Source organism: Mesocricetus auratus, unplaced genomic scaffold (genome assembly GCF_017639785.1).
Source record: "Mesocricetus auratus isolate SY011 unplaced genomic scaffold, BCM_Maur_2.0 Super-Scaffold_100013, whole genome shotgun sequence".
Lineage (NCBI taxonomy): Eukaryota > Metazoa > Chordata > Mammalia > Rodentia > Cricetidae > Mesocricetus > Mesocricetus auratus.
In genome coordinates this window covers 72,392,966-72,537,144 of record NW_024429196.1, presented here as the reverse complement: position 1 = coordinate 72,537,144, position 144,179 = coordinate 72,392,966, and the positions used below count along the sequence as shown (strand labels likewise).

At 47.7% G+C, this 144,179-nt stretch overlaps 1 protein-coding gene across 3 annotated transcripts; it reads right to left on the bottom strand.

Annotated features, from left to right (window-relative positions):
- Positions 1 to 35,622: 35,622 nt before the first annotated feature.
- Positions 35,623 to 111,652, bottom strand: Syk (spleen associated tyrosine kinase). Of its 3 annotated transcripts, none has more exons than XM_021224917.2 (14): positions 111,215 to 111,652; positions 82,927 to 83,383; positions 81,617 to 81,777; positions 62,248 to 62,386; positions 60,909 to 60,990; positions 60,396 to 60,427; positions 58,843 to 58,911; positions 53,475 to 53,562; positions 52,241 to 52,418; positions 46,191 to 46,400; positions 43,683 to 43,872; positions 42,738 to 42,878; positions 42,074 to 42,186; positions 35,623 to 38,564 (listed from the first exon to the last, which is right to left on the bottom strand). In XM_021224917.2, exons 2-14 carry the CDS (start codon positions 83,338 to 83,340, stop codon positions 38,492 to 38,494), a joined length of 1,890 nt encoding a protein of 629 aa, XP_021080576.2. In that variant the 5' UTR covers positions 83,341 to 83,383; positions 111,215 to 111,652; the 3' UTR covers positions 35,623 to 38,491. The 3 variants fall into 3 exon arrangements, with proteins under 3 accessions (XP_021080576.2, XP_012965982.2, XP_012965983.2); XM_013110528.3 differs by lacking the exon at positions 111,215 to 111,652 and adding an exon at positions 95,633 to 95,798; XM_013110529.3 differs by lacking the exons at positions 58,843 to 58,911; positions 111,215 to 111,652 and adding an exon at positions 95,633 to 95,798.
- Positions 111,653 to 144,179: the final 32,527 nt, after the last annotated feature.

Genomic DNA, 144,179 nt, shown 5'->3' with positions numbered 1-144,179 from the left:
TAGGAAGTAGAACCTTCTTTATGGAGGAGGGTAGCGCCCAGTAGTAGCCACAGTCTGGCTGAGTGTTGGCGTGACCCTCAGGTGCTCTGCTTATGACAGTTAGCAGGCACCTGGGAGGATGGTTCTGCCCAGGTCAGAGGCAGAGGACTGTCTCCCTGCCATTTATTTAGTTCCACCACACTGTGAAGTGTTTGTCTGCACTAGGCTTCAACCTCCTCAAATGAAGGCAGGACTGTCACCCTCAGCTCTTGACTGATTAAAACACGGGTGCCAGCAAGAGAGTTCAGAGGGTAGTGGTTCTTACCAGGGAGATCTTATGGCATGCGTTCAATCCCTGGGTCCCATGGCTGAAAGAGAGAATTGACACCTAAAACTTGTCCTCTGATCTCTCTCTCTCTCTCTCTCTCTCTCTCTCTCTCTCTCTCTCTGTATACTCACACATGCAGTAATGGTGATTGATGGGGGGTGTCCTTCCATATATGTTTTTCTCTCATTGGTTGGTGAATAAAACACTGTTTGACCAATAGAGGCAGGAAGATAGGTGGGACTAGGAGATGAGGAGAATTCTGGGAAAGGTAGGCAGAGAGAGACTGGAAGGAGACACCATGAAACTGCCAAAGGAGTAACAGGTCCAGGCATTCTCCAGTAAGCCAAGATCATGTGGAGATATATAGATTAATAGAAATGGGTTAATAATTAAGACAGAGTGAGCCAATAAGAAACCCAACAGTATTATAATTAATATAAGTCTCTGTGTGTTCATTTGGGGCCAAAGCAGCTGTGGGACCAGGCTAGAAAAAGAAACCACCAGCAACAGGTGATAATAACACACTCGAAGTAGATCAAAGGACTGAAATTGAAAATACACGTGAACCACCTTCCCGAAGTCCTAGTGGGAATGGTGGCTGTGGTAGCTGTTGCTACTCTGTTAATGTCTCAGTGACCACAGAATAGTGTCTCTGCACATATGAGGAAACAATTCAAGGATGCCCAGAATCCATGGAGTAATAACACAGCCAGTGGTGGCCACTTTATGTCACACAGAGCTAGGTCTCCTCAGCTACAAGGGAGAAAGGATGTCTGTACTTGTAGGGTAAGGGATGCCTCTTGAAAATCAGTTGAGACTTGTCAGGCTTTTATGTTCAGAGAACAAAAGACTGAAGAAAGGGAGGGAGCGAGGGGAGGGCTGGGCTGGGCAGGCTGCAGCAGGCCAGTCCTCAGCTGCAGGCCTTCCTCTGCCCGCACTGGGCAGGACCGGAGGCTCTTGCTGTTATGTGTACATCACCAGCCCTGAGGTGAAGGAGGCTTTGATGGACATGTGTGTCAAGTCTGAAGAAGAGGGCAGTGACATAAGTCCGTCCCATGCTGTCCTTTAAGATCCCCTTTGGTGACTTCTCTCTAGATTTCCAGTGGTCTAGCCATGTGCGGCTGAGCTATGAAATGACTGTTGGCCACTGCTCCAGATGCCACCACTCCAGAGCCCTCCATCACCTGGGATAAGTCAGGGGCAGCCATGCACTATCTTTTGGTTGAATTCTTTGATTCATACACCGTTTACATGTTTTCTAGTTTTACAATGAATCAAGAAGAAAGATTTAATTTCATCTTAGTTCCAATCCTTCCCTCTAAAATAAGACAAGTGACTTTTTCTGAACCACGCACAGGTCCAACCATCCCTAACCTCAGCACACAAAAGCCAAGGTTGGAAAGCTTTTGCGCATGAGATCCAAGGTTTCTGACTTGAGAATGTGTTGGATTTGTGTTTTCAGGTGAGGGATATGCATCTGGTAGACTGTATCTGAAGACCGCAGCAAGGGAAGCACTGTGGAGTTTGAAACCCGTTAGATTTGGCTTGCTGAGCTTTGGGCCTTGTTGGAAGTAGATATATAGGTAGACTGTGGCTCGGCAGGAGGGAGTGTGGTAAAGGGTGTCTGAGGCACCGCTGTGGCCTGGCACTTTGATTCTTATACATAGGACATACTAGGGTGGTTACTCCTCTAACTGTAAAATTGGGGAAATTGGGGTCTGGGGGATAGCAGAGAAAGTTACTGTCTTTCAGAACTCATGTGTTCACCATGTGCATGTGTGCGTGCGTGCGTGCGTGCATGCGTGTGTGTGTGTGTGTGTGCGTGTGTGTGTGTAGTTACAGGTAAATTAGAGAACTTGTCTCAAAAACCAAGGAGGACCCAACACTCAAAAGGCTGAGACAGGCGTATCTTCTCTGTGAGTTCAAGACCAGCCTGATCTACATACCAAGTTGCTGGGCAGCTGGGGTTACATAATGAGACCCTGTGTGAAAATTACAATAAAACTAAAAAACAAGGTGGAGATCATAGAGGAAGACATGGGCCAGTGGTTTCTAGCTTCTGTGTGTGCACAGTTGGGCACACACAGGTATGCAATTGACCCCTAATGAGAGATGCATTCTTGTCTCTAGCACCACATGTGTGGGAGAGTGTATGGTCTGTGTATCTAACATCTGTGTATCAAAGACACACAGTGGCTTCATGTCCGTGCTGTGCCGTGTAATTGCCCTTTCCCAACCCTTCCACTCCTTTTCCTGCTCCTGACAGTTGGGTGCAAAGACAGAAGACCAAACATCCGGGAAAGTAAGACCTTTTCCGAGCTGATTCGGTTTGGTTTCTTCCACATTTAGAGAAATAGAATTGCAGATCTTGGAGTTGTTATGGGCATCAGTGAAGGCATGGGGGATGATACATCCTTATAAGCAGGATTGCTACCGGGGCCAGGAATGAAAACGCTTGCACCTACTTAAAAAGCTGGCGTGAGTCATGTCTGGTGAGTTCACCTTTTGATTTAGGTGCCAGGAATGATGAGCCCTTTCAGATACATTATCCAATTAATGGGATGGGACTGCCTACTGGCAAGGCCTGTTAGCTGCTCAGACCAGGCCTTCCAGGGTTGTCATGGAGACCATCAGAGCAGATTCCTTTGACTGGGGAAGGTGTCTCTTAGAGATGGGAAGCCAAGTACAGGACACTGGGTTCTAAGTCAGGGCTTTGAGCAGCTGGAGAATGGGCTGGGTATAGTAGACTCCTACGGAGCAGAAACACATGGACTCTCATGACTGAGCAACCCTCCACATGGCACACAATCAGAGGGACATTCTAGGCTTTCCTGCAATCCCTCTGAGCCATGTGACCATGGGCTGCTAGCTGTAATCCCAAGATATTCAGCCCACATCAAGAAGGGTTTACTTGTTGTTCATCAGAAGTACTGGCCAGTGTTCCTCTGAAACACACGCTTAAGATGACGGAAGGACTATTGAGAATCAGGGCTTTAGGGGTTTTTATCCATAATTGACTGAATCCCTGGATCTTGAGCCTGTTGCAAAGCACCATATTGTGATGGAGACAGCATCACAAGGTAAAGCCATCCACTTCATGACCAGGATGCTGAGGAAATCCAGGAAAACAGAAGGATCCTGTGAGCTCCTGTTCCCAATAGCCTAGAACTTCCCACTCAGCCCCATATGCTAAAGGTTCAGCCACCTCTCGTGGATGGCAGGAGACCACAGACAATACACAAAAGCCTTAGGTTCTGTGTCATGTAGGGTTCTGTAGAGAACAGAACAGTTAGAATGAATACATTTTTACAAAGGGGATTTAATACATAGGCTTAAATGATATGGACTGGATAGTTCAACAATGGCTACCCGCAGCACTAGAGAAACCAAGAACACAGTAGCTGCCCAACTGGTGAAGCTGGGTACCTCAGGAGTCCTAATCTGATACCAAGGTCCTTGGAGAGCCACTGGTCTTTACTTTTAAAGGGAGAGGAAACTGGAGCCTAGTGGCAATGACAGATGTCAGTGCAGAGCTGAACTTATGGGATGGTGTTCTCACCAGCGAAGGCAGCAGGCTAGCGGCTCGGATGTCCTCTTGGACCTCTTCGTGTCTGGGCAGCTGCCAGAAGGCACCACCCACTCTGGGGGAGGCTCTCCCTCCCCTCTAGTTGATCTTCCCTGGAGATGTCCTCACGGGTGTGCCCAAAGATGCATCCAATCACTATTAGCCACTGCTGAGGCCATGCTAGATCTAGTAGATCGTACACCCTTGCCTACAAAGCACACTGTCTTGAGCAATGCTGCCGGGTCTTCCTGATCCAGCTCCAGTCAGGGTAGCCTGGGGGACTGTCCCTTGAGGTGCCATCGCTGAGAGGAAAGTCAGCCGAGGAAGCTTCAGGGAGGACCACTTGCCTCCTTGGTCACATCTGTGACCTCCTTGGTCATACATGCAACCACTCACAGGCTGGGAAACGGGAGTTTCAAGGCGAAGGCCCTTCTGTGAGTTTCTGTTATGTTCCGGATACCCTGTTAAGTACACCCTTCAACCTGCACAGGAGCTGCAGGTGGTAAGGGGAATGACGTCTAATATTTAGGCAAATCAGCTGAGAGCCACGTAGCTGTTGGCAGCGTTGGAGTTTGGACACAGGTGTATCTGGCTCTGTAGTCTAACAGAATGTCACATAGACCGATGACTAAGAAACAGTGGGCGTGCCACCTACAGAGCGTCTCTCCTTTAAAAATGTTGTTTGGGACTAGAGAGACGGCACAGAGGCTAGGCGCCTGCTGCTTTGGCAGAGGACCTGGGTTTGGTTCCCAGCACTGATGCCAGGTGGCTTTACAGTCTCCAGTGGCAGGAAATCCTGGGGGATCTGGCGTCCTCTTCTGGTTTCCATGGACACCGCACTCATGAGCACATCCTGTTCCCCACCTCCAGACACATAAATAAAAAAAGACAAATCTTTAAAGAGATTATTTATTGAAGGGACAGAGAAAAGACAAAATAGCATTGGGGGTGGTACCCATCAGCTAGAGTGGCCCCTGTGAGAACCTGCGCCTTTGCTGTGGTCAGTAACAAGAGCTTCCTGCTGTCAGCGTCCCATCAGCTCCCATGAAGTCTTTTAGGAGATGAGGAAGCAGTGCACGAGGGCCAGGCAGATAGCCACGGCAGTTGTCCCCAACACCGATTCATCCTTCCTTCTTGTTGTAGATGGAAACCTGCTGAGCTCACTGATTCTCATCTAATGACCACATTTCTCAGTCTCTTCTGAGACTTGGCAGGGTCAGTGACCAAGCTGAAAACTGATGAGATAGGAGCTGGACAGATGGGTCTGAGGTTAAGAGTAGATGCTGCCTTTGCAGAGGACCTGAGTTCAGTTCCCAGCACACATCTCTTGAGACTTGCAACAGCCTGTAACTCCAGCTTCAGGGGTTCTGGTGCCCTCTATTGGCTTCTACATGCAACTGCACTCATGTGCACAATTCCCTCACATACCCACAACTTAAAATAGCTCTTAAAAAGACCAGTCAGACGAGAGAAGACATGATGAAGCCTTAGCCGATCGCAACTGCACTCATGTGCACAATTCCCTCACATACCCACAACTTAAAATAGCTCTTAAAAAGACCAGTCAGACGAGAGAAGACATGATGAAGCCTTAGCCGATGAAAGGGCTAACCCCCCATTGCCTGATCTAGGAAATCACAATGGCCCTGAGAACCTTGACCTAAAAAGCTTGCGTTGAAAGTGTCAGAGTGTTGCTCCTGCCCAGACCACTTTCCTCTTAGATTAAAGGGAAGTGAAGGTATTTCAGCTACTTTTTCAGGGGTGGTTATCAGAACCCTCCAGCCTATTTGTAACTTGGGAGCTCCAAAGGTGAAAGTTGACTTGAAATGGATCGTGAATATGAGAAGTTAGCCCAGGCCTCCCCAGAGGAAGCACATGAGGCTTCCCTTCCTAGCCCTGGTTAACCAGGACCATAGGAGTGAGGAAGAGCAGCCTTGGAGGAGGTGGAGCTTCCAGAGTACAGGACCAGGCTGACCCCTGTGCACAAGAGAGGCCCTGCTTGACTCTCGTTCAAGAGGGAAACCAATCTCCTTCCATGGAGATCTTTAATACTTACTGGATGAACACTGCGTACAAACTGGACTCACGTGGAATAGACAATAGATGAGATGTCTGCATCTGTTGCAGAAAAGCATGCAAAGAAAAACAGAATCATCTCTTTATGAAGTGTGTATACATGCATGCATTCGTGTGTGTGTGTGTGTGTGTGTGTGAGGGGTCTCTGTGTGTGTGAGAGTGGTGTGTGAATGCATGCATACATGTGTGTATGTGAGTGGTGTGTGTGCGTGAGTTGTCTGTGTGTGTGTACATGTGTGTGTGTGAGTGGTCTGTGTGTGTGAGTTGTGTGTGCATGTGTGTATGCGTGTGTTCCTCTGTGGTGTGTGTGTGTGTGTGTGTGTGTGTGTGTGTTGTATCCCCATTCAGTAGGAGTAATGCTGGCTGAAGGCTAAAAGCTCAGTCTCCGGCTGCAACTCAGACTCCCAGCATGTGTGGAGGTGTACAGGATGTTTGTTTCAGGGATGGCTTTTGAGCCTGTGACAAAGCCTTTTCCTTGAACTGCTGGATCATTCCAGGGAAGCTGGGTACCATGACAACAGAATACTGACGTAGCTGAATCCTCAACCAACAGCAGCATGCCTACCATCTTGCAATAAGGTCTCCAACTCCGGAGGGGTCTAGTGTTGAGCCACTTCCCAACCTGACTTCAAACCCCAGAACTACCCAGCCAATCCATTTCCGAATTCCCAAGCCCCAGAACCTCTATAGGAAAGGATTTCTGCACAATGGTTTGTTAAGAAACATATAGGAGCCTAGTGTAACTTAGTGGTAGAGCGCTAGGGTTCAGTTGTAAGCACCTCCTAAATAGTGCCCCTGTGTAATTCTCGGTGTATGGTTTCCTTTCTGTTGCCGTGATAAAATTGTTTCACAAAGTAAACTTTAGCTCACAGTTCCAGGTACAGTCTGTCATGGTGGGTCAAGGCATCAGGACTTGAAGCAGCTGGTTACATTCTATCTGTAGTCAGAAGAGAGCAGTGTATGCATTCTTCTGTTCAGGTCTCTTTCTTCATTTGCACAACCCAGGATCCCCTGCCCAGGGAATGGTGCCACCCATGGTAGGCAGGTCTTCCTACCTAAATTTACATAAATAAAACAACCCCCCACAGACATGTCCAGAGGCTCACCTCCCAGGTGAGGCTACATTCTGTCAAGCTGACAATCCCAACCACTACAGGACCACTCATAGGAAGCACATAGCAGGTGCTTTTTTTCCCAGTGGCATTTTGTCCCGAGGAACGCACAGGGTTGAATTTGAATGACACTCTGTATCTGGTGCTGAATTGGCTGAATGAGAAATCTAAACCGACACCTGAGGCTTTCTATTATGCAGGGGCTCTGACTCCTGCCTCGTGCAGTGAAGTGAGCCTTGGCTTTGATGGTGGCAGAGACTGCCCCGTCCTCGTTCCCTCCTCTTAGCTGCACACACCCGGCATGGTTCTTTGCAGTGTGGGCCTCAGTCACAGGGTCTTTTCAGACCCTTTGCACTGTGTGGGCGCGGATGGGACTGGCAGGTCCCTGCCTTAGCTGTTTCAAGCCCCTTTCACACAGCACACAGTGGGGACAGCATGGTTCTGACTGCACCAGGGCAGAGGCAGAAGCACACACAGCAGCTGGCCTGGCATCTGCCCTCCACTCCACCATGGACCCTGTCTTAGTTACTGTCTCTATGCTGGGAAGAAACACCACGAGTGTGGCAACTCTTATCAAGAAAACATTCTATTGGGCGTGGCTCAACTACAGTTTCAGAGGTTCGGTCCATTATGATTACAAAGGGGAACACGGCGGCCTGCGGGCAGATGTGGTGCTGGAGCTGAGAGTGCTCCATCTTGCAGGCAACAGGAAGTCGACTGGCTGTCACACTGAGGGAAGGTTGAGAAAAAAAGACCTTAAAGCCCAACCCCACAGTGACGGACTTCCTCCAACAGAGCCACATCTCTTAAAGCGTCACTCCTTTTAGGGGGCATTTTCTTTCAAGCCAGCACAATATCTGTTAATGAAGAGGTACTATCCATTCTGAGTTGGTCTCTTCTTTCTGCTTCCTGTTCATTAGACTGCACAATCAAGCCCTCCTGGTTCCCCCGTAGTGTCTGAACTGTATGTGCCGAGCAGCCATCTGAAGAGGTACTTTTGGTGACAGCTTGTGGCCACGAGTGTTCCTCTGAGAATATACTTAAGTCTCAGTCTCTCACGGGAACATGTGTGACTCCTGGTTTCATCCTGCCCAGCCTCATGTACAGATTACGTCAGCTATGGACTGTGACTTAAACTATTTTAATTTATTTGCTAATCAAACGTAACATTTTCAAAGGCGGGGGCCACGGACCCTGCTGGTCTCACGTGTTTCACAAACTGATAGGTCCTTTAGGGCATGTAATGGGTTATGGGTCAGGAGGTGAAAGACAGTTACAGCAATGCCATTAGGCTCACTGCCTCTGTAGGAATCTGGGAAAAGCACCACGTGGCTACAGCCCACAGTGCCAGAACAAGTCAGTCTTAATGAAATGGAACTCAGTCATGTCCAGTTGTACACAACTGGAAATCACCCTCATTTAGCCAACCACCCTACCTGTGAGACCTGGCATTTCTCATCCTAACGACCTCATAAAATTGCAGCAGGGAGTGAAATGAGTTCTAACCAGTGCTTGAGCTCCACAGTGATATGGTTACCCTAGGTGGCTTCTGAGCAATTCTAAGTTAATGTTCAGAGGTCATCTGCATGAAGCCATGAAGTTCACACGAAATGTGTGCATGCATCTAAAGGTGAGCAATTTGAGTCCATGTTCCTGCTCTTGATTTCCTCATTTCCTCTTTATTTTAAAGATTTGTTTCGTTTTAGATTGTGTGTGTGTGTGTGTGTGTGTGTGTGTGTGTGTGCCCATGTGTGGGTATGTGCACATGAGTGCAGGTGCTTACAGAGGCCAGGAGAGGGCTTCAGATCTAAAGGTGACACCAAGGTGCGTGCCAGGAACAGAACTCATTCAGTGTGCACATGCCTTGCACCGTGTGCATACTGAGGAGGAAGTTTTGGGCTCAAAGTTGCACCTCTGAGTTACTGCAGCTTTTGTTCTGGAGACGTGCTGCTGTATTTTGGAGATGGCTGGCTTAAGTTTCAGGAAACTTTGATTTGTAAAACCTAGAAATGAATTGAAAGAGACAGGTTATACTGGGACTCCCTGTGGAAGCAGCCCCAGCCATTGACGCACCAAGAATGGGAGTGTGGAGCAGGGATTTTTCTGCTCTGGGCAGACACTCAGGAGTTTCCTTATCTGCCCAGCACTCAAACACAATGCTAAACCAGCTGAAAGTAAACTCGCTACTGTGCCACCACACTCTGGGGACTCTCAGCCGCATCAAGGTTGACATACTCTTCCCTTTTTCCCTGAAACTCTTTGTTGATGTGAGCTCTGAACAGCTCTTCAGTGACAACCACACACACCTCCTCGTATCACATCAAGAAGATCCTTTCTTTTCTCTTCTTCCTAACATTTTCACATTTCTGTGTGGAAGTGTATGTGTTTATGTGTCAAGCTGTATGTGTGGAGACCAGAGGACAATTTGCTGTCATCAGGTCTCTCTATCTACCACGTGAGTCCTGGGATGGAATTCAGTTCCCACATCTTGGTGGCAAGTGTCCTTATCAGCTGAGCCGCCTCACCCCTCACCCACCGGGTGGATCCTTCATTAATCATGGGGTTAGTACAGAGAATTCCCATAGGTTCACATGGAGTGCGTACACACTGATACCGAGGGACATGGTTGTGTAGCAATCCCTTCCAAACAGACACATTCTCTCCTGAAAGAGGGAACGCCACTCCACTCGGGAAGCAAACAAGTCTTGTACATCTCAAAAATCCCAACAGCACACAGAAATTCCTGATCCAAATCATCCCTTGTTCCAGTTCTTTTTTTTTTTTTTTTTTTTTGGTTTTTACGAGACAGGGTTTCTCTGTATTGTTTTGGAGGCTGTCGGTCCAGCGTGGCCTCAAACTCACAGAGATCCGCCTGCCTTTGCCTCTGGAGTGCTGGGATTAAAGGCGTGTGCCACCACCGGCCGGCTTGTTCCAGTTCTTAATCAGGTCTTTTCTTCCTTCCTCATAGCCAGACCTCCTGAGCCCACATTTCTCTCAACATTATTGTCTCCCAAACCTTCACTAGAGCAGCACCCTAACCTCTGGGCACTCAATGGCTTTTCCATCTCTAAGATCCAAGTACTTCCACAATCTCCCCCCGAAACATGGTTAGATCCATCACGGCAATGTAAATGGAGGTTACTCTGTCCCGCCTTTTCCAAATAATCACTCAGAGGCTTATATGAATTATTAACACTCAACCAATAGCTCAGGATTATCACTAGCTAGCTCTTACATTTAAATTAACCTATATGACCTATATGTCTATCTGTGTCTTGCCATGTGGCTCAAGGATTGTTACCTCATTTTCTACAGATCCTGCTTGTTCTGAAGCTGGCTGATCTCTCTCCTGACTCCACCCCTCCTCCATCAGAGTTCTCAGTTTGACTGTTCTGCCTAACCTTATCCTGCCTGAGTATTAGTCAAATGGTTTTTATTATTAACCAATGATAGGAATACGTATTCACAGTGTGCAGAAAGATCATCCCACTGCACAGCAACACCCCACTTCTGGTACCAATTTCTGTGTTAGTTACTTTTCTGTTGCTGTGAGAAAATACTTTCACCAGAAGCAATTAGGGCAAGAAGGAAGAGTTTAATTTGGCTTATAATTCTATACCACAGTTCATCCTTGAGAGAAATTAGGGTGGGAACTCAATACATGAAACTGGAGACAGAAATCATGAATAAATTCAGCTTGCAGATTTTCTCTCTGACTTGCTCACAGCCTCATGCTCAAGTCCCCTTTGTAAATACCCCAGGACCACCTTACTAAGGAATGGTGCCACCCACAGTGTACTGGGATCTCACATATTGAGATAATCCTTCACAAACATGCCCACAGACCAACCTGATGTAGGTAATTCTTCAGTTGTGGCTTCTCCTTTCAGATGATACTAGGCTGTGTTAAATATACAATTAAAACTCACCAGGATAGTTGCAGATTGGCTGTAAATTATAAATATTCCACATGTTGTTACTTCCTCTTAAGTAGCAGCTATCACAGGTGTCACTAAATTCTCTCAGCACAGGTCCTGGGCAAGCCCGGTAGGAAATAACTTCTTAGTTGCATTTCAAGAGTGTTCTAGTATCTAAAAATTACTGCTTAGAAATATCCAGACCATGTCTCAAGAATCCTAGCTCCACCCTCCGTGGGGGCGTCATGGTGCTTCACATATGTGCCCCTCATGGCACTACCCTCTCGTTCCACGCAGGACTTCCATTACTGGATCCTGTGGTTTAGCTGCTGGGACCCAGCGTGAGCCAGGCACTATCTGAATTCTCAGGCTGCCCCCATATAGGGTCTGTTTTGAGGGAAGCATATAAACTCCAAGCTCCATTGTCTCCTAGTGGGACATGGTAGAAATGTCCATCAGAGCCTTTCATGTGCATGGACCTCCTCCACCCTCCTTCCCTCCTTCACCCTCCCTCCCTCCTCCACCCTCCACTCTCCCTTCCTCCGTCCCTCCATCCTTCAGGTTTTCCCCACATCCCACCCTCCCTCCTTCCTCCACCACCTCAAGTCACTGTCATTTTCCTGGAGAACCTTACTTATGACACCCCTCAAATCCCGAATCCACACATTACACACCCTGGTTCTTGTCTCTGGCTCTCTGGCTCCCCCTGTGTATGTGGAGTTCCAGGAGAGTTAAGTATTGAGCCTCAAATACTTCCAGCTTTTCATCTTCTGGGATTGCAGTCTTGTGTTACTGATACTTGGAGCTTACCCACTTTGGGGGCAGAAGTGACATTTCTTGTTTCTGGGGTATGCTGAGCCAACCCCAGCCTCCCCCCTCTTTCTTCCCTGCACTGACATGTATCCCAAATCTGCTTCACCAGACAGAGCCCCCGCCAGTCCTCTGTGGGAGGTGACCAGGGGGGGAATCTCAGCTTCCGTAACCTTGGCCATCTATCTGGCTGAATCAGCTCCTTGGGGGTTAGAACTTTCTTGCTTTCTGTGGCCGTTTTCACCTTCCAAGTTCTGGGTGAAATGTGACCATCTCTGTAGAACCTTCTCTGAGTCCCTCATGGATCTGTGTTCATTGTTGATCTTTTGAAATCTGTCTTCCCAGTGGACTGATGACCTGCCTGGGACAGGAAGACCATCTAAAAAGCCTGATCCTTTGGGGACCTCAGTCTTACTGATGTTTGAAGGAATTCATGGCCTGCGTGCAGTGCTAAGGTTAGTAAGACTATCAGGTGTGTGCAGCATCAGAAGATGCCAATGGGAGAGGCGTCCTAGCCTGTCTTTTGATTATCCAGAGAGCAAGCTCTCAACTCTCACTCCCCAGTCAGCCTGCAACCTCAGCTGTTAGATGGATTTCACTGAAGTATGACTACTGCTGTCTACAATGTGTCTACCTAAGCACCACAAGCCCATTATTGACATCAGACATCCACCCCCACTCCATATGCTTACATATAGAGTAAACACAAACGTCCTGGAGTCCTACATTTTGCTGAGTATAACCTAATATACAGCATGAGCACCATCAGAATTGGCTCTAATGAGCTTCCTGTTGCAACAGTAGCAATGACACCACCATCCCAGCAGCTCTGTGGGTGTCACAGAGGATGGACACCACTCCTGCTCTCTGTAGAGGCTGCTGCTGTGGGAAACCGAGTCCTGTGGCTCCCATGAAGTGTCCCATAGGGGTCCAGCTTGCTGCCACTAGCTGCCCCACACTTTCTTGATCATACCCTCTGAGGTGTCTGACTTCCTCTAAAACAGTAGTTCTCAACATGTGGGTTACAACCCACTTGAATGAACTGAATCTAGGCACTCCCTTAAAGACATCCCCAGAGTTTGTCTCCTAGTTGATTCTAGATCTTGGTGAGTAGACAGTATTACTTTTGGTTGTGAGCCTAGTCTTTAATGGCTTGAGCCTTCTCATTAATCATGGATAGTAGCCCACTGTATGGGCTACTACTGTTGGGTATAAAATCTGGTCTTGCAGCCAGAGGGAGAAATAGGTGTTGTCCCTGGAGACCTGGAAGGTACACTGGCTTACCTCGGCCAATGAACAGTATCTGAGCTCTTCTTTTGGAAGTTGATACATCAGTACAATGACTTATGTTTGATTCTGGTGGATCAGATTTTTGCATGGTTTCTATTCTTCTCCTAGTATGTAGAGTTTGGGAAGATAAAAAAGTATATCTCTCAAACTTTCTTGAAACTAGATTCTGGACATGCTTTTCTTTCAGTTCAGTTGTCATGAGCTGATAGTGTGCAGGGCAGAATGGAGGGGCTTGTGCTCTCCTGTGCTTGCCATTTCCACAGGGCACTGTGGGGGAGACCCTGGGATTCTGCAGCAGCTTAGCAAAGGTCCTGTGTCCAGGTATATGGAGTGTTGAGAGAGGCACTTCAGCTCTGATCCTGGGCTGAAGTGCAGTGTTTGTGAAGCTCCCTAGAAATACAACATCTGAGTGTTTCTGAACATTGCTTCATCTGCCTGACCACTCTCCTTCTCTAAAATCCAGCTACAAGCTGGGGCGGGGATGGGCATGGAACTTCCCACCTGTGCCCTCCGATTTGTCTGCCCTCAGAGAGAAGGAAAATTGGGCCATTGCAAGGGATCTAGAAAAGGCTAGTGTGCCCTTCCTGGGTGATGGGGAACCTGATCCAGTTGTGTGCAGTATGGGCTAGGCTTCTTTCTTTTTCTCTTTCTTCATTCCTTTATTCCTGTCTTTCTTCCTGTGAAGACTCATCTGGATTCAATTTTATTCCTTCATTTTTAAACTTTATTAATTGATTAATAATGATCCTGTACATGGGGAGGACAATGGGATGACTTAATACATGTGAGCAATATTGGCATATCTATCAGCTCACACACTGATCATTTATTTTCAGTGAGAACTTGTAAGCCTGTGTTTTGAAGACAGTTCTGACATATGTGACTCACTTTGGTAGCTGTAGTGCCCAGGCCTTGTGATGACTGACTGAGCCTCACTGTCTCCCCGACTTCCCTTTTCCACCTAGCCCCCCTCTCCCCAGCATCTCCCTTTCATGTGGCTCTTGGTAGCACCCTTTAAGGGAAAAGGTCCGAGACCTCCATGATGGCCACCACCAGGGAGCACGACTGAATCAGATATCCTCCCACCAGGGGTGGGTAGCATGAGGATGAGTACAGCATGGATGAACGGCCTGATGCAAGGCACATGGGACCCCTGCAGATAGCACTGGGCAGGAGATCCCAACTCTGATTCCATAATACAGAGCAAGACACCAAATAAGGCAAGATGATCATGAGATGACCTGGTCATAGCCCGGAAGGGGCTGAGGCCAGCTGCTGCAGTGCTGACAGGGCTCGTCAGACTTCTTTTTTGAAAAAGATTTGTCTATTTATTTAGTCTATGAGTGCTCTATCTGCATGTATATCCTTATGTCAGAAGATGGCATCAGATCCCACTATAGATGGTTGTGAGCCACCATGTGGTTACTGGGACTTAAACTCAGGACCTTGCAGCCAGTGCTCTTAACTGCTGAGTCATGTCTCCAGCCCCAGCCTCTGTCATCTTTGTGGCCAGATGAACAGGTATTCTGAGTCTGTGACAATTCAACAAACCATACTTATGAGATGCACGTTTATGTATGTGCATATGTTTATGTGTGCATGCATGTACATGGGCATGCATATGTGTATTGTTCATACATGTAATGGTACATATGGATGTGACTGTAAGTATGTATATCTATGTACATATATGTGTGCATGTATGCAGATGTGTGTACATATATGCATGTGACTGTATATGTACATATTTATGTGTGTCTTGTATGTATTCATGTATGTCTATGGTGCCTATGCATGTGTGTGTACACATGCATGCTGGCGGGTTTTATGTATATATTGTATGTGCATATGTATGCAGGTATGTGTTGTAAATATTTGTGTGCATGTATACATTTAGTACATCTGTATGCATGTATATATTTGCTGTGTGTGTATATGTCTCCCTAGATCTTAACTTTTGAGGGCTTGCAGCAGGCCTGCTGTGGCTACAGTGGTGTGTGAGCTCCTATGGTCTGAGGCCCTCTGGAGACACTCCTGTCCTTAGCCCTCAGTGAGCGGTGTGTGAGCTCCTATGGTCTGAGGTCCTCTGGAGACACTCTTGTCCTTAGCCCTCAGTGAGCGGTGTGTGAGCTCCTATGGTCTGAGGCCCTCTGGAGACACTCTGTCCTGAGCCCTCAGTGAGCGGTGTGTGAGCTCCTATGGTCTGAGGCCCTCTGGAGACACTCCAGTCCTTAGCCCTCAGTGAGCAGTGTGTGAGCTCTTATGGTCTGAGGCCCTCTGGAGACACTCTGTCCTGAGCCCTCAGTGAACAGTGTGTGAGCTCCTATGGTCTGAGGCCCTGTGGAGACACTCCAGTCCTTAGTTCTCAGTGAGCGGTGTGTGAGCTCCTATGGTCTGAGGCCCTCTGGAGACACTCCGTCCTTAGTTCTCAGAGCCCTTTTTCTGTCTGCTCTATCCACGTTGCTCCTTAGGGTCTTAAGTACCATGGTCAGGGGCAGGAGTCACCAGCCTCTGGTTGAGATGACCGATGCTGTCACTTTATCTGGGATAGGCCCTACATGTCCTCATTTCTGTGAGGACACCAACAGGAGAAAAAACGAATAAATTGTCTTTGTGGTGGTGGCTGGTGTGTCAACCTGAGCACTACAGGCTACCCAGAACAAGGGAAGCCCCAGGAACTTTCTGATCTTGAGTTGGAAGGCTGAAAATCGGAATAGATAAGAAGCAGGAAGAAGAGTCTGTCCTCCAGGACACAGGAGGGGCAGAACCCCACAGAGCCAAGGAAGCAGATGGGCTCCCAGCTCGAATGTTTTCTGGAGTCTAGGATTTTAAAAATTATTGCTAGTTTGATTCCTGCTAACTGACTTTTTCAAATGGAGACATTCAATTAGCCTTCAGAAATACATGAACACTAGCATGGTAGGTAAAAGAGTACAGCGAAATTAAAAACATCTACTTCTTCATTACTGCTGAACTGCAATAACATTCAAGGATGGACAAACATGTGCACTCAAGAGCACATATAAGAAAGCACATACGCGTGTATGTAAGTGTGCACACACACAACACGCCGACACATGCAGACCCGTTTTAAAAACAATAGGTATTTCCCCCGTTGGCACTTTCACCTGCTTCTGGATGAGAAGCTGGACACCTGTCCCTGAGCCTCTTCCCTCTCTCGGATGCCCACGTGCCCTTCTCCCACGTGGTATTTTCTTTGTGCAGAACCTGGAAGAACAGCCTTGACATTTGTGTTCCCTTTACAGTGACCAATAAAATGGCATGAACCATAGCTTCCCCTTTGTTTCACATACAGGCTTGGGTGGAACTTTAGCCCAGTCTTCTTTGTAAATGGGTCCTTTGGAATCTGCAGATCCACTTACATAAAAGAATTGTGTTTCTGGGGCCCCTGTGGCTGGCGGGGTCATTTTTACTGGCAGCACCCCAAGATGTCCCCTGGAAGCTGATAATAACACTGGGGGATGTGGGGGTGATTGCGTTGCTGTGGCTCTGCTGGTGGTGAACGCGCCCATTTCTGAAAACTCACCAAAACGCACACCTAGGAATTCCGCATCTCAGATCTGGCACCTTGCTCCACATACACAGAGAAGTTGTTGGCTTTCTAAGAAAGGGCCAACAACCAGGGTGTGGTGCCACACCTCATCTCGCTTGAGCTGCTTTCCAGGAAAGAGGACAGGCGGTGTGCACAGATCAGTGGGTGAGATACAAGGGCACAGGCAGTGTATACCGTGTACACGGACCCATGAGTGAAATAATGTACACAGGAATGGGCACAGATGTACAGGCATGCGTACACAAAGAGACATGCTGATGGACATCCGGGCATGTATACACACAGTAATGGGATATATACAGACATGCATATACAAAGAGACATGCTGACGGACATCCGGGCACGTATACACACAGTAATGGGATATACAGTATAGTGTACGCAGTAATGGGAGTTGCTCCTACCTTCTTTAAGTACGATTTGCTGAGGTGAAGCCGGTGTATGGAACTGCTGACAAGTGCCCAAGGCAAGCTTTTCCCCTGTTACTCCCGCTGTGTGGTCCTGAAAGAGGCCATGACAGGTGCTCTCAGCCAGAGCCTTCTAAGACGGAGCACTTGGGAACAAAGTGCTTGCGGGAACAGTATGGCTGGGGACAGTGAGTATGGGGGACAGTGCACCTAGGAGATGGTGTGCTGGAGAACTTAGGATAAACTTTGTAAAGGGAAAACATTCAATGCTTGAGGTTCTGGTCCTCCAGTGGAAGGTGTCCATGGCAACAGCGGGGAGCGCGGAGTGAACCAAACACCTCCCATCATGCCAGGAAGCAAGACAGCCCAGTCTTAACATCCTCTTGGAGTGTACACTCCAGGGACCCAAAGATTTCTCAAAGGGTTCATTGTAGGAGAAACTGCCGGCCAGCCTACCCAAGCCGCAGTCACTCTGCCCAGGTGCCCAGGTCAGCCTGTATGAGCATGCGTGGCAGGCAGTTCCTCCCTGAGCCAAGCCTGCTTCTACACCCAGAGACTGCTGACAAAGAGACACCTGACCAGAGACTCCAGTAAGGAAAGGACAATGCAACTGGACCTTGGGAGAGTATGAAGGCAGGTCTACCTTCCTTAGTAATGAGTCTGCAGCACACTCTGCTACTCACTGACTCCCAATGCCTGAGTCGTCGGTGCTGCCTCTTCTCACCCCTCCCCCAAGGGTCACCAGCAACAGTTCATGATGTGAGTGTGGAGCTGACGAGATCAAGTCCCAGCATGCTAGGCCTTTAGGGAATGTTCTAGACCCACACTGTGGTGAGAGTCCGGGCCCTGGGCCTCATGCATGGAGAAGTTGCAGCTAGTAATGCTCTGAGGAGGACATAGAGATGGGTACCCAAGCTGTCACCATGGTGATTACCTTGGACAGCGGCAGAAGCAGCAGAGTAGCTCTGAGGGCCAAGACCACATGTTCAAGGCCACACAGTAAAGACACACTACAAACACCCTCAAGTTGAAGTGTTCTTGACTCCTAAGTCCCAGCCTGTCCTCATGTGGGGCATAAGAAGGCACTTGAGAGACAATAGAGATCCTGGGTTTGGAGCAGCAGCTCAGTGATACAGTACACACCAGGCCCACGTGAGGACTCAGGCTGTGGAAGTTCCAGGCAGGCTCTTCAGGAGGCTCTACAGGGCCATGCAACCCCAGATCCGTGGGCACCAGATGCCTTGAGCCCTTTGGTTATGGAACAGCCACAACGTAACGTGCGGCCATTCTGTCCCTTCAATGGTGATTTCTAGAGAAAAGCCGCGGAGTAATGCCTGCAAGTGCCAAAGACGCTTGAGAAAAGACCACCTGCCCCGTGAAATGAAAAAAAGAAAAGGAAAATCGTGGCGATGGCGAAGGTCTGATGGGCCAGCTCCCCGCAAGCCGCCCTGCCCTCCTTTAACAACCGCTCCCTTCCCGGTCAAGCTCCCGGGTCTCCGGCAGCCACTGCAGCACGAATGGGCATCAGTTGCCCAGTGAGGCTTAGGCTACAAATAAATCCAGTTTTGTTTCGCTGAATTTAATTATCCAGTTGTTGTTCTGGAGCTCATGTGACTTAAGGAGAGCCCATGGATTTAGAAGGACGTGCCTTGTTTCACCTACACCAAACAGACAGTGTTTCTCCAGAGTAACACAATAAGTGCATTTTTGTTATAGAGATCGACTCGTGTGCTTATGGAGGCTGAGACGTCCCACAATGTTCCGCTTGTGCATTCGAGACCCCCAGAGGGCCAGTGATGCCACTGGGAAACCTACTCAAAAGGCCGGAGAGCAGAGGAGGCCAGGGCCACACATCCACCTTTAACATTAAGGGCCCCTCCCACACCAGGAGGAGCCTCACTGGCTGAGGGCAGAAGGTGGGCCTCCCAGCTCAAGCTCACAGAGCAACTTCACCCTCCTGAACCTTCATGCTCTATTCAACCTCTTACCAGCTCGGATGGTACCCACACGTGGTAGTGAGAGTGGGTCTTCTCAGCCATAGCAATGAATATGCTAATCTCTCTGGCAGTCTCCTCCCAGATACGCACAGACATAGTGAAGGCTTTACCAGTCATCTGGGTACCCTGTAGCCCATTTGAGTTGTTACATAAACATGGCCATCTCCGATCTACCCTTTGTCAACTCTACACCCGAGTACATCTCCTTTGATGATACTTAATCATGAGTCAGATGATCTCAAAGTCTTAATTACACCTAACATGATGCAAGAAGTTTGCATGTAATTTCAAACTTGCTAATCTCTCACCAGAAGAGAGAGAAAAGCTGTTGAGTGACATGTGATCTTCTCAGTACTCTGTAGTTTATGCTATAAAACTAAGTGTTTTCATTCCACGCCGTTGCTGTGGTAAAACACCCTGACCACACTGGCTAATTTTATGTCAACGTGACTCAAGTTTGAGCCATTCCGGAGAAGGGTCTCTCAGTTGACATAATACTTCCATAAGATTGACATATAGTCAAATCTGTCAAGCATTGTTTTGATTAATGATTGATGTAGGAGGGTCCAGCCCACTGTGGGCGGGGCCACCTCTGAGTAGGTGGTCCTGGGTTGTATCAGAAAGCAGGCTGAGCAAGCCATGGGGAGCAAGCCAGTAGGCAGCGCTTCTCCATGGCCTCTGTGTCCATTCCTGCCTTGAGTCCTCACCCATAGTTCCCTTAGTGATGGACTGTGATCTGGAAATGGAACAATAAGCTGAAATACAGCCTTTCCTCCCGAGGTGGCTTCTGGGCGTGGTGTTTTATAACAGTAATGGAAACCCTAAGCATGAAGCTAACCAAAATCAACCTAGGGGAGTAGGAGTTTAACAGCTCACAATTCCAGGTTACAGGGACACAGTCAAGGCAATAGGAACATAAAACAACTGGTCACATCACAGTCAAGGCAGGCTGAAAGGATCCATGCATGGCTACTACTCTCAGTCGCCACTTACATAGTGCAGAACCCAAACCCGGGGACTGGTACAGCCCACTTTCAGGCTTCGCCTTTCTATGTTGATCAAAGCAACCAATATAATCTCCCACAGGCCAATCTATCTAGAAAATTCCTCCTTGAGATTTTTCTCCTCTGATGATTCTAACTGTAGCAACTTGACAATACGTAGCAACATGCTAATTCTCACATACAGTCCGAAGTGGTCGGAATGCTGTATGCTGTCTGAAAGGCACCCGAGGGGAGAGCAGGGAGGATTGATTATTGTGTCACCACACGGGCACATCCCCAGCTGTTAGTTCTCCTCCCTGGGCCTGGTTGCCTCGTGTTAAAGCTGATGTTTGCATCTTCTTTGCCCCCTATTCCGCTTCCCTTCTCAATCTCCAAGCTCTTCTGACTCAATGTCGCCTGATGGGATGGACCACACTGCCATTCCTAATGGGTCTAGAGCCTGGAATCCTACTTAGATTGTGTTTTTGTCCTCTCTGCAGATTAAGTACACTAGGTGGTTAGCTCTGATTCACCAATAATGCATCGGTGTCACATTAGCGGAAGAAATAAAAGTACTTTCCCTTAGAATCTTTTATCCAAGAGGAAGTCCAGATTTAAATTCTCTACATCATGCTCCCCTGGGTCTTCTGTCCTCTGCCTGTATGCTGCATGGGTCCCTATCTCTGCAGGAATCATGTCTGTCTTTACCGTCTCTTCCTGTGTCTGTCAGTCGTGTGACTGTGCATGTCTGTCATTGTGTCTGTGAGTAGTGTGACAGTTCCCAACAGGGCTTTGCTCTGTCTTCATTGAACAGCATCGAAAGCATCACATGGGGGATGGGATGGGACACTTTACAGAAAACTTTAAGACTTTTACAAGACATTGAGTCACTGGCTTCAACTGATCCCAACTGACCCAGATAACAGACATCATTGTTCATCAATCAATATCTACAAATGGCTGCTTTCAGCCTTTATGATAGAAGTTAGGAAGCCACTTTCAACTTCTGTATTTGCTGCTTTCGGCAAATGGAACACATGTGTTGTTCTGGGTTCGGGTCATTGATGCGGAATGTTCTTCTGTGTATATGTTTGTCTTATTGGTTGATGAATAAAACACTGATTGGCCGAGTGGGATGATAGGTAGGACTAGGAGACAAGGAGGATTCTGGGAAGTATAGGCAGAGAGGAGTTGTCATGTGTTCCCAGGAAGTGATGTAGCTGGGTAGAAAATGCCACTAGCTAACCATAGAGGTCTGGAGGGTTGTACAGATAGGCAGGAAGTGACATAGGTGGGCAGAAGCAAAATAGAAGCAGGGACAAACAGGAAATTGTGTTCTTCTCTTATCTTCGGAGACGCTCAACAGTTGAGATGTAGGACGCCAGAGGAGTAAGAGGTCCCTGGACCTTTCTCTGGTAAGATAAGGCCACGAGGAAATACTTAGATTTATAGAAAAGGATTAATAATTAAGACAGAGCTAGCCTATAAGAAACCATAGCCAACAGCCAACAGTTTTATAATTAATATAAGTCTTGCACATTCATTTGGGACAAGGCAGCTGAGGAATGGGGCAGAAAATCTCTCTTATCAGATCATGGGAGAGTGCATAACAGAAGATTGCAGCTATGCGTTGGCTTAGGTTGTTAAAGTTGATTGCATGGGAAGTCCAAGGCACGAAAGGCAGGTTATTACATTGTTCTCATAGAGGCAAGCTCAGCAAGCAGTTTGAGTACACAGTAGGATAGCAGTCTTCAGTCTTGAGTGACATCAGGGTGTATTATTAACTCGGGCTGTGAAGTCGAGCAAAAGTTCCAGTGTCTCAGAATGCAAGAGGGATTTGTATTATAATACATCGCCAGGGTCCTTGACCTTGCTCTCGGGGCAAAGTGATTCTGGGATGGGCTCAGGGTCTCCTGCACCCCAGGCAGACTGCTCAACACCTCGCTTGTGATAACCTCCCCCACTTTCTCTTGGGAGAGTGAATCAATCCCCTGGCAGGCACTGTAGTCACCTTTTATCTTGTTACCTCAGCATCATAAAGGAGTCCAAAGGGGTAACGTCTTCACGTCCACATCAATACAGCCATGTTGGTGCCCTGTTCTGGAATCATCTCCCTCCTTCCATCACAAACACTTCAAGGCCAGCAGAGAATCCAGTCATAAGATCAGGAAGAGAAATGTTGCTCAGGGGCTGCTAGGGACACCAGTGACATCTGCTAGGGACACCAGTGACATGGGCCCATGTCCACCCTTTGATCTTGGATCTGTGATCTCTAGTGCCAGGGTTTTAATCTTCGATGTCTCCCACAGACATTTGAAAATTGGTCCCAGCTGGTGGCGGTGTTTAGAGAAGCCGTACAGCCTTTAGCAGGCGAGGTCTAGGTGGTGGGAACAGGTTTTGAGGGATGGCCTTGGAAGCTTAGGCCAGCCTCCTGGTTGCACGCTTTCTTCATCTTCTGGTTCACCGTGATGTGAACCAGCTCCTCTGTATGGTCCCCTGCCTGTAGCTGAGCTTCTCCCTGCCTTCTGCACCACGGTGGGCCAAAGCCCTGAAACCATGAACCAAAAATAAACCTTCCACCCTTTAAGCTGCTATGCCAGACATTATGGTCACAGTGGTAAGAGTGACTACACCAGCTATGAGAGAGACACTCACTCTGAACATCTAACCGAGTCCTCGGGAGGATCTCCAGTGATTCCATGGAACACTGAAGGGTAAGCTTGGCTTCCTAGTGATGTGCTCAAGTGCCTGGCACTGTCATTAGGCCTAGTCCCAGTTAGCTAAAGGACAGTCTGTGTAGACAAGTGGATGGCTGAGACACCTAAGATGTGCCGATCTTCCTGGCATTTCTCAGATGCTTTCTTCATTGTGTCAGGATGGTCACTCACCTTTGCTTTTGACTGGCATTTCTCAGATGCTTTCTTCATTGTGTCAGGATGGTCACTCACCTTTGCTTTTGACTCATGTCTCAGAATCAAGGAGAGACATAAGCTATCCCTGTCTTGTGTTTTTTGCAACACAGCTGACATGCCTGAGCATGAAAAGATGCTGGGGGAACTAGGTGGAGATGGGACCCAGCTCAGAGCCAAGGTCTCAACCCATGCCCATCTGAGAGCATCCAAGACTTCCTGGGTGCCATCTCCTCACCAGAAAGCACAGGCTGGGCTTGTCAACTCCCTGATATACACTAAGCAAGCTCTCTACCTACTGAGCTACCTGTCACCACATTTCCAAGTAGACTTTTTTAAAGTAAATAAACAGATCTGTTTAAATCCCTTCTCAGCAGTACTTTGATGGCCAAGATTAGAAATTGTTTCCTCGAATATAACTCGCTATGTTATTCCTGCACCTGCTGGAACGTGATTTCCTGCTGTGTATCCACTTGGCAGCTCTGACTTTTTTTAAACAGGTACTTTGTTAAAGAGGAAAGCCTCTCCATTTCCTGCCTGTAGACCAGGTGCCATGCTTGTTTGAGGGTCTGCTGCCATCTACTGGTCACCTGAAGAGTAGCAGCCACATTCTGAGTTGGAAATTCCGAAGGACAGGGTTCTGGAGACTGTCCAGAATGGAGAGTGGCCCACTGGCCAGGCAGGCCCATCTTTGTGTTAGGGCTTGATGCTATGATCGAACCTCACTTCCTGTTCTCTTCTTCCTCTCCTCCTCCTCTCCTCCTCCTCCTCTTCCTCTTCTTCCTCCCATCTTCTCCCACCTCCTAGCTCATGCTAAAAGTATCAGAAGAGGCATGGCTGCCTTCAGGACCTTGCTCCAGAAAACACCCTTGTTGCTTCAGGAGGTCCTTATCTGTGTTACCCACCCTGTGTCTACCCCATGAGGAGTGTCTGGGTGGGGGCTGGCCTGAAGTCTGTTGGGGTAGCAAGGACAGCATGTTCGGGGGCTAAGATTCACACCATGGGCCTCAGAAGCCCCAGGACAAGGCAAGGGGCTGAGGACTGAGCACTGGACCCGACGCCCTGCTGCTGTGGGCCTTCTGAGGGGCCCACAGTGAGATGCGCCAAGGAAACACTCAGAGCTGGCAGCCAAGGTGTCTCACCCACGTGGGCTCAGAGCTGGCGCTGGGCACCCTGGAGACTGGCTGTGGCCAGAGGGACAGATTCCAGGGCAGGATATGATGACACTCAGATCAGTCCTAGGACAGTGTTGCGCTGGTTCCCCCCAACCCCTGCAACACGTGCACGCGCGCACACACACACACAGACACACACACACACACACACACACACACATCAGGTACAACTGTTGCTGACTGAACTGCTAAAGGGATTCCATGGTGGGTGATGACTTTCTGGAACCCAAGGAGGGCTCTGAGGACTGAGGCCCAGCCGCTTTCACTGGCTGTTGGTGTGTCACGGAGCAGCTGGGAACTTCCTGAGACATCACCTCAGTTCTCAGCTCCTGCTTCTCATAGGACCGTCTCATCCCTTTGAGTGGGAGCTATGGGATAGGGCTTTCTACTTCTAGGTGTCTATTCTGTGGGATCATCAGACAAAGTTAAGACATGGCAAGTCTTTCTGGATAGAGCCGCATGGACAGGCTCTGATGGCAGCCAGGGAGAAGCTGCCTGAGGCAGAGCTGACTCCCTTGAGTGTTGTCTTTGTGGAGACCCTGGTCAGTGGCGGCATGCATGCTTTCCTTGTCTTCCCTGGTGACATGTGCTGTCTGTTTGGTTGGAAAGGGTGAGGAACCTGGCCTCTAGGAGGACCCCTCCCCACATAGGTAATGCCAAGACATCGCCGTCTGTGCCGTCCATCTAGCCAAAGTGGACAATGGCCCCTACATAGGATTGGTATGTTGTTTGGATGCTAAGAGCTAAGACAGGGCACTTTTGGAAGCCCTGTTCTCTGGCTGGTGATGGGATGGGCTCTGGGAGTGAGGGGCAGGTAGCACATGGTGGGCTGTGCTACTGGATTGACAGAGACACAACCTGGCCCTGGAAGCCCGGTGAACCTAGGCATGGTCACCCATCCTCAGTATGCCTAGATAGCAAATAGGTCTTAGTGAGAAGTAGGGAAAAGAGATGCCCAGTGAGGTCCTTCCCTGCCCCAGGCATCTTCAGGGTGCAGACACGGGGTTCAGGCACAAGCAGAAGGCGGGATGCTCTGTAACTTAGCTCTCCTAGTTGAAGGTGCAGCTCCAGTCACCATTGCCCCATCATTGCCTCAGCTCCAGTCTCCCCCGCCAGGCATCTGCAGGCTGTCAGCACTGTGCAGTGTCTCTCCAGGGACAAGAGCCTCGCCATATCCACCTGCAGGCTGTCAGCACTGTGCAGTGTCTCTCCAGGGACAAGAGCCTCGCCATATCCACCTGCAGGCTGTCAGCACTGTGCAGTGTCTCTCCAGGGACAAGAGCCTCGCCATATCCACCTGTAGGCTGTCAGCACTGTGCAGTGTCTCTCCAGGGACAAGAGCCTCGCCATATCCACCTGTAGGCTGTCAGCACTGTGCAGTGTCTCTCCAGGGACAAGAGCCTCGCCATATCCACCTGCAGGCTGTCAGCACTGTGCAGTGTCTCTCCAGGGACAAGAGCCTCGCCATATCCACCTGTAGGCTGTCAGCACTGTGCAGTGTCTCTCCAGGGACAAGGGCCTCGCCATATCCACCTGTAGGCTGTCAGCACTGTGCAGTGTCTCTCCAGGGACAAGAGCCTCGCCATATCCACCTGTAGGCTGTCAGCACTGTGCAGTGTCTCTCCAGGGACAAGAGCCTCGCCATATCCACCTGTAGGCTGTCAGCACTGTGCAGTGTCTCTCCAGGGACAAGGGCCTCGCCATACCCACCTGGTCAACACCTGATGTCAGCCTCTTCCTCTTCCCAGCACAGGACTCGTGGGGAATTCTGTTTCCTGTGGGCATTGTCTCAGTAGTCTGGGATGAGAGGGTCTCTTTAGAATATGTTCATTCCTGCTAGCATGACAGGGGACAGAGCAGGCTGGCCCATGGGGAAAGGACAAGGCATCCTCCATGCAGGTGGGTGGAAGCCCTCCTGAAAGCAGCTATAAGACATATTTATGCAAATTAGCCACCTCTGAGGTTGCCCTACTCAGAGGCTCCAGATGTGGGAATGGGTTTCTGAGCTTAAGACTTGTTTCTTTGGGGCACTCCCCATTGGTCTGTTCTTCACATCGCTTTGGCCCAGTACAACACACACACACACACACACACACACACACACACACACGCACGCACGCACGCACGCACGCACATACACACACACCACACACCACACACACACACACCACACACACACAGACACCACATACACACACCACACACACATATGCACACACACACAGACACCACACACACATACATATACACAGACACACACCACACACACAGACACACATACAAACACACACAGACACACATACAAACACATACACACATACACCATGAACATACACACACACACCACACACACATACATACACACCACACACACATACACACACATACACACATACACACACAACACACACACATACACACACATAAACACACACCCCCACATACACACATATACACACACTTACTTCTTCCCTCCCTGACTCCTTTTCCTAACTCTCCTTGCACCCCTCTCTTCCTTTCATCCCTACCTCTCTCCCTTTCCTTCCCCCTCCTCTCCTTCCCCTTCCCTTTCCTCTCTCCCTCCTTCCGCCTCTCTCTCCCTCCTCCCTCAGTGTCTCCCTTCCTTCCCCTTCCCCCTTCCTTCCCTTTTCCTCCCCTTTCTTCCAGGCCCTCTCCTCTTCCCTGCCTCCTTCCCTCTCTCCCTTCCTACTCTCCTTTCCCTCCCTCCCCCTCCCCTCCCCCTTTGTTTCTCTTCTCCCCTCCTTCCTTCCCTTCTCCTCTCCTGCCCCTCCCCCTCCCCATTTCTCCCTGTCTCCACATTCTGTCCTAAGCCCCTTGTCCTCTGGCACTCTGCCCCTAGCCAGACTGCTGCTGCAGCGTGACCCTGTTTCTGGTGTCTGCACGAGCCCCTTCCAAGATTCTGACAAACGATGGGAAGGACATACCAAGGCAGTCACGTTTGTGTTTTTTTTAAAAGAACTTTCCCAAATTAACACATTTTTGCCTGCAATCTGTTAAGACAGCTGTCTCTTTGTCCTCCGAGTTCCTTGTGGCTAGCATCAGAAGCAGCCACCGGCACTTTTAAGGTTGGGGGGGGGGGCTGGAAAGCATGCAGTCTGGACTCTGTGGCAGGTATGTGGTGACAGGCACTGCTGTGCTGAGGAAGTCTTTGCAAGCTGCCCGGGCAGCACGGTTCACCCACCTCACTCACCACCTGCTTCTGAGACATGAAGGCTACACAGGACACTCACCGTCGTGTGGTGTTCATCCGGAAAGCATGAGGACCCCGGAAGAGAATCTTGTTTGACAAGGTGGAGCCACCGCTCCTTCAGGGAGAGGTCTTACGGTGAGTGTGGTGCAGGGGAAGTCTTTTTGATAGGAGAGGACTCGAGGGGACTCATGCAATAATAGTCTCACTGAAGTCCACCCCTGCAGAGGTCTTACAGAGAAAGTTCGAAGTCAGGGGGGAATTCACTCTTCTAAGACAGGCCATTAAGACACAGACTGTGCCTTGGGTTTTCTCTTTAGAATGGAATTGTGTAGAAGAAAACTCAGCAAAATTCCCAGCTGAGAGCCATCTTGTGCTCAGTGGTTGTATACAGAATCCTCCATTTTATCACTGTCAGCCATGGGAATGGGTCATAGCTGTGTGGCCATTGTCAGGCTGGTGGTTCCATAACCTGAACTGAAGCCAACTTTGGTGGTTCCTGGCAATGTGGTCCTCCACATTCTTTTTGTCTTAAAGAGGTTGCCCTGAGCCGTGCTCCTGGAAACCAGTTGCAGAGAGGGAGGAGGAATGAGCAAAGGGGTCAAGACCATGCTGAGGAAACCTACAGAAGCAGCTGACCTGACCATGTGAGAGCCCACGGATCCCAGTCATAAAGCTGGGGAACCGCCATTGGACTGAACCCAGCCCTCTGAATGTGGGCCTGGGCAGTCTATGGGACCTCTGACAGTGGAACCAGTATTTATCCCTAGTGCACAAATGGACTTTGGGAGCCCATTCCCCAGATACACGGAGGAGGGCCTAGGCCCTCCCTCAAATGCTGTGACAGGCTTTGATGATTCCCCATGGAAGACCTCGCCCTCCTTGGGGATTGGATGGGGGTGGGGGGGTCAGTGAGGGGCATGGGAGGATGGGAGGGAGAGGGAACTGGGGTTGATATGTAATCTAAGATTGTTTCTAAACTAAATACATAAATGAAAAAAAGAGGTCGCCCAAATCATGTGAGTATTGGGGTCCACATATGCGCTGATTTCTAAGAAGAGCCTTGGGACAGCCTCGGCTTCTCTGACGTGAAGTTCCACACTGAAGGCACGGGCCCCAGGGCTGCTGGTGAGGGATGGTTTCAAGCTGAAAATACCTTCGGTGTTGCTCATTGCTTAGCGTCTGCAGAGCCAGCCAGGGTGAACATCGTAACGTAGTATTCCAGGCTGGAATTTTCTGGCTTCTTTTCCCAAAAAGGTCTGGTCTCTACAGAACATCAGTGCCTCTGGACAGTTATCCCCAGCTGACATGCGTTCTTGAAGTGTGGCTCAGACTGTACCCAGTGCCCCAAACTCCAACTCACTAACCCTCCAAAGAAGTCAAGGGTGTGTCCAAGGCTTCAGCTCTGCCGCTGGAGGTGCTAACACTGTGGCTGCCCACTGTGTCGGCGGCCTCACCATGCTCTAGGTCAACTGTAGACTGCTCTTCCAGGGGACCCAAATCACAGAAAGGCGATGGCGTTTTGAAAGGCAGAATCTGTGTAGTTGTGAGCCCCAGTCCCAGCTTGGAGCTCCTTGGCATCATAGAGCCATGTTTCGGAGGCCATTTGGTGACCCAGCATTCACACAGGAAACCTGCACCTTCATTAGAAGGGGTCACTCCAGTGGGCTAGGGCTCAGTCTGGTCTGACCCTCTCCTCCCCGAAACAGGATTCAAATGGCTGCCATCCAAACCGTGGCAAATGGCTGTCACATGGTGTTCTGGAAGGGACAGCCTCGTCTCCTGGTGTACTTTGGAGACTGCCCTAGGCTGCACTGCAGACACAGTTGTCTAATCTCGGGGACTTGGGATTGGGCATCAGCATCTTAACCCTCAGCCTTGTTCTGAATGGCAGTCAGGTTTGAGGCTCTGACATCTGGGTCCGATTTGTATATGTGTTCATGGTCTTCTGATTTCATTTATAAAGTCAGTTAACAATGCCAGCTGTCTCAAAAGATGGTTGGGAGTGACAGAGGACCCGAGTTTGATCCCCAGCACCCACATCCAGCTCCAGGTGATCCCATGCCCTCTTCTGGCCTCTGCAGACACCTATATGCTTGTGGTGTGTGCTTGTGGCTGTGCATCGCTGAGAATAACCAGAGACTTGAAGAAGTGGACAGACCTGTCTACTTCCTGTCCACCATAGTAGGGGCTGGAATGGCTCCAGCTGCTGATGCTGTCGGAAGTCTAGCCCCAGGTCAGGCCACTCACTGCCAGCGGCTCTTCTGTGTTCTAACAGTCAAAAAACTTACTCCTAGGTTGGCAGCTGGCCAGGGGAAGACTCTAGTCACAGCGTGAGTCCAGATTCTACCAGCACCAACAAAATGAAGAGGTAGCCACCCCCATCTCCCAAGGGTCAAGGGAGGGATCCCCTGAGCTTCCTGGGCAGAGTCCACCCATTTTGAACAGGAGTAACTGCTCTTGCAAATGATTAAGAAGAATTGGCCAGGGCTCTGTGGGGCTGCAATCAGGGTCTCTTGTGATGTCATGGCCTCTTGTGGTGCCATCCTTCCTGTGGTTGCGTGGGTATATATGCAGAGTCATTGGTAGGTGGTCTGAGCCTGGGGTGCCAGCATCAGGCCAGACTCCATGAGGGAGGGTCATTGCCATAAAGCCAGCCTCAGGGCAATCCCATGGACCTGAAAAGGGAGCTAATGTGATCAATAGGAGAGTTAATGTTGGGTCGAGGAGTTCAAGGAAAATTTGAGGTAAGGAAGGGTAAAAGATGTCTATGCAACAGTTAAAGCTCCCATACATGTAGGAATATACCCCCTAAGAAAGACACATGCATATCATACACATACATGACACATAGATGTACATATGTATGTCACATTCAAAACACATGCGCATAGACACACACAGATACACATGTTAGGACACTCCACCACACACAGTTACACAGATACAGAGAAACACACTATACTTAGGTATACCCATATACACAAACACACAGACTATATGGATAATACATATACACACCTCACACGGAAACACATAGGACCACATACCATGTACATAGGGGCCCTTCCACAGCATCCACATACAAAGGTAAGCACACCAAAACAGATATACACAAAGCACATTGCAACAGAACAAAGGCCCAGCATCCCTCTTTAGACTCTATACCCGCATCCCGTGGGCAGAAGTGCATGTTTCCATTGCATTAGCTGCGCAGGTGCATCAGACAGCTGTGGCCCCACCTGCACAGGTCTTATGTAGGAGGCTGGCTACTGTTTGATGGTGACGTGTGACACCATTTCCCAGGGAAATGTGAACTAATATCTATTCACCCCAAATAGAGACTCAATCATAAGCCAAAGTAACCATACCACCAAAATTCAACGTGTGAACCAAAAGGTTTGCTGGCACACCTAGCAGGACCATGGGTAAGGGGGTTAATTATGGGGGCAGGGATGACTCAAAGGCAGCTGCAACACCTAAAAGCCCGCTTTAGAATGGGTGATGGCTCATGAAAGCTGGAGCCTTGGAGCCCACTGCACAGCTTCCAGGCGGCTCAACGGGTCGGGAGAACATCTGTTCTAGGCAGATTGGTTCATCTAGTGTCCCAGCAGCATTTACTGATTATATAAATTTGGAGATGAAGTGGCCTTGTGCGTTTGGTCAGCTTCAGGGACTTCCTGAAGCTTCTGAGTTGTTCGCTTCCTGAATCTTAAGGAGCTTCCCCTGCTGGAGGGAATGTTTTATCAGGGAGGGAACTGATGTACAAGAGGCACCTGAGAATAAAACGGTGGAAAGACACTGAGAAAACACTGGTGTGGGGGATCTGATTAACTTCAAGGGAAATGCATTCTGGAGTGAACATTCATCAAATGTTTTCATCGCAGGAAAAAATATCAACCCAAGTGTTTGTGCCATGCTCCAAGGACTGTCTCTCCATCTCCCAAGACCTGCCTTCCTCCCTGCCAGGAGGCTTGCTTAGCTTCCGGTGTCCACTCTGTGGAGTGCCCCTGCAGTGCTCACGGGGTGGTGAGAGACACGGCAGAGGTCACTAGGGAAGGCATTATAAGCAAGTGCTGGCTTCGCTTCCTCTCTGTTCTTCACAAGTGAATATCAAAGAAAATAAGAAGAGGGGTGACCATTGCAGGGGGGATGGGGGGCGAACATGACTTGTCCAGAGAGGTTTTACAACTGGAAGGAGCCTGCCTGTCCGAAATGCTCCTTGAACCTCTAGGTTCATTCTAGAAACAAAACTGTGCAGTTTGGTGCTGTGATGCCATGGATCTTCCCTGCCTGAGAAAGCTACTTCCTGTCCGGCAGTGTGCTTTTCTAAGTGGTGGTCCCTCTGCTTCCTCACCTGTCCCACACCCTCTGGGGTGGGGGCCTTTCTCTTCTGCATAAGGGGCATTAGGACACGGGGAATCTGAGAACCTGTTCCCAGACAGCCGAGTCTTTATGGCCTGTAATTCAGTGGTTTCATCAACTCCGGTGATTTATAGAAATTGATGGTGTCATCTGATAGGAGCTGTGGGGAAGAAACTGTCCCAGACACTGGCTCTTTATTTTCCATGAGTGGGGGAGAGTTGTTTATGAGTAGTCTGCATTTTGAACTCTTTGTTCCATGACAGCCACGGTGTACTGAGTCACCCACAGACATAGGAGACTGAGCCCTGAAGCCTGTGACTAATGGCTTCAGTGCAAAATGCTTAGCTTAAAAAAAACAAAAAGAAAAGAAAGGAAGATATAAAAAAGAAAGAAAGAAAAGAAAAGGAAAAAAAAAGGAAAAGCAAGCCAAGAACTCTGCAGGCTTCAAGCTCTAGTGACCCATACTGGGTTGTGGCAGCAGCTGGAACATCCCAGGGACCATTTTCTGGGTTTGGTAGTGGCAACTTTGGAAGTGTCCTTTCTTTCTGTGCATTCATTTTGCAAAGCTATAAAAATAATAAGTGGCTCACTGGCGCCCTCTACTGTATCAAAATAATATCAATTTTTTTCTTTGAAGGAACTATTGGTTATATTGCCTTGGGATGTGTCAGAGAGAGGAGGGAGGGGAAAAAAGCTAAAGGGACTGAGAGAGGAGACAAGAGAGAATATGCCTGAGGCTCTGTTGTGAGGTAATGGGACTTTTAGGAGGTAGGCCCTCGGTGGCTGGAGGGAAGGCTCAGTGGTTAGAAACATTTGCTGCTCTTCTAGACAGAGTACAGTTCCCAGCATTCAAGTTGTGTGGCTTGCAACCACCTATAACTAGCTCCAGGGATCCAGCACTCTCTTCTGGCCTCTGTAGGAGCCATTTCACACATCACACACACACACACACACACAGAGAGAGAGAGAGAGAGAGAGAGAGAGAGAGAGAGACGCTCGCGAGCACACACAAATGAAAAATAAAATAATAAACTCAAAGAAATGGGACCTAGTGGAAACTAAGTAGTTCACCAGCAGCGCTGGTGAAGGAGACATTGGGACCACCTCCCTCTCCTCTCTTTGCTTGAAGCTGCAATATCCTGGCAGGAGTAGAGCTACTGTAGGGAGAACCTCGTCTCCTCCCCTTTGGCCATCAGATTTTCAATAATGCACTCCAAGGGATTAGAATTTCCGCCTGGAGTCTCATGGTAGAAGAAGGAAAAGAATGAATGCTGATGTCGGCCAGGAGGGCAGCTTGTCTCCCAGGGAGAGGTTTACAGTGCATCAAACTGTTTTTCGGGAGACTGGAGCTGAGACTTGGTGGGTGGGGCCACTGCTTGACAGACAGATGCATATCTCTGGTATCTCTGGTCTTCTATTTAAACCTAAACTTCCTGCCAGGACCCCAAAAGATGAACCTAAGAGTCACTGGCCCTGTTTGCTTCTTTCCTGTAACACAAATAATAAATGATCCAGAGACTGATACTAGGGTTCAAGCTTCAAGCTGAAGATCAGAGAAGCAAATAGTAGATCTTACCTCTATCTCAGGCTGAGTGGGCTGATCCTGTCCTTAGCATGACTGGAGACTAATCCCTCACATGAGAACCTTTTCCTTTCCCTTTTATACCTCTCTAGTGCTGGAATTAAAGGTGTGGGATCCCAAGTACTGAGATCTTGTGTGAGCTGTTTGTCGTTAGGACTGGATCAATTTCATGTAGCTCAGGGAGGCCTTGAACTAACAGAGATCCATCTGCTTGTCTTGAGTCCTGGGATTAAAGGTGTGTGCTACCACCACCTGGCTGTGTGGCTAACTAGTGTGGCTGCTGGGATTAAAGGTGTGTATCACCTCTGCCTGACTCTATGACTTGTGGCTAGCTTTGCTTTCTGTACCCTCAGGAAAGTTTTAATAAGCCATAAATAATATATCACCACATATTCCTACTGGACCAGGTATCGCGGTAATCGAGGCTATATAGGGAAAAACAATATATTTATTTATCAGGGAGAGAGAGAGTCGCACATACCAGGAGTTAGAAGCATGGCTGGCTTCCAGGAGAAAAAGAGGGAGGCCCCTTTTCCTTTCACTACCTTTTATCTCTACCTTGACCCCGCCCTGTTGGGCGGGTAGCTTTATGGGGTTCACTCCTACAGGTTACATCGGACAAACCTCCCTTCTCTACTTTCCACTTTTGCGTCTTCTGTTGAACTACTGAAGACAAATGGCTGGACCTGGATTTTCAAAGATGGCCAAGGGCCGAGGCTTTAACACTAACTCCAGTAACAAGACCTCTATTGCCAAGGTAACCCTTTCCTCCTTCTAAGTTGATTTTCTGGGGTGTTTATTACTGTACCAGGAAACTGACTTGAACAATGTGCAAATGCACCAGCTTTAAAAGTCTGTTCTGTCACACACACTCATGTGTGGATACCCGAGCACTGCATGCATGTGTACACACTACTCTTAAGCTGAGGTTGTTCAGAGGGTGTGTGCTCTCTGGCACTTGTGTGTGCATGTGTATATGTGTGTGCATGCATGCACATGTGTGTGCATGTGTATATGTGTGTGTGTGCATATGTGTCCTCAGCCACTTCCAACCTTATTTTCTAAGACAGGGTCTTAAGACCGGAACGTTACAGCCATGATGGTCAGGGCTGCATGACCAGTGAGTAACAGTGATCTGTTTCTCCCTCCCCTGTAATGAGCATTCCCTTCCCGCTAGCCTGGTCCCAGAGCCACATCACCGTTGGCCATTTGCTATCATTTCTTATTGGCTAGCTCTGACTTAATTATTAACCAATAACTACTAATCTATATACTTTTATAAGGACTTATCTTACTGGGGATACCAGCCTCATGCATTCGCTCTTCCCGGGATCACATGGTGACTCCCTACTCTTGACTTCATTTCCCAGAATCCTCCTTGACTCCTAGTCCCTATCTTATTTCCCTATTGGCCAACAATGCTTTAATTATCAGCCAATAAGACAAACATATACACAGAAGGACTTCCCCCATCACTCCCCAGAGTTGGAGTTACAGATGTGCGCCACTGCATCTGGCTCTCCCTCCCCAGAGCTAGAGTAACAGATGCATACATATGTCTCTTTACATGAATACTGGAGGTTACACTCAGGTCCTCATTTGTGCTGTGTCCTGCGTAGCTTAAACTACCAACTGGATACATCCTAGAGTCACCTGAGAAGGGAATCTCGATTGAGGGATTGTCACTATTGGACTAGCCTGTGTACAAGGTGGCATGGGGGTAAGGGTGTGTCAACATATACATGTAATTGTGGACACATGCACATAATTCATACATGTGTATGCACTGTGTGCATTTGCATGTGCATATGCATGTGTTTGTACATACATGTGTATACATGCACGCAATGTTTGTCTAGCCATGCATGAATGTGTATGTATGGTTACATGTGGTGCATGCATGTGTCTGTCATGCATGCATGCATGCATTTGCACCTGCCCATACCTTCCTTTAGAACAAAGGAGCTCAGGGCTCTGGAACCTTTACATTCTCTGCCTGCTGCTTTCAGGGTGTCTTCATGGACAGTGGCAGAGCCACTGTCACCCCAGGTGATTTCTGGGCCTCCTTGTCCCACTTTCTAGTAGGTTAAGGTTGTGCTGTCAGGTCCCCAGCCTGTGAATCCTGACACAGATGTTCCCCCAGGAAGACAGGCCCCTCCTTACAGGTCTCCCCCATTGTCAGAACTTGACTGTGAGCTCTCAGCTCTGTTCCCACTCACATGTAGCAGTATGGCCCAGGACTCAACATTTCACAAGCAGGTTGCACTTAGGATGATGCTGGCCAACTCTGGTTGAGGCCTTATCCCATTCTATCCTACCCACTTCCATAAAAGTCATTACAAAACTAACAGGAGATCTTTATTAAGAACAATTTCTGAAATAAACGCTCTGCACCGCTACTGGTGGGAGTGCTTGCTGGCACTGGCAACCAGGGCTTCGCTCTGCAGGGAGAGCTGCAATCGCAAGGGCTGGCATCCCTGTGGAGTCACCGTCTGGCACACGAAGCAGGGCTGGGCGCAGGGGGACGTGTCCCAGTGCACGCACAGACCATTTTAATGATCGGTTGGCTTGGGTGTTTACTGGAGAGACATTCAGTTCTGCGTGAGGTATTTGTATTTGGGGGTGTGGTGAGGCAGCTTTGCACTCTGCTGACACAGGGTCACAGGGAAAAGGTACACAGTGAGCCCAGCTGCCAGGTAGAAGGGGCTCTGGTCTTCAGAGGCAGCTCATGAAACGGGACCCAGCCAAGACTGGTTCCTGACCTTGCAAATTTTGAGCATCTGTAGTGGAAATCATCCGGGGAGGATCTTCTCCCGGTCTGTCCTTCTCTGTGGCCCCAGGGGAGAGAGTTAATCTTGTCAGCAAGACACGATCTTCACCAGATGAGAGGGATGAACCTGGCCCCAGTGCGAAGTCTGTACACAGAACCTTCTAGAGGAAGGCAGAGGCCCTGCCTCCATCCTGCTCAGCCATTATCTAGACAATGGTCAGCCTCAAACCCCTGGAAAGGAGAAACGCTGCTAGAGAGGCCAAAAAGAAGACAGAGGCTTCCACAGGGTTGTCCCCTGTGCTCTCCAACCTGCGAGGTGACCTTTCTTATCTATAACCCCACCCTGGGGACAGGGGAAGGCGGGAGCAGAGTCCTTGCTCAGATGTGGTCCAGATAGTCCTGTCTCCATAACCAATACATCGGTCCCTTCCTTTCCTGACTCTAAACCTGCAAGTGCCTGACCCATGGGTCTTCATCAGTAATTCTGTGTTCTGTGGGTCTGCTCAGTGAGTGCAACAGGGGTCCCCTCTTTAATGAGACGACTGATCTGTCAGCATGATTCCAAACACATTGATGGCTTCTAAGTACTTCTTAACTCTTCTTTAAAGGGCCCCTGACTAAGAGAGGTCATTGCGTCCACAGTCTGAAAGGCACTGATCACACCCTTTCTCCATTCTTCACCCACCACCCACGGGGCTTCCCACACCATCCCTGCCTGTATGTGTCACAGCGTCTCAGAGGTGAAGACGAGGTTTGTATTTATTCCCAGACACAGAATGAGGGCTATGCAGCCTTTGTAATTCTTAAGGTCCTCAGCAAAAGGGCTATGAATGGGTGACACTTTGTGTATGATCAAATGGGAGGCCACACATAAGCCAAGGCTAGGAGGATAGAGCGGTACTCAGGTCACATGACCTCAGCTCAGAATTGCACTTAGCAAGGCTTTCTCGTGGTGAAGATCAAATCTCTGGTTTTATTGTGAATTAAGAATTCCATTCAGAAACTCATCTTGAGATGGTCCTGGTCACTGTGTTGCCCTCTGCTCTGGTCTGAATGTGCCCCTTCAGGGTCCATGTATTGGAGATTCAGTACCCAGATTTACTGGCATGGTGTTTGGAGATGGGGCCTTTGGAGGATGAGGTGGGGTCTTGAGGGGGGCCCTGAGATGGGGTCAGGGCCTTCATAAGAGGAGGACAGGCCTGAGACGGCTCACCTGCTCTGTTTAACGCTGTAGGAAGGCCCCTGCCTCGCGCTGCACTTGCTTGGTGGAAGTTCCAAGCTCTACAGCAGAGGGGGCGCGCACACGTAACAGATTGGTTTCTTTGTACATGGCCCTTCTAGGTGTTCAGCTACAGCAACAGAAACGGGCGGATCCTGCCGTGGCTTGAATGTGAAGTACCCCACCGCTCAAGGCTCACACGCTTGAACACTTGGTCCCTGGCTGGTGGCACTCACTGTCTAGGAAGCTAGAGAACCTTTGGGAGGTAGGGCCTTGCTAAAGGGAGTGGATCACTGGGGTGGTGGCGGCTTTGAGGCCGTATAGCCTGACCCCACTTTCTGTTCACGCTTTGCTTCCTGCGTGTGGTGTCACGTGACCTTCCAGCTTCCTGCTCAGGCCGCCAAGTCTCTCCTTCCTGTTGTAAAGTCTTTTCAACCATGATGGCCTATCCCAACTGTGAGCCCAAACTGACCCTTCCTCCCTAAATTGCTTGTGGGGTCTTTTGTGGAGGCAATGAGAAAAGTACCCAGCAGACATGCGTGGCATCACGGACTCAGAAGGGATCCTGGCTGCGCTCCCTCCGCAGAAGGGAGGGGTTCTGACCCCGACACACTCTGCTCATTTGTAGAGGGTCGAGGGGGCCCACCTTCCCCGGCAGCCTCCGTGTGTGTGGAACGTTATTCACACCTCCTCCTGCAAGCACACCAGGACAGACTTGAAGTCATTCTGCGGGAAGGCAGACGCCAGGGCCGTGTCAGCTAAGTCAGAGTGCCTCATCCATGTGGTTTTTCTGTCTCCGGTGCAAGAGCAGAACCAGTGTCCAGGCTTGTGACTGTCCTTAACCGCCTTGGGGCTTGCCAGCTGTGCCGCTGAGTTTTCTCTTTATTTCCTTTGCTTAAGTATCACGGCACTTTCCTGATCGCAGGGGAACATTGCAATCCCGGACCCAGAGGAACAGAACGATGTGACGAGGATTTGGAAACTGTTCCCGAATGTGAGCCATAATGAAAACCACACGGATGGAAGCAAAAACCAGAATGATGAACACATGGGTCTTGCTGCTGCCCTGTCTTTTGGGATCAGATCGGCGGTGAAGGTGAGTCCTAGCTTGGCTCAGCTCTCACCCAGGGCAGAAGGAGAGGAAACTCTGGAAACCAGTTCATCTGAATGAAGTTTCTGTAATCGCTCCAGGGTCCAAGGTGGCCAATGACAGGCACCCAAGCTGTTAGTTAACCACGTCGTAGTAGTAATTGCGAAGCCGCAGTTCCACAGCTGAGAATCCCGGCCTGTTCTCTACCCTGAAGGAGAAAGAGATGCATTAGTTTTTGTAGGTAACTTGTGAAACATGATTATACCACTGTGCCCCCTGGTGGTAAGTACCGGTCACTGCACCCTGTACCAGTGTGGTCAGAAGTCTCTTTCCATTCCCAAGCTACAGAGCACAAGCCTGCATCTTACAAGATCCTCATGATCCGTGGCCTTCTGAGCTGGAAGAATTTTGCACTATGTTATGGAATGCCTTCCATGTCTGAAAACAGCTCACTGGTCCCTCTGCGAGGCTGGCTGATCAGCAAGACTCTGGGATCTTCTGTCTCCATCTCTTCCCTGGCACTGGGACCACAAGCACATGCCACCATGGCTGGCACTTTTACATAAGCTCTGGGGTTTGAATTCAGGTCTCTCCACTTACATACCAAGTGCGCTACCAATAGAACTATCTCCCAAGTCTCTTGGCTCAAAATCTATGGACAGAGCTGTAACACGCCCTACCTGCATCCCGGCTGGACTTTCAGAGAGGGGGTGATGACATGTGCTCTTTCAAGGGCACACGGACTTCCGTGACCAGAGCAAAGAGCAGACGCCGTGTATCCTAAATCTATGCACGGTGGGTCTGTGCTGTTGACAAGTGAGACGCTGAGGTGGGCAAATGATGGGTGAAATTTTCACCTCCCGACTGAAAGGGAGCTCACTTCCTCTGTGCTCATGAGGGCATGGCTCCTAGCCCTGCAGGTTAACACAATCCTCCGGTGTTCAAGTTCCTTCTATAAAAATGGCACAGGGAATAGGGAGACAGCTCAGTGTATAAAATGCCTCTGTCCAAGTGTAGGATCTGAGTGTTGGTCGCCAACAGCTATATAAAAGTCAGATATGGCCGGGCCTATTTGTCCAGTACTGGGGGGTGGACACAGGTGATTTCCATGCCAGTTAAGCAGAAGTGGTGTGATTGAGGTTTAGGAAAGATGTTTTGCCTCAAATAATAAGGTGGAAAGGCCCAGTGAGGTGGCTCAGTGGGCAGAGGCACTTGCTGTAAAACCAAAGGACCTTAATTTGATCCTCAGCACCCACACAGTAGAAGGAGAGAACTGAGTCCCAAAAGTTGTCTTCTGACCTTCACATATGTGCTGAGACACACTCTAATACTTGTATATGCACATGCTTACACACACACACACACACACACAAATAAGTAAAAGGTTAAATGAAGAAAAAACAAGGTCGAGAGTGATGGGAGAAGACACCCACAGTCAGCTGTGGCCTCCACGTGCGCAGGTGTGTACGAGCACACCTATACACACACACCTGCACACACACACCTGCACATCATACACACCCGCACATCATACACACCTGCACACACATACCTTCACATACACACCTGCACATACACACCTTCACATACACACACCTGCACACACACACCTGCACACACACCTGCACATCACACACACCTGCTCACCACACACACCTGCACATCATACACACCTGCACACACTTGCACATCATACACACCTGCACATCATACACGCCTGCACATCATACACGCCTGCACATCATACACACCTGCACATCATACACGCCTGCACATCATACACGCCTGCACATCATACACACCTGCACATCATACACACCTGCATATCATACACGCCTGCACATCATACACGCCTGCACATCATACACGCCTGCACATCATATACACCTGCACATGATACACACCTGCACATCATACGCACTTGCACATCATACACACCTGCACATCATACACGCCTGCACATCATACACACCTGCACATCATATACACTTGCACATCATACATACCTGCACATCATACACACCTGCACATCATACACACCTGCACATCATACACACCTGCACATCATATACGCTGCACATCATATACACACCTGCACATCATATACACTGCACATCATACACACCTGCACATCATACACACCTGCACATCATGCACACCTGCACATCATACACACCTGCACATCATATACACCTGCACATCATACACGCCTGCACATCATACACACCTGCACATCATATACACTTGCACATCATACATACCTGCACATCATACACACCTGCACATCATACACACCTGCACATCATATACACCTGCACATCATATACACACCTGCACATCATATACACTGCACATCATACATGCCTGCACATCATACACGCCTGCACATCATATACACCTGCACATGATACACACCTGCACATCATACGCACTTGCACATCATACACACCTGCACATCATACACGCCTGCACATCATACACACCTGCACATCATATACACTTGCACATCATACATACCTGCACATCATACACACCTGCACATCATACACACCTGCACATCATACACACCTGCACATCATATACACTGCACATCATATACACACCTGCACATCATATACACTGCACATCATACACACCTGCCTCGAAGAGACATGATTGGATAGTAAAACAGTCCACCTCTGGCCCACCTCCTGCCCCATCTAGGTAGAAGGCAGCACAGTCCTGATACATCAAAAGAATTCACACTTCATTTTAATCCCCATTGTGATGGCTAAAGAAACTCCGTTTTATGTTACGCATCCGTCTTGGTACCCACCAGCTGTTTGTCACTGATTTCCGTCCCTGGAAGATAAGCTCCCAGTCACCCTGACTCAGTGACCCCCATCCAAAGATGTACAGCCATGACCATTCTACTTGTTATGATACGACTAACTGCTTTTTTGGCTTCTGTAACTTGCTATGCAGATACCTAAAGAGTGTTTTGAGTTGCTTTAACCACTTAACTTGAAGAAAACGACCAGATTTTGCTTGCTCGCTTAGATATTGAAGGCCTTCTTGTGGTTTTTGTCTTGAAAACAAAACAAAACAAAACACCCTTCCCCAACCTCCCCACCCCCCTAGCCCGCTTCACTGCCTTCTCAAATTTGGCTCCTAGATTGTTTGCCCCAGAGCAACTAATTAATAAATCTTTAATTACAACTGGATTGGGTCTGTGGTCCTTTCCCAGGGGTCACAAAAACCATGACACCAGCTGTGAAGCTCAGTTTTAATTGTCAACTTGACACAGTCTGGAACCACTTGGGAAGGCAGTTTCAACGAGGGACTGTTGTCTAGAACAGGCCGGCCTGTGGGGGAATTGTCTTGATCATGTTATTTGATGGGAAGACCCAGCCCACCATGGGTTACCATCCTTGGGTCAGGGAATCCTGGCCTTTCCCAGAAAGGAGGAAGTGAGATGAGCACCAGAGGCAGGGACAACAGCTTTTCTCTCAGATCTCCACTGTGATGATGTGACCAAAAGTTTTCAGTTCGTGCCCCCACGACCCCCCTGTGATCAGGGACTGTAATCTGGAGTTCTGAGCTAAGATAAATCCTTTGCCCCTAAGTTAGCTTCTGGCCCAGACATTTTATCACATCAACAGAAATAACTAGGACAGTAGCCACACCATCTGCTTCTATAAGCCATCAGGTCGAGGGAGGCAAGGGTTGGGTACTCACTCATATGTCCAGCAAAGGTTCATGAGGTCATACATCTCTCTGGGGCATCCTGGAGGGCACCCCATACGCTCCCCTTTCTCCAGCATGGTGGTCACTTCACTTCCTTTCATCCCCTGAGACATGAAAATGCACACAAGCTTTTCAAACATATGTCAGCAAACAAAAGTACCTCACCCCCAGTGACATCTGTCGCAATGCTAGGGACCCTTCCTCTAGAATCCTAGAATCAGATGTGACTGCCAGTGTGAGGGGCTGGAAATGTTGGGGAGAAGGGGGTCTTTGGGGTTGGGATGTAGGGCCTTCATTTGTGACAATCTATTGAGTGGCACCATAGGATCTGGTTACATCCAGGAACATACACACATACACACACACACACACACACACACACACACACACACACACCACACGTGCACACACATAGCAACAGCTAACACAGTTGATGCTGTCACTGTCGCCATTTCTATTTCAACTCTCAAGAAGGATGGTCCGGAGCTATGTCTCCTGAGTGTACGTAACACACAGTGGAAACGTAAGCTGAGGTTACACTAACTGCCCACCGTTAGAGGTTCCTGTATCAACCCCAGGTTCCTGTATCAACAATCCTACACCGGGTGATGCTCTCCTAAGGCCACGCGCTGAGACATGAAACAGCATGACTCACTCTGTAAGGCTTCTGCCCGTAGGAGAACGCTTCCCACATCAGGACCCCGAAGCTCCAGACGTCACTCTTGCTGGAGAACTTGTAGTAGTTGATGCACTCGGGGGCGTACCACTTCACGGGCCACTTCCCATGGGTCTGGGCCTGGAAGCAGAGTGACACTCTGAGATAAGTCAGGCGTGCCGAGCCATGCAGGAGAAGGGTTTGAGAAGTGGGGTGGAGAAAAGCCTCTGCTTGAACTCATAGTGTCAGCTCGACTGAGAAGGAGTCAGAAAAATCTCTCAAGAGTCAACCAGTTCTGGGGAAGTGACTTAGTAGTGGGCATGCATGAAGCCCTCCCTTTGAGTCCCAATGACGGTGGTGCATGCCTATAACCCCAGAACTCAGTGCCTGTGCAGCCAGCCTGGGCTGCAGGAAACCCTGCCTAAAAAATAGAAAAATTAACGTGTTCAATTTATATTGATGAAAGCAAGTCAGCACAAACATTCCATCATTTTTTTTTCAAAACTCAAACTCCAAGGCCAGCAAGATGGTTAAAGTGGGTAAGGTGCCTGCTGCCAAGCCTGAAGATCTGAGTTCGATCCTTAGGATAGACATGATAAAAGGAGAGAATCAACTCCTGTAAGTTGTCTTCTGATGTCTATGAGTACACGGTAGCACACGTGCCTACACACACACCACAGGATATATAAATGTAAAATCAAAAACGTAAGGTGCTGGTCTGAATGAGTCTTCAGTTGAGACATGTTAAGTATTTGGGGTTTTGTTACTTGACTGACAGAATTAAACTTAAGAACGCTTTTCCACAAGGTCACTAGTGAGATTTCTACCACAATGAAATACAAAGAGCATATATTTATCTTTCAATGTTTTTATGACCTGCTGCCACGAGCCTGCACTGAGCTGTCCCTCAGCCTGCAGCCATGAGCCTAAACTGGGCTGTCCTACCTTGTAGTAGTTTTCGTCAGCACTAAGGGCTTTGGAGAGACCAAAATCGCTGATCTTGGCGTAATGCTGGGTGACCAGAAGCACGTTCCTCGCAGCCAGATCTCTGTGCACGAAATTGCATTCTTCCAAATACTTCATTCCCATGGAAACCTGGTGAACCAACTCGATGATGTTCTTATCCTTTATGTGCCTAGAATCACAGACTATCATTAGTAAGAGCAGACAGTGGTCGTTCCAAACACGCAGTTATGTTTTCCTTGCACGTGGAAGAGGGGTCCATTCATTCCTTCTTTTTAAACAATAGGTCAGGGGCTGGGAAGTTGGCTCAGTGTAAGCACACTTGCTGCATAAGTGTGAGGGCCTACATTTTGATTCCCCAGAATCCATGTGAAAAAAGCTAAGCATGGCCACATGTACTGTAATGCCAGCACTGGTAGCGGGTAGAGACGGGATGACCCTAAGGTATGCTGGTCACCAGCATAACTAAAAAAAAAAAAACTAAACAAAGCAAAATAGCAGACCTTCCTGCTTAGTGAGAGAATCATTTTTTTCTGTTTTGAGATAGGGCATCACTGTGCAGCCCTAACTAGTCTGGAACTTGCTATGTAGATCAGGCTGGTCCCAAACTCACAGAGATCCACCAACCTTTGCCTCTCTGGGGTTGCTACCTACCACACCTGGCTGTGTGCTCAGGGAATAAAGCAGAAAGAGGCAGAGGAGGACACACAATGTTCTGGCCTCTGCATGTCTACATGGGAATGCACATGTGTACATACACACATATGCTGCACACAGACACAGGGGGGAAAACCCAGGAGGCAGAGTGTGCCAGGTAATCTCTCTGACACACAGTTCAGTGTGTTTCATTTTCAGGCACTCGCAGAAAGTCATAGAGGGCCGTGGAGACAGCTTAGGTGGCAAAGCGCTCATCTTGTAAGCATGAGGACCTGAGTTCGATGCCCAGAGCTAGTGTGAAAAATAAGGCCAGGTGTGAGGCCCCACGTGTGCAGTCTGAATGCTGAAGAAGGGAAGCTGGTGGATTCTTGGTGCTCCCTGCCCAACAGGTCTGGCATAACTGATGAGCTCCGACCAGTGAGAGAGCCCTGTCTCAAAGGAGGCAGGCGGTATTCCAGGGGCCCGGCACTGCTCTGGGCTGACTTTTGGTCTCCACCTGTTGCACCTGTACAAACATTCATATTCACACATGCATACTGTAGATAATAAAGAAAAACTGTATAAAATGAGAAGTGGTCAGCCTTGACTCAGGAGAGTCAGGGATGGTTCTGAATCCCTGTTCTATACTGGACAGGTTACAAATCAACTCTGTGTTTCCTTTTCCTGCCTGTAAAGAAGGGCTCGCAACGCCTTTCTACAGTTAGCCTGAGGCAGCAGCTAAGGAAAGTACAAACAATGTAGCGACAACGAGATGAGCTAAGTCACTGAATTTGGTTCATTCCAATAGCATTTCTCTAGGGACCACCGCCTTAGGGCAGCTGTGCCCAGATCGCTGATGAGCAATCTGTGAGCAGTAGCCTGCCCCTTCAGATGCAGGTACTCAAGAAGTCAACCACGGGAGACAAAACTGGTGCCCAGGAGTGTGTTTCCTCAAGGTGGTTTTTTTGTTTTGTTTTTTGAGACAGGGTTTCTCTGTGTAGCTTTGGAGCCTGTCCTGGGGCTCCCTCTGTAGACCAGGCTGGCTTCGAACTCGCATAGATCCACCTGCCTCTGCCTCCCAGGTGCTGGGATTAAAGGTGCGTGCCAGCACTGCCCGGCTTGTTCAAGGTGTTTATCTAAGCAGAATGTTTGCCTGTTGCAGGGAGATGACCTGTCCACACACACTAAGGATCGTGTCACTGGACAGAGATTCAAGGAGAAGACTAACGACCAAATGGTGGATTGGAGTTGCTCTCTCACGAAGGCTAGGGAGATGCCTCAGCTGATACACAAGCTTGAAGACCCGACTTGGGATCCCCAGCACTTATATAAAAGCCAGTATGACAATTGTGACCTGGAATCCCCAGGGCCCAGGGGCCTGCCCAGTTTGTCTGAATTGGTGAGCTTTAGAGTTTTGTCTCAAAATGATAAGACAGAGAGTTAAACGAGTGTTCAGTGGTAAAGAACGCGTGCTGTTCTTGTATAGGGCCTGAGCTCGGTTGGGAGGTTCACAGCTGTCTGGAACTCAAGCTCCAAGGGCTCTGACACTCTGTTCTGGCCTCTGTGAGTAGCTGCACTCATGTGGTACACACTGACTCAGACATATACACATAAATAATAATAAGAAGAAGAAGAAGAAGATGGAGAGTGATAGAGGATAGAGAATGACATCTGTTCTTCACATGCTTACATTCACACATAGGTGTGCTCCCGCAGATGTACACACTCAGAGAGAGAGAGAGAGAGAGAGAGAGAGAGAGAGAGAGAGAGAGTACTCCCCACAGAAGCCAGGTCCCAGCACAGCCCAAGAGGGCTGTGCAGAGCACAGCTCCCGTGCACCCGAGCTCCACGCACCTGTTCTGCTGCAGGTACTTGTTGAGGGGCCCCAGCTCTGCCATCTCCATCACCAGCATCCAGGACTCCGCTTCGCAGATTCCAATCATGCGCACAATGTAGGGGTTGTCCAGCTGCTGCATGACGTTCGCCTCGGCCAACAGCTCATCCTTCAGTGCGGGGTTGTTGGCCTCATTCTTCAGGATTTTCACAGCCACTGTCTTCACAACTCTGTAATACAGATGGTAACTCCTGAGAAACTTGCAACGTTGTCTAGAAGTTCTCTTCTGTGAGGCGCAGTGCCCCTGGTGGCTGGGATTAGTGAATGCTGACACGCGTGCTGCACTCAGAAAATGGCCACAGGCAGGAGGGACAGATCAGGATGTAAGGTGCTTGTTTTGCAAGCGTGAGGACCCAAGTTCAGGTTCTCATAACCCACAGGAAGCTGGATATAGTAGTATATGTCTGTAATCCCAACACTTCTAGGGCAAGAAGGGAGAATCCATGGACACTTGTGGGGTCAGCAGCAAACTCCTAGAGTCTCTTTTCAAGCAAGGAAAAAAGTAAGAAGTGACACCCAGGGTTGTTCTGTGACTCTATATGGGTGGTATGGAAGGAGTACCTGTTCACACGCATGTGCGTGCACACACACCACACACCACACACACACACACACACACACACACACACACACACCACACACCATGAATGCATTGAAAAACAGCTAGTATCATTTTACTCATTCGCATAGAAATTTTATCCAGAGGTGTAGTTTTTCAAATCATACATAGTTAATGTTTGTCCTTTCATTTAAACTACATTTTGTTTTCAAGAGTTTGGCATGATCCATGTGATATTTTAATGAAAAATGAAAAATCTGTATTTTGGAAACACATTGGTGCTTGCTTAAATTTAACAAAGTCGGATGGGAGGAGAGAAGTGTTTATCTTTAACTCTGAGCTTTGACAATGTGTGACCTGGGCATGGGGGTGACCACCTGTGACCCCCACCCAGCATCCCAGAGGTAGATCCCGGAGGACCAGCAGTTTAAGCTCATCATTAACTCCCTCTGAATATAACAGCTGCCATTCCTATCAGATCAGTGATGCCTTTCGCAAGAGAGCATCGAGACCAGCTTTGTCTGCCGCTGATCCCTCACAGAAGGAAAGGGTAGGGATCATCACCGAACTGTCACCTGGACTCCTGCAACTCTCTCTGGCTCCTCCCAGACAACTACGTGAGATTCTGTCCGAACTGAACACAGACTCAGGGTCTTGGGAGGTGTTAGAGCAGACAGACTGTGAGGTTAGCAGGAGTGTGTGAGGGTGTATGTGAAGGGGGTGACGGTTTGAAAGAAAATGGCCCCCAAAGGGAGTGTCATTATTAGGAGGTGTGGCCTTGTTGGAGGAAGTGTGTCACTGTGGAGGCGGGCTCTGAGGTCTCATATATGCTCAATATACCACCCAGTGTCTCAGACCACTTCTTGCTGCCTGTAAGTCAAAACGTAGGACTCTCGGCTACTTCTTTAGTACCAAGTCTTCCTGCGCACAACCACGTCACACCATGATGATAATGGACAACCTCTGAATGTAGGCCATCCCATTAAATGTTTTCCTTCATAAGAGATGCCCATAGTCATGGTGTCTCTTCACAGCAATAGAAACCTTAACTAAGACAGGGACCACACGCATCCTTCTAGAAGCCATCATCCTCTGCACTGAAGCCAGACTTTTCAGTGGTGCAGCTCCTGTAAGCAACCCCTCATGCATGCTATGTAGTAAGCCTAATAAACTCATTGGTCCCCCAGGTTGGACTTTGGGGGAATTGTGCTCTGGTTTGCGGCTGGTGCTCTGTAAGAATGAGTAGGAGCTTGCTTACATCACCCAGGGTTAGCCTCTGCAGTAGGCCGTCTTCCAATCCATTGCTCTTTGATAGACAGAGGAACAATGCCCTACCACCTGTAAACCAGGGTAACAGACAGTGATGGAGAATGCTCCAAGCTGAGCAAAGCCCCCAAACTGTAAAATATTAAAACAGCTTCTATAAAATCCACCAGCCGTGCCGGGCGGTGGTGGCGCACGCCTTTAATCCCAGCACTCGGGAGGCAGAGGCAGGCGAATCTCTGTGAGTTCGAGGCCAGGCTGGACCGACAGCCTCCAAAACAATACAGAGAAACCCTGTCTCGTAAAACCAAAAAAAAAAATCCACCAGCCGTGACATGCATATAGCTTCCTGCAATGTCACGAGATTTGCCAGCTAGGTTATATCAATATGCATACGTGAATGCCAGCTTCCTTTGTGATATTGAAAATGAGGGTCTGGGCCCACAATTAAAGAGCATATGTTTGTTTTTTTTAAATATTTTTTTCTTTTTGAGACAGGGTCTTATGTAATCCATTCTGGCCTCAAATTTAGTGTATATTAGAGGATGACCTTAAACTTCTGGTCCTCCTGACTCTACCTCTGGGATTCTGGGGCAACTCACACATTGTTAAAGACACATCTCTTTCCCATTGTGCTTTGTTAAATTTAAGCAAATCCTCAACGTGTTTCCATAACACAGACTTTTCATTTTATCATAAAAATATCACATGGATCATGCTGAATTCTTGAAAATGTTCTAACAAAATATGGCTTAAATGAAAGAACAAACATTAACCATGTATGACTTGAAAAATCACACCTGTGATAAAATTTCCACAGGAAAGAGAAGTTGCTTTTTTTGTTTTGGGGGTTTTTTTGTTTTTGTTTTTCTGAACCTTCAAACTGGAGAATAAAAGCAGAACTCGTCAGTAAGGGGGCAGTGAGAGGTTCAGTGGGTAAGGGTGCATGCTGCCAAGTCTGATGGCCCAAGTTTGATCCCCATTCCCACATGTGCGCACGCACACCCCCACCCCCACCCAACAAATAGAATATGACGCATAACAGAGCAAGCCCGACAGGCACACAGAAAAAGCACACATAACTAGTGTTGTATGATTTGGGATGTAGCCAGTGGTCTTTACAGGTGGATGTAGATAGTATCAGCACCCAAGCAGCCTCTCTGGGTCCTCCTGGGACCATAAAAGGTTCCATTCTGTCATCTCTAGCCACCTGCTTTGATTTTTATATTTGGGTCTATTGTTACATCCATGGTGTGAGGTAGGATCCAAATTAAGACGTTAAAAAAGACAAAGGCTCTTGATTCCTCTAAATGTTTACAAAAGAAACTACCACCTGTTCTAGAGAAGCAGAAGAGAAAGGGGTGATTCTTCACCCAGTCTATGAGGCTTCCGGTGCTCTGATGTAAGAGAATAAGGCCCAGTTATGGGAACCGTAAGAAAGCAATTGACTAAAACTTCACGTGGTGGCTTGAATGAGAATAACCTCTGTAGGTTCACATGTTTGGATACTTGGTCCCTAGTTGGTAGAACTGTTTTGAGAATGATCAGGAGGTATGGCCTTGCTGGGGTAGGTGTGGCCTTGTTGGGTGGGTGTGACCTTGTTGGAGTGGGTGTGGCCTTGCTGGAGGAAGCATGCCAGTTTTGAGGTTTCAAAAGTTCCTGGAGGCCCCGTTCCTTGCTCTCTGCCTCCAACTTGTGGATAAGACACAAACTCTCAGCTACTGCTGCAGTGCCACCACGCCCTCCTGCTGCCGAGATGTGCATGGATTCACCTTCTGAAACTGTAACACCCCCCCGTTAAATGCTTTCTTTTGTAAGGTGCCTGGTCACCGTGATATCTTTTCCAGCAATAGAACAGTAAGCAATTAAGACACTTCATGATCAAAGACATGAAAATTCTGAGATAAATACTCAGAGATTATATTCAATCACTTCTGAAGAAAAGATATAATTGATGAAAGACTGGGGAAATTACTCAAAGAACAAGGAGCGTGTTTAAAATCTGAAACCCGATGGGTGTAATTCACCATAGGAACACAAAAGAAAAAGAATCACAGAATGAGCTCAGTGGAGGGGGAGAGTCTTCAACAAAATTCAACATAGATCCATGATTAAAGACCTCCCAGAAATACAGGAACAAAATGAAAATTCTTCAGCCTGGTAGACAGCACCCATAATGTACAGTTACCAACCACACCCAAGGGGAATGCTGGGATCTCTCTCTGTATCAAGGCATGAGGATCCTGGCAGTTATAAAACACTACTCTCCAATCCCTAGATACTGCACCAAGGCAAGGAAAACACTCTGAGAATAAGGATTAGACAGGATGAAAAAGGTACCATTATTGGGCTGGTGGCAGCTCAGCATGTTATGCGCTCGCCATGAAATCATGTGTACTGGGGTTCAATCCCCAATGCCCCAACATGTAAAAATGTGGGTGTGGCACACACATAATTGCAGCACTGGGGAGGCACAGACAGGGGGATCCCTGTGGTTCTCTGTCCAGTTTCCATAGCCTAATCAGTAAGACCCAGATTCCAGTGAGAGACCCTGCGTCAAAAAAAAAAAAAAAAAAAAAACCAAGGTGGATGGCTCCTGAGGAATCCCGGTTGGTGTTCAGTTTTCACTTCTACATGCATTTGTACACACACACACACCACACACACACCTGCACAAATGTGTACTCACACATACTTGTGAACACGTCTGAACATAAATACCCATACTCACATAAACACATGTGTGTATGCACACGCACAGAGATCTGCCATTATTCCTAAGTGACACAATTCTGTGTTAAAGAGAATAGCTAGATAAACTGCCACTGGTCACAAGTGAACTCAGCAGCGTTGCTGGTTGTCACATCTGTGTATAAAATCAGTTTTAGTTTATACATAAGGTATAGAAGATCAAATGGAAAATGCTACATGATACCACACATTGGCATCAAACTACCCTGAGTACCAGAAGTACTTAGTACTACCCACAAACTACCTGAGAATGCATGTAAGGGAAGCTGACCCAGAAAGCTAAGCAAGTCTGCTGAGAGAAGCTTGAGAGAGTGCGAAGAACCGAGTCCAGGGAGAGAATGGGCTGAGTTTACCAACTGGAGGACACAGTGATACAAAGACATTGTTTTGTTTTGCCTCACAATAGTCTTGGGAGAACACAGCTTCTCAGCTCCCTAAAACTTGCAGTTGAAATTGTGTGTAACTTTATATTAAGTAGCCATATTGATTCATATTAATTAATCAAGGTATTAAGTATCAAAGAATTAAAATAATCTAAGACAAATCGGGGAAAATCTATGTCTGAATACATAAAATTAATACTCAGGTTTTCAGAAGGTTTATTTTAAATTGTGTATCTAAGTGTGTGTGTGTGTGTGTGTGTGTGTGTGTGTGTGTGTGTGTGTGTGTGTGCGCGGTAATGTGCATGTTGAGTGCAGGTACCCCCAGAGTCCAGAAGAGGGCATCAGATTCCATGGAGCTGGAGTTACAGGCAGCTGTGGATGTTGGGAAGTGAACTTAGGCCCTCTGGAAGAGCAGTGCATCCTCTTAACCGCTGAGCCTGCTCTCTGTCTCTTAACATTCAACTTCAGAAGTGACTGTGATTCACATACATATATTTAAAATTTTTACACGCATGTAAAGATCCAGCAGCTGCCCACACCAAGGTTAGTCACAGGTAGTCATGTTTGGGAGGTATAATATATTCATATTTTCTTATGAATTTGCTTATTTCTATTTAGTTATTTCCTATAAGGCACAGACACTAAAATAAACATTTCATTACTATAACTACAGTTAGCACACACAAAGGGTACTTTTCTCACAAATGAGTCAGAAATGAAGGCTGGTGAAATGGGTCAGTTGGTAAAAGAACTTCTGCCAAGTCTGATGACGAGTTTAGTTCCCAGAACCCATGTGAGAGAGAGAGGACCAACTCCCGTGTCCTCTGATTACAGGAGACAAGTGCTGGGGCGTATGTGCGCAACACACAAAATAAAACATAGATGAAAAAATGCAGCAGAAATGAATAAATATAACGCAAGTGAAAAAGCGCTCAGCATGCCAGGTTAAACTTCACGTGTGGGAATAAACGGACATCCAGGTGCATTCTTAGACATTTCCAGGACACATGCTCACACTGAGGATGACAGTAGCACGGCAGGCAATGGTACTTACTTCTTCATTTGGTAGTATCCCTTTTTCACGGTCCCGAAGTTACCAGAGCCCAGTTCATTGTCCTCCAGGGTCAGCAGGCTTCTGTCTAGGTAGACCTCTTTGGGCCGGATCTCTTCAGGGTCAGCGTAAGGGCTTTCATACACCTCTGTGTCCATTGGCAGGGCTTCTCTCTGAAGGCCTGCAAGGTAGTTAGGTTACACATAACTTCAGACAGGACTCCTGTGAGTGCTACCCCTTGATACCCTGCCCCCCACTCCTTTGGTCGTACGGGGCAGTCGCATGCAGCCGGGAACGGAAGCAAGAAAGAACATCAAGATGGGTCCTCTACAGCAGTGGTAAAGGTGGATAACACCCCCTCCTTAGGTTTTAACTAAGGTGTGACCATTCTTTGACACTCTCCTGTTGAGAGGTGCAGCCAATGACATGCTCCTTGCTGACTTTTTATAACTCAACCAACAGAGTTCAAGAGAATTAATAGATGTGCTTCCCAAGGCAAGGCTATGAAAATTCACAATGATTAATATCTGAGATGCTATGAATGGAGGTCTACTACTCTGAGGCTACCAAACTCTGAGTAAAGGGCCATGGACTCAACATCCAGCCAACAATGACCTTGCCGGTGTGGACGGCACTCTGCCTGGCTTTGCAGTACTGGGAATGAAGCCCAGGGCTCTGTGCATGCCAGACAATAACTCTTCCATGAGCTACATCTCCAACCACAAGGTAAAATTAAATGAGAATTGACCCTTGTTGCTTTAGGCCTTTGTTTGGAGGCAATTTCTAGACATAAACAAACCCCAAGTTCATTAATAAAAAGTTCATGAACCCAGGAAAGCCTCCAAAGGTCCCACTTCTGGGAACAAGTCACCCCTATGGCCTCCCAGTCATCATGACTGAGCTGTGCCTACTGCCAAGACTACATGTTCTTCCATGAAAGGTACTGGCAGTCTATGGAGTATGACAGACACGGAATTTGAAGCAGAAGCCTGGTGCTGTCAATGGTGACGATTGTGTTTTTGCTGTTTGTTTTTTCTAAGTGTAAAAGACCACTTTTACTCGACAGAACTGCTTGTTTTATGGATATGTGATATCTTCTTCCTGTGGCTGGACACCACTGCTTAATGATAACCATCCCCGGAAGGCAGATTTGGAACAGTGCCAGGAAGTTGTAAGCTGACTCTATACAACGTCAGGCACCCGTTGAGTGTTCATTGAGTAGAAGTGCACCTCTCACCTCTGTCTGGGGCCCAGGGCCCTCCTGTTGGCTCATAGGGGTTGAAGGACACAGTACTCTCTGGACGACTCCCTTGGGGCGGGGCAGGCTGAAGCACACAAACGATAGTGTGTTATCATTTCTGCATGGATGCCATTATTTTCAATGAGCACAGGTTAACTTAGGCAGGGGAGGCAGAGCAAAGAATTAGGAAGCTGTCAGAAAAGCTTATCTCAGTCTTCAGGCAACTATTTGGACCTGAGAAGGCTCGTGCCTTACAGCTCCCGCCCCTGATGCTGCTTCAGGGTTGGAGGGAGAGAATCCATTCTGCTCATTCCAGCAGAACTTCCCTCCCCTTCCTGTGCATTTCCCCACCTCCCAGAAGACAGGAGGACCTCACACGCTCCCCGTGGGTTCATTTCTGCCTCGAACTTGCCCTTGCGCATCTAATTTTATGTGGAAGTTATTTACAAAGTGAAGTCAGGCTGTGTCCACCTGTTTTGCCTTCCCGACAGGTTTAGGCAGGATGCATTCACGCCACAGGGCGGCCCAGCCCAGTTAGCTGCACCCTGCCGCACCTCCATCCCACCCTGTGTCCTGCTGCCAGTGACGATAATGATAAAGGCGATAATGATGAAGACAGTGGTGACGGCAGCAGGCATGTGCCATGCCACAAGAGAAGTTCTCTTTGCTTTCCGGAAGGACATGAACTCTTCGTTTTTACCTTGTGGCTGGTCATTGAGAGAGAAACTGAAGGAAAGAAAGCTCACTGGCCCTCAGACACAGGGGTTCTCACGCATTCGATTAACAGCGGTTTGTCTCATAAAGTAGGGGGAGGGGGGGAAATCTGCTTATATTCCTATGGATTTTCCGCTTGAAACATTTTTCTCTTCTTCTGACCCATCTTCGCCCACAAATTAAGACAAGGTGATGGCCGCTGTTCAATTTTAGCCCCCCTCTCCTCCTACTTCTGTTTCATCTCGTCTATCTAGTTACCTTATCAGATCCGCATATTGCCGTGAAGAAATGAGACAGCACCAGATTTGGGGGAAATTTAAAGAAACAGAGACATTTAGCTAACATTACACAGCCACTGTCTAGAAGCACGCATTAAATTCTCACCTGTCTCACTAACATGACAGTCCTATGTATCAAAATTTAACAACAGAGTCACACCGTGTCATTACCAACACAGGGATATAGGTCCCAAGATACTTTGGCTTCCCAGCTTCATGGTGTTTATATGAGTTAGAGGCTGGCAACGCCTGTGGAAAAGGGACTTTCAATGAAGCCAAAGGACATCTGGTCTCAGATGTCATGGAGATGTCACTGGGTTCATTTTCTTGTGGTCTGTCCCAACACTCCTGTTGGATCACGCAATAGAACTAACCATGACAACAGAGCAGAAGTTATGCAAATATAGGCATCAAATCAAAGCTCAGTAGCTGAGCCAAGCTAGTAACGGATGCTTAGGAAACACGCAACACAAACATGTGAAAGAATGGATGTTGGATGGATAGGTGGGTGAATGTATGAATACATGTATGATGTATGTATGTACAGATGGACAGATATGTGGGTGTGTGGACACATAGGTGGATGGATGAGTAGATGGATAGATAGATAAACGGATGGAAAGTTGAACAGATCAGTTGGCGGATGGACAGATGGTGGATGGATGGATGAGTGGATGGTAGGATAGGGTCCCTTTATCATTTATACTGCTATTGCCCTGCCTAAGGAGATCTCTCCTAGCTTATACTCTGCAATGTCTACTATATCTATCCTTCCCATTCTGCTTTGGTCCTTCTATAAACAAACTGCAGCTGCAAACAGTTTCTAAAGTCTTTTCAGGTTAGCATGACTCTGACCCATCATGGAGGTAAAGGATACCCTGCGATGGGGAAAATAGATTTAATCCTTCCTGTGGCTACAAGAGCTCCTCTTCTGCCCTCTGCCACTCAGAGCCTCATTCTGGGGCTACATGCAGTCTCCCTGGAATATTCCCCAGAGCAAGAGGACCTCAAAGGGCTTGTTATAATAAATCAGCACCCACTACTTCCCAACAAAATCTGCTGGGGGATGTTTTTTAAAGCAGAGTTGAGGGTCTTAAAAATCACTGAAAAAAAGGCAATGTATTCGAAGCAAGTTGGGATCAGTGGCAAGGGACCCTGAGCATCCAAGCTCCTGGATGGAGTTCATATCCAAACTGATGGGTGCTCTCCCTGTGTCTATCTGATAGACAAAGGAAAAGACTGCGTATCTCCTTTAGGAAGCAGGACTCCATTTTAAGTGAATGGGACTCAGAGCTTCATTTCCATGCTACCCAACACAAAGCACCCTAGGAGAATGAACATTTTGTGTCCAGAAAGAGACAGCCCCTGAGACCCTCTAAGAGATACATAACTTTTCTTATCTAGGTGTGTCAGCCCTGGTACCCACCACTGCCCGCTCATACACAAATGGAGACCTATGGGTTTGGGGTGATAATGGTACCCTACTTGTGGCCTGTTCTGCAGAAGGAATGGGTGGTATCCACTGGGATAGTTAAAAGAGCATCAGCTGGCTTTATGATGTAGATGAAGACATCCTGTTTCCAGCTTTCACACAGCACTTGAGAACAGGCCTTTGCAAGGACCACTGTCACCACTAAAAGCTCTGGAAGTGAAGCCTCAGTTGAAAGAACTAGGGCTTTTTTTAAAGGAGTGAGCACGAAGAAACAAGGACAAACAACCGAGTGTGGGTCAGTGTTAAAATGGAGGAACAGGTGAACTGCAGAGAGAAGCGTGTTGCTGGCCAGCAGCACCAGCGGGCTCCAAGACATGGGCTGCAATGAGTTGGGTGTGGTGTGTCCTGGTCTCAGAAGGAACTCAGGCCATCGAGGAGTGAGCGTGCCCAGATGAGAGCAGACTCTGCTAGAAGGTGGGCTACGGTTAGGCTGGCCTGAAGAGAAGGACATGCCCTATATGGTTATTCTTTTACCTTACAGCAAAGACCTAAGACCTGGCCCTTTCAGATTCCAGTCTCTCAAAATCCCAGCCATCAAAGTTTATATTGAATAAAACAAGACATCCAGGGGCTAGTTTCTGTTTAATGGTCTTAGGGAGGGCGTGTGACCCTGGGAAGCCTCTTCATGGACAGGGCTGTGGACACAGATAACCAACCCAGGAAAATGCCACGATTCTCAACAGCAGGGATTTCATATGACTACCAGTGCTCTTATGCCTTAGCTAAGAGTGGTTACAGACTCAGAATATAAAATACATTGGTATTTTCTAAATTTAAATTCACCTGTTTTGGGGCTGGAGAGGCAACTTAGTGGTTAAGATCACGTACCACTGTTGCAATTTGCAGAGGACCTGAGTTCGGTTCCCAGCACCCATAGTGGGTTGCTTATAACCCCTTCCAGTCTCTGAAGGCATCTGCTCACATGCAGCATACACTCACACAGACATGAACATACACACATGAATAAAAATCAGCTTAAAATGTACTTGAACTTCAGAGTATTCATTAGCTCTAATTGCTAGAGTTCATTTAAGGTCTTGTTAATGAGCTTTGCTGGTGTTGGCTTTTTTTGCATGCGCATGCGTGTGTGTGTGTGCGTGTGTGTGTGTGTGTGTGCGTGCGCACTCCTGTGTGTGGATGTATGTGTGTTGCACATGCATGTGTGCATTTGTGTGTGTACACTCTAATGTGTGTACATGTATGTGTGTGCGTGTATGTGCACCTATGTGTGCCTGTGTGTGTGTGTGTGGTATGTATGTGCATAGTGTACATTTAGGGCCAAAGGCTGATGTCAGGTATCTTTTTTAATAACTTCTCACCTTATTTTGTGATACAGTATCTCTCACTGAACCCGGAGCTTGTCTAGACTGGCTAGCCAAGGGATCCTCCTGCCTCTGACTCCTTAGCACTGTGATGACAGGCACGTGCCCCTGTGTCTGGCTTTTGACATGGGTGGCAGGGACTCAGGTGCTCAAGCTTGAGTGACTAGAACTTAACCGACTGGGCCAGCTGCAGCACTGGATTTTGATATGCCAAGTGGCTTATCTGAGTGGTCATGACTGAGCCGTGTGGAAATCCAGGATGAGGAGTACTGCTGCAGAGAAGGGGTCTGCTGATGGAATTACAGTCCCGTGGCAGCTGCAGAGTGTTCTCCAACATCAACTATCACTGACCACAGAGCACAGCACGGCTTCCTGTCTCTTTGGCTGCTGTGTGGCTCTCTTCTCTGTGCTCTGGCCAACAGGATTAAGATCCTTGAGTAATTCGATCAACACAGAGAATAATTAGCGTAAAACTCCTGCACACTTGTGCCTTTTGTCTTAGTAAGTACTTCAGATATTCAACCCGGTGTAGCTATGCTTGGTCATGTGCCCTCATGCCTGGAAAAATATTAGCACAAAATGAAAACTGTCAACAGAATCAGCTTTACCTAAAGAAGATAAAAATAGATATGAAAAAAACTATCTATACATATTATACACACATATGTGTGGATATGCATGTACCTGTGCATATGCATATAAATGTGCGTGTCTCATGTGTTTGTGTGTGGGGTTCACTATAAATAAGTTGATACAAAGGTCAGGATGGAAATCCTTGTAATTCTGGAACTTGGGAGGTGGAAGTAAGTTCAAAGATAGCCTGGGCTATCGAGTAAAATTCTGACTCATAAAAAAACATGTGCTGGGACATAGCTCAGTGGTAAAGCACTTGAGTTTGGTTCCCAAACCCTGACAAAACTTTTTGCATCTATTTGTCTGGTATGTGCATGAGTCACAGCGCACACATGGGGTCAGGGGACAACTTGCTGGAGTCAGTTCCCTCCTTCCACCGCGTGGCTTCCAGGAGTCAAACCCAGGCTGCCAGCCTTGGTGCCTTTAGCCTCTAAGTCATCTTGCCCTCGAAGTTTTCTTTTTATTGCCCCAAAATTCAGTCATGTAAGAAAATATAAAAATCAACCTGATGTCTCAGGGGGCAGAGCGCCTCTGGAGACCTCAGCTCCCTCCATTGTGAGTAACTCTATGTAGCAGGGGCTGTAATGCTGTAACGTGTGACTATGGACAAGGAAGGCTGCGTGACCATCTGATGTGAGGATCCACGGTTGTTGGTTGTGCTCACTGAAATGACTGAAGCTGTGTGTTGGTAGAAAACAAGGCAACATGGTCCAGCTATGCAGCAGTAGCGACGGAGAATCTGCATGCAAAGCATGCAATGCACTGTGCAGGGGCTGCAAGGCGCAGCAGGTGCGCTCAGGACTGGGCATGCAGTGAGGCTTGGAGGCAGAGCTGTGCTGGGTAAGGGGGTAGGGAGCCAAGCGTGGCTGCGTGCGGGTCTATCCTACCACTTAGTCAGGGACAGCAAGGAGGGGACGCTTTAGCACCTTTTTGTGGCCAGGCTTTGGGAAGGAGTAGGATTTGATTCTTGAGATTATTCCACCCGGTGACCAAGTCTAGAAACCACAATGGCAGAGAGGAATAGAGCGTTTAGTTTCAGGAAACACATGCAAGATACTCTTTGTCACGACAAGCTACCTGCCTGGCCTTGCTTCTGCGAGTGCACTGCCTGACCCCTTCACCGGCCCCAGGGAGATTTCCTGCATACAAGTCTGGATTATTTGAGATGCTTCCAGAAGAGTCCAACCATTTGGGCAGACATGTCTAGAATATTCAGTAAATGTTTTCCACTGAAGGCTACAAAACTAAGACTGAGGCAGGAAGCCACCATGTTTTCTGTGGAAATCTTGTGTCTCGGGCTCCACAAGAGATTCTAGTCACCATCTGTTTCAGTGTCACTGGTTGCGACATGACATTGTCATCCACAAGTCCTGGGACATATGCAGCCCTCAGATCACAAGCTGGACGTGCTTGAGAGAGACAACAGATCTGTCTCAAGGGCACCCAGTGATAAGCACCAGGCTCATGAGAAACATGAGGACCCCATACAAGTGAGGACCCCGGTAGCACTATGTTTCAGAGGACCCTCAAGTTTGCTGGTATTTTAGCCAATTCAAGGTCTCTCGGTTTGGTAACAGGTGCTAACTGTGGAATCAACAGTGTCAGTACTGAGTGACCAACCCCCACCCCCACCCCACTGGAGACAGAACATGTGTTTGGCTTTTGGCAGATTTTTTTTGTTTTCGGAGTCAGCAGGGCAGAAGTCAGGAATTATTCCCCGATGATGCTAATGGGCTGGGATGTCCACAACAAAGTCTCCAAGGCATGAGAAACCCAACTCCTGCAGAGTAACACCCTAGGTACCAACTCTGACATCCTGGATGGAGAAGGGACTTGAGATTCTCTTCTCTTTGTGAGCATGAAGATGGAAGGGATAATCCAACCCAGGGACAGCGGGTACAGTCTCATCTAATGGCATGGAATGGGATGTGGGCTCTGGCCAAGACTCCCAGACTCCTTCCTTCTCTGGACCTTTCTCTTGAGCTCTTACCAAGCACATCCTCCCTCCCATAATCATCAGTCAAAACGATTCACCCAGGAGGTCAAGTCCCTAGTAATTCTGTGTCAATTGGTTTGGCCAAAGGAATTGAGTTGCTAAACTCAAGGAGATACCCATCTGCTGGCCCTGTCCTACTGATCTGCCTTGACGGCAGGCCTGTGGATGGTACACACATGTTCGTACAGACTGAACTTGAACAGTATGTCTACTTTTTCTACATGTGACAGGAGGCCTTTCTGATCTAACAGTGGGTTTCTTGCTCATTCTGTATACTTACGAGGAGAAAGCAAGGCAGCCAAGAAGCCCTGAAAACAGGCTAGCTTAGCAGTGGCCACAGGCAGATGCCTTCCCAGACTCACTGGAGTTCCCAGGTCTTCAGGGCTGTGCTTGGAGTTCAGAACCTGTGCTAACTAAAAGCCTACTCCCTGTGTATTCAGACACAACTGCTTCCCCAGCAGAAGCACCTATAATAATACTCACCACAGAGTGGGCATTTGAACTTTGTGGGTGACCTGCAAGAAGAATAAGCCAGTTAGAAAATTGCTGTTGTGTTTGTGCAGAACACTACTTGTCAGATCAGTCAAGACGTCGGGAACATACTGTAAATGTTCTGCTTCAAGACTTTTCTCTTTTACTGGGTAAAAAACCCATTCAATTAAGTAAGATATTTTTGAGACAGAGTCTCACTATATAGATCAGGCTGGCCTTGAACTCACACGGATTGCCTACTTCTGTCTCCTCAATGATGGGATTAAAGGTAGGTGCCACCACCCCTGGTAACATGTGCAATTAAAATCCACTAGTTTTCTTTAAAAGTTATAGTGATTGGTTATCCTTCAACTAACAATTCTTAGAATTGTAGTGACATTGAGTTTAATCACATGGTAAAAGACAAAGCCTCATCCTGCTTGAGTTTGGAAGGGACAAATCTGACGCCAGGCTAATAGTGACCAGTATCCCCCAAACCAGGCCCTCTGTGTCCCAGCCACTCACCCATCTGTGCGCCTATCTTTTGGCATGGTACGGTGAGGACTCTTAACAGCCCATCTGGCTTGTAAGAGTAATGTTCCACTAGCTGCAAGAGAAGCAAGGAAGAGAGTGGTTAGTAGAGGGGGAGAAATGGAGACAACAGAGCCACGGCTCTCAGACTCTAAAGACACTGAAACCCCAGACAGTCTCTTCCACAGGGCACCTGGGGATCGGCTGCAGACGTCCTTGGGTAGAGCCAACAAATGTTTAGCCTTATCCATAACTAAGAATGCAGAGTGAATGATGCACACTGTTTACCGCTTAGCTAACATTCTCCGCTCTTATACAGACCAGGACTCCAACCCAGGGAATGGCACCACCCACCACAGCCTGGGCCTTCCTACATTAATTAATGTGATCAAAACAGTCCCCACTGACATGCTCATGCTCTAATCTAGTCTACACAGTCCTTCATTAAGACTTTCTTCTCAGGTATTTTAGAGTGTGTCAAACAGACCATTAAAACTAACCATCACACAGACAGATGATGATACATTAGGGATTTGGAGTCTCCATACCACCCCATCTTCTAGTCCTTTATTGGCTCAGTTGTTTGTTTGCTGAGATAGGGTTTTGCTAGGTAGCCCAGGCTGGCCTTGAATTTACTATGAAACTGTAGCTATGATGCCAAATTAAGGAAGCAACGTGTGCTTAGTAGCAATTGTGGGGATCTGGGTGTGCAATGTCGGGGTGCCTCTGTATGCCTGAGTTGCCTCTAGCTTTAATGACAGCTAGGTTGAGAATGAACCCTCTGTAGAGCAGGCATGCAGAGTTCGTGGACAGGCAGCTGCCTGGAGCAGAGAAAGAGTAGAGACACCCTCCCCAAGCTGCTTTACCCTCCTATGGGGCTCTACTATGAGGGTAGTCCACCCTGGTGTCACCCGGGCATCTCACAGTTCCAGGACCAGCTGGATCACAGCCCCTGGGTTCTTTCTTCGGTCATCTGTGATTGTGTGTGATGCTATTTCCAGATGGCGGGACTTTCTGTTAAATTCCAGACACTGCCCTGAAGCACATGATCTTGAGGCACCGAGAACTTAAAAGCTCTAGATGGAAACTCTGCAGCCTCTCTGACTTGATGACAGTCTCTGTGTCAAGAGTTCTCAAACGTGCCATTTAGAAATCAGAGAGTGGAGTGGATGGGACAGATAGTCTTGTCCCTCCCCTTGTTTCTAAGAGTTTTGGAACTATCTATCAGTCTCATGGGCCTGCATTGTGCCCTTCAGAGGGGGGAGAGAGACAGAGACACACAGAGAGATACAGAGACAGACAGACAGATACACACACACACAGATATACTCACCTGCCAGAGGGTGTCGAACTTCTTCCCCTCAGGGATGGAAAGCTTCCCCGTCTTGTCCCTGTCAATGCGGTAGTGCAAAACCTTCCCTTCGTGCAGCAGGCACAGAGCATAGGAGCCGTTGTTATCTCGGGCCCTGATCCTGTAGACAGAAGACACTGGATCACCCCCTACTCTGACCCAGGAAATAGTACCCTAGCCACAGTGGACACAGCAAGTGCTCACCAGAACCTGCAAGTGGGCGTGGGCTTGGCAGGCAGCACCCAGACCTCGAGGCCCCTGGAAGGCTCAGTACCAGAGCCAGTGAGCCAGCAAAATGGAAATGCCAGAAGTTGGAGATGGACCATGCAGCAGGCTGTGGAGTTCTGGAGATCAGGAAAGGAGGTTGGGTCTGTGTAGCTCAGGGCAACAGGCACAGGTTTTAGGTATCTATGAAGCCCCTAGGCTCATCCTCATTTTTTCCTCTCTCTCTCTGTCTCTCTCTCTCTCTCTCTCTCTCTCTCTCTCTCTCTCTCTCTCTCTCTCTGTCTCTCTCTCTGTCTCTCTGTCTCTCTCTCTCTCTCTCTCTCTCTCTCTCCTTTTTTGAGACAGGGTTTCTCTGTGTATCCCTGGCTGTCCTGGAACTCACTCTGTAGACCAGGCTGGCCTCGAACTCACAGAGATCTGCCAGCCTCTGCCTCCCGAGTGCTGGGATTAAAGGTGTGCACCGCCACCACCCAGACTCACCTCCATTTTTAAACCACAGGTGCAGGTGTGGTTTGGATGGGGAATCCAGTGGCATTTTAACAGAACCTTCCAGAGCACACATGAAAGATTACCAATGCTTCTTCACTTTCGTACCCGTTCCCCAATGCCAGGGCCAGGTTTAAAACACTGTTTGGTATTATCAGGTGGCATCGACATCCTGTGCCTGAGAAGGGAATGGCAGCTGTGTGGGAGGAGCCAACAGAGACAGCCTGAGGTCCAGCAGGCATCTGCAGATGAACCGAGGACTCCATTTCACTGGTATCGTGAGCTACATGTATGTAACATTCCAGGCCTCCATGCTGGGTGGCAACACACAGGCTCACCCTTGAACAGAGACACATGAACAGGGCAGTCCTGACACTACAGGAGGAAGCAGTGATTCCAAACCGTAGGTCCCAGCGAGGGTGTGTTCCAGGCTGACACAGCACCAAGAGGTGTGACTCTTCAAGTTTAAAGCCTCATTCTCCCCAGCCTTTCCACTCCCCCCTTTCCAGCAATTCACACCTTCTGATCGTGAGATCCATCCGGGGAAGCGTGAGGCCTTTGCATTTTGCTAAAACAAGGAAGATGGAGTCTCAGGGCATCCAGCAAGCAGCACTCAGATGCTCTAAGCTTGAGAGTAGCTTGGTCAGGCCCCAGCTGCCAGGGGGAGAAGGGTGTCTGCAAACTGGCATGATCTGTACTGCCTTCTCTGGACATAAGATGTCAAGATCACAGCCACAGTTCAGACTGAGCTGGGCCTTGGAACCGGATGTGACCACACTTCCCTTTCTCCTGCCATGCAGCCCATCTCTTGAAGGTGGGGGGAGGTTGTAACTTTAAAACGATTTCCTTTTGAAATGGTGCCTTGGTTGGCACAGTAGCCAGGGCTCCGTCCAACCCCCTGCTTGAAGCTCAGGGCAGCTGGCAAGATACCCAAGATATGACTGGTGGAAGATACACAGCCAAACCCTTCTTGGTCATTGTGGATGGCTATTCTGAAATTTCGCCACTATGGAAACAGCCCCTTGGTCCTACAGTGAGTCACAAGCACCTTGAGGTGCCAATTCCTTTCAGATGGTCATGTGGCTGATGAAAGCCTTGCTGGTTACTGGGAAATGCCCAACCATGCAATAAAACACCATATATGGACAGAGAGCCCAGTCTGTTCTCTAGAGAAGACATGCACAGCGTGTGCTAGCTCTATTTTATAGACACCAGCGGCTTGCAGAAAGGGTAATGTGTGTACAAACGTACATTTAAGGGGCTGGGTATGTGACTCAGTGGGTAAGATCACTTGCTGTGAAAGCAAGCCGACACAGTCACATGTAAGTGTCTGCAAGTGTCAGAGAGGGAAGACAGGCAGACTCAAAAGCTTTAGGGCTGACCAATGCAGCTGCAGCAGTGAGCTTCAGGTCCTGTGAGATCCTGTCTCAAAAACAAGGTGGAAAGTCTTCCTCTGACACCTGTGCTCACAGGCATGCACACGTGAATAGGCATGAGACACAGTGTTGATGGAGAGATGGGGGAAAGAGAGGGGAGAGAGAAGGGGGAGAGAGGAGAGAGGGGGGAGAGAGAGGGGAGAGAGAGAGGGAGAGAGAGGAGAGAGAGGAAAGAGAGGGGAGAGAGGAGAGAGGAGAGGGAGGATAGAGAGGGGAGAGAGAGAGGAAGGATAGAGAGGGGAGAAAGAAGAGAGAGAGGAGAGAGAGGGAAGAGAGAGAGGAGAGAGAGAGAAGAGAGAGGAGAGAGAGAAGAGAGAGAGGAGAGAGAGGGAAGAGAGAGAGGAGAGAGAGAGGAGAGGGAGGATAGAGAGGGGAGAGAGAGAGGAGAGAAGAGAGAGAGGATAGAGAGGGGAGAGAGAGGAGAGAGGAGAGAGAGAGGAGAGAGAGAGAGAAAAGGACAAAGGAGGAGGGGAACATGGAGGAGGAGATCTACACCTATCATCCTACCAACATGAAGCAGAGGCGGGAGGGTCAGTAGTTCAAGGCCACCCTCCATTATACAGTGAGTTGGAGGCTAGCCTGGGGTACAGGAGACACTGTCTCAAGGAAAACAAACCAGAACCAGAAGCATGGAAGCGTCAGCTTATGAAGAATGTGTGTATACACCTATAAAAGATGCTTCGGGACAAATGACCAGAAGACATATCTCCTTGATGAGAATCCTTCATGCCTGAGATCGCTAAGTCATGGAAATAAAAGATGGGGTCTGAATTTCTGCTTGCAGACTCACATTGAGCTTGCTAATTAATCCATCTTGACTCCAGCCTTGGTTGTTTTTCCCTAGCTAATGTTGACAAGAAATCTCTAGCTCCATGATGCTCACCTCTCTCATGCTAGAGTAGGAGAGTCCATGGGGGCCAGGAATTTAGGGCTAGCCTGGACAACATAGCAATGTTTCTCTGTTAAACAAACAAACCCAACACAGCAGACCATGGCGCCCAGTGAGGCAGTGTCCAGAGAGACAGTGCAACTGACCTCGTGAGAAACCTGGGGAATCCCAACTAAGCTCACAGTGGAAATGCCATGACACTGTGGACCCTGGAAGACGTCTAAAGATGAGTCATCCAAGTGTTGCCGGGATGGAGCAACACTTGCCCTCCTGTGCTGCCAACGGAGCACACATCCGACCCACCACTTTGGAAAGCCACCTGGGAGGAGCTCCTGCCACTACTCATGCCACAGGGCCAACAATTCCACCTCCAGGTGTTAGAGATGCACAGTCAGCAGCGGGAAAGTCGACATCAGCAAGCTAAACCCTGTTCCCCCTCCTTCCTTCTTCCCAGGGTGTCTATTTCATCATCCTTCCAAGGAGCCCTTTTCGAAAAACCTACATCTCATACTCGTCAAATTTTGTTACTTTTTAAATATTTTTCCACTTCATACTCTCTGCCTTGAACTGGCAATTCTAAATGCCATGAATCTAATCGCTATAACAACTATTCATTTTTCATGTGGCTCCTTCTCACTGTGGCTGCTCAGGATATTTTGCATAATTAGAGTCTTTAATAGATCCCATAGAGTTTAGGTAAACACTGGCTATGAGTCCTGGGGAAAAGGAAAACTGTTTTAAGGTACAGGAAAACATCTACAGAGAATTTAAGCTTCCAACTTCCTTTGTACCTGTTTGGAGGAAAAAACAAGCTACATCACAAATCTAAGGAAAGTTATTGCAAGCTCACTGAAGTAATAGCCCCCAAGTTTTACTCATTTTTTTAAATGCAGTAAAGGAAGTAAAAAAAAAAAAGCATAGTGGATCCATTATAATTCCTAACCGCTCCCCTTTATTTTGTCTGTTGAAATGTGCAGGACCCCTGTCCTGTGATAAGAGAGACAGGTAGTACATGATTTAGATAAAAAACAAACAAACAAAAAAAAAAACGATTATGAGAAGTTATAATGAGAGGGATCTTTGCTCAATCAAACGTGTGCACTTGTACCTCAGAAGGTGTGTTGGACTGGCTCTCTCTGTGTTTCCCAGAAACTGCACACAATCCCAACGTTCACAAGCAACTGAATAAATTGTCACATCCTACGGCAAATCCATCCATGTGACAGAATGGGCTGGGACAATGCAGTGAATGAGTGACTGCTACACAGAGGACTGAAAGTGTCACAAACAGGAAATGCACTGAGGCCGGGGACCGGCTCTACTGGCAAAGCACTCGTGCCACACAAGCACAAAGGCCCGAGTTCGGATCCCCAGGACTCGCACTCCCAGGTGTGGCGATGGGTGTCTGCAGCTCTAGTGTTGAGGGGGTGGGGACAGGAGGATCCTGGGGGCTCACAGGCTACCAGCCTGTTTAAATTGGTGAGCTCCAGGTTCAGTGTGGGGCCCTGTCTCCAAAGACTAGAAGGGGGGGGCGACAGCTGGGAAGACGCCCAGTGCTGGCTTCTGGCCTCCGCAAATGCCCTCACGTGCACACGTGTGTCTGCGTGCACACATGCACATACCACCCCCAACCACACGGGAGTGAGCATGCTCCCTGATTCCACATACACGAAGTCCCAGGAGGGCAAAAGCAAAAGATTGTGTGTAGAGATATGAATCTTGGTGGTAAAACTGAAAAAGAAAGAAAGAAAAGAAAAAAGAGACACAGAATGTATACACTTTATGAACACAGGTCTAGGAGCGCATCCCCCTGGGTGAGGGGAGGGAGGTTGGGGGAGGGTGGTATTCCATTTCTTGTCTTAGGTGGTGCTTGCTTGATGTTCATTCATTAAACTGTCCCTGCCTAGCTCTAGTGGATTTAGTATCTCACTGTAAAAACAGCATGGAAGATATAAGGAGGAAATGGAGATGGCCTCTTGGTTTTGGACAAGTCTTTCTGCTAAGATCCCCTCTTCTTGGAGGCTATGTGCAAGTGACCCTCTGTATTGGAGGCCAAGCCCTCAGGCAACAGGTAGCTGACAGCTGTGGTTACTGTCTGGACACCGGGCCTGAGCTGTGCCCATGGTGGCTGGGAGGAAATGAAGGCAGAGGTGGGAAACCCACAGGCTCAGCATCTGGTAAGTGACAAGACCGTAAGGGCTGGCCTCACCAACGGTACAGCAACTTGAGGTATCTGCAGGCTGCGGGCAGAGCCTGCCTGGCGTTATTTTTAACTCAAAACAGGAGAGCTCGTTAGGAAGCTGCCCCCTGGCTTCCATCTTGACCGTTTCCTGTTTCTAAAAACCCGGCAGGTATCGTGGGTGACACCTGGGCCAGGGTCTATGGGCAGAGCACCAAGGTTAACCATTAGGATTCTGTTGGGTTCTACTGTCCCTAGACTGCTCATAGTCTGGCCCTTGACCAATGTTTAACACGTGTGTGTGTGTGTGTGTGTGTGTGTGTGTGTGTGTGGTGTGTGGTGTGTCTATGTGTGTGTGGGGTGTGGTGTGTGTGTGTGTGTGTGGTGTGTGTGGTGTGTCTATGTGTGTGTGGTGTGTGTGTGTGTGTGTGTGGTGTGTCTATGTGTGTGTGGGTGTGTGTGTGTGTATGTGTGTGGTGTATGTGTGTGTGTGTATGTGTGTGTGTGGTGTATGTGTGTGTGTGTGTGTGTATGTGTGTGTGTGTGTGTGTGTGTGTGTGTGTGTGTGTGTGTGGTGTGTGTATGTGTGTGTGTATGTGTGTGTGTGTGTATGTGTGTGTGTGTGTGTGTGTGTGTGTGTGTGTGGTGTGTGTGTGTAGTGTGTGTGTGTGTGTGTATGTGTGTGTGTGTGTGTGGTGTGTGTGTATGTGTGTGTGTGTGGTGTGTGTGTGTATGTGTGTGTGGTGTGTATGTGTGTGGTGTGTGTGTGTGGTGTGTGTGGTGTGTGTAGTGTGTGTGGTATGTGTGTGATGTGTGTGTATGTGGTATGTGTGTGTGTGTGTGTGTGTGTGTGTGTGTTGAGGACAGAGGATGACATTGGGGTCTTCCTTTTGAGCCAGGACTTCTAACTGAACACTGTCAGCAAGTTCCTGAGAGCCTCCTGTCCTGTCCTCAGTGCTAGGGTGACAAGCATGGATGTGGGTTCTGGGGACTGAACACAGGTCCTCAAGCTTGTAGAAAACTACCTCACTGACTTTGCTACCTCCCCAGCTCAACATTTGACAATTTCCACCCTTAGGTTTCCTTGTCGTAAGTGAGCAGATCTTTAGTTTGCCCTATGAAATGCTAGTTTTAAGGTGATGCCGAGGATTGCTCTGGGATGCTGTGTTAACTGTCCTTACAAGAGTCCCTGTTCTCCCTTGTCATGCTCCCCAGAGGCTGGGTCTTGATTAAACGGGCAGAGCTTGTGTCTGCCCCTCCCAGAGGTCAGAGAGGAGGGCTTGATGCGCTTCTCTACTCTTCTGTGTCCTCCAGAGCGAGAGAATGTGTGGGCAGTGATGAGGCCAGGCACAGAGCCAGGACCTGGGAGGTGATAAGACCCGGTAGACCGCCTCCCTAGGACTCTAGGGATATGGTCTGCATCTGCTGCCAACAGAACAGCGCAGCAGGTACACTCCAGAGAGGAGAGGGGAGGGGAGGGGAGGGGAAAGAAGGGGAAGGGAGGGATGGGATTACTAGGTGGGAGAAAATGAACCTTACTCAGAGCTAAGAATGCACAGCGGCTTTTGTAGGAGGGCTAAGGAGAGAGGGTGATGGGGTTCCAGGAGTAAGTGACACCAAACAGAAACATTGTGTCTGCCAATACCCTGAACTAGCCACACACAGGCACCCTGGGTGTCCTCCGTGCTGACCCTGAAAGCAAGATCAGTTCCTAAAGCAAACAGGATCTGGGGCATGCCAAGCATGCCTTCTCCGCAGTGCGTCTTTTAAAACAGTTTTCACAAACGTCTCTCCCTGGATGGTGGAGGTGGTGCATTATGTAAAGCGCTTGCCTTGATGCATGATGGCCCGAGTTCAAGCCTCAGGATCCATCCCTATTAAAACAAACAGCGGCCAAGTGTAGATTTGTGCTTGTAGTCCCTGCACTGGGGAGGCAGAGGCAGACCACTGGGGAGGCAAATCTCTGGCACTTACTGGGTTGCAGGCCCAGTGTCTGAGTGAAAGACACTGCCTTAACAATTAGGTGGACCTCTGGCCTTTACACACACACACGCACACACACGCACGCACGCACGCACGCACGCACACACGCACACCAAATGCTTCCTTCTCATGGTCTCTCTGCTCCAGTCCCCGAAGGTCGAGTTCTTTTTGTGGTTTCTCTCCCAGCTTCCTAGGGCCTCTGTACAGCAGCAGTGAACGACTCCTGACATCAGTTCAGGGCTGTCTTTGAACTTTTCCTTCAGACAGGCTGTGACGCTTCTTTCGATGACCCTACTGGCAAAGCCGCAGGGATCAAATGAACGACCTGCTTTGATCCATCATGGCAGGGTGGGAAGACTGATTGAACTTGGCTTTCACTGTGGCACAGGAGGTTCACAACAGCTACGGCTCATTCATTAATGAACAAGGAGAGGCGTTTCTTTGATGCCCACAGTATAATTTTGTAATGCGTGTACAGAACACAAAGTGAGCTGAAACTTGAGGAGGCAAAATTGTTTGGCAAATAAAAGCAAAAGCATGGACTTGGGGCTGGGGAAGATGGTTCGGGCAGCAAAATCCTTGCTGAGCAAGCATGAGGACCTGAGTTCAATCCCCAGAACTCACATACAAAGCTGATGGGGGTGGGGGACACATCTTTTTAATCGCAGCACTGGGGAGGTGGAGAGAGGCAGATCTCTCACTGGCCAGACAACCTAGCTTAATTGATAAACTCCAGGTCCTAGTGGTTGGATCCTGAGAAATGACATTTAAGGCTGACCTCTGACCTCTGTATGCATGCACTCATATGTACACCTGCATGCTCATGTACACACACACACACACACAAACACACACACACACACACACACACACGAGTGGGGTTAAGACAAGCACTTCTACTAGTACAGCACTGCAGTGGGCAGGAGTTGAAGTTCAGGCCAATGCAGGGCCTCCCCACAGATGATTATCAACCAATCATGAGCTCAGAAGCATCACCCCAAACGTAAGAGTAAGCATGAGTTACGAGAAAGGAGGTATCCAGTATGAGAGACAAGAAGAAAAACGGGGGGGGGGATTATATACCTAGACAGCTCAGTATTAAAATCACAAAGTATGGAGTATAAATTAGCTCTTCAAAGACCCCTGTGGCAGAGAAAGAGAGGCAGTGGACAGAGCATTCAGGAAAGGACGCCGTGAGGAGGCCCCAGCATCCTTCCTCTGAAGGAGGAACTGGTTTGTGAATGGAGGGGAGCAGCACTCGGGCAAAGGGAAAGCCGGCATCTTTGACTGGAGAGATCCGTGGATGGAGGAACCACGGCACACCACAGCCACAACTTGCTCCTAAGTTCCCCTTGTTTGGAACAGATGTAAAGCTAACACTTTTCATTTTTCTCCAAATTACAACAAACCATTTTTCAAAAAAAAAAAAAAAAGAGGTGTTACAGGAGGCTGTGAACTGCCTGCTGTGGGTACTGAGACCCAAACCCTAGTCCTCCGGAAGAGCAGCAAGAGCCCATGACCACTGAGCCATCTGTCCAGCACCTACTTCCCTTTTTAATCCGTATTTAAGTTTTGCCTTGCAAGCTTGACAGCTCACTCCTCTTTCTAGTACCTTGTCAGCTGGTGTGGGCATTGATCTCAGAGCCCAGTACACACTGGGCAAATGCCAATCACTGGTCCTTAGCCCCTCTAGAGGGTGCTTTTGCAGGTCTCTTAGACAGTCTCACACAGAAGTATCATGTAGAATGAAGGCTGACTCTCTCCCCAGTCAAATACTAGTGCTTGGATGTGCTGCAGGACTGTTTGCCCATGTATGGTAACAGACGATAGAAGTCTCAAGTGACCACTGCTCTTCATGTAGCCTGCCTAGACATCAGGCATCTCCACAGAGTCAGGCAAGGGGTTGGGGACCCTCCATGCACACCTGCCAAACTCTCAGTGACACATACCTGTGCACACATATATGCACATGTATGCATACCCACATTCACACACAGAGAGACATACTTAGACACTCACACGTCTAAGAGACATCTGGGCTTCACCCCCTTGGACTGTGTGCACACCCTACTCTCAATATAGGAAACAAGGGCTTCTAGGGGTTTAGTTTAACTGAGGTACTAAAGAGCTATTATGGAAAAGGAACACGTAGGAGTCCCTTCCTGTAGTGAGATATCCACGCCGCCTGTACCTGTAAGCGCTGACCAGGCCTGTTTGGGCCTGGTCACAGGTGCAGACATGAGGGAGAATGAGATTAGGTCTGGGGTGTGGGGTGGGGCTCTCTCTTGCCGGTGAGTCACAGGGAGCAGCCTGTGCGGATCCTTAGAGCGGGAATCTGCGGCGGCCGTCTGCTTCTTGTGTAAGCGACCTCTCCCCGAAACGAATTATATTTAATATTTGAACCTAGTCCTGTGAATCATTATCCGTGCCTCCGCACCTTCCGATCATGCACAATGATAATGACCGAAGCAAAGTGCCAAGGGCCATCCCAACTACAAGTGACAGGGATGATCCTCAGCTCCCAGGCCAGCTCAGGCCACAGACATAACTCCCATCTTCCTTACCCAGTGTCCACATGGGTGTCTCAAAATCACCTGGATTTCCTTTCTCTAATGAAGTTTCTCAAACTCCCCATCTCATTCCCATCCCCAGCACTCAGCTGGTCCACAGACAGCATTATTCTCACCCCCTGAAGGCATCTGCGATGGGTCCACCTCAGACCTGGTCTCCAGCTCCCCTCCCAGGGGGCTCGGAGAGTGTCCCCTTCCGGCAAGTGATCATAAGACAATGGGGGGACATCTACTCTTCCACCCAGCCAGTCTGCATCACCTGGGGACACTCTTCTATGCATGGTGTTCTGCTCTCCTGGGACCTCCCTGGGTCTTTTTCAAGTCCTCTCCCACGAGGACTGAAGCCTGGGATTCACCTATTTGCTGTTACTGTAACTGCCTGTCCCTGGAGGACACACTCCCCGCAGGCGGCACCTTCCCTGCTGAGCTTCCCACTCCTGGGAAGTCCAGCCCTTCCCAGTCCACCCCACTCCTGCCACCGCCTTGGACTCCTGATTCCACTAGTCTACTGTGCCCTCTGCTCAGCAACCAAAGCCCCAGATGCTGGCAGAGGCAGCTGCCAAGTTCTACCACAGGATGACCAGCCAGGCTGTGTAACTTCCTTCCTCCCTACCAGCCTTCCTGCCCCTCCCCCAGACCTCCCCTGCACCTCCTGCCCCTTGTCCTGCTATCTCTCCTCCCTTCCAGGTAGTGGTCCTTTTGCAGTCTCAGAATATCACATGGTCAGCTTTACTCAGCTACTTCACTTTTCCCTGGTCTGGCCATCTCCTTTCCCATGGCTGGTCACAAGCAACATGTAGGTCCCCAGGGCTCTGCACAGATACTCCTCCTGCTGAGATACTCCCTTCCTCAGCTAACCGCCTCTTCCTCTCTCAGAGCCCTTTGGAAGCTCCTTTCCTCAGAGTTCCTCCCACCGAGGCACTGTTGCCCAAGCTAAGATTGCAGCTGTTGAAGACAAGAGCCAGGTCCTTGCTCCCAAGGCACTCAGAGGGAGCGGAAATGAAAAGGAGTAAACGTGTAGACAGACACAGCAACCCTGTCATGGGGGCAGGAACAGCGTCGTTAAATTCTACTAGACAACAGAGCTAGGGGCATGGCTCCCATGGAGTGTGAAGTACACAAGCATGAGGACTTGAGTTCAATCCCTTGATGTAATGGTTTGTACGGGGAGGCAGAAACAGGGGGATGCCCTGGGCTGGCTGGCCAGCTGGCCTGGCAGAATCAGGTGAGCTCCAGATTCAAGGACAGATCCTACCTCCAAACATAAGGTGAAAAGCAATAGAGAGACACCAAATGTTGACTTCTGAGCCCCTGTTCAACACATAATGAATATGTATACACACTGTGTACGTATACTCATGAATATGTATACACACTGTGTACATACACCCATGTCTATGTATATACATAGACACACAGCGATGAGACACCACGGCAGGGAGTACCATGTTTTTATGTTGCAGGTTCTGTAACATGTGGACCCGAATGACATCTTCCTGGACACAGAAAGCATGGTGAGGTGGGGAGGAAGGTCTGTGTCTATGGTTGGGGAACCCCAGCTCCCAGCATGCTGCATGCTGCTCATCCAGTCAGACACATGACTCTCTTATTGAATGAATAACTGCTTCTGTGCTTTTTTTTCTTGGTTTTGTACAACATATGCTCCAAGTCAGAAAATAGGAACTGTGTCTCAAACAGCAGTTTAGTGACTTCCTGGCTTGATGACTGCATAAATATGAAATTTATGGTTCTTGGGATTACAGCGGTAACCTGCTGCCTCCACAGCTGCCCTGGGGACTCCTGTGTTTTGTGCAGACTCTGGCTGAAGGCCTGAAGCTTTAATTCACTCATGAATTCCTTGATGGGAAGGGAAAGTGGGGATGAAGGACGATGAGGTGAGGCCAGTCTCGCCTGTCACAGTGGCGTTTCAAGTGTCGGGCATTTACACCAGGGTGGACTCAGCTCCTGGGGCAGAGTGACCCCATTCCAGACCACATGGCTGGGAGCAAACGTGTGGGCGGCAGGTGGCTGTATTTGCTATGGGGAGAGCTTTGGTGGCCTACTCCCATTGTCTGGGTCTTCCCAGTCTTTCTTCTGCAGGTAGCTGATAGAGTAGGGTAGGGAACTAACAGCATGAGAAAGAGGAGGTGGCGAAGGCTTCTGAATCCTGTACTTACACCTGAGAGGAGGCGGGGCATTATTACCAATGTGGGACTTGATGTTAGTAGTAATGCGCACTGTCCCTAGACAGAGGACTTGCTACACTGGACCATAAACAGACCTGAACGAGATCAAGGCTGCTGTCTTCTGCTTTTACCAAGTACTCTGCATGACTGTCTGGGCCTTCACCTTGTTTCACTGAGCACTGAGAACAAGGGAGGACAGTGGAGATGAACCATGCTCCGGGCACTAAGTTCCCACAGCAGGGGTGTGTGTACAGAAATGACACAGAGGCCCCGCCGAGCACTGTACACAGGGATGCAGCAACACAGAAGACTCAGGGCCTGTCTTCCTGTGAGTGGGGTAGAAGCTGACACACGTACATCCCGCATCGTGCCCTGGGGTACCCACAGCACAGCATCGTGCCCTGGGGTACCCACAGCACAGCATCGTGCCCTGGGGTACCCACAGCACAGCATCGTGCCCTGGGGTAACCATGCCTTCCAGCAAACGTTAAATTCAGCATCTGTACCCAAGGCATAAGAGGGCAGGATGCTGTAGCCATGACACCAAATACTCAGTACCCGGGTCGGCATCTAATAGCTCAGAGCACAGGTTGCCCTGCCTCGCCATAGTCTGTTCTGGACACTACAGCTGGACAGGCCCCAGCGAATATCAGGCAGGCCTGGTCCTCCCCACACAGGAGGACTACTGAGCTCATCCAACATGACAAATCTTTATGCTGTGAGTCGTCACTAGCCTGGCCCTCTTGCTCCATCCCATGCTTCTCGCACTGAACCAGCTATGGCAGGGCTGGCCCTCTGACCTGTTCCCGCCTCCAGGTACCAGCATGTGCTGTTCCCCGGGCAGGCAGCTCCTTCTTACACAGTTTCTAATCCCTTCAGCACAGTGAAGTTTGCATGAAACAGAACTCCGGCACCCAGTCCAGCATGCTCTGGTCCCTCACACAAACCTCAGTAGAAGTCGGCGCTCTGTGGATGTGGGATCCACATCCATAAAGCCACCACCACAGACCGAAATACTTGCAGAGAAATTCATGTCTGGGATGAACACGTACAGATTTTTCTCTTCTCAGTGTTCTCTCTTTACAAAGACTTATTTTGAGTTTTCTGTGTGTGATGCAGGCAGCAGTTGCCAACAGAGGCCAGAAGACAGTGTCAGGTATCCTGGGGTTGGAGTTACAGGCAGTTGTAAGCCACCCAGCTTGAGTGATGGGAACTAAACCCTGGACCTCTGCAAGTGCTCTTAATTCCTGTCTCCCTAGATCCATTGTCAGTCTCTAAGCAATATGGCATGACAACTGTGTAGTACTGACATCGCATTAGGCGTGTTTAGCGGTGACTCATAGTCTACGGAGAGTACACACATGTGCAGCTGTCCTGGAACCAAGGCCTGAGGCTACAGGGGACAGACTACATGATCTTCACAACTCATCCTGCACCAACCTGCCAAAACATTATGTGTATGAAAGCAGACTTGTGCAGAACTTACTTCTGCAGTCCAGTGGTCATGCCAGTGCCGGGAGCTCTGTTCCTTGTGTAAGAAGAGTCTTCCTATGCTCATCCAGGAGGGATGGGCTCACAGCGGGCTTAGCAAGTGACAGGAGACATTTTCTTTAGGAAAATATAAACAAAAAGAAAAACCTGCCTGAAAGAAAGGGGAGAGGAAGAGGCCAACAGCTGCCTTAGCCTCTTGCCTGAGCCAGGAAGGGCAGGCACTCCTGGATGACATGTCCCTTCTGAGAACGTCAACTGTAAGTCTAACCCAGTTTTGACTTTAAAAACTCTATGCCCTGAACATTCATTGGAAGTAAGGACATTTTATGAAATGAACTGTAAGTGGGTTAGTTCTGGGTTATTCAATCAAGTTCAAGATCTCCTTAAACTTTGGTTCACTGCCACTGAGGAAACAGGACAGAAGCCTGGGATGGATTGGGGTCAGGGCTGGTTTACGAGACTTCTTGAGAGCCTGCGACTCTATTTCCCATAACCTGTGAGTACTTGTGTGGAGGAAGGAAGATGCAGCGGGGTTGGGGCCACCTGGGCTCACTGGAGCACAGAAGGCCTAGAGGCCGACTTCCCACAGACTCCACTCCGTTCACACACCCAGACTAAAGGAGAGCATGGAAGACACTCCAGACACAGCTGAGCTCATCGGGCTCCCAAGGAAGCCAGGAAGCCACGAGACAGTTACCAAGTCGCAAGAATGCTGCCTCCTATTTCCTCTGTTTGAAGATCCCCTAGATTCCCTCACCAGGAGAATGGCCTGATGCTAACGATGGAGAAATCACACAGAAGCCACAGAGGGGAAACTCGGTCCCATGCTGACTACACACACTGGGTTGTGAGCTCACATGCATCTTTATTTATTCCTTAAGGCGGTGGCGCAGAGCTAGGGATGTAGAGAAGTGGGTAGAGCATCTGCCTGGCACCCATGAAGCCCTGTGTTCAATCCCCAGTACTGCAGAAACTAGGTGTGGTGGTCCACGCCCGGATTTCCAGCACTAAGGAGAGAGAGCCAGGGGGGCCATAAGCTCAAGGACAGCCTGGCTACACAATGCATTTGAAGCCAGCCTTGACCTTGGATAGAGAGGTTGGGAGGGAGGGAGGATGGAAGGGAGAGAAAGAGAGAGAAATATTCAATCATCAAGCCCAGATCTAGAGGACTCAGCCTGACCCTACAGCAGATCTGAAGGTGGGGTCTGAAGAAGGGTCCCACCTTCTCCAAACATGGCACCTGCTTCTGACTCTCACCCTGCCTGAGGCCTTAGCTGGAGCTCTGCACATCCATCCATGGGCAAGTCCTGCAGGAGTAGCAGGAGTCTGGGAAGGAGTGGGGTTGGCTCTTTGGCAACACAAATGTAGGGAGGGCAGTGTCTGAGAAGTTCGTGTCTACAGTGGACATTTAGGTGATTGCTCCCTAAAGCAGGACCCACTCCCAAAGGGACTGTGGGCACACTGTGGAAACACAGACACCCACACAGGTCCCCGGTCCGGAAGGATCGGCATCTTTTGAGCTCCTTACTAATTGATATGGGCACACACAGCTTTGAAAATCCCCTGCATAAACTACAAGGCCCAGTGTTAGGGTGCAATGTGGCATAATGAGACGTGGGATGTCTGTGACATGACTGACAGACTGCTGGAGGACTTCCTGCCTTCTGTGTGGGTTACACTTGTCCCTGGGAAACAGTAGGAGTGCAGAACTTGGGGGAAATCTGTGGCCACAGTTCTTCCCCCCAAAGAGCTTGAGAACAAAAGCTTTGGGCAGCAAGAGAGCAGTAACCTCCCATGGGTCAGCTTGTCTTCTGGGTGCACAATATGTTACAATGCTGCCCGCTAGGGTATTTGCGCCAGAAACTATTGCTGGAAGAGGAAATGCAGCAAATCTCAGGAAAATGTCCTGCTACACATCCGCAGGAGGAGGAATTGTCTTCCTTCTGCTACAGTTTCACTGTGATGGGGTTCCTGCCCCACAGAACGACACATTCCAGGCACCAGGGTCTGCTGACCTTGCCTACTCTTTTCTTTCTTGAAGAAGTATTTAAGACTCTTGGGCATATACCGAAAGGATACTCAGTCACACCACAGGGACACTTGCTCAACTGTTTTCACAGCAGCACTGTTCATAATAGCTAGAATCTGGAAACCACCTAGATGTCCCTTAACTGAAGAAAGGATAAAGAAAATGAGGTACATTTACATAATGGAGTATTACTCAGTGGGGGAAAAAACAATGACATCATGAAATTTGCAGGCAAATGGATAGAACTAGAAAAAAATCATCCAGAGTGAGGTAACCCAGACCCAGAGGACAACGCAGTATGTACTCACTCATACGTGGATATTGGATGTAAAGCAAAGGATAACCAGGCTACAGTCCTCAGCCCTGGGAGAAGCAAGGTAACAAGGAGGATCCTAAGAGGGCCACATGGATCTCCCTGGGAGGAGGAAGTAGATGGGATGTCTTGGGTAAACTGGGGCGGTCCGGGGGAGGGGTGAAGGGGAGGGGGTGGGGGAATAGGAACATGAGGGATCAGGATGGTTGAGTTGTGGGCAGGGCAGAGCAGGAGATATCTTGATAGAGGGGGGTCATTGCAGGGGGTGGGTTAGGGAGAAGCCTGGGGAACTCACAAGGATGACTCCAGCTAAGACTCCTACAAGAGTAGAGAGGGTCCCTGAACCGCCCTTTCCTTGCACTCAGGTTGGTGACTGCCCTAGTTGTCATCATAGAGCCTTCATCCAGTACCTGATGGAAGCAGATGCAGAAATCCACAGCCAAGCACTGGGCTGAGCTCTGGGAGAACATTTGATGAGAGGGTGCGGGGATTGTATGAGCGGTGTCAAGATCATGATGGGGAAACCCACAGAGACAGCTGACCTGAGCCTGTGGGAGCTCACGGACTGAGCAAACAGCCAGGGAGCCGGCATGGGACTGGCCTAGGCCCTCTGTGTCTGGGTGACAACTGTGTAGCTTGGTCTTTGGGAGGCCTTAGCGGTGGGACCAGGACCTGCTCCTGATGCATGAGCTGACTCTTTGGAACCTATTCCCTGTGGTGAGATGCCTTGTTCAGCCTAGATGCAGGGGGGAGGAGCTTGGTCCTGCCTCAGTTTGATGTGCCATGCTTTGTTGATTCCTATGGGAGGCCTTAACACATTTAAGTGGAGAGGAAGGAGGAGTGATGAGGGTGTGTGGGGAGAGGTGAGAGGAGGGAGGGGACACTATAGTTGGTACGTAAAATAAAAGAAAAATTGGAAAAAGAGAAATGGTTAAGATAATCTAACAATGACTGTCCTTTTATTATGATTTTTATACCTATGGATGTTTTGCTAACATGTATGTCTGTGTACCACATGCATGCCTAGCTCAAGCAGAGGCCAGAGGAGGGTGGTGGATCCCCTAGGACTGGAGTTACAGACACTTGGGAGCCACCACTTGGGTGTTGGGAATTGGACCTCAGTGTTTTGGAAGAGTGCTTCAAGCCTGTATCATTTATTACAGAAGTAGCAGTTAAAATTCTAGGTACCAACTCCAGAATATTTGTTACTATGAATTTGGCTGTCTACAGAATATATACTGGGTGCTTTGTGTTCTCAAACAAGCCCCAGAGAAAGGAATTCCTTCTCACCAGGACATCAGCAGTAAGAGCTGATGGTTCTCACACTATATAGCCTTAGTCCTCCCCCCCCTTTGATATAGCGCTGAGAATCCTCCTTTAATCAGTTAACAGCATGAGTTGCAAGTCACATCCCCCCTGAGACATACGTCTGCTAAGAAATTTTGCAAGTCACGTCCAGGGGAGAGACATGAGGCACCTGCTTTGCTCAAGATCCTACCGTACTTCCTGGCTCTTAGAGATATGCATGCCCTATTGTCAGAGAGTGGTTACATGCCTGTGGGTATAAAAACTAGAAGTCTTTGGGAGAGGGAGACCTCAGGAGAACTTTTCAAAGGGACTCTGAGACAATTTCTATAGGAACCTGGAGAGAACTCTTAGAAGGAACTTTTAGATCTTAAGAGAACTTTAGGAGAGCTTTTAGAGAGAGAGATTCTGAGGATATAGCTTTTGAGAGAAAAATCTTAGCTTTTGGAAGAGAACTTTTTAGGAAGAACATTTTCTTGAAGAATAAAGAGAGGAATGCGTGTGTGAGTCATTTATTTCCCTCTCTCTGTGAGACTCCTTTAAGGGAAACCCTCTCAGCTGCTGCTGTCTGGCCCCTAGTCAGGACACTGAGAGAACATCAAGGCTGGAACCTGAATGCTCTCCTTTTATGAGGAGCCAGCGATCTTAGTCATCGAGTCATCTCTCCAGCCCCTGAGATAACCCCTCCCTATCAGAAGTAAGAGGACAATTCTTGCGACAGATGCAAATGCAGAGAAAACACCTGCATTTCTAGGAAGGCAGCCTGGTAATGATCAGTGTGCCTGACAGTGAGGCAACTTCACTGATTCTGGGAAAGTTTTACTGGAAGGAATGGGGGTGGCTCTTCAGAACCCTGAAGGCCTCTGTGTAGGGACACTGAGTGACAACAAACGCAGGCACTCTCCCAGCACCACTTTGGCAGACGCATCTTTGGAAGAGCTTACCCACACCATGACACCCCTTGCTGCTCTAGACCACAGACCCTGCCTAGCTGTACCGCTGCCCTGGGACCTTCTGAATTTTGGCTCACATAGACCTGCTGTGGTTGCCCAGGCCAGCCTTCATGAGCTGAGCTGGACAGGCTGAAGCCCACAGACCCATTTCTGCGCAGACATCTATGCCCTGGTTTGGTGTAAGCTGCTCCCAGGACTTTGCTGCTGGATGTCTGCATTAGCGCACAGTTCCAAGCACAAACAGAAGTCCAAACTCTGGAGGCAGATCTAAGCGGACAAACTGTGCTGTCTTCCGTTTGCTCTGTCACCACAGTGTGTGCACCCTGTCTGCCATTTGAAGCAGAATTCAAGCTGAGCAACTCTACTCTGAAAGCACTAAAATATTGTGGGGAAAATTACCTCGATGCTAGCGAGGGGCCTGGGACGATGGCTCAGTTGGTAAAGTATTTAGAACACACATGATGTCCCAGACTGATCCCAAAAACCCATGTAAAAATCTGGATGTTGCAGCGAGTGCCTGTAATCTCGGCACTAGAGAGGTACAGACAATAGGAATCCTGGGGGCTGCAGGCAAGTCACTACAGACAAAGCAGCAAGCTCCAGGTTCAGCGAGAGACTGTTTCTCAAAACTGGGCAGGAAAGGTCAGCAAGCTAATTCACTGGGTAAAGATGGCTGCACCCAAGCCTGATGACCTGGATTTAATACTTAGAACCATGTAAAAGTGTAAAGAAAGAAATGACTCCGTGGAGGTTGTCCTTTGGCGTCCATGCACACACCATGGGCACATGAACTCCCTCCACCAACATGCGCAGACACAATAATAAATAAGAACGAGATATTAGGATAAATGAGGTGGAAAACAACTGATAAGGAACCAATGTCCACCTCTGACCTTCACACGCATGTGTATACACTTCACACACATTCACATTCGTGAGCATGATAACCTATACACACAACTTGCCTAAATATCATAAGCATACAGCATTTCTAAAAGGTCAAGGAATTTCTAGTGCAGGCTTGGGTAAGATCTCATGACATTTCTTTATATATGTGCAAATATTCCTGTATCAGAAAATATCCCCAACCCAAAGTACTCCTGGGCCCACCATGTTGGATAACAAACCCAACCCCCATGTGGCTGAACACAATGTCACACTTTATGCTCAGACTAGATAAAACACATGCTGGGTCATGTAAATGCGAATGTGTGACACCTTCCTGGGGTCACCTGGGTTCTACTCTTGGAGGAGCTGCTACCCCTAGGTGAGCGACCCTGGAGTTAGGAAATGACATGATACTCACAGGAATTTCCCATTGGTCTTTGATCCTATGAGGACTGTCTGCTCCGATTCATCTCTGGAGATGTTGCCGTGGAACCAGGGCATCTTCTCGTGGGCAGTGGTGGCGATCAGCTTCTCCAGTTGGGGCTTCTGACTGATGATGGCTTGTTCCAGAGCTTGGCCCTGCAGTAGATGGAGAGAGAGTGAGCTGGCCAGGTACAGAGAAGTTAGATTTGTGTCACAAGTTCTGTGCAGCAAAACAGGATCAAACTCTACTCTTCCTGTCGCTCATCCTTCTCTTATCCATTCCCTAAAATAAGGGAACCAATAAGATCTTTGTATATTACTTGCATGTCCTCACGTGTATAAAAGAAGGGGTGTGTTTTGGGATGGAGAGAAGGGTCCTTGAAAAGCCAGACAAGAATTTGCCTATGTAGGTCAGATACCCCAGACAAGAATTTGCATATGTAGGTCATATACCCCTGGAGTCATTGAATGGATCCTCCAAAGACAGCTATATACTCAAACTAGGTTCTGTGGGAAAACCTAGAGTCATCTCATAACAGGTAAGAAGGCTTGAGATGTGTTTGAGTTTGAGGTAGAGAGATAGCTCAGTAGGCTAAGCGCTTGCTGCTTAGCCTGACCATCTCAGATTGCTTCCTGGGACTCACATGGGGGCAGAGAGACTGACCCCTGCAAGTTTTCTGACCTCCACATACATATTGTAGTACCTGTACCCTCCTCCACTGCCCCCTACACATAAAAGAAGATGTATGTGAGGCAGGCATCTGTGGCTGTCTGTCTGTCAGGATTCAGTTTTGCCCTCACTCCCATCCTGCCCCGCCCCCTCCCACACCTGCAGGAAATGCCATCAGAGCAGTCACAGGTCAGCAGCCTGGACCACGTGGGAAAGAAAGGTGGAAATAAAAACAGTACCATTAATAGCTGAGAGTTCTTATTTCCGTATCTTTCTCAGAGGAACAAAAACAGATCTTCTTGGTGATGAATAGTCAGAGTTTGATGACATACATACATACATACATACATACATACATACATACATACATACGGAGTAAAATGAAACACACATGGAGAAAGGAGGATGGAGTGCTGAGGGGAATGCGAAGACCGGGCTCTGACCACCTGCGAAGATGGAGTGGGAAACAAAGGCAGCGAGGGGCGTGGCCACGCAGGCATCCCGAACCTAGCCGAAGCTGGAAAATGCACTCAACCACCACGGCTGACTCAGTCTTCCTGTAAGGACGCAAAGGATTCTGGGTGATGCTGAGCCAGGGCTCCACGGTCTCAGGGGGCAGTTCCCACCAGACTCACCTGAAGGTTCCAGGTCTGTTTCACGTATTCCCTGATGAGGTTCTCCTTCAGATCCTCAAAGGGTCCGGTCTTGGGTTGTACCCCCGGGGGCCGGTTGAAGGGCTTCTTGAGGAGGCAGATGAGGCCGTCAGGCTCCTGGGAGTGGTAGTGGCAGAGGTCTGCCGGGCTGGCATGGGTCCTGCCACCGGAGATGGCATAGGTGCCGTTAAGTTCCCTCTCGATGGTGTAGTGGTGCGCTTTCCTGTTGTGTGCCACGGACAACGCGAAGCCACCCAGATAGTTGCGACTCTGGCGCAGCAGGTAGAGCCCATCCGCCATGCCTCCCTGGACCAGGTAGTCTTCAGCCTCTTCCCTGGTGATGTTACCAAAAAAGTAGGGCAGGTGGTTGGCGCTGTCTGCCGCATTGCCTGCCATGTCTGCACCCCTTCAGAACTCCAGGAGGTATGTGGGAAAGCACCTGGGGACAACAAGATGAGCGACACACAGTGAGGAACCCGGCCAGCAAGAGGCACCCGCTAAGACCACCAGGACCTATGGACGCACTGCCCTATTTGGTGCGTGCTCCTTCCTGTTACCGAATTTCCAGTTTCCCAGAACATCCTGTGGTTAGTTAACCAACTCCATGGCCTTTGACAAAGGTGACCCAAGTCACTAATATTTTTTCTAGTGAAAAACAAAACAAAACAACAACAACAAAAAGAGTTCTAAGAAGAAACACAGTGTGTGGTGGTTTGAAAGAAAATGGCCCCCAAAGGGAGCGGCACTATTAGGAGGTGTGGCCTTATTGGAGTAGGTGTGGCCTTATTGGAGTAGGTGTGGCCTTATTGGAGTAGGTGTGGCCTTATTGGAGTAGGTGTGGCCTTATTGGAGTAGGTGTGGCCTTATTGTAGTAGGTGTGGCCTTATTGGAGTAGGTGTGGTCTTGTTGGATGAAAGGTGTAACTGTGGGGACAGACTTTGAGATCTCTTTTCTCAAGCTTCCCTCCGTGTGACAGTCAGTTGACTTCCTATTGCCTGCAAGATGTACACTCTCAGCTCCAGCACCATGTCCGCCTGTACACCACCATGCTCCCTGCCATGATGGCAATGGACTGGACCTCTGAAACTGTAAGCAAGCCGTCCAGTTAAATGTTTTCTTCATAAGAGTTTCCCTGGTCACGGTGTCTCAATAAAAACCCAAACTAAGACACACAGAAAAGGAGAAGTAACAGTAGTCTTTTGACACAGTGCTCAAGGGCACACCCTGAGTGTGAACACTGGCACATGGGACAGAACCTGCAAGGATTCAAAGCCCCGATGGCCTCAGGAGGCACAGATCACATGAAAAATAAAAATGGGTGATATTGATCTATCTACCTACCTACCTACTTATCTCTTGGTTCCTGTATTGCTTATGCTGACCTTGAACTCATTGGGTAACTAAGGATGACCTTCAACTTGTGATCCTCCTGCCTCTACTTCCCCAGTGTGAGATCAGAGGCATGAACCTGGTTTATGTGAGGCTGGGGTGTAACCAAGGGCTTCTTCATACATACCGGGAAACACTTTACAACTGAGCTACACCCCAAGCCCATGGAGCCAAACAGGAGAGTCACACCTCAGACAGCTATAGTCATGGCCTCGTTAGCACAGGCTTCTGTAGCCAGACGTTTCTATTGGCTGAGCATTTATAAGTAATTAAGCTTCCGAGTCAATTATTTGGGAAGTGACCACTGGGTATTTGGGAACAGGCAGGTGGGAGAGAAATGTTCATTTACATATAGCGCCCAAATGTTTGGCAAGAAGTTGCACATAAAACCCAAGAAAGCATTAAAAAAGGATTCTAGACACACAAAAGGACAGTCAAGCATGGCTTCTTGGTAGTAGCATTTTCTTAGGTGGGCTTTGTTTGCTGGTGGGAGCAGAGGCACGGTTACTTTCGGAGATGGCTTCCCGACTCAGTGTTAGCGGGCAAAAACCAGTGTGGCTCTTTGCAGAGGTCCTGCTAGCAAACACTTAAATGGGTTTTATGAGCAGCGAGTGGTGCACTACCTGGTGGCAGCAAGGACCCAGACACTTCTCAGAGTTGGGTGATAAATGTGGCTCCTGCCAGTACCGTCACCACGAAGCTAGATTCTCAGAACCAAGGAGTAGGGCAGAGCCAGCTGCCAAGGCCACTGCTTTGATCCTAGACATGCCACTTACCAGTTTAAAGACCCATGTGGTCAGCAAGATACACACACACACACACACACACACACACACACACACACACACTGGGTTACAGTGTGTTTAAAAATATAAATAGGCTTGGGAGAAGAAAGAAAAAAGGCAGAGAAAGTCCTTAAAAAAGGAATAGAGTAAGAAACATGATGAGTCACAGTGATGGAAAACACACAGTCTGGGCTATGTGTGTTGTGTTGTCTTTAGATTTTTTTTTTTTGGTTTTACAAGACAGGATTTCTCTGTGTGGCTTTGGATCCTGTCCTGGTACTGACTCTGTATAACAGGGGCTGAACTCCAACTCACAGAGATCCACCTGCCTCTGCCTCCTGAGTGTACACACCATGCAGCTTGTCTTTAGATTTTTTTCTGACTGTTAATGAGCAAATATGAACACTGCTGAGAGACATGTGATTGAGAAAGCTGCCAGATTAACCCACCTATGTGCTTTTTAAAATATCCTGATTTCAAAACTTAAGTCAGAAGACAGGCATTTACCACAGCATACACACATGCTCACACCACAGCAGGAGCACATACAGACACACCAGACTCATACCACACAGAGTTACATGAAAGAGCCTCTCTGCATAAGTTACTCTCTATGTGGCTTCTGAGTCATATTCTGTGGCTTCACAAGCCAAAGATGCCATGTTGGCACAGGTGACCGAATGTCCTGAAACTGCACCCTGGGGCAGCCCCATGGAGGTGAATTCTGTTGTATTCTGACAGTCCACAGAGCACAGGGCTTCTCCTAACATTGGCTGTTATCGAATGTCCTTTGTTTTCTAAGATTTCATCTCAGGCCCTGCACAACAACAGCCCAGGCTTTCTCTCCTCAGTCCATCCCTCTATCCTGTCACTTCTGCCTTCTCTCCTCCAAACTCCCTGCTCTGCTGCCTGCTGTCACCCAACACTCCTCAGCTTTCCTGGATTGTACCGTCTAGGGCACTTTGATAACCACAGGGTCCTCAGGCACTTCAACTCCTGCTGCCCCGGAGACACACACTGACTGCTGATCTTCAGAGCCCATCGGAATATTATATAATGGCAACAGAAATGAGACTAGGATTCTGTGGTGGTTTCAATAAAAATGGCCCCCACAGGCCCATAGGGAGCAGTACAATCAGGACATGTGACTTTACTGGAGGAATTGTGTCACTAGGGGGTGGGCTCTCAGGACACAGAAGCTCAAGCCAGCTCCACTGCCTGCTGCCTGCTGATCCAGACATGGAACTCTCAGCTCCCCCAGCACCATGTCTGCCTGCACATTGCCATGATCATACCACAGTGACAATGGACTGAACCTCTGAAACGGTAAGCCAGCCACAATTAGATGCTTTCTGTTATAGGAGTTGTCATGGTAATGGTGTTTCTCCACAGGAATAAAAACCCCAACTAAGAAAGACACCAACCAAACAAACTCCTTAAGAACTCCAAGCAGGAACAAAGATGCTGAGCTTTTCAGGTAGTCTTGGCCACAGCCTTGGCACCGCCACAATCCCCACCCCTTGAGGAGTCAACATTACCTGACACGTGTACCCCTCTGGGTGCCAAATAACTCACTGCACCTGCCACTGTGGCTGACTTCAGAGAGAGTGGACAGCCCAAGACACCTGTACAGGGAGCTCCATGGTAACGAGGTGTAAGGGGAGCCTGCCAAACACAGTGAACCTGTCACTCTCCTGGGCCCTTTTAGCGTGTAAGCTCCACACAAGGCCTTGGTAATAAGAAATGTGTGTGCACACACAGTCTTCATGAAGGGCAGAGAGATCAACTTCAGGTGCTGTATTTTTAAATCACGCCACCTCATTCCTTTTGAAACAGGCCTCTCCATGAACCTGGATCTTGTCAGATAGGCTGGACTGGCTGGCCACTAAGTCCCAGGATTCTCCTGTCTCTGCCTCCCCAGTGCTGGGATTACACGCACATCTGTGCCATCAAGCTTAGCTGTTTTGCATGGGTTCTGGCCATTCAACTTAAGCCCCTGTGCTTTCGAGGCAATCACCTTACTGACTGAGCTACCACCCAGACTGAGGGGATGGTTTTTAGCATGAAGTAGAACTTTGGGGCTCCCTTGGCTGATCTGTCTCCCCTTCCCACTTCAATATTCTTCATGGTCCATTGTCACAAGGTGACATCCCTTTAACACATCAGCAGGGAGGAGTGAATAGGACTGCTACACATCCATGCCCGGGGCAGTTCTTGATGTTTGGTAAAGCGTCATAAAAATACATGGATATTTGCTGATTAACAGACATCAGTCTTTCCAATGAGTTCACACTGGAACTGGCTGATCCAAGTTCCTCTTGGATGCCTAAGAAGTAGCTAGGCCTCCCCAGCTCCACTCCTCATCCTAACCCTCGTTTTGAGCGACCATCACATTTCTCCTCACTCTAACGGAAATGATGGCAACTGCAACAGCCAGTCAAGACAATGCTGAAGACCTCTTCCAGAGCCTTCTTTTTCTCCCTTCCTCCGTAGCTCATCCCCAGAGTCATAAAAGACTTCTCTCTCCAAGCGTGGGCACACACAGGGGCAGTTGTTCCAATCCTCACCGATGTGGCCAAGGGCTGACGGATCTGAAGGAAGGTTCACTGAGCCAGTGTCTAGGTTTGTCCAGAAACAGATTCGGAAATAGATCCTCAAGGTTCCTGTGTTCCTCACCCATTCGCAACACTGCCTGTGGTGACGACCACCTCCGAGTCTTACCTACTCCTCCCCTTTCGGCCTCATTCTCTGTCCATTTCCTTCTTGGCAAATACAGTGGAACTCAAGATGCCCAGCACATCCCAAACCTTCCCTAACTTACAAGGCCATCCCTGGCCTGACTTCTAGCTGTGCCCCGCACTGATTCCAGGCCTCATGTGCCAGACCTGTTGTGTCTGGCTTACAGCATTTCCCCTAGTGACTTTCCTCCTTCCCAGACCTGTGATCCAAGGTCCTGCCTCTGCTCAGATGTCCTGATGATCTGAGTTTAGGTGTCGGTCTTTGTCTTTGTCGGTCACTGCTTCCTGCTGACACATTTTCATTTAAATTCACTTAAGTGTCCATTTCCCTTGTACACTGCTTCCACCCTTCCCTTTTGCTAAAATGTAAGCTTCAAAGAAAGGTTGGGGCATTTCAACTGGCTTGCTCGGGGATTTCCAGATGTCCACATGTGCTTAATGGACACCTGCCCCTCTTTCATTTGAGAGATTTCCCGTGAGTGCATGCTGTTTTCCTAACAAAAAAGGCTTAAAGTCCAATTTGTATGAGTCCAGAGGACCCTAGGGACCAGCTCACCAGCTGTCCAGATGCCCAGCCCTGTGGTTTTGTTGATGGAGCTCACTCAAGCCTTGCATGAGCTCATGGCTTCTTGTGGGGAAGGAACCTTCTGTCACCTACTCCACGCTTCAAGCAGGAAATGCTGTCTCACCCGAGTCCCTGCCTCTTCTCCTCAGCCCTGGTCTTCCCAGTGTTCCTAGGACACCATCCTGATCTGCTGCTCTCAAATTCCTCAAAGGCTGCCCCCAAGGGACATCCTGTCAATACATTCTTCCTGCTTGTCAGTACAGCCAAAGTGCTCATGGATTTCTCATTTTCCCACATGATTTCATGTCGTACAAGCTCCTTTAAGAAACATCACTGACTTTGAAGCCGCTGCTTTGATGGTCTGGGCCAGGGGTCCACAAACACAGCAGTAGATGGCCCCAGCTGTCCAGCATCTGCTCTGGGCTTCTGGCGTGTGAGAAGTTTCTCTTCCACATGTGGTCATGACACCCTTCCCCGCCTTTATTTACATATGAGGGCAGCTGCATCACCACCCTATAACACCCATTGGTTTCTCCAGAGCCTTTCAGTGTCATCTCAGAGCTGCAGCCTGGGTAGTCTTGATGGAGGGCTGGACCAGTCTTTGGCACGCGTGTTTATGGTGGTAGGGACTTCTCTTCTACCAGAGGCTACTTAGCAGCATCCCTGTCTTCCACTCATGGGTGTCTATAGCAGCTCATTCCATAATCAAGCAAACCAAAGGCCACCTCCAGGCATCACCAGGTCTTCCCTGGGGCAAAGGTGCCCTCAACTGGAAACCATTGGCTTAGTTTCTATGTCCTGACCACAAATCTGATATGGCCTGCCTTTGTGTCTTTGGTTTTACTGGTATATTAAATAACTAAACAGTCCCTTATCTATTTGATGATAGTTCTCAACAGTGAGCAGACATTGTGGAAATTTCTCCCCGGGGGAGGCATAAACAACATGCCCCCCTTCGATTCACCCTAGGGGACCAATGAATTCATTAAGCTTAGTTACAGACACGGGTGAGGGGTTTACGGGCAGGAGCATGGATGACCCTAAAGCAATTGCACTAGAAGATCTGTACCGAGCACAGATGACGGCTTCCCCAGCACTATATAGCTGGAATGCCCATTCTCCAGTCTTCCCCAACCTGCACGCTCCAGCCCCTTCCTGAGACCCCAAGCCACATTCAACTAGGCCACAAATGTGTGCAAACGACTATAATATCACCTGAGGGTCCAGTGACCCCATCACACCCTCCTTCTCTGAGGTGGGGTCCTGGTGGCTGGCTCCTGATGGACCCCTGCAAGCTGGAACAGCTGATCTGAGGAGGAAGCCAGCTATCTGAGGACAGGAGGCCTAGAAGGACACTTGCCTATGATATCATCTAAGCCTAGAAGGCAGCAAGGATGGGACGCAGTGGCCGAAAGCAAGCTCTGCTGGTGTTCCGCCTGGCTCTGCATGGCCTTGACCCCCGTGCACCTCAGCAATTCTCCTATGGACGCAGAAGGCACAGTCTCAGAGTGACTGTAGTGCTTTGGTTATGAATGGTGCCATGGCAACCAGTGCGTCATGATGGCAAGCTGTGAGCAGAAAGGACTGGGCCTCCTGGGTGTGAAGAAGAGGACAGACGTGTGTGTGTGTGTGTGCGCGCGCGGCAGGAGGGCAGGTGCTCACCACACAGGGACAGACACCTCCGTGCAAGGGAGACGGGGTGCTTAGTGAGGCCAGGCAGGAGTCTAACTTCTTACTAACCCCAGAGAGAGAAAGAGAGACAGAGAGAGAGAGAGAGAGAGAGAGAGAGAGAGAGAGAGAGAGAGAGAGAGAGAGAGAGAGAGGAGAGAGAGAATAGTGGAAGTACATATGAAGGCCTGAGGATGACATCTGGTATCTTCCTCTCCACATTATTTTTTGAGACAGGATCTCATTAAGCCTAGAGCTCCCCGACTTGGCTAGACCGTCTGGCCAGGGAGTTTCAGGGTCTGCCTGTCTATCCCTGCTTTTCTAGCCCTGGGATTGCAGCATTTGCCACCCCTGCCTTTTACATGGGTGCTGGGATTGTGAACTCACGCCCTCAGGCTTGCGGACAAGCACTTCACTGACTTCTGAACTTCCTTTCCCATTAGGCAATCACATACCAATTCCCCAGTCCCGGGACTAAGGTGGACTGCGTGACCTTTGTCCTGTCATAGGCATCGTTGGAATGCTATCTTGTCTGTCAACAACTCCATAGAGCCTGCCCTTGCAAGTACGGTGTTTCTGGTAGCCACTGAGCTAATTAAATAGTCACATTTCTCAGGGCAGTCACAGGCAGATCCTTAAATCCCAGAAAGCATGTACAAAAAAACCAGACTGCAGGAGCAGCCAGCACCTGACAGCTATCTGAGTGGACTCTTAACGAACCAGTGGGCAGTGAGTGAGCATTCGCATCTGGGAGTCCAGAGAAGGCTTTCGGGTACCCAGAATTCGAGAGGAGAACTCACACAAAGATGCCGAGACACACATGCCCGGGACATGTTCCAGGATGCCACCAGCTCCATCCCATCTTCCCTCACCTCGCCTGTATCTGTACACACAGGCCGGAGGGCCCGGCACTCTGCCTGAGTTCTGCTGGGGCAGTGCCATCCGAGCCCAGGACTTACTGTTTACTGTCTGGGATCACAGACAACCCCAGGTTTCTTGTTAGTTTACCATCACAGGCATCACGGCTCCCGTCTCTTTTCTCATCTCCTTCCCAACCATATTCCTGCCCTGGACCCTGTCTTATTCTCCTACTGCCTGAGACTAAATATAGTTACTTCCTGTGATATACAGTAGATACTTCCCACAGAGGTGCCTGAGCATGGCACTCACAAATTTTCAAACACTTTCTCAGGGAATTTTTGAGGTTAAATCCTAGAGATCTGCTGACTGTGTTTCTATCAGGCAGAGAATGCACACCCTTGTAGCAGACATGTGTCTGTTCAAAGACTCACATGCACTGTCAACGCACTGAACTCTAGGCAGCATTCCCATGCATGTGAGACGCTTACCAAACATGGAGATTCACTTAATGACGAGCATAGCAGCCTTTTTTGTGCTTAGAAGCACAAGGCAGCACTTCAGCCTCATTTCTGTGAGCATTTTCAGTAGGGATGAAAACCAACAAAAAAACTATTAAAATGTGGCTCCAGATAGATCAAGAAAATGGGGACTGTTTATGCTGTGAGACAAGAAGAGGCTCACTGTCCTGTGACTGTTAACTTGACAGCCTGGAGTCACCGACAGGAGTCACCTCAGGTGAGGGGTTGCCTGGGTCGGACTGGCCTGCATCCATGTCTGCAAGAGACAATCTTAGCCGTTAATTTATGTGGGAAGATCCAGTCCACCACAGGCAGCACAATCCCTAGGCAAGTGGTCCTAGGCTGTGGAAGAGAGCACGCTATCCATCAGCCTGAGAGTGAAGTAACAAACAGCATTTCACACGGTTTCTGTTTCAAGTTCCTGCTCACATTCTCAGCCTGACTCCTCTCGGTGGCAGACTGTGACCTGGAAGTGTAAACCAAACCCTTTCCTCCCGGAAAGCTGCTTTTGGTAGGAGGGTTTTACCACAGAGACAGAATGAGATCACTTAGTTCATGTCCACAAACAACAGTAAAGGTGTCACGACTGACTGGGGTTGCAAATAAGTTTTAGTGAATATCGAGGTGGGAGTCTGTGCCCGTGTGTGCACATGCACACACTCACCAGAGGTCGACTTTAGCTGTTGTTGCTCAGACTCCGCCATCTTGTTTTCACTAGCGTGGAGCTTTCCAAACAAGCTAGACTTCCTAGTCAGTCCCAGGGATTCACCTGTTCCTACCTCCTCAGAGTTGAGATGTGTGAGCCTCGGGGGCTGCTCCTCTTGGTGTGGTGGTTTTGTAGGTGTGCGTGGGATCCAACTCAGGTCCTGGTGCTTGCAAGCTTTACTAACCAGGCTACTAACCAGGATCAGGGAACAGTGAATCTTTAATAAGGAATCCACTGGCTCTAGGTAATTTCCTCCCCTCTCTCCATACTTCCACGAAAAGACACAGAATGCAGCCTTTACAGTTTTGAGAAAGCCAATGACCTCATGTTAAGACTATGTTCACCTATGCACAACTCTCACTCGCTACATCTGTTATTTCTCACAATTCCTAGCTGGACATGAGCTGGAAGGGGCATCCTGGGCCATGTGCCCTTTTCACAACTAGCCTCCTCCCTTGTTATCAGTGGGGTAAAGGCTTCAGCCCATCCAGAGCCCACTGGAGCATGGAGGCTTCTGCTGGTAGGGTCCCCTCCTCTTCCAGTACCCCCATCTTGCTGCCTGTAGGATACAGCAGTGCTCAGTCTTGTAAGATTGCTGGTGTCCCTATCACTTGGCCACAAGGGCCCCTGGTGTAATATGAACTGTGGCTGGAGAAAAAAAACAAAAAACAAAAAAACACCCAAGGGTAACTTCTGCCCAATCTGAGCTACACAGGGAAACAAAATCAGGAAGATGCAAATGCAGGGTTATGACACTTGAAACCCTATGGCCATCCCAATGCAAAACAGCCCCACTCAAGTGGACCTGGGAAATTTCCTAGCAGCTTTAAGTTGAGTAAATTAAAAGCCAGAACTTCATTAAAAAGAAAAACTTCCTCTGGGGGTTAGGTTAATTTTCATGAAAAAGAGGAATGAACCCAGTCTAGAGGGAGAATCAGTCTCGCTAGGCTAGTCGGGCTGCTTAGTGAGAGAGAAACGGTGAAGGAAAGGGAGGTGCCACAGGGTCACCCCACAGCACCCGGCTCGGCCGCTAACTGCCCGAAACCACTCTTCCTGGGGCTATGAGCGTTCACACGGCTTCTGTGTGGGATCTCACCATACAGAAAACACACAGGCACACGGCTGGGGCCTGAGCAGCGAAGAATGGCACACAGGGGACGCCAGGCCTGAACTGCTCAGGACAGCTGCTTTGGCTCCAGACAGAGGCTTGTCCTCTGGGACACTAGCTATCCTGTGGGAGTCTGTCCCCCAGCCTTCCTGTACCCTGCCTGGATGTCACACTGCACAGACACCTAGCCTCTCAAGGGGGAACCACACCTCTCTGGGGAGCCCCTCCCTGTCTCTACTGACAGCAAGTGTAGGAGACTTCTCGGAATGCAGAGGCCTGCACTTCAGAGACGGGAAGCACAGCCACGACTGGCCGGCATGGTGTCCACTACCATTCAGAAACAGACAGCCAGTAAAATACACAAAAGCAGGTCCCGAGCCTTCAAAATCAGAGCAGAGAACCCCAAAGCACACCCGACAGAGGCTGACCCATTTCAGCGGGCCCCTGGGCACCCTCAGGGTCTACAGGCAAGTTCCCTAAGCTGGTCTCTATGCCCGCCTGGATGCCATCCGTTAGCACAAGTCACAGAGGGTGCCCGTGGTTTCACAGAATATCAACTGTTTGCTTACAAACAAGCAGCCAGCCCACCGAAGGGCCCTTCATATGTGCACACAACTCGTGTACGTGTGGGTGTGCGTATGTGTGGAGGCCCAACAGCAGTCTCCGAGCTGCTCCTCAGGTGTCCTCCACCTTGTATTCTGAGCCCCAGGGATCTGCCCCTCTCACACTTCCCCAGCGCCGGGATTACACAGTGCCAGCACATCCAGCTTTGGAAAACTATGAGCTCTGGGGACCGAACTCAGGTCTCTGTGCTTGCCTGACAAGCACGTTACCAACTAAGCTGTCTTCCCAGCCTCTGGTGCACTTAATTTTCCAGTCCACATCTCGGCTCCACTGGACAGACCTGCTGAACTGACACCATAAGCTAGTCAGCCAGTGCCGTGCCAAAGAGAACGCGGACACACTTGTTTCCCTGACTGTATGAAAGCAGAGAAAGTTCTGGAATGAAAGGTGTCAGGATCTGGCCGGGACTGCTTATACCCTGGTTCTCAGTGTACGTTTTGTGTCTCATGGTGACTGGCTGATGTGGCCTGCAGACGACACCCCGCGACAAGGAGGAGAGTGCTCTCAGGTTGAGCTTCTGGGTTCTCAGGGTGCCAGCTCCACACACTCTTTTGACTAGCAAAGGTGCAGCCAGGAGGCCCAAGACGGACATCGACACAAACATCTCTTTGAGATTTTTTTTCAGCAGGAAACTTGGAAAACTACTAGAAGCCAGCATTTTCCTTCTTGAAGGGACTCTGCCTGAGAGAAAAGCAGGTAGACCATATTCCTCCTGGACTGGCCAGGCAGGTAGAGCAGACTGAGCAGCCCCTTGGCACAGCAGAGAAACCAGCCAGGGAGAAGCAGCCAAGCCACTCCCTGCTTGCACGGAAGCGCATATCATTAATCCCAGTGCCTTTCTGTAAAATGGAAGGTAGAGACAGGAAAAATCGCCCAAGCTCGTGGGCTAGGAAGCCTATGTATGCGGCACTGAACATGGAGGCTGCCATTTACATGGGGCTGTCTTCCGACATCCACATGTGTACCATGGCATTCATATGTCAGTACACACACACACACACACACACACACACACACACACACATTTCGTGATTTAAAAAAAAAGTCTTCTAGCTTGCAGTGGCATCCTCTTAGGGCAAAGCAACCAGGACAGGTGAACAGCCAAGTAATAGTATTCCTTTAGTTCCCACCTCAAGCCCCAAGAAGCCCCATCCCAGGGAAACCCAGAGAAGTGGCCAGGGTAGAGGCCACGGTGGACATTGAGACCAGCACACTCCACTTCCGTCTAGGACATGGAGGCCTGGCTGAAGCTGCTGGAGCCTAGGCACTATTTCTACTTCCCCATCTGCTCACCTCACAAGAACAATCTACACAGACCCTCAAGGCCTCTAGCGAAGCCAAACAACCCACGTTAGACACAAAGGACACGCCATGCCTGCTTGAGGAAACCCAGGTTTTTCTGAAAGTCATGACTATAAAATATTCCAGGAAATCACGATGGACTCCTAAGTAGATTTCACGACTGTATCTAAATACACAAGCTACCCCACCCCACCTCAGCTCAAAGAAAGCGCCAAAGGTTTTGTACGCAGGGAGAAATGCAGTTTTGTTACAAGAGAACTACAATAATTGTCAAGTCCTCACAGCTCAAGACGAACGAACGTAGCCAAGGCATGGTGTCGGCCGGGGAAGCACAAGCACTCAGAAACTGGCGTGCCCTCCCGTGTCCGTCCATGGCGCAGAGGGCCCTGGGGTCACATTGTTGATTGCTGCAGCTCTGACTTACCTGCCTGGACTCACAGAAGGCCTGGGCTCCCAGGCACCAGGAGGCATGGAGCTGGAACAGCGACAAGCTGGCAGGCTTGAAGAGAAGACGGGGATGGCTGCAATGGAGAGCAGGCAGAACAGCGGGGGCTTCCTGCTGCTGACTGGTGTCTGTCACTAGGGAAGTGGCTTTTCCTCAAAGTGTCAGTAAGCAAGGCAAGAGAGAAAGCAGAAGTGAGAGCCCCAGGACAGGCTGCTTGTTACTTCATATTCAAAATGAAGCTCGAGTCGGAAGGCAGGGATCCCGTACAAACACTCGCCACCAGAGGAGGTTCAGTGGACACGGCAATTCCTGGCCAGGATGGGCACACAGTTTGCCACACATTTCCCACCACACATCCTGGTTGAAACCATGTACCAAATTTGGGGCATACCAAATTTTCTTCCCATTTTCTTAAATTGTAAACCATGTCTGACAGTTTATTAATTCTGCTGATAATTTTAAAGCCTCGAAGTCGGTTTTGTTCATTTTTGTTTACAGCTTCCCGTTTTTGGTTTCAAAGTTTTCACCATTGTGGTTTAAGATTACTTTATTATAATTCCATAGAGCACCTTCACCTAAGACTGACTTGACACGCACATGCTTCTTTTGTTTTGTTTTTTTTCCCAAGACAGGGTTTCTCTGTATTGCTTTGGACCCTGTTCTAGCACTCCCTCTGTAGATCAGGCTGGCCTTGAACTCACAGGGATCCGCCTGACTCTGCCTCCGGAGTGCTGGGATTAAAGGCGTGTGCCGCCAACACCGGGTGACGTGCTTCTTTTATCTGGTACATCATGATGGTTTGGGGGTGCCACTCAAAGGTTCACGGGCTGGAAGCCTGGCCGAGGTGTGGCATATTCAGGTGGCAGAAGTTCTAAGAGGTGGGGTCTGGTATGAGGGGTGCGTTTGCTGGGGCGCCAACTCTGGAAAAGATGAGTGGCCAAGAGGACTAAGGTAAGCCTCGGTGGACTGGGTTAGTTACTTTGACAGTAGATTATTATAAAGCACGGTCATGCCACCAGTTTGGTCCCATTCACGGCCACTATTCCATCACACTCTTCTGCCACGTGGTGCCACGTGCCGGGATGGCATGGCTGGGAGGTGCTCACCTGAGGTGGCTGCCTGAACGTGTTGGCCAACTTCAACTCCTTTTCTTTATCAAGTACTGAGACTCAGGAATTTTGTTATAGCAATGGACTTGGTGTTAGAAGTTCCCTCTACTCTTGGCATCATTCTCAAAATTCTGGCAAACTGTATTTTCATTTTTTTAAAGTATTATTTTATGTGTGTGAATACTTTGCCTATGTATTTGTACATGCACCACATGTGTGTCTGGTACCCATTGATGTCAGAGGAGGACATCGGATCTCTTGGGAATGGAGTTAGATAGTTATGAGCTGTCAGAATGGTATTGGGACTCGAACCAGGGTCTTCCACAAGAGCAACAAATGCTGAATTAATTAATGAATTTTCCTTTTTATGATAGTAAAAATATTTTAAGGGTTCTTTTGAGAATTTTCTTTTTTGACTCACAGGTTATATAAAAAATATATTCAGTTATATATTCAGTTTCCAGCTAAGTTTTCCGTTATGGATATATGGTTTAATTTTGTTGGCTTTTTAAATTTAAACTCAACAGGTTTTCTAAGCATGTATTTTATTTTGATAAATATTCCATGTGAGCTTGAGAAGAATGCATTCTTCCATGTGAGACTACACATCTCACAAATGTTGGGTTGATTGGCAGTGTTGCTCTGGCCTCTTTATTACTATTGATTTTCTATTTGATCTATCTGTTATAGAAAGATCAAAAACTGAAACTCCATATAATAATATTGGCATTGTCTCTTTATGTCTTCAGCTTTGTCGGGGTTTCCCTTATGCATTTTGATGCCCTGTTGATCTGTACATACATGTTCAGGGTTGTGTCTCCTTGGATGTCTGACCCTTTTGTTATTATGTAACCATTTCCTTGAAGTTCCGAACCCTGTTCACTGTAGGGGCTTTTGTCCTGTAAGTGAGGAGGGTTCTCAAAGGAGGAATCCACTTGTGAATTCTCAGTTGGTGGGTGGCTCTGACAAGGCGCTTTGCCCTGGAGAGTTGCTGGTCCTGTGCAGGAGGCTCTGGGTATTTGCTCCTCCCTGGCCTCTTTCTCAGATCCTCACGGTGAGAACCTAGAGAGGAGTGTGTATTAACCCCAGCTTATTACTGTCTCCATATTCTGATGTTTTGATACCCAGAGTGCTCTCCATCCCATCACTGAGCAACCTCCTGAGAAGGTGGACCACTCCATAAGTAAACAACAAACCCATCCACACTCCATAAGCAAACAAACCCATCCGAAGTCCACCTTGAACTGCTCCCTCTATCAGGTTGTCAGGTGTCAGCCTTTGGTCCCCTGCTCTGATCACAACAGGAACAGGCAACTCTTCCCGCTTCACCAAAGCCTGACATCACTTTGTAAGCCAGGCAGCCCTGTGCCTGCTCGGCTCTGCCCTCTCTGGCTTTCCTGCAGGATGCACGGGACAGGCTGTGCCCCACCATCCCTCATGTCCTCTGGACTCGCCCCTGTGCTGCTTCTCCTGCAAGGCACAGAGTACTGCTTGTTTGGAAGGACCTGTGAGCACAGATGGCCTCCCTGTGACAATCTGGGGTTTGATGTCCTGCTACACCCATGATTCATTTCAAAGAGGAGCCCACTGGGAGTCCACATAGGTACTCAAGGGAAATGAAAGGTGAGAAGCAACAGGAAAAACTAACAGCAGAAAGAGAATGTTTCCCCAAGCATTGTTCTGGCTCGAGAACCCTACACAGATACCCAAAGAAGGCAAATGAACAAAGACTTAAACCCCAGGTGTCTGTCAGGGGAGAGAGGCAGGAATGAAAAGGCACTGGGGATCAGCTGACTGGGGTTGTATATGAGGGTAAAGACCAGAAAATATATGGCAGCAAAGAGGACAGATGTTGAGCCTGCAAGGGACCCACAGAGGAGGCAATAGCTTGAGAAAAGGGGGATGGAACTTTAAAAAAAAAACTTAAAAGCCAAAGAAGATCCAAGGTAGTAACACTGATATCTCCAAAATAAAGAGCTAAATTAAGGGGTAGAATGCATGTTTAAGCTAGAAGTATATTCTCAGAAACAAAAAGGAACATCTTAGCCCCAAGACTAAAGGAAAAGTAAATGACCTGACGTCGGCTGAAAACAAAACCAACTCCCACTTCTGGGCATGCATCTCAGGGATTTGAAGTCAGTGTGTTTGCTGTTCGCTGAAATGCTACCTCAATAGCCAAGAGGCAGAACCAGCCCAAGGGCCCACCAATGAATCAGCAGAGGATGGGTGGCTAAAAAATGGTATGGTGGAGTACATAAAAAATAGACTGTGTAGGTAAGAAAAGGAAGCCAACTCTGCCATTTGTAACAACAAATACATGGACCTTGAGGACAGGAAATGAGTAATGGGACTCCTTCCTCACATTCCCTTCTGGAGGGAGAGGCTCACAAAACTTAAGAGAAGGAAAACTGGAGAAGGGACAGTCCTCTTGGGAGCTGCGGGCAAGCAGGGTAGGGGGTTCCAGGGATGCAGCCTTGGTGAGCTTTTCTGTGAAACAGAAGTCTTTGAACCACCTGTGCTCCTGTTGGCCACCTCCACCCTGCTCCCACAGTGCCAATAAACTCGCTAACTCACCAAACGTGACTTGATCCAAATGGTTTCTTTGAGGGTAAGCAGACATTTGCTCACATCCCCCCAGGAAAGGACCAGGGACAGAAGTGAAGTCTAAAACACTGAAACTCAGAGAAACAACGACAGAGTGGTGGTTACCAGGGGTGGGGGACACCGACAGAAGGCAAGGAGTGGTGGCCTTGGGATCTGAGGAATACTTGAGACTTTGAGGGCATGAATACGTTAATTAGCTTGATCTGGTCACTCCTGGCTGCTTAGACCCAGCCTAGCACCATGGGCTTCGTGTTGGCCAGACCTCAATCTCAGAAGGCAATGAGCAGCGTCTACAAACGGCCCAGCTGGGGTCAGGGCTGAGCAGAAAGGAATTTTAGAGCTTGGAATAAATTGTCGAGAAAGTTACCCTGTCTTCATCTAAGGGTGAGAAGGACAGAAGAGGGCTGCCTACCTTCTCAACAACTTCCCTAAAGCCTCTGGTGGCTCTTAGACGTTCAGACAGAGCACACTGAAGCTTACAGAGGCAGTCTTTGGCCACGTATGGCTCCCAGTGTTGCCGGGACCACCCCTAGGCACCAGCAAGTTCAGCAATGTTCCATTACTTGTCCGGGTTTGGGCACTTTCCTTAACATACCAATGGAAGGGTCCCAAGTGGGGACTCTGAACTGAAATGATAGGACAGACACACAGCTGCCGACTGCAGGGGGATGGTCAGAGCTAAGTACTCACATTTCCGCTGGGGTTCTAAGGAGCCCCGTGGAAGGCCAGCGTTCAGGAAAACAGTCTCCATGGCTCATCCTGACCCACAACTTGAGGGATTCAGAGTCACCATGGAAACAAATCTCTGGGCCCATGTGTGAGGGGAGGACCTATCCTTACTATAGGTGGTACCATTCTGTCTGCTGGGGTCCCAGACTGAATAAAACGGGGAAAGCAGACTGAATGCCAGCATTTCTCACTCCGATTCCTGACTGAAGATACAATGTAACCAGTGGCCTCAAGATCCCTCTGCCATGTCCTCCCTGCCATGACGGACTGAATCCTTACACTGTGAGTCAAAACAATCCCTTCCCTTTTATAGCTGCTTTTTTTGGGGGAGTGGGGTGGTTATTTTTTGTTCCAGCACTGAGAAAAATAACCAGCACACCCTTTCAGTTAAAATTCCTCCAGCATGAACCCTTAGACAAGCACAGGTCTATTAAGAGGGTCACTGTGGAAGAAGTCGTGATGATACCGGGAGCTGTCAGTAGAGGCCAGCAGTAGAGCCCAGCTATGGCTGTGCGGACCAGGACAGCCCAGGCTGCTGCACTTCCTGGCACCAGGCTGATTCATGGGAGGGAGGAAGTCTCCTAATCTGCAGGGCCCCTCAGAGCAACACCTCTTGTGGTGTTTTATCTGAAATTACACAGCACAGGAACTCCAGAGGCAGGAGAGTCAGTCTCTCCAGACTGATGTGGGATGTCCTGTACGTTGCAAATATGGGTTTGCTTTTATTGGTTGATGAATAAAACTGCTTTGGCCTATAGCTAGATGAGAAATCCAAGCAGAGAGACAGAGAGAAAGAAGGCGGAGGTGGGAGAAGACACCAGCAGCTACCGAGGAAGCAAGACATGTAGAAAATGAGGTAACGCCACAAAGACGTAGCAATACTCAGATTAACAGAAATAGGTTCATTTAAATGTAAGAGCTAGCCAGTTATAAGCCTGAGCCATCCGCCAAACAATTACAATTAATATACAGCCTCTGAGTGATTATAAGTGGCTGTGGTACTGGAAGGCAGGACAGAAAAGCTCCCGCCACACCAAGTGAGCAGGTGGAGGGGCTGGATCCTGAGGGGACCCACAGGGCCCAGTGTGAGGGGTCCCCAGTACCTGTGACAGCCCCAGGTCCCACTCACTCTGTCCACCAAAAGAACCTAATGATGCTCTGGCCCTTCCAGGTGCTCTCAGATCTCATGGTAGCAAATGGGGTTGTGTTCTAGCAAATAATCTTGCTTTTCTGTATTCAAAAGGGCAGAATTGGGCAACTTGCTCAACAGACAGACAGAATGTGTATGGACATGCGTGTGGCAGGGTCTCGTGCAATTTAGGCATGTGCTTTACCACTGAGCTCCACCCAAGACCTTGATTTGTTTTAAGCTGCAGAGAAATGAAACACATACCAAGGATCTCCCCCAAACCTCAAATCCTCCTAAACAAACAACCAACCAAAAGGTCTGTGAGTGTTCAGCCCTAAACGGCTGTTTATGTCATCATTGTACCCTGTTCCAAGGGTCAGGGAACATCGTGGAAGAGGAGATGGAAAGCTGTGAAATGCTGTCTCCCGGGCACGCCATGGCTATTGCGTGCAAGAACTCACAGCGGGTGTGGTTACCTGTGGAGACTGCATAGGATGAAGTCATTCAGTTTTCCATCACTGAGAAGAGAGCAGTGAAGGCCAGCCCCCCCCCATGAGAAGTTAGTGGCAGCAGATGGCTGCTGAGGGAGGGAGACACTTCTCCTTGGAGATAGGTTCCCCATGATCTAGTGCACAGCTCTGCATCCCTGTGTGAGCTGGCAACCCTGACTGGTCTCACTGGGTTAGTAAAGGAAGAGGAGGTGAAGGAGAGGGGGGCAGTGAGGAAGTGAAGGGGAAGGAGGAGAGGAGGTGGAGGTGGGAGGGGTTTGTTGGATGGGAAAACAGTGGGTGAAATGGTGGGTGAGTACAATCAAAATACATTATGTAAGCATGTATGGAATTCTCAAGGAATAAGTAAAAATACTATTTAAAAACAGTTATTTTAGGAACTGAATCCTGCATAGGAAAAGGACTCCCCACCTCATGTCGCACCCAGATCTGCAGCTGCTTGAGCCCTTAGCGTTGTGCAGAACATGTCTGTTGTCTTAGTTTCTTTTCTATTGCTGCAAAGAGACACCGTGACCAAGGCAACTTAGAAATGAAAACGGTTTTTGGGGCTTTCAGTGCCAGGAGGTCAGGGTCTGTGATCATTATGGTGGAGAACACGGCGGCAGGCAGGCACGGCACTGGAGCAGTAGCTGAGAGCTTACATTCTGATCCACAAGCGGGGGCTCTCGTATGGTCCACTCAGGGGCACGCTACTTATGAGTCATAAGCAAACAGAATTGGTCCCAGTGGCTGCCTTGCTGAAGTCTTACACGAGGACCCCATGGCTGACAATTGTAATAAATTCTCACCTTCTCCAATTAGACAGAGGGGTTGGTTCAGTGAACATGTAGCCCTCACAGCCACAGCTTCCTGAAGATTGGCCCAGCCTTAGACAGAGCATTCAAAGACAGCTACTCTGTCTGTGCTAAATATGTGCACGCTGCCCTTCATGCCTTGATTCCCTGACGGCACCGTGTGTTTACACGTTCACAAATGAGTTAGGTCTCATAGGTAGTCTAGAGATGGATAAGGTGTGTGTGATGGGTGTGATGGTTTGAATGGAAAGGTGTGTATGATGGGTGTGATGGGTGGGAACCCGTAGGCTCATATGTTTGAATGGTTGGTCTCCAGCTGGTGGAACTACTCGGGAAGGATTAGGCATCATCTTGTTTGGTTGGAGGAGGGGTGCTCACTGAAGGAGGGCTTGGTGGTTTCCAATGTTCATATTGTTCCAGTTAGTCTCTCTCCATCTCCCTCCCTCTCCCTCCATCTCTTTCTCTGTGTGTAGGAGAGGCTGCTGAGTTAGAGGTGAGAGTTTTGCCCCTAGGTCCCCTCTGATCTGGACTCAGATCTCTTCTTCGAGAGGGTGACTTAATTAGCCTTAACTGTCAACCTGCTACAGACTAGAGTCATGTGACAGGAGGACTTCAACGACTGAGGAATTCCCTAGTTTAGTTTGACCTGTGGGCATGTCTGTGGGGGATGGTCCCAGTGTATTGTGGCGGTATCAGCCCTGGGAAGATGATCCTGGGCCACATAAGAAAGCCAGCTGAGCACGAGCCTGTGAACATAGCAGTAAGCAACAAAGCAGCAGTCCTCCATGGTTTCTGTTTCAAGTTCCGACTGGAATTCCTGCCTTGAATTTCCCCAGAGAAGGGAGTAAGTATAAGCTGAGATAAACCCTTCTCTCCTTTAAGTTGTTTTTGGCCACAATATTTGTCACAGCCATAGAAGAGAAGCTATGGCAATGGGGAGACTGTTCCTACAATGGGAACGTGACAAATGCTACCCATGATGCACTTACTGTGAGCAGCAGTGTTCACAGCAGGGCAAGCCTGGCAAAATCTCCTCCCACTTCCAGACTACCCAAGTATCCTCTCCACATGGGGGAAGACTCAGGTTTAACTTAGGGTTCAGCAGTCCTTTCATCCTGGAAATGCTTATCTGCACTGACACAGAGCCACTAGCTACAAGGCCCTTGCAATGTGGGTAGTGTAGATCAGAATTGTTTAAGTTTAATTGAAATGTACATGGCTACATTCTACATGTTGAACATCATCTGGGAAGCATACATGCCCACCCTGAGACTAACATGGTGACAAGAGATGCCATGATTGACACTGTATACATATACCTCAAGGGACAGCCTGTGAGCTCCCTTCCAAAAGTTTCTTCTATTAAGACAAAACTTGGAGGTTATAGATTTTCTTTTTTATTAAAGGGTAGCACATTTTGTTCCAAACATCTGCTTTGTTGTGCTCAAAACATACCAGATAGATAGATAGATTGATAGGTAGAATGATAGGTAGATGATAGACAGATAGATGATGATGATAGATAGATAGATAGATAGATTAGATAGATAGATTAGATAGATGATGATAGATAGATAGATAGATAGATAGATAGATTAGATAGATGATGATAGATAGATAGATAGATAGATTAGATAGATGATAGACAGATAGATAGATGATAGATAGATAGATAGATTAGATAGATAGATTAGATAGATAGATGATAGATAGATAGATAGATAGATAGATAGATAGATAGATAGATAGATAGATTAGATAGATAGATGATAGCTGAGTGCATAAAAGGGCTGAGGAGATGACTCAGTCAGTATGGGTATGTTAAAGCATGAGGATGAAGTTTAGTCCCAAAAACTCAAGTAAAAACGCTGGACTTGGTGGCCCACACCTGTAACCCCGGTGCTGGGGAGAGAGAGGAGAGACAGGAGGATTCCTGGGTCTCACTTGCCAGCTGGTCTAGCTGAGCTCCAGGTCAGTGATTTAAAACAGCTGGGGTGGAGAGATGGCTTAGTGACTAAGAGCACTTGCTGCTCTTACAGAGGACCCTGGTTCTGTTCTCAGCACTCATATTAGGTGGTTCACAGGCACCTGAAATTCCAGTTTTAGGAGGTCCCAACACCCTCTTCTGGCTTCCACAGGCATCTGTATGCAAGTAGTATATGCATGCACTCAGATACACATGCATATAAAATAAAGAAATCTAACAAAATGAAAACAAAACCAACAAAAAACCAAGATGGCCAGCATTTGAGGAATGACACCCAAGGTTTACCTCTGGTTTCTACATACTTAGACACACCTGTATTGAACTTTTATAGACATCACACACACACACACACACACACACACACTCAGCTTGTTGATGATAAACACACTCGTGCTTAATGTGAATAAAGCTTACTTCAAAAATTTGGTGATGCTATTGGGCAAGAGCCACTCTGTATCCATGACCCTCCCACAAGGCCTTGCAAAGTCACGTTGCTTGGAAAAAGACCCTTTCCTCAGTCTCCTGGGGACCAGCAGCTTTTTACCGGCTCCAGCACTCTGCCATCAGCGTTTGCAGAGGGTTCCTCCTCTGAGCCAGCCAGCAGCTCAGTTTTACATAGAGCAGTCGTGAGACTGGACAGGGGCTCCAGGGCAGGGGAGCTCAGCGTTGGTTTGCAGATGAGATAACATGAACCTAAGTAATTGAAGGAAATGGCGGAGTCAGAATCCTGGGTGCCTCCGTCAACTATGCTGCTCTGAGGGGCCTTGGGAAACCACCCTTTAGACCCGGATGGCTGCTGACCAAAGCCACAGTCCCAGAGTTTTTATCAGAGGGTGTATGTGACAAGTCCTGGGGCTCTCTGTGGTCAGTACAGCAGGGCAGATAGACACATTTGGAGTCGAGCAAGTGGCCGCATACACGGTCAGCATGTGGCTTACACAAGAGCAGACTGTTCAGGTCACCCTCTGCTGCAGCCTGAAAGGCACAGATGTCAAGCCACAGTCACCAAGAAACCATAGCCCGAGCTCTCAACCAGAAGAAAAATAGCTTGTGTCCTCATGAGAAAAAAGCCAGTTCACAGATGCAGGCACGGAACCATCGGTGTGATCTTAAAGTCCTGGATGGACTAAGAATAATGTGGAAAGATAGTCACAAAGATGGAAACTGTTCTGACAGACTTGTGTAGAAGTGGGTGCACACTGTCTCTCCCTGAGAGTTACTTTACATATGTTCATCTTTTGTGAGTGTGTCAGTCAGTTGAGAATAGACGGACATTCTCAAACACTTGAAAATTCCAACCATGGCAGATCTTATGAATACAAACACCTGTGTACAGAAGGAAACTGGTTGTATGATTTCCCCACACACACAGCTCTCTTTCTCTGTCTGTCTCTGTCTCTCTCTCTCAAACACACACACACCCCAAATGGGAGTGAACTTTCTGAACCACCAAGTCTTTGCTACTAATAATGCACACATAGCCATTAAACCCAGCACACTCACAAGTCTCAATGCAGTTGAAATGCCTTCCCCTTCAAGCATGTGCTATTTATCCCTTGAACTGTTCTGAAACAGTCATCTCCCCCATTCCTCTCCTGTGGCTTCAGGTAGAATGGGGCAGGAGGCCACACCCCAGAACTCTCAGCAGGTCAAGATGAACCCAAGCATCAGGGGCCTAGACAACTTCCAGTGGCAATGCAAACTGAGTCTGCATGACCTTGGACAGTCCTCAGCATCTGGAAACCCGGATCCTCATTTGGGGACAGAATTTGCCCAACTGTTGTGGCGAACATCATGCTTCAGAATTAGTTTCCTTCCTGGTTCATTCTCTACCTGTCCTTCCAAGAGACCCTTACTTAGTTACACATGTTCCAGGCCATGTAAGATTTACAAGCTTAGAGAAGTAAGCAGAGAGACATGTCCTTCAGCTGAGCTCTGCTCGCTAAACAGCACCCTTCCCGTGTTTTCCACATTGGCTCAAAAACAATTTTCTAGAGGTGGTGTTCACATCCCATGATAGTCACCTTGGTATGATTAAAAGCATTCAGGCCTGGGTTTTTCAGATAGATCTCCATTCTTCTTTCTCTCAGATCATTCACCGGTGATGGGTGAGTACATTCATTTAGAACGTCTAACAATCTCTCACATAGCATGACTCAAAATACATTCAAATAAAGAAACCATAGAAGTTCTATTGGAATAAGGAAATAAATGACCACAGATAAAAAGGTTATGAGAAATGTGCCCAGCGATTATGATAACAGATTGTGGTGACCTGAAGATTTTTAAGATCTATACAAAGGTTTCCAAACTGCAGAAGAGAGTGTAGTGAGTACCAAGGAATATATTTAGTCAACAAACTCCTTAAGGGCCTTCTTCAGTTCTTAACACATGTTCTGCCAGACTGAAGAACTCTGTCAGCCTGGAGCAAGACAGCAGACGGCTTCAGGGTTTCTTTAAAAAAAAACAAAGAAGAAAAAAATGGAACTGAGAGATAACACGGTGTATTTTTGACTGTGTGGAAACTTGTGTCAAACGGGTTTCAGTTTTATGTCATAAAGTTGAAAAGAAAGTTATATTAGGTTCTGTGCAAACTAAAAAAATAAAAGTGCCAAAACAAAGTTTTGCCCTAGGAACAAAAAATGAGATGGTATGGCACTGACAACGGACTGGTCTTCTTTTTGCTGCTATAACAAAACACTGGAAGCTCAGTAGTTGGTAGAAATTTATTGAGCTTGCATCTTTGAAAGTCCAAGACAGGGTAATCCCATCTGTTCCGCTGCTGGTATGGCCCTGTGAGCCACAGAATAGCAAGAAAGGTACCTTGACAGGGTCGTGAATGGGGAAGAGATCACAGGTAGAGGCAGGAGCCAAAGAGGAATTATGCTAATCTCCTCTGAGGGCAACACCCCACAGTCCACCTCCCCACCCCGTCCTGGCTAGGTCCCACTTCTTAAGGGTACAACCCACACCGGCTCTGAGGGCTTAACTCAAGAACACAGACCTTCCGGGGGCCATGGACAAACTCTCCAAACCACAGAATACTCAGCTGGTGAGAATGCCAACCCCGGAGGCTACACAGGAGCACTGGGCAGGGAACACAGTGGGGAGGACAGTGGACTCTGGCTGGGTCTTCAGCATGGAAATGCCACAACCAAGGGTGGACTCGTGAATGGCAGCAAACAACATCAGTAAACACTCCCTGAAAACTCTTAAACCCAAATGGTGGAACAGTTATCACTGGAAGGCATGGGCTTCTGGATTCTACCCACTCCTCATTCTCAGATCCACCAGCTGAAATAGAATCACAAATGAACTATCCAGTGTGCCCTGCACCAGGAGGGCATGTCTCCCCACATGCAAAACTTGATCCCTGGAAGCAGGACCATGGGGCAGGGAGACAGGATGCCAAGGCTGAAGGGGGAGTTTTTCAGTTAAATTAAAATGAAGTGAAAAGACAAAATCAACCCAGGTCACACTAAGGCATTGCCATGGCAACGCCACAGGAACTGTCAAGTGATTGACATGAGGCTGATCTAGCTAGAATAAAGGTCCATCGGTGGAGTTAAACCTGCAGAGAGAGGCAGTAGTGAGCTCCACGGTGGTATTTCAACATTTTTTATAGACATGCTGAATCCACATAAATTCATCAATATTGGAATTACGGATTTCCCTAACTGTTCTGAGCTCCTCCCTCTCCACTCACAGCACCCAGGTCTGTCACATGGGTGTCTGCTCTTCTTCTAGCTGGCCTACTCCAGCAGGCTCAATCTTCTCCACACCGGTGTTCCCACCCAAGCCTGAAAGCTGTCCTAGGAGGTGGGGCAGCTTCCAGAGTCAGGACTCTGTGTGGGGGAGCAAGGGGTTCCTTTGTTCTTCTCTCATTACAGCTGTCCTCTCCCTGTCCCAACCAGGCACTACAACATCCCTAACACCAGCACTTCCTCCTCCTGCCCCTAGTTTCCACAAAATGAGAGACAAAGACAGGGCTGCTTTGGATTTACTAACCTGACTGTAACATAAATGAAATATGCTTCCTTTGCATAGCTTTGGTTTTAACCATATTTGATTGAATTCAACACTTAAATACAGTCAATGAGTTTTAAAAGATACGGAGAAAAAGTTACATAGCTGTATTTTTATTTTTTTATGTATTTATTTTTTTGAAATGGGGTGTCATGTAGCCCAGACTAGACTCAAACTGGGTAAATACCTGTGGATATTCTTGGACTTTTGATCCTATCTCCACTTCCCAAGTGCTAGGATTAGTCTGGGCTACCACAAGTGATTTATTTGGTGTTGAGGACGTCATGCATGCCAGACAAATGCTCTATTGACTGAGTTACATCCCTAGCTGCTTCCTGCTCTCCTACTATACAGTTTTCTTTTCTTTTCCTTCTAGACAGTGTCTCCTTTAGTCTAGGATGCTCAGTCTTGCTTATAGCCGAGGATGACCTCCAACTCTTGATCCTTCTAACTTTGACTCCCAAGTGTTACGATTATAGAAGTGTCACTTCACCTGCCTACATAACTTATTATTTTCTAAAAGTTTATTTAATGTTATGTGCAGGTGTGTGTGTGTGTGTGTGTGTGTGTGTGTGTGTGTGTGTGTGTGTGTGTGTTGTTCATGATCATGCAGTGCCTGCAGAAGCCAGAAGGGAGAATTGGAGCCCCCAAGTACCGGAGTTACAACATGGTTGTGAGCCAAAGTATCGGCACTGGGAAAAGAACCCCCAATCCTCTGCAAGAGCAGTTAAATGTTCTTAGTTGATGAACCATCTCTCTTTCTCCCATAACTGATCCTTAAAAGAATAACAACAACACCAAAACATTAAAAACAAAACAAAAAACCCTCAAGCAGATCCAAGCTAACATTTTCGTCAGTTATAATCAAATGAAAAAAATGTTCCTGAAAATATATCAAAATTCATGAATCTTCATAAAATCCAATCAGCCTAGTTGTTATTGTCATCTTTATGCAGCAATTCCATAAGAAAATGTCTTTTGCCCAGCGTTCAAATACGAGGTTGAAGATTATGGTGCCACCAATCCAACTAAGGTAAGCTATTGCAATGCATCTTTGTTAGAAGACTCCACCTTCCGACATAAAAAGAAAGAAAAAGATCCCAACCTATGGATATTTGTTTCTCCCACCCAGTTGTCACAACACCAATCCAGAAACAGAGAAAGCAGCTAAAAGCTGCAAACGAGGGTAGAAGAGGCCAGCTGGAGTATTTGGAAACACAGCAAAGCAGAGCGGTTGTGCCTTGGCTTGGGCAAAGAGAACAGAAGAATCACAAAGGTTCGCCCGCAGTGGGAGCCGGAAACCTGTCTTCCAAGGACTGCAGTTGTGACCACGCCCCTTCCTGGAGTGGCTTTTGCTCCCTCCGGAAGTCACAGGAAGGATGGGAATATCTCTCTTTGAAACTTTATCTCTAAAGGATGAAAACGCCTACTGTTTCTTGGACGACTAGAGATTTAACTGCCCACGAGGTACTGGGAGGGGTGAGGTAGGGGTGAGGTGTCCTGCAATTAAAGCAGTTGGCTTTCACCATAAGTTAAGGAGTCCAATACAGACCCAGTCCTTGAGCCCCTTGCTTTGAAAAAGGAAAAAAAAAAAGGCTTGTTTTTCTTTTCTCGTTCTGGGTTTTAAGGAACCTCCTTGAATGACAACACCTGGTCTAAACAGACACAAAGTATTTATAGTTGGTATCTAGTCCCCTCGGAATATAGACCCTACTGAGCGTGAAGAAACAGTGGTGCTTGGGATAACAAAATATTACCCAATAGTGCCAGAATACCCTTCTAAATGTAAACCTTATATTTTGAAAACTCCTAAATTTCAAATATACATTGAATGATGAGGGACAGTTTGCTAGGTAAGTTCTACTAAGAGGTCTTTGCTTAAAAATTAAAACCAAACCAGAGAGATCATACCCACATGCAAAATATTAAATATGGCCTTAAAATGACCAAAGAATCATTTTATGCAAACTAAGCAATAAAATAACATTTTCTATCAATTTCACTTCTCAGGGATGAAATATAATTCCAAAATATACTCCCCGATTTTCATCCTAACTTAAAACATTTCGTTTTATAGACGTTTAAGAATAAAATCTGGCATATTTAAGCATTTCAAATACAGAATACAAATCAGTTTTTGTTTTACTGCAAAATTTCCCTAAATCTATTAAAACAAAACTATTGATCTGGATAGAACAAAATGACTTGGTGAAATAATTTCAAGTATTTAAATCTTTTTTTACTCAAATGTAAATATATTCACACACACACACACACACGGGGGGGGGAGAGAGAAGGTGGGGACGCCAAGGAACTAAGGGAAAGAAAAAAAAAACGAGTAGAGAATTTTACTTAACTTTGAACACAATAATTTTGGTCAGCCAGACAAAACTCACTCAAAAACTCAAAAGAAAATGGGAAGCTGACCGGCCTTCCCAATTCTTTCTTCTCCAAGGACTTTTAGAGAAATGAGTCTCTTCTCAATGGCTTTTAGGTGGCGTTAAGTTTTGGAAACCTTATTGATAATGTATATTCAATTGCACACTCGGGAGCCTAAAACAATCTCCAAGGATTTGGAGAGAGAGAGAGACTTCACAAAGGAAGTCCGCCAAGCAGACTTTCTGGTTTGGGCAGGGGTTCAGAGTTCGGTGCAACTGCTCTTTCCCTCACCTACCGCACTTCAGAGGCTCGGGTGCTCTGCATCGCTTCGGGGGCGCGCACAGTGGCAGTCCCGGGGTTCGCCGATCCGCCAGACGAAGTGAGCAGCCGAGAGGCGGGGCTCCCGGCTCGGCCCCGCAGCCGGCCTCGCTCCCTGCGCCCCGGGGGCGCGCGCGCGTGCTCGCCGGGGTCCGGTGCCGCACGCTGGGGCCAGGCGGGTACGCGCTCAGCAGCAGCCCCTGGAGTGAAGCCGCGATCCAACCTTTACTGGCGGCCACGGTCTGTCACCTAGGGGAGGCCCAGGCCCTGGCCTAAGACGCGGCAGGGCGGAGTGGCTCCTATCTGGGCAGGTGACCACGTCCTTCAACCCTTTCTCCCTCCTCCTGTTTCTCCCCCTGCTCCTCCTTCTGCCGGGCGCGCAAGGGTCCCCCGGTTCTCCCCGCTGCCCGGCTCGCCGCTTCCTCCTCCGGGGAACTTCCTCAATAGGCCAGGGCAGTGCCTGCGCTTCCTCCGCCGCCCCAAACCTGAGCACCCCGCCCAGAACCCAGCAGAGTTGGGCAGTGCCCTGATCGGAGCCGGGCTAGAAAGTACCCCAAGATCTAGTGTAGTAACACCCCGAACCTGAGCTAGAATGGGACAGCACACTGAACCGAGCCTGAGACAATTAAAACCCCGAATCTGGACCGGGCAGTACCTTAAACCGAGCATGAGATGGGCAGTACCTTGCCCCTGTCAAGTGGCAACCCGAACCTGAGCCTGAGCCCCTTGATGGTCCCCAAGGCAAGTTTCCACTGATTATCACCCTGAATCTGGGCAACATCGCGAACGGAGCTGCTCAGCACTGCTGGACCAGAGCGGGGCAACACCACAAACTGAGCTGGAGCCAGGCAGCTCCCTGGCATGACATATTCAGAGTAAGGCGCCCTTCTCCAGATCTGGAAGTCCCAGGGTCCAAGGTCCCTCTTTACAGAAAGGAGGGGGTTTCCCCAGCTCAAGCCAGACCCTCGACCTTTCTCCCTCCACCACAGCTGGATTTGTCTAGCCCAAGCGAGACTGCATACTGTATGGAGTGTTTAATGTCAACAGGCCAAGATGCTCCTGCTGACACCATGCCCAGGGAACACGAGTGATCCAAAAGGTGGCCTGAGAGGCTTTTGCCTACAAAAAAAAAAAAAAAAAAAAAAAAAAGAAAAAAGAAAGAAAGAAAAAGAAAAAAGAAAAGAAAGAAAAAGAAACTGTTTCTGAGGGCCTTACCTGTTGTTCACAATCTGCTTCTTGAATCCTGTCCTGCGCTCTTGACATGTTTTGGGTTTTGTTTTCTGTTAGTCAGATTCGAAACAGTCACTTTTGTCAAACTCTAACCAATAATAATAAATAAATACAATGAGTATACAGCAAATAAATAAATAAATAAATGCAATAAATTCCAGATGTTTGCAGTGAATTTTAAAGAGCAGTGTCCTCTGAAGTGCTCGCCATGCAATCAAAATGACCTGGATTTGGTCCCCAGTACTTGTTTGAAAGCTGGGGTACAGGAGCAGGGAGCAATAAATAGTAAATGCAATAGGAAGGTGGTGAAAGACAGTACTGGAGACACATGGGAATAATGCCAAGGGTTATCACAAAACACTGTCAAAAACAACCTGTACAAAAGTCACGGCAGCCTTACACAGAAAACCTTTCTGCAAGAACATGGATCCAGCCAGTTCCCATGCTACTTTGAGTAGACACTGCCCTTATCTTGCTCTTCGTAAACAAGTGAGAGTTATTTGTATGTAACACTGGGGCCTGGTACTCCCATTGTGCCATTAAAAGCTCTCCCTCCCCCATTCTCTGAGACTGTACTCCTGAGAGTGTCCTGGTGTGCATATTTCCAATCCAGCACTCTGAGAATACCAAACAAGTTCATTGTTTCTGTAGTATTGCTTTTCAGTTTAATTTTTAATTAGTTTTAAACTGATTAATGTCCACGTGTGTACAAATCTGTGCAGTATGCACACTGCATGCTGGTGTGTACATGTGTGCTCACAAATGCATGTCGAGGCCAGAAGCTGACACCAGATTTTTTTCCTGCATTCCTTGCCACCTGGTTTCTTGAGGCAGGGTCTTTTCACTGAACCTGGAGTGTACCTATTTTACTACACTTGTTGTATTGTGTATTTTACTACATAGGCAGCAAGCCTATGACTTCACCTGTCTCTACCTCCTAGCTGCACCCTCCTGCCCTGGTTTTCACATGGGGGCTGGGAATCCAATTCAGATCCTTGTGTTAGTATGGCAAGCACTTTCGCCACTAAGTAATCTCCCATCTCCATTTCAGTGTTTTGACAGGAAGCTGCTCTTTAAAATCCCCACAAACAGCATCAAGGATCTCTTGGCAGCACTGATTATTTTAGTGCCTATGTTAAAAACTGTGCCGTAAGCCCAGTCAGAGTCATCCAGGCAAGGTATTAGATTGTGACCACCACTGAAGATGTGGGCTGTTTATACTCACTGGGAGCCCCCTACCCTTTCCTCTTAAAATGTCCCTGGGTTTCCTTTTCCATTCATTTTTGCCTTTAAATATTTTAACCTAAATGGAGGATTTTTAGTTCTTCATCATTCATTATGATTAATTATTTGTCAATATTACACTTAGTTTTGTTTCAGTGATCCAGAAAAATAGCCATTTTACTCTTAAAAGAGGGTGCAGAGTCCACAGGACTTTTCAAGGGTGTAGGTTTTTAATGACAGTTCTCTAGGGAGAGATGAACAAACATCTATTCACCCCATACAGGGAATTGATAACAGACCAAAATAGGCATCAAAATCCACTTTGGTGAACCAGTTGTATACTTTTAGGTTAGGTGCTATTTACAGGAGCAGGAATGCCTCAAAGGCAGATGAGTAATAAAGAGGCCAGCCCAGGAAACTACAACTCTGCAGCTTACTTTAGGACTGGCCTGTAGCTCAACAAGCCCAAGAGTTTCTCTTCTAGGCAGCTTATCTGGTCTGTAAATGTCTCTCTCAACACTCCTCATTGCTTATGTAACCTGTGGGATGGGAAAGGGCCTAGAGTATCTGGTAAGTTTCAGGAACTTCCTGAGGCTTCTGAATTTACTTCCTGAGTCTTACTTAGTGAGCTTCCCTTTAGGACATCCTGAGTCTCGATTAACTTCCCTCTAAGACTGAATGTTTTATCTCAGAGGAAATTGTGACACTGCAGTAAGAAGATGGGGCATGGGACTTGGATCTGTGTGTGCAGTCTTTTTCAACTGGCCATGTCTCTCTCGAGTTTCACAGAGGGGAGACAAGATGACATAATGGTCCTCCCCTCCTCTGAGTCATCTTCAGTGTTAGTAGCCACTGACGTTAATCAACAAATACCTAGAAAAACAAAATCAACATGTTCCCCAGTGTTTCTTCTCCTCACACGTCATGTTCTTCTGAAGACTGCCCAGTAGGCTTCCCCCTTGACACACCTGCACCCTTATGACAGTATGCTAGCCCCGAAAGCCATCTGCTAATCTCTGTACCCGGGACTTCCCAGCACGGTAACTTAAAAAAAAATCTGTTTCTAGTCTATAGGCTCTTTAATAAACTTTAAAAATAGCAAGTGCAGTATAGCTGTTTTCGATGCTAATTCTGACTCATGAAGTCTTTCCGTATCTGGTTATCTCTGAATATTTCTGCTGTTTCTTGCTCATAGTACCTCACTTCCTTGTGTTCTCAGTGGCATTTGGCTGTGGGATACTCATTAGCCCTGAAATTGGTGAAGCCAGGAAGAAGGCATTGTTATTCAATAAGAAAGAGCTTTCATCTCTGGCAGAAACCTGGGTTCTAACTAGTCCTTGAACATTTTTAAGGTACACGTTCAGCTTATGTGTTTTAAGTAGGCAAGTGGTAAGAATTTGAATGGTAAATCTGAGTACAATTTGGCTATAGTTTCTTTGAGAGTGATTTGTTTATTTATTACTATTTGGTTTTTTTGTTGTTTTTTGGGGTTTTTTTGGGGGGGGGGACAGGATTTCTCTGTCCTGGAACTCACTGTAGATCAGACTGGTCTCAGAATTACAGAGATTGACCTGCCTCTGCCTCCTGGATGCTCTAGGCCTTACAAGTTCATGTTTCCCTCTTTCCCAATGTGGTAGCAGATACTAATTGGCTTGGTTACAGTACTTACTCCAGAAGCATCACATTGCACATTGAAAATATACATCATTTTTGGCAATTAAACTTCAAGAAACCCAGACAGGTGTTGATGGCGTACACCTTTAATCCCAGCACTATGGAGGCAGAGGCAGGCAGATCTCTGTGAGTTCGAGGCCAGCCTGGTTACAGATTGAATTTCAGGACAGCCTCCAAAACAATACAGAGAAACCCTTTCTCAAAAATAAAAAACAAAAACAAAAACAAAAAAAAACAAAAAACAAACAAACAAAAAACAAGAAACAAAAAAAAACCAAACAAACAAACAAAAAACCAAAAAGCAACGAAACTTCAAGAAACCTGCAAAAATTTTAAATAAAACTTCACAGACAACAGCCGGGCGTTGGTGGTGCATGCCTTTAATCCCAGCACTTGGGAGGCAGAGGCAGGTGGATCTCTGTGAGTTCGAGGCCAGCCTGGTCTACCGAGGGAGTTCCAGGACAGTCTCCAAAACAATACAGAGAAACCCTGTCTCAAAAAACCAAAACAAAAAACAAAAAAACAAAACAAAAACAAAAAACTTCACAGACAAAATTTAACCTTTTAAATGCTAGAGAGACAGTTTGGCAGTTAAGAATGCTTGCTGTTCATGGGAGAGCACCGGGTTAAAGTTCCCAGCTATGACGCGGTGACTCACAACTGTCATTTGCTCCAATTTCAGAGGCACTACATGCAGGCAAAATACCCAAACAAATTTAACCTTCCCATAAAAGTAAATAAACAAAGTGCCTTGCCCATTTACATTTTCTTCTAATCGTTCTTTTTATACTTAGAACCTTCTTTTTTGAGATTTATTTTAACTTGGTATATGATATGATATATAAGACTAACAGCTGTCTTTCGAATGAAGAAAACATGCATAGTTTGTTTTTTATTCCTCTCTCTCTCTCTCTCTCTCTCTCTCTCTCTCTGTGTGTGTGTGATATGTTCATGGACATGCATGTACACACACACTGTATATGTGGAGTCAATTATCTCCTTCCACCTTTATGGTTTGGGGGATGTAACTCAAGATGTCAGGCCTGTGGGACAGGTGTCAAGTGCTTTTACACAGTGAGTCCTCTCACTGGCCCAGTTGCAACAAACACTCCTTCTGCCCTGCACGGAGAGATGCCAGTTTGCTCATGCATAAACCCCAGTGCTCACCACACACTGAGTTTATTCCCAGTCTTGTTTCATTGGCCAATCAGTGCTTCCTTCTTTAAAAAAAATCAAAATACTTGTTTTTTAAAATAGTTACTTGTTGAAAGACAGCATTAAGAAAACGAGAGGAGAGAGAAACCAGGAACAGGACCCAAAAAGACAACAGCAGACAACACTGCTGTAGAAAATGTGCCAAGTACTGAAGACACAACAGTAAATGAGGACTCTGATTCCAGAGGGTCAGGAGAACTGTAGTCACCTCACCAAGGAAGATGCAGAGATGGAGAATGGGAGAATGGGAGGATGCTTCCGTTATTTGTGTACACAGACGCAGAGTAAGGCAATAATGAGCTTCCACTGCGGACCTATTGGACTGTCCAAAATGCAGACGCTGACATCACCCAAATGCGGCCAGGGTGTGGAGCAACCCGAGCTCTGTCACTGCTGGTGAGAACAAAATGGTGAGGTCACTTTGGGGACAGATTTTATTTGCCTGCACATCAGTTTTGCTTAGTGCCTAGAGTTGCTCAGAAATTTACCCTTGACTTTGCTAGAATGCCTGAAGTAAACAAAAGTACAGAGAAAATGGGAAGACACCAAAACTCAAGACATTTACATGAGGTGCCTACTGTAGTTTATTCTCACAAGCTTGTGTTTATATGTGTGGTCTCTAGCCTGTGCCCTGTTCAGGGAGTTAGCATGGAGCCAGGCTGGAAGATGTGGGTCCTTTACTGTGTGTGTTGGGGGGAGGAGGCAGGCTTGAGGATTCGGAGCGGGGATTGCTCTTTGTCTTCTGTCTGCTTCCTGGTCTGTGGAGATATGGGAGAGCCATGTCATGCTCCTCTCACCCCAGCCACAGGCCATTCCTACTGTCACTCCTTCCCAGTCACAATGGTTGGTAAACTGTGAGTCAGAATGAACGGTCCTCCCTAAAGCTGCTCTTGTCAGATTTGTGTTCACAACCAGGAGAAAAGTAATAGAGACAAAGAACGACCACAGACTTCCCTTCCCATGTAGACACATGACACCAGCCTCGCTTTAACTAGAACACCTCCCTATCTATCCTAATGTCCATATACAATAAGACAGTTAGACTTGGCAGAATAAACAAGTAAGGTGAGGGGACATTACAGAAATGACTATTATAAATAAGTTTTTTTTAATTATCCCACTACACTCAAAGAAAAAGAAGTGCCTTTAGCCCCTTTGCTGGGCAGTCAGCCTGAATTTTAGTATTAATTCCTCTGTGAGACTTGAGATAAGTGCCTCTACCTGACCCCCTGCCACACACACACACACACACACACACACACACACACACACACACACACACAGTGGTGCTTCTTGTATGAGTTTAGATCACTAAGCTCTCTTTTCCAGCAACAACCCTTCAGCTCTTTATGCTTAGCTCTGGAGTAAAAGGGCTCTGTTAGCTTCAGGGTCTTCTCACCAGAGTTCCTATGAGGAGTTAGCAGGGAATAAATAGGCAGTTGGGGAAGAGGCTGGAGAGCGAGATAACATTCAGCCAGACTATGGAGAGAGATGACATCCCCCCTTTGCAGCTCCGATGTCTCCTTACTCACTGTGGTTATCTTCCTGGGTCAATAAAAGTCCGAAGAGAAGGTGAATTAATGGGAGAGAAGAGGAGGGAGGGGAGAGAGAAAAGAGGGGATCAAAAGAGGGGAGAGCCAGAGCCCTGGAAAGTCCAGCCTAGGCCACTAATTAGTTCACTGGCCTCCTAGTTCTGGGGACCCCACATTTCCTTGTGGGGTGATTTCTGCCTTGGTAAATACCTGTTGTCACTTCTCCTGGGCCTTTACTTCCTTTGTCTCTGGGTGTCCAATTCTTTCTTTGTCCACCTCTAGGAAGGATCCCAAATCCTGGGTCAGCCACCCCACAGCCCTGACATTCCTGTTAAAGCATTCCCATTTCTAATGTCCTTATTTGTTCCACCAGTGGCCCCACCTACTGAACCTGCCAATCTGCTCAGGGTTCAGGGTGGTTGGTTGTTGTGCTGCCATTCCTGATGAATGACAGCAAGGGTGGGCCTGACTGAGTCCCTTGTTCTGAGTCTGGGGTATTGAGTGCTGCTTGGAAGATATCTGAAAATAAGCAGTCTCTTTCTCCATCTACTAAGTTCTTACAACTTACCATTTTATTCTGTTTTCTGCCAGTGTAACCAAATTCCTAAGGGTGGAACATTTATTTGTTTGTTTGGAGATAACCTGCCGCAGCCCAAGTGTTGGCATTACAGGGGTGCACCACCATGTCCCCTAAAAAGAGTTGTATTTGCTCGTATTTGTGGAGACTGAAAGTCCCACTGGTTCAGCCTCAGACAAGGGCCTCACAGAATCAAATCAGTGGCAGTGTATACACAAGAGAGGCAGAGACAGGAACCCAGAGACAGGTCTGAAGACAGGCTTGCTCTTTCTGTAATATTCTGCTCTCATTAGAACTGACCTGAGTCCTAGGACATCTGCACTAATCCCTTCCGACGGCAGCTTTCCAATGACCCAACTAACTATCCTCACATCTACAAGACTGTACCAACCCAATGCCACTGAGGATTGAGTTTCTGGAACATAAAGCTTTGAGCCTTTGAAGTGCATGCAAATGTCACGTGTGATGTGATGTGATGTGATGAAATGTGTGACACATATGTGATGGCTGGCACTCTCTTTTTACATTTGACCAGCTGCCATTTTCCTGTGCTGCAGTCTGGAACCAGAAGGGCAGGGACAAACCACAGCTTCTTAGCTGTTCTCAGGGTTTGAGTGAGATGAAAATGCTGGGACTCACAGATGAGGGTGGGGAAACATCTGACTTCATCGTGTCCCTCTCACACTTCTGTTTTTCATGGGAGCTGCTGACTTCAAGACGCCACTCACTTAATGTTTCTCTTTTTCTTATATTCTCCGTTCGCTCTTTTTATTCATAGTGTGGACAGCAAGGAAGGGGACGGTGTTTTTCATGATGTTCTGTGACTACTTTGCCACTCTTATCCAAAATTTAATGTCATGTGTTTTTACTATAAATGACTGCATATTTCTCCTGTGTGTGTGTGTGTGTGTGTGTGTGTGTGTGTGTGTGTGTGTACAGGTGCATGTGTGCCATTGTGTGAGTGTGGAGGCACTTTTGGAAATTGGCTCTCACTTTTACCTTTGTTTTGAGATGGAGTCTCTCCTGTCTGCTGTTGGTGTAGTCCACTCTAGCTGGCAAGTAGCTTCTGAGGGAGCTCTCTGCACCGCTTGCAGCTGGAAGTCTGGACAGTTCCACAGCTCAGCGTCTCCTCCTCCTTTTTATACTACTAGGGAGGAGCTATGAGACTCTTCCAAGTTCGGATTCTCCCAGACATGCAACCTTTAGTTTATCCCTGCCCTCCTGCCAAGGCACACTATCACTTTCACCTCTGCATGGCCTTTCTCTATCTGGGCATTGTTCCCATGGTATACCAGAGAAAAACCAGGAACTAAGGGATGTGACTCACAAATCAATGATTTGCAAGAAAAAAATCTTTTGGGGATTTTAGAAAGACGACTCAGAGGTTAAGAGCACTTGCTGATCTTTGGAGGACTTAAGTTCGGCTTCTGGCACCCACACAGAGCTCACAACTTTCTGTAACTCCAGTTCCAGGTGTTCTGATGCCCTTTCCTGGCCTCCAAGCACACTGCATACAAACAGTGCATAGACACATCAGCCAAACACCTATCACATAAAATGGAAAAAATACAGATATGAGCAGGAGATTTGCATAGAGAGTGAAACTAGATGATGCTGAGTAACTGCGGTAGCTCTTAGTTTTATGAGCAGCTGTGTTACATTTTTACAGCGTACACTGTAAGATTTTTGATAAACTCCTGTTTAGATATTGTAGCGAGCTGCCGGTGTGTTCACGGCTACGGTGCTACCATACTTCACAACGATCTGAGGCTGAGGGCTAAGGATGAAAATAAAGACAAAGACAGCAGCTCATTCTTACAAGGAGAGTGGCCTTTATTTTAACAAGAGTGGAGCCTTATATACCAAAGTCAGATATGATGGAAAAACACCAAGGTCAGAAGCCTACATTCCCAGGGCTCTCCAGCAAAGGATGGGCCAATCTGAGCATACTTGTTAGCCATGTGATTTCCTTCACTGGGGGGTGTTGGCAAAGGGGTGTGGACCCTAAGATGTCCCACAAATGTAGATTCACTCTGTTGCCATAGTAGACCTTGTACTTGTAACAAACTCTCTTGTATCCTAGAGATGGGAGCAACATAGGCAGCAGTTTCTAAAATTGGATAATATGAGCAACACATTGACTATTGGTAAAAAATGTTTAATGCTTCAGTGGGGAAGATTTGTAGAGGCAAGGCCAGGGCTGAAAGTTCAGCCATTTGGGCAGAAGTTGTAGGAATTCTGGCTGTCTTAATGATTGGATAAGACATGACTACAGCTGTACCTTTAGAGGAACCATCTGTGAAAACCACTCGCCCCTTAGAAATAGGCTGAGAGACTACAATTTTTGGGAAACTCAAAGGATGCGTTTTAAAAAAATGAAACCAAATTATTGAACAGGTAATGATTATCAAAATAACTCTGGGTAGCAGAGAGAAAACGGCCCAGTTATAATTATTATTTTGTAGCCATTTTATTAGTTGACAGGACAAAAGTGTAATAACCTGATTTTGCTCCTTACCAAAGGTTTGTAAGGCAATCTTTTGCATTTTAAACAGGAGGGCAACTATAGCTTGGGGGTAGGACACCACAAATTCAGAAGGGGAGGCTCGAGAGTGAACCCAAAGAATGAGACTCTCTCCCCAAAAAACTCTCTAGGAGCATGAGTAGTTTGTACCTTCTCCAGTGTCACCCGTAAGCCAGCCAATCCCAAGGTGGTCTGAAGATTCCCAAAGGCAGATAGCAATAGCTTTTCTTTTGGCACAGCCAACAGTAAATCATCCATATAATGAATTATATATAATTGAGGATATTTTTGTCTGACTGACTCTATAGCCTGAGAAACATAAATTTGACACATAGTAGGGCTGTTAGCCATGCCTTGGGGCAAAATTACCCACTGATATCTCTTATAAGGCTCTCTTAAGTTCAAAGATGGAACACTGAAAGCAAAACGCTGACAATCAGCAGGGTGTAAAGGAATATTAAAACGACAATCCTTTAAATCTATCACAAGCAGGTGCCAGTCTTTAGGGATGGCCACAGGGGTTGGCAGCCATGGCTGGGTGGCACCCATAGGCATCATGGTCTTATCAACCGGTCTCAGATCTTGTCTCCAAGTGCTAGGAATTGGAGGTATTTGAGGCTGTGGAACAATGGCCCCCACTAAAAATGTCCCAATCCTCTCCAGTCTCCAGGAGGTCTCTGCACTGGGTGTTTCAGACACAGGCAGGGGATCGCACTGTATACCTTTTCCAATATCTTTGCCTGGGCAGTAATAGCCTTGCTCCCTCGGCATATGTTGTACAGGGGATGTTGTCAGTACAGCCCCCATGACCTTTAGGATATCTCTGCCCCAGAGATTGATCGGGATGTGATGCAAAATAAAGGGCTGAAATATACCAGAGTGTCCCTCGTCATCTTTCCAAGTTAATAGACGGGAACTTTCACTAGGTGACTTTGCTATGCCTATCTGATTCTTGCTGGGGCCAAGCCTGGGGCCAATGGTTAAGAGAATGATGGATGTGTTTGAACCCAAATCTAGGAGTCCCTGAAAGGTGCGTCCCTCCATAGTTAGGGTCAACATTGGTCCGGACTCCATAGTGGACATGCAACAAGCCACAGGTCCTGTAGATGCCAACCCCTCTTCTCTTGTAGGCTTAAGGAAGGGGTTATTAGTTGTAAACTTAGGGGACAAAACTAATTGAGCAATTCTAGCTCCTTGGGGTATAACAGTGACTCCTTTGTCACCTTCCACCATTATTTTGATCTATCCTTCTGTATCTTCATCAATAACTCCCAGAATGACTCTAACTCCCTTAAGTAGAGTGCTATTCCTTCCTAAAATCAACCCAATTGAGCCCAGTGGTAAAGGGCCCTGGACTCTGTGCATAAAGCTTGGGGTCCCATCTGAGGAGTCAAAATTGCTCTGGTGGAGGAACAGAGTTCCAGTCCTGCATTACCTGGGGTAATCTGACAAGGTCCTGGATAGGGCGGAGAACAGGTGTATCCAGGACTCCGTACACCTGGGAGTAAGAGGTCTGGAGCGGAACCCAACTCCCATTTTCTGAAGGTGGTTGTAGCCCTGTACAACAGTCTTAGATCGACAATTTCTGGCCCAATGATATCCTCTTTTACAGAGGGGGCAAAGACCTGGCTCTGAATGAGGGGTGCAACAGAGTCCTTAGCAGGACAATTTTTCTGAAAGTGGCCTGTTTGCTTGCATCCAAAGCATGTATTAGGTCTAGGCCCCTCACTGACCTTTCTATTTCCTTGTATAGCAGCAGCGATAACTTTCCCATAATGTGATATTCATCTATATCTCTACAAATGCAAATATAATCATGGAGGCTCCTGGTTTTGTGAGGTCATAAAGCCTCCTTGCAGTATTTATTAGCATTTTCAAAAGCTAATTGTCTTGCTAAAGGCGAAGCATTCTCAGTATCCCCAAATATATGACCTGCAAGTTGTAGGATCCAGTCCACAAACTTGGAATAGGGTTCAGATGGTCTCTGTAGGATCTTAGAAAGTTGATCTCCTGCGGCCTTATTAGGCAAGGCTTTCCATGCACAGCCAGCGGCTGCTGAGATCTGTGCATAAACAGCTGGGTCATAAAGACTTTGCCAGCCTAGAGTCGCATAGGCTCCCGTGCCCATAAGCATTTCTAAATTCCTATCAGGAAAACTGGCAGCTGCGTTGCTCTGTGCTGTCTGGTTACACAGTTCTTGGTATTCACCCCTCCAGATCAAATAACCCCCCCCCACAGCGTAGCACGACATAATTGCTGTCAATCATTGGGGTACAATTCAAGGCTGTATAGGATTCAAAAACTGCCAAAGTGAAAGGGGCATGAGGCCCATAAGCCATAACCGCCTCCTTCAACTGTTTTATATCCTTAAAGTTAAGAGGGGAATATTCTCTCTGACTCTGGCCTTGAGGATTAACTGTCTCTATAACTGGAAACATCACTCCACCCTTCTGCATTTCAGGAGGGGCTGAAGGAAGACAGAGAGAACTGGAATGTTCGGGATTACAGGCAGGGGGACGGGGCTCAAGGGAGCATTTTTTATTTGTTTTTTAATTTGAGGACACCTTTCTCCATCTCATCCCCTGAAGAAGAGGGAGAGGACTCAGAAGGGGAAGCATTGGAAGTTTGAACAGTTCTGACAGACTCTAGGTCTTGAGCTGGGGCGCCTGCGTCATAAGCAATTCCAAGGTATCAGGAAAAGAAAGACAAGACATCCAGCTGTTTGTACTAAGAGAATGCATGTGTTGCCTTTATTGCCAGGAGAGAGTATGTGTGTGTGTGTGTGTGTGTGTGTGTGTGTGTGTGTGTGTGTGTGTGTGTGTCTTTATTGCAAGTGCTAAGAGGTCTCTCTCTTGTAGGAGGGAGCAGCTTTATATACAGGCTTATAGCACAGATGTAGAACTCTCAGCCCTCTCCAGCATCATGTCTGCCTGTCAAGATGATAATGGAGTAAACTTCCGAACTGTAAGCCTGCCCCAACTGAATATTTTCTTTTATAAGAGTTGCCATTGTCATTGTGTCTCTTCACAGCAGTAAAACCCTCACACAATGGGTTAGGGATAACACATAGAAGTGTGGATGAGGAATTACAGAGACATGTGTGAGAGGTAACTCACGGGGGTATAGGTGAGGGGTTACAGGGGCATAGGTGAAGGGTTACAGGGCATGGGTGAGGGTTACAAGGGCATAGGTGAGGGGTTGCAGGGCATGGGTGAGGGGTTACAAGGGCATAGGTGAGGGATTACAGGGGCATGGGTGAGGGGTTACAGGGGCATGGGTGAGGGGTTACAGGGGAATGAACTTCCTTCTCTGGCCACTGAAAGCACCTGCTAAACACCAGTTCACATTTTGTTTTTGTGTTAAGGGATACAATTCATGGGCGACCCCTGCCAGTAATGAGTATCAGCTGAGCTCAGTTCCTCCTTTTGGGGCTCAGTTCCCCTTTTCCCAGCACAACTGGTTGGGTACTTCCCTTTTTTCAGTCTCTACCAGAGTTTGCTTAGAAGAGACACTAAGTAGATGTTTATGATAGCTCCAACCACCTTTCTATAATTCCTTTCCACAGACAACTTGGTTTTTTTCCTCTGGTCCAGCCTGTTAAGTGGGAAATACTGCCGTGTCTGTTTTGAAGGTGGAGGAGCTGGGGTAGAAGAGGTTATGTGTTCTGAGTCACACAGACAGGAAGTAAGAGAATGGAGGTTTGAACCCAGGTCTTCAGGTTTCTAGAGGCCTGGGCTTCAGAGTGCTCTAGTGTTCCCCAGAATGTGGACACATGGCACAGCAGCCCTGTGAAAAGTTTTCAGGCGCTCGCATACATATTTTTAGATGAACCACGTACCAGCTCAACACATAACAAGATTGCCACTGTCATTTTAGAGCAATAAGAAGAGGGGAAAATACATCCAGGACCCTGTGACCACATTTGCTGCTGCTACACAGTGTGAGTCTGCTGTTGTTGGGGGAACTTGGTCAACTGGGAAACAGACCCTGGTTCAGAGGATGCCAGGCAGCCAGCCGAATTGGGACCTTTGACCCAGATGCAGGAATCAGAAATGATCCTTGAGGCCCAGGATGGGGAGGGGGTGGTATGAGAATAACCAAGAATAGAGGTGATTCTCCTCAGGAACATTAGAGAAATTCAGAATCAAAATTATTTTCATGCCATTCTTTCACTCACCACAGATGTTTCCATGGAGCTGCCCAGAAACTGTGCCGGGGAACTTTTTTTTTTTTTTTTTTTTGGTTTTTCGAGACAGGGTTTCTCTGTATTGTTTTGGAGGCTGTCCTGGAACTCACTCTGGAGATCCACCTGCCTCTGCATCCTGAGTGCTGGGATTAAAGGCGTGCGTCACCAACGCCCGGCGGGGGAACTAGTTTTCTGATGCACCCCTCAACCCTGGAGGCACCATCTGAAAAGGCTGTCTCTTCAGTGGGATGCTCACGTTGCTAATGGGTCCACTGCTGCTGTTGATAGCCTTGTTGCTGGGTGTTTCCCAGTCACCGAGCTACTGAGTCAAGTTAAAATGGTATCAGACATCTTCACCATCTACCAGCTAACTTTCTTAGATGAACCCACATAAATCAAACGATCTTTTAATTTCGTTAATTTATTGAGATCTTGGGTCTCACTGTATATCCCAGGCTAGCCTGGAACTCAGCGATCTGCTTGACTCTGCCTTACAAGTCAAAAAATGGTCAAAAGATGGTGCTGCCACACCTTGGGTTTTGTTTTTATTTTAGTTTTCTTTTTTAATCTTTAGTAAACAAAATATTTCAAGTGCACCTGATCTTCAGTATGATCCTGGTTCATTTCTTTATCTTAATACCAAAGAATCAGAAGTTCAAACAGAGAGTTTGAAGGCAGACCTGGATATTTGAGACCTGATAGATGATAGATGATTGATAGATAGATAGATAGATAGATAGATAGATAGATAGATAGATAGATAGGTAGATAGACAGACAGACAAAGTTGGATGTGATGCTGTTTACTGATTTATGACTTTCTGTCATTTCTTGTCAAAAGTGGCAGCCGGGGATGCTCTCTTGGACAAAAGGCAGTAGAGGCAGAATGAACTATTGAATTCTGTAAGCACTAAGTAACTCTTAGGGACACAATTTTGCAGACAGTTTTGAGAGAAGAAACTTCAAGTTGAAAATATCAAAGTGAAGCAAGAAACTGAAGAACCCTGAAAACAGAGAGAAGCCGGTGCTGTCCCCACCCGGCACTGCCCTGGAGCTGATTGCAAGGCTACTGAGTGGCTCACACGATACTACATAGCATCCGTCTGCACTGGCCCCAAAGGACAGGTTAAAGGGGATGGAGGGGGAGAAAGGAGGGCGAGGAGAGGATGGTAAAGGCAGGAGGTGAGGAGATGCCTTGCCATCATGAGCATGGAGAGGTTTGGCTCACAGGTCCCAGATTTTTTAGATGATTGCCTTCTTCCACCCCAAAACAGATCCTCTGCATGTAGAAGTGGGTGTCAGAAAACCTGCTCCAAGAACAGTTGTCACCGGGCTGGTGAACGGTGTTCCCACGGACCAGATGCAAAATCAGATGGTGAGTATGCTTGGTAACCCTAACCCTGCAAAGGTATGGGGGTGATATGGTGGAGGAAGTGAAAACCCTGGCCCCTCCTGTGGGGTTGTCTTCCTTGCGACAGATGGACTTTGACTTTTCCTGGAGAGCCTGATAAGATCAACACTAAAAAAAAATCTTGAGTTTATCAGCCTGGCCTGTACACTGAGAAAGAGTGTTTGGCTACATACAAAGGGGTTCTTTAGAGGTTTGAAGGGCTGGGAGTTGGGAAGGCTCGAACCACGACCAACAGCAGAATCAAACAAGAAGAAATACTTCTGAAGGGCAGTGTATGGGAGAAAGCTTCAATAAGGAGTTTTTTTTTAATCTTATTTTTTCACATATCAAAAGAAGAAACTCCCTGTAGAGTCAGGCCTGCCTGCAAAAATTTATACCAAAATTTTTGTAAAATTCTAACTTCAGAACATTGTACATACTTCATGTGAACAGACAGTGAGAAGGTGTGGCAGGTGTACTGCCAATCATCATGTTTTACATGTGTAGTACTACAGACCTCGTGCTGGGTTAGGTTCTGGAGTCACCACACAGAAGGTCTCTGTCCTTCTGACGCTGGCCGCCCGATAGGCAACCCACAGTGCCTTTCCAGGTAGAGTTAATGTTGCAAAGAACCTTGGGCATGAGAAGGGAGAGCGGACAGGGAGGTGTCTGGAGAAAACGTATCTTCTATGTGAATGAGTGAAAAGGTCAATAACTTAGCAACCCCCAGAAAGACATGGAGGGATAGTATTCCAGACAGAAGACTGGCCGCCAGTGGCTGTTGATTTGATCAGTCACGTGTAAGTGATGTAAAAGAAGCAAAATCGATTCGCTGACACAATTCCTTCAGTGAGGCTTATTACAAAGAAAGGGTTTCATAGCCAGGACTGGGCCTCAAGGGGTGGAGGGAGAGCTTGGCAGGGACATACAGTATATGGCAGTCTAAACAAGGTGGGGTCTTCAAGGGAGGGAGACGCTCCCCGTTAAGTCTGGGGAGAGAAGCTTCACTAAGTGAAGGAACACCACCATAAGGCCTGAGGGAGGGAGACTATTAGAGCCTCTTCAGCAAGCCCCCTGAAACAAATCTCCCCAGAGGGTCCTCAGCCAAAATCCCCTTAACAAAGGAAATATCCGGCTTTTAGGAGCCTTTAGGGTTGCCAAGAAGTGAAATATCACATGATTTAGTGTCCCATAGTAAACCCGGCAAAGGGTGAACAAGAGCACGTCCCGTGGTTGAGGACTGTCCAGTCAGAGCACAGACAGCTTCTTTATTCTGCCCCAGAGAGCTGCAGCGAGGTACGGCCTGATTCAGACTGTGGCATCTGGCCTATAGGTACAGGTCTTCCCCTCCCCTTCCCAGCAGGCATGGGACCTCTGGAGACCTCTCAAGGCCAGGGTTTGGAGAGTTTCTTGTTTGGTGACCATGTGGGATATCTGGACAGTGGTGACCAAACTGGACCCTTTAGTCTCTTCCGTACACCTGTGAGTGTTCCGTTTTGTAACAAATTTCATAATAAAAGCCTAATGTGTCTCTGAGTTCTGTGATTTGCCCTATCCAGTCATCTAACTCAGGCTGAGGTAGAGTGGTAGGGACTCATTCTGTAGTAAACTGATCAGAAGTATAGATCCCAACCTAGGGTTTACAGGGAAGTTCTCTGGGACTCTGCCCCGACCTGTGATATGTCTTCAGGTGGGTGGTGTTGAATGAATTGAACTGTCAGATACCCAGTTGGAACTGTGGGTTGGCTTGGTGTGGGACACTGTTCCACAGATGGACATATGTTGAGTATTAAGTAAACAGTTTACTTGTTTCTCTACAGTAGTTGTGTGTGTGTGTGTGTGTGTGTGTGTGTGTGTGTGTGTGTGATGAATCTGTGGGTGTGCTTGTGCGTTGTGTATACATTTGTGTCTTTGTGCATGTGTTTGTATGTGTAATGTGTATGGTATAATTTATACTTTGTGCATGTCTGTGCATGTGCTTGTATATATGTGATGTCCTAGCCTTATTAGCAAGAGGGCCAGTGCTTCCTGTCCTTGTCTCCATTTCTGTCCTCTCCTCATTGCTCTGTTGAGGTTGGAGTGCCACCACACTGAGGGCTGGGTAGCCCTGATGGCTAGTTGAGCTGAATGTTTCCTGGGTACTTACAAAGTTTTTATTTTCTTACAGAGTCTAGTATGCTGCTCACTAATTCCTATAAAAATTATTCTTGGGATTTGACTTGTCTTTGCCTATTTTAAATTGAATTGTCTTTTGGTTATTGCAAGCTTTGTAGCTACAGGCTGAATCAAATCCTGTTGCCAGGCACACAGGGCAAGCATTCACTTCCAGCTATAACTGTCTTTGCTCTTGTCTTATTTTTGCCTTTTAATGAGCAGACATTTTAAATTCAGTAAGAGATGAGAAAGAAATGGCGGTGTCCGTGACTTTATGACTTTACTTTTTTAGTTCTTTTAAAAGAGCCCATTTTTCCTTTATAATAAAATGAGTATATGTTCTTCCTCTCTTTTCTATATTAGGCTAAATACTTAATGAATAGAAAATGGTCAGTGTGAATATTTTATATGCATCCGTGTGTGTGTGTGTGTGTGTGTGTGTGTGTGTGTGTAATGAACTACACATGGTCCATGCATGTGTTTCAGTTAGCTGTGAAGTACTAATGGCTACCATTCATATAGCATCCAGAGTCTTTCTCTCTACCATCCCTAATCTTTGCAACAATTTGCAAACTATGTGTTCCTGTTCCCCAAGGTCCCGGGAGGGCTCAGGCGGGAAGATTCTATTAAGAGACACAAGGTGTGAGAGGGTCAAATTTCAATGGTTCTGGGGTTCCATAGCAGTAGCGATGCGGATCTGTACCTGTGTGAGCTCTCTGGTGCTGTGAGGGAATGCCCTCACCCTCTGCACCAAAGACATCAAAGGGGGTAGCTGCTGGTGCCCACACAGTGCATGTTGTCCCCTTCAGCACATACGGGACTTTGGTGACGAAAAGCTCTCCCTGTGAGATTTCCACCTGCTCAAACTGTTTACTGGAGGGGTTGCATGCTCTGCAGGGTCTTATGAAAATGCCTTAATGTGGCTTTGGTCACAGTCCTGGAAGTGTGATGAACCATAAGAAAGAGGAACAGGTCCACCCAGCAGGTGCTGGAGGGTACAACAGCCCAACAGGGGGCCAGAGGGCACATTCTTTTCTCTAGCACGGGGCCAAGAAGTGCTCATCCTGTGGCAATGACCAGTAACTACTTGGGAATGAAAACACAAATGGAGAATGAATGAATGAATGAATGGATGGATGGATGGATGGATGGATGGATGGATGGATGGATGAGCGAGCTTCCAGTAATATGTTTTTCATTCTTGGGTTCATGGCTCCTCTCCTGGGACCTCTGCTCCCTGACTGGCCTGCTGGGGTTAGACTGCATTGTTTTTCTGCTTTGAAAACTCCTGGATCTCCATTGTGTTTCTGGCATCTTTCTGGTAAACTGCCCTGCCAGGGAGAGCATTAGGCCCAGCCAAAGTTTCCTGTTGTAAGGAATCAGTCCACCAAAAGACCTAGTCAGTGGCTCCTCTGTGATGGGCGCTGGCTTGGGACAAGAGTTAGGGAAGCTCTTCAGAGACCAGGACACACAGGAGGGAGTGGAGGCCGTGGTCAGGATTCATCCCTTCTCTATGCCTGAGCAGATGTGTGACCTTAGGTCCCTTACCTGAGCGTTTTAGCCTCTGCAGCTGCAAGAGGGAGGTTGGAGCAATGATGGTAACCGGTGTTTGTTGAACAGTATCTTAGTTAGGGTTTCTATTGCTGTGAAGAGATATCATGCCCGCAGCAATTCTTATAAAGGAAAACATTTAATTGGGGCTGGTTTACAGTTCAGAAGTTTATTCCATTATCATCATGGCAGGAAGCATGGCAGCATGCAGGCAGACATGGTGCTGGAGAAGGAGCCGGGTGTCCTGCATCTTGATCCACAGGCAGCAGAAGTGACTATGAACCACACTGAGCATAGCTTGAGTGTAGCCTATATGAGACCTCAAAGCCTGCCTCCAATAAGGCCACACCTCCTAACAGTGCATGTGTAGCAAGCTCTCTGTACACCTAAGTCACTCATTTTTAATAATGCTTGTGAGAATTATGAAGAGATCTGTGTGTTACAGTTAGAAAATACCTCGCTCTCCAGGGCAAAACTTTGAATATCTGAAGATCATTTGAGGTTGGAAATATGGTAGAGAGAGCACAGGAGCCCTTTAAGGTATGGAGAGCTCATTTTGAGGCCCGAGCCCTGCAACCCCAGTTGTGCCTATTTTGAATGCTGGAGACTCAATGGCTAGAAAGGAGAACTCATGTAAGTGGTCGACACAGTGTGTTACACTTCACCATTTGTGATGGTTCCAATAGGTATGGGCCCGCGTGCACGTGGACCTGAGTTCAATCCCTGTACAGAAATCCAGGTATGGTCGCACACGCCTGTAATTCCAGTGCCAGAGAGATGGACAGGGAGGTGGAGACAGGTGGATTCCAGGAGTACCGAGACTGCTTGGTGAAGTTCCAGACCAAAGAGAGACCCTGCTTCAGACAAAAGGGCAGAAGGCATTTGAGGAATGACATTGGAGGGTTTCCCCTGACTTCACATGCAAGTACACACATGTACACACATGTACACACATGCATACACATGTACACACCTGCACACAAATGTACAGAGATGGGGGAAGAGGAGAGAGGAGAGGGAGAGAGAGAGAGACAGAGACAGAGAGAGACAGAGAGACAGAGAGACAGAGTCCCCTAAAGATCTTCCTTGCCTCTCATGACTTTTGATATCCAGCAGAGGGCAGTACAGTGCCAGCCAGACACCTGCCTTCTAAGTGAGGAACTGACAAAACCTGACAGCTTCTAGCAAAAACCAGTGTCAGCTGGACCAGGGCTAATCCCGTCAGGAAGGAGGTTAGGAATGCACGGTGAGGATTCAGGTGAAGCCCCATTTCAGGAGAGCCAGCTTAGATGCTGTTCCTAAGAAGGCATCAGGAGGTCGTGTTCTTGAATACAGAGTTGTTCTTGCATTTCATGCATGAAGAGGCATGATAACAGTTTTTTTTATCCCCCCATCACCTCTATTTATAGCAGTTATTAATGTGCCTGTAATGGAAGCTATTTTGCCCTTGGGGAACTGACTGTGAGGCTAAATGACAGCGTGATGACATCCTTTGCCAAGCATTAGGCATGGCCCACTGCCTTAGAAATTGCTCATTTACAGGCTATGCGTGTCACAGGTTGTTTTAAAATCCTTGAAAAAAAATGCACAGCCACAATTGTTAGGATTCAGACCTGAGTGTCAGATTATCATAACGGCAGAGTAGGGATTCCTGCTTGGCCTCAGGTTAGCCCTTCTTCATCCTGAATGTGATCTCTATGTTCAGGTCATTGATTGCCTACCTTTACCCGGTTTCCTGAAGCGGTTTCTGTGTACAGTGAGTTTGGTTTCCATAGTCACTGTGGGGTTTGCACCATCCTCTCTACACTCTCGTGAACAAGTTATTGTCAAAGGTGTCCCAGCACCCGATGCTTTAAGCATTTTATGAAAAAAAAAGTAAGCTGTTCACAGGATAAGACTGGGACCGCGGCTCAGTTACTAGAGTGTCTAGCATTCGTGGAGTCCCTGGTTCGATCCCCAGGGCTACATAACATGTTGTGGAGGTGCACACCTGTAATATCAGCACCCAGAAAGTGGAGGCGGAAGGATCAGAAGCTTGGGGCCATCCTTGGCTATACAGCTTCAAGGTTACAACAAAAGAAACGGTAAAAGTGAGCAGTGTGTGAGGGTACAAACTGCTGACAACAGGTGACTTTATCATCTGGTTTGACTGACAGGGGAACACCTGAGATGCTCAGTGGGACGCTCAGCCCAGCAATGACTTTCAGAGCCGGAGCTCTGGTAGGACTCTCTCACAACAGCAAATCTTGTGAAGATCCATTTAGCATCATCAACGACCTTGGGGAAGGGGTGGCTTACACAGGAGGCCCTGGAGACGGTGCCCCTCCCAGTCCTTCCCTGACACACCTGTGCTGGGTAGTAGCTTGAAAAGCTGGTTATTTGGAGATGTAGGATTGACTCTGAGAGGCTGGCTGCTGTTTGTGCAAAGGAATCTGCTCCAGTCTGCCTTCACAAACAGTAGGTGAAGACAGGAGCTAGCTCTGTGCAATCTCCCCTTTCCGGGCACCACACGCTGACACCCGACCTCTCGGAGATGGCCACCATGACTCCTGCTTGAGAGATTTCAGCTGCATCAGAGGAAAACTCTAGCCGGCCGTGACCCTTGCATACCCTCTACAGCCTCAACAACCATCCCTGTGTCAAGCTCTGTCTGAGGGTTGGCTGTTTTGCCCCTCTCTGAGTCTTGAGAGAATGTGGGTGGCTTTGGCACCATCAACCGAAGTTCTGAAAAAATAATACCCATGTTAAACATTTTACAAAGTTCACTGATTAGGACTTACTCGGTTGTTACAGGTCAAGGGCAAGATAAATTTTCGCTACCTTGGCCTCTTAACTGGCCGTGTGTTGCCTGTCTCTGTATGGTATCACTGGACACTGCCAACTGGACTCTGAGAGGAGGAACTCTTCTGAGAAGCTGCTCCGTAGCTGTGGTTGGGACCTGACTTCCACTGCAGAGAAGAATTTCAGGATGAGCCAGCGAATTGAAGGTGGGGTGTATTAAAATAAGAACATGGAATGCATATGTTACTGGGTGCACACTAGAGATAACACTCAGGCACAGTTTATAGCCAACTGAAAGTCTTCATTCCAGCTGGCTGGGACCATGTTCAGGTATTCCGAGGACCCACTCGTAACCCTGAGCATTTAGACCAAGGGACTTTTAAAGGCAAAACTTACAAGCATGCCTTTTAACAGAAGATATGCCTATGTCCTTCCTCATTTGCCTAAGGCACCTTCTGACTGGTTTAATAAAGAGCTGAATGACCAATAGCTAAGCAGGAAAGAACAGGCAGGACTTCTGGGCAGAGATGGGAACCATGGGAAAAACTCTGAGGAAGGGATTTGCCAGCCATATGCTAGACACAGAGGAAGTCCAATGTTCGGTACTGAGGAGAGGTTAAAAAGCCACGTGGAAGACAGTAGGTTAATATAAACAGGTTAATTTAAGTTTTAAGAGCTAGCTGGGAAAAGCTGAAACGAAGGCCAAGCTTTCATAATTAATGAAAACTCTCCTTGTTAGGACCCAGTGGCCCAAAGAAAGGCCCTTTGCAGTATACTATTTCTCAATCTAAAGAATTTTTCTTTCATCGATGAGTGTTTGGTTGGAACCTCCAGCTCACCCCTGTATGGTCCAGAAAGCCTCATTTCTGTTTCTCAGTCTCTCTCTCTCTCTCTCTCTCTCTCTCTCTCTCTCTCTCTCTCTCTCTCTCTCTCTCTCTCTCTCTCTCTCTCTCTCTCTCTTTCTCTGTCTCTCTCTTTCTTTTTTTCTCTCTCTCCCTCTCAACCCTGCCTGCTCAGAGAGTCTTCACACAAAGGAAAGCCCAGTTCCACATTCCTGGTGGCTACTGCAGCTTCCTCCACTGAAGTTGCCAGAGGCTCAAGGCCTCACCTAAGTGCTTAGCTTTTGACCATACTTGGGCACAAACCCAGCTTGTGTAAGACATGTCATCACCCCTAGCCTACCACCCATAAAATCTCCCTGCTTTTGTTTGGGGGCATGACATCTCTGGCCCTGATCTCCAGAACCAGAGAACCCACCAGGGAGTTACTTTGTTCAATGTACCTGTTCTTATCTTTTCTAAATTTGGCTTGATCTGGCTTTCTGTGTTGTGAAGGAAACCTCTTATGGAGGGAGACGGGGGGGGGGGCAGAAAACCTGTTAACGAGATTATAAAGTGGTTCATGAGGTGCAATCAATGTACAGGTTTATACATGACAAAAGTGCTAACACGATGAAAACATGGTCTCATGTTCTCAAATGGCCTTCTAAATATTTACTTATGTCTGTAGACCAAGGCCTTTTCTCTTTTCTCGGTGTTGGCTAAAGAAACCTCTTTCTGCTCTGTGCAGCGGCTCTGTAGTGACTACCTGAAAAGCAAGAATCCTGTGACGGCAAAGTCTCATTAGAGGGGTAATTATTCCTCTCATCTCCTTAGCACGGCTTATGCAGAATCAGCCAGCCTGAGGAGTGGTCCCTAGGCCAGATGAGTGGTAGCCCAAATGAATTAATTCTTGAGGAAGGAGACAATAACACACCTCTTCCTAAAGGTGGATTTCCTTCTTTTGCCTAGAAAGATACAGATGTCCTTTAAAAGTCCTTCAATGATACTATAACACCAACCTGAATAGGGGTGCATTGTAGTCAGCAGTGTGTCTGCATTAAAAACTTTGGGGAATGAGTCCCTGGACAAATCTGGGAAATAACATTGCTTCTAAAAAGCCAAGCAATGGCTCAGCCGTGCCCAGACATCTGAGTAGCTCCTAATTAACTGACTGTACGAAGTGACCCTGTCAGATGATCCCTGGCTGCTATACTCACACTCTGCTGGAGCTGGCAGAACAATTCTGTATTGTTATGATAATAGCAAGGCTGTCATTCCTTTGCTATGCAAATTGTACACATTTTGGCCAAGTAAATACTTCCTGTCTGTCTGCTGCATTGATTTGAATAACAAAACTATGAAAAGTTAAGAGTGGGTCTCTATGGTTGGAAAAAGCTTTAGAATAAAGAGACTGCTCTCTCTGCAAGTGGCTTAGCAGCTGCCGCAGTGGGATAGACCTATTCAAAGCTTTGATCCCTTGCAACAAAATCCAATTTTCATGTTTGACAGGCTGAGGAAACTTGTAAACTTGGGAATTCAACTTTGAAATTCCTCCTCCCTGATTCCTTCTTTTCCTCCTCATTCCCCTAATTTAATAAAACATAGGCTATATCCTCTCAAAGGTTTTGGGTTTCAGCATTCAAGAAGGACAGCTGAGACAAATTGCCCTTTGGGGTAAGAGATTTCTTAGGATCATTGTCCTCACAGATAGACAGACAGCATGACAGGGGATCTAAGGAGAGTGGTGTTCACTTGGCTGAGTGGAAATTCCTACTTGTAGGTTTCACTGGGAAGAGGGTGGGAAGGAGGGCAGCCAGGGCCGGTGAGCTAAAATGCCAAGTGATGGCTCGGCATCTCTCTGGCCTCCATTATTGGGGACTGAGTGCAGGGAGGGAGGGCAGGGGTGTAAGGAAAAGAGTTTCTTGAGTTCTGGGAACCAAACTAGGTTTATTTTGTGAATTGTTGCAGTTCAACCAAAATGCAGGAACTTTACAAAATGGTTTGGCCCTGGCTCACACCCATCCCCAGCTCTGGCATGTGTGAGTGTATGTGGGAATCAGAAGAACTGGTCATTGGCAAAAAATCTGTCACCTTACGGGCAGATTTAAGGCAAAGGGTCCTTTTTCATCTGTGCTTTGAGTATTCAAGGGTGACAGAAAGTGAGAAGGTGTAAGATTCTTTACGTTAATCAAAATGTCATTAAATAATGTGCATTAAAACCCTCTATTAAATTACTGCTGTGAGTTTCTTTTGCAGAGACACTGTTATGAAAGTGAACATTAACTATGACCTCTCTAGTGAGTCTGCAATATCTATGGAATGATAGCTATGTATGTCTGCCAGAGATCTTTGTGTTATATTTTCTTTTTCCATAATGGGAATTCAGGCCATTCCAGCCTGTACAAAACAGTAGCAATCAGGATCTGGGCAAGCTTTTATTATTCTGTAAACCACAAACAAAAGAACGGTATCCGAAGGCTTTCAATTTAGGTTTGAAGGGGACACTGGGGTGGACTGTCTTGGGAAAGAGGCTTGTTGGAAAAGTTACAGATGCCACAGACAGGTGGACAAGCAGTAGCAAGGAAGGGGCCCCATGGAGATGCAGCTTTGGTGAATTGTTACCCAGTCTGGGTGACCTTTTAGGTGATAAAGCTGCATTGAAGTGACCCAAGTTGGACTTCAGTGACTTCTTTCTTGGTCTGTTGTTGACTCCTTGTCAGGGGGATGTAGAGTTTCCTGGTGTCCACAACACCCACCTTCCTTCTTTCTTTTGTTTTTTGTTTTCTGAGATAGGGTTTCGTTCTATGTATCTCAGTCTGATCTAAACTCACTACATGTCCCAAGCTAGCCCTGTACCCCTGATGTTCCTGTTTCCATCTACTTGGTGTTAAGGTTACAGGCGTATGTCACTTAGCCCATCTCCCTATGCTGCGCATTTCCAGTTAGATATTAGAGACGCCTGGTCCCATAGCCGTTTAGCCCCAAAGAAACACACAGAGACTTATAATAATTATAACTGTTTGGCTGATGGCTCACACTTCTTACTGGCCAGCTCTCTCTTAATTATTAACCCATTCTTTATTAATCTATGTATTTCTACATGGTCTTATCTTACTGGAGAACGCTCCATCATGCTACTCTTTTATCGGCTACATGGCATCTCCTTGGTGGTTCCTCTCCCCAGAATTTTCCTCATCTGGTAGCCTTGCCTGTACTTTCTGCCTGGCTACTGGACAATCAGTGTTTTATTCATCAACCAATAAGAGAAACATATATACAGAAGGATATCCCACATTATCTCCTCTTTTCTGTCTAAATAAAAAGGTTTTAATTTTAACATAGTAAAATTATATATAACAAAACAGTTATCAAACAAGAACTATAGTTAGCAATATTTAGTGCATTAACATTTGACAAAAGAAAATATTTTATTATCTATCCTATCTTTGTAAGTCTAAAGTTTCATGCGAAACTTATCTTTTATCATAACTAAGGAAAACCATAACTGTAACTATCTGTCTTTACCTCCATCAAAGACCTCAGAAGGATAACATGTAAACTCAAGAGTTGACAGAGACATCTCACTGCCTGGACAGTCACCCAAAGTTCTTTTGTAATGTTGGGGCATTCGTCTTCAGCCTATAGGCTAAGAACGTCTGGCAGACTTCTCAGCAAGGCAGGAAATTTGTCTCGGTACAAGAGGAGGAAGGAAGAGAGAGCTGTGTTTGAGGACTCCTGCTACAAACTCTCAATGTGGGTTTGGGGCTTGTCTTTACAGGTCTGCCTAAAAAATCTCAAGGGAAAGAAAAAGATTATAGTAAAGCTTCTGGTATTTCAGGTGCCTAGCAACAAATGAAACTCTCATCAGAAGAATGGATTTCATCTCAAGCTTTGAAGAGTTCTAGCCCCCAGAGTTCCACATAGCAAAGACACACAGACAGGGGAACAGAAAAGATCTGAGGAAGGGAGGCACACTGAGGAGGATCAGCCTAGCAGCATAGATGCATTCAACCATGAGGGCAGATGCTGGAATTGCTATGTGTGAAATATAATGGTTTGGATTAAAGTTATTAAACGCGTACATGAAATATTATGAAATAGAGAGCTAGGGATATTGTATGTGAGCAAAGTGAATGACTATTTCCAGAAACATCACAAAAAGGAGGTAACAAGCACGTTTACTCCCTACGTGGGGATGGAAGAAGAGACATGTGGACGCCTGAGTCCAGTTGGCCTAACCTGATGTGTAAAGACCAGGTCAGTTAGGTACACTGTCTCAAAAACAAAACAAAACGCAACAAAAAAAAAAAACAATGTGAACAGCCACTCAGGAATGACATCTGAAACTGTCACCTGACCTCCACACAATCACATGTCCCCATGCATATGCATGGATCTGCACACACAGAAACATGTACACCAAATGTGCAAAATCACAAAGAGAGACCATAAAAACCAGCCAGGGAAGGAAGAACCAATTAGATGCAGCTGAACACACCAATGAAGATTTGAAAGGTAGAGAGGAATGAGGGCCAAAGAGAATATTAAACACGCAGTCCGTTGGTATGGAGGACAGATATTGCATCTTGAAGACCCTAAGATCCTTGTGCCATTTGGGAGGGCGGGGTTGATGTTGATGGGCTGTGGAATGCAAGACAACTCACTGAAAACAGAGAGATTCCACTTACGAGCTCCAAACCAGCCAAGGGGGAGTGAAGGTGGAATGAGTGGGTGAAGTGTCATCTACCCAAAGGGAGAAAAGAGGAAAGGAGAGAGGAGAGCAAAAGCAATAAATGGAAAGTGTAAAATAAGATGGTCCAAGTGAAGGGATATGTGCAGAAAGATCAATTGTTGGAAACAAGAGGGAACGCACTATCTGGGTGTGGAGGTTTGGGTGGGAAGTGTCCCACAGAGGCTCATGTGTTTTGGTGACACTGGTGGGAGGTTGTGGAACCTTTGGGAGGTGCAGTCTTGAGGGAGGGCATGCGCAAGCACCAGGTTTTGAGGAAGTAGAGCCTCATCTCACTTCCAGTTTGCTCTCTCTGCTTTCTGAATGTGGTGGAGACGTGATCTCTCAGCTCTGGCCTTTCACTGCCATGTCTCCTCTCTCATTATGGACTCTCCTGTTGGGCCCCAGCCCTCACGGGGTCTCTGTGAGTCACTGGTCAGTCAACAAGTCCATCTTATTTTCTAGTCCTGGCTTCCTGCCCTGGCCTTGACCCTCTGACATCAGCATCCAGCAGGAGGAAAACACTCTCTCTTCCACCTGGGGTTTTTCCACTGTGCTGTAAACCTGTATATAAGGCTCCTCCCTCCCTACAAGAGAGAGACCTCTTAGCACTTGCAACAAACACACACACACATACACACACACACACACACACACACACACACACACTTGGCAATAAAGGCAGCACGTGTATTCTCTTAGTAAAAACAGCTGGACGTCTTGTTTTTCTTTTCCTGATACCTTGAACTTGCTTGTGGCATGGGCACCACACTCTCCTTCTCAACCCTTAACCAAAATAAACTCATGGTGTTTCTGATACAGCAACAGAAAATTCAAGAAAGAAATCGAGGGAGTACCTGTGTCAGCTGTTGAGCAAACCCCTGGCTTCCATCCATAGCAACAGCTGAAAACAGACATAGGGACATAGAAACCAGAATAGAGACTTGGAAACCAGCATAGAGACTTGGAAACCAGCATAGAGAGACCCGGAAACCAGCATAGAGACACGGAAACCAGTATGGAGATATGGAAACCAGTATGGGGACATGGAAGCCAGTATGGGGACATGGGAACCAGCATAGGGACCTGGGAACCAGCACTGAGACATGGAAACCAGCATAGGGACATGGAAACCAGTATGGGGACATGGGAACCAGTATAGGGACATGGAAACCAGCATAGGGACATGGGAACCAGCATAGGGACATGGGAACCAGCATAGGGACATTGGAACCAGGATAGGGACCTGGGAACCAGCACAGGGATATGGGAACCAGCATGGGGATTCATACCTGTGATCTCAGAACTTGGGAAGAGATGATCAGAAATTCCAGGTCATGTTCAGCTGTATATTAGGATAGGTGCTTCCCTGGGATACATGAAGCCCTGTCTAACAGTTTTAAAGGACACAGATGAAATGAGTCAGACTCAGGCTGGAAGAGTGGAGTCTCATCATGACTGTTTAATATGATTCTAACATTCAGAGTCCAGTAAATGAGTTACTGAAATTGATGAGTTATGAAACAGAAAAAATAATTTGCTGAGTAAATTGACTCTCTAGACTATAATGTGAGGGTCAAAGTTACATTTTAAGTTTTAATTACTATGTCTTAGAGATCCATGAAACAAAAATGCCTCTGATCTGCAAAGCTGCTGGCCTAAGGACAGATAGTTCCTGAAATGCTGGAGGCTACTGTTTATGGGAGACAGCAACCATATGTTTTCACTCTCCCGAACATGTTTGTTTGACCCATCTGCACCAGATGTGCTTGATCACATGTGGGCGGGAGATTCATGGGCAGGAAATACATCAGGATGTACACTTGCCCCTGATTGGGTGTAGGCAGGAAATATATCAAGATATATGCTTGTGCCTGATTGGGTGTAGGCAGGAAATACATTCGGATGTATGCTTGCCTCTGATGAGACCTGATGGAAAATACATAAACTGCTGCAAACCATGACTCGGGATCATCTTCTGGAAACCCAGAGATGGACCTGGTCAGAGCTCATCCACCTGGCCAGTATTTAATTAAAACTTGCTTCAAATTTGACTTTGAATTGTGGTAGCAGTCTTATTCTTGACCAGTGGGATTAACAGTAAAGTAACCCATACATTTAAAAATGCAACCTTAACAAAAGATAATTGTTAACAATATAAGTAGAACAATAAAGCAACTAAGGATAAGGATTAATTAAACAGAATCTGGAGTGGGGGGTTTACAGGGACAACTTTTGGTAAGACATCATGCTTCCAAGTGCAATGGTTATCAAGCATGCTAAATACATACTTACATTTAGCATATCTACACGCTCTAGTAAGTTGATACTTGTCATACTAAATTATGATTAATTTATAATAATGTATTGCTTTCTCAAAATTATGTAAGTTATAGTTGAGTGCATTTGATAATTCTCTATACTTGGGAATTCTGAAGTTTTACTGAAAGATTTGAAGAAAAACTACACATATACTTATGAGAGTAGAAACATTATTTCTCCCCTGAGTGCAGCTGTAGTTTATTTTTGGAGATCTCAACAACACATTAAATAGGTTCTTTGAATAAAATTTTAACCTATATATGTGCAAATGTCCAGAAGAGAAAACCCTGGGAAAGGGAAGGAGACCCTTGGCCTGCTGTTCCTCGCAAGACTGGCTAAGGGGGTGCAATAGGGTGGCAGTATACTGTTAGTTCAGAAACACACCAAGAAACTCAAACAGAAGCTCAGAATTGTGGGCACACGGAAACCCACCTGTGAAGAGACAGCATTTGATCGCAGTTGCAAAAGCTGGTGCAGTGGTTTAACAAGGGAAAGTAATGGTCAGAGTCAACTCAATACTCATGCAAAAAGTCATAATTTAGTAATTTCAGAAGATCAAAGAATGCCATACAAAAGATGCTAGCATGCCAATCTTAAAGGATAAGTTTGCAAAGTTCTAGATCATCAAAAGATACAATACAGTTATAACCCAGAGAAGCATGGCTACGAACTATATTAGAAATTCTATTAAAGCAAGAAGGGGAAGTGCTCAGTCAAAAATAGATAAAGGGGCAAGACTGTTTGTAGGTAAGGAAACATGAAACCCAGGCCTTAACTCAAAAAATACAAGTTATTTTATGTGTGTGGTGAACATGTGTGCGTGTGTGCCTGTGTGTGTGTGTGTGTGGTGTGTGCGTGTATGGTGTGTGTGTGCGCAACAGTATGTGCACCTGTGCATAACGCATGCAGAGGCCAGAGAAGAACAGTGGGTGTCTTTGTCTGTTGTCCCGACACAGGGTCTCTCACTAAACTGAAGCTTTCCTTTTTGGCTAGGCTGGCCAAGCTCCCTGGATCTCCCGGTCTCTGAGCCCAACAACGCTATGCCTGGCTTGTACAAGAGTGCTGGAGGTTTGAATTTTCACAGCAAGCGCTCTTATTCACTCCACTCACTCCCCAGCTGTGTGAACGACAGTTTTAAATTTAATTCTTCTCACTCTCTTTTGGGCCCCATCTCTACTCCAGCTAACATTTTATGTAATGCTTGAAGCTAATGGCATTCTAAGAAGTCAGGGTTAGACGAGGCCTCGAGAAAGTTCCAGCTCTGTGTGTTGAGTGTATTCATGTGGACAAAATAGGTGTTTATGCAGATGTGGCTGTCTGGGCCTATGGTCCCTCGGGAGAAACCCCAAGAGGCTGGCAGCTGAGCAGAGGTGGTTCGTGCTGGAGCAGTTTCTCAGACAACCCAAGAGGTTACTATGGGTCACTCCACTTTCTTGTCCCCCAACCCTCCAGGGTCTGGGGTGCCACAGAAGAGAGTGGATATTCATCTGCTCCAGGGTAGCTACCAGTGACCCCCAGGTGAGAGCGGTGGAGCAAGGTTAGCAGAGTAAGTGAGCCAGAGAGCTCGTGTGTGAGCCAGGGACCTCACTGTTGTCTGACTCAGGTCAAGAGCCCCAGGGCTAGAACACAAGTGACTGGGGCTGGAGAGATGGCCTGGCGCCAGGAGTGCTTGTTGCTCTTGTAGAGGACGCAGGCCCAGTTTCCAGCCCCATCTCATGTTTCATTTACAACCATCGGTAAATCCAGTTCTAGGGGAGCTGACCCCCTCTGCTGGCCTGCATAAGCACCCATACTCACACAGAGTGCACTGGGGATACACACATACAAATAAACATAGTTACTTGTGAAAGAGCACATTTCTGCCAGTGTCCCATAGTGACGGCCCTCTGTCACCTTTTAACACCCTAAACTTGAATTCCAGCATCCTCCCACTCCTGGTGGGTAACTTCAGGAGTAACTGTCTGGCTAGACGAGTCAAGCCCAGGAGAACATATTAGAAAGCAAGGTGTTGTGGCAGGTATGCGCCCCCCCTCCACCCCCACCCCCCCCCCCCCCCCCCCCCCCCGCTACTCACACACCCAGGTAAATAAATGTGAGAAAGAAATCAAAGTGCACGGTGCCTGAGGAGCTACAGCTGAGGTTGTCCCTGGTCTCCACACTCATGCCACACATACTAATACTTTCCGGGTTTGCCTGAGAAGGTCTTATGAGGGCATCTGCCGCAGCCTCTCTGGTTCCTCCCTCACACACAGCTCACACCCCATTCTTCTGCTGGGGTTTTCCTCCAGAGCCTGCCTTGAGTTCAGGTTCCCCCCACCCCCAGAGCCTGCCTTGGGCTCAAGTCCTCCTCTAGAGCCTGCCTTGGAGTCTGGCCCTCTCAGGACCTCTGCAAGGCTGTGCCTACCACAGACAAGCAGGCCATTTTCAAGGCCAACAGCAAACCCTGCAGCACTGCAGAAGACTTCTCTGTATCTGCCATAGGCAGATGATACCCCTCACTTCCTCCCTCTGCAGATTCCCTTTCTGAGCATCTGTGATGTGACCGGCTTTTCTTCTGCCTCATAGGGCTGTTTCTTATCTCTGACTGCCAGCAAGGCTACCATTGTCACAGCCCTGCCAAAGCCTAAGTGAATTCATCGGATCCCACTGCAGGGAAGGCCCTGCGTTCTGATGGCATCCACACCCCTTTAAGAATGTGGTGCTAAATTCAGTTGCTTCTCAGACCATCCTCCTGGCAGCAGCCCCTTCCCTCTCTCAGATATGGACAGGCATCCCTGTGAAATCTCAATCTAGCAGGTTTGTAGGGAAGTGAGTTTGCACCGAAGAGTATTGGCAGTCACACCCCCTGCTTCCCATGCCTTTCCATGTCTCCTGAGTGGGAATCAGAGAGCCTGGCCGAAGGCTTAAGCTATGAGACCACATCTGTGCTGGCTCATGTTTCCTCAACTTGACACAAGCTAAAGCCATCTGAAAGGAGGGAATGCCAGTTGAGAAAATGTCCTATAATCTTGGCCCGTAGATAAGACTACGGGT

Excerpts from the sequence above, each read along its gene's own strand:
- Syk (XM_021224917.2), bottom strand. The coding sequence starts at position 83,340 with ATGGCAGGCAATGCGGCAGACAGCGCCAACCACCTGCCCTACTTTTTT. Across the intron at positions 60,428-60,908 it reads AAAGATAGGCGCACAGATGG|GTCACCCACAAAGTTCAAAT; the intron begins GTGAGTGGCTGG and ends TTCTTCTTGCAG. Across the intron at positions 38,565-42,073 it reads AACCTTTGCTGGACATATGA|GGTAGAGAACAGGCCGGGAT; the intron begins GTGAGTACCCAA and ends TTTCTCCTTCAG.